This window comes from Geotrypetes seraphini, chromosome 1 (assembly GCF_902459505.1).
Source record: "Geotrypetes seraphini chromosome 1, aGeoSer1.1, whole genome shotgun sequence".
NCBI lineage: Eukaryota > Metazoa > Chordata > Amphibia > Gymnophiona > Dermophiidae > Geotrypetes > Geotrypetes seraphini.
In genome coordinates this window covers 81,304,804-81,426,699 of record NC_047084.1, presented here as the reverse complement: position 1 = coordinate 81,426,699, position 121,896 = coordinate 81,304,804, and the positions used below count along the sequence as shown (strand labels likewise).

The 121,896-nt window shown below is 42.0% G+C and overlaps 1 protein-coding gene across 3 annotated transcripts; it reads right to left on the bottom strand.

The window, feature by feature from the left end:
- Positions 1–1,516: 1,516 nt before the first annotated feature.
- Positions 1,517–93,252, bottom strand: CCDC68 (coiled-coil domain containing 68). Of its 3 annotated transcripts, none has more exons than XM_033929225.1 (12): positions 93,237–93,252; positions 71,707–71,801; positions 55,147–55,290; positions 50,721–50,807; positions 43,581–43,727; positions 41,063–41,188; positions 39,190–39,318; positions 27,926–28,008; positions 19,598–19,703; positions 13,073–13,156; positions 5,109–5,185; positions 1,517–2,110 (listed from the first exon to the last, which is right to left on the bottom strand). In XM_033929225.1, exons 3-12 carry the CDS (start codon positions 55,273–55,275, stop codon positions 2,044–2,046), a joined length of 1,035 nt encoding a protein of 344 aa, XP_033785116.1. In that variant the 5' UTR covers positions 55,276–55,290; positions 71,707–71,801; positions 93,237–93,252; the 3' UTR covers positions 1,517–2,043. The 3 variants fall into 3 exon arrangements, with proteins under 3 accessions (XP_033785116.1, XP_033785115.1, XP_033785117.1); XM_033929224.1 differs by lacking the exon at positions 93,237–93,252 and adding an exon at positions 71,903–72,044; XM_033929226.1 differs by lacking the exon at positions 93,237–93,252 and adding an exon at positions 71,903–72,044 and having other exon boundaries at positions 50,727–50,807.
- Between the last annotated feature and the right edge of the window lie 28,644 nt (positions 93,253–121,896).

Below are 121,896 nucleotides of genomic sequence, written 5' to 3'. Positions count from 1 at the left end.
CAAAATACCGAAGGTAATAGACTTAGTAGAGAAAGACAGACTGTTCACTCTCTCCAAGGTAGGGAGAACGAGAGAACACTCTAAAGTTGAAAGGGTATAGATTCCGTACAAATGTAAGGAAATTCTTCTTCACCCAGAGAGTGGTAGAAAACTGGAATGCTCTTCTGGAGTCTGTTATAGGGAAAACACCCTCCAGAGTTTCAAGGCAAAGTTGGACAAGTTCATGCTAAACTGGTGAGACTGGACTCATTTGGAGCACTGGTCTTGACCTTGGGGCCGCCGCGTGAGCAGACTGCTGGGCTGGATGGACCATGGGTCTGACCCAGCAGCGGCAATTCTTATAAATCTTTCCTTAATTGCTTCTGATAATTTCAGCTATACACAGTTGAAATCAGTGCAACATGCAGAAAGTGAAAACTATCAAAGTATCAGCTGCAAGAGACAAGATTTTGGACCAACTATTTTGAGGCCCTCGGTATTATAAAAAATGATTCTTTATGGAAAACTTGTGCTTTAAGTGTTCAGTGATCCAAAACCATCTCAATGTCCTTGATGTTCCTTTAATTTTCTTTTAAACTTTTTTTTACTTTTTTTAGGCCTCAGACTAGCAGGTGCCATGCATTTCTATGGTCACCAAACAAACTTATGCCAATGGCATCCTCATTAGCCCCATTATATATTTTTTTCACATTTTTCTTATTTAAAGTGCTCAGTTCTATTTTTCTTTAGTGTCTCATATAACTTAATTCTTAAAATTATTATAACTTAATTGACTTATCTTAAGTCAGTCTTGTCTCATACTATCATCGGGAAGGGACCTGTCATTCCGACATGTTTCGCCTTATGGCTGTTTCAAGAAAAGTCCCCCCTTTTCAAACTTGTTTGCACCATCCTGATCTGTATAATGCTTATTGAGATAAGATGCATGACCGCTGGACACTTAAGACACAAGTTTTCCATAAAGAATCATTCTTTATAATACCGACGGCCTCAAAATAGTACCTGGCGAGCCACGAGTTTGTGACCACTGCCCTAGAGGAATGGAGTCAGGGAGATATGATTCAGACGTTCAAATACTTGAAAGGTATTAATGTAGAACAAAATATTTTCCTGAGAAAGGAAAATGGTAAAGCCAGAGGACATGTTTTGAGGTTGAGGGGTGTAGACTTAAGAGTAATGTAAGGAAATTCTTCTTTATAGAAAGGGTGATTCATGCCTGGAATGCGCTCCCAAGGGAGGTAGTGGAGAGGAAAACGGTGACAGAGTTAAAAAAAAAAAGAGTGGGATGAACACTGAGGATCCCAAATCAGAAAATAATGGTATATATTTAAGAACTAAGGCCAGTACTGGGCAGACTTGCATGGTCTGTGTCCGTATATGGCCATATGGTTGAGGATGGGCTGGGGAGGACTTTGACAGCTGGGATGGTTTAGATGGGCTGGAATGAGCTTTGATGGAGAATTCAGTAGATGGAACCTAAGCACAGTACCAGTCAGAGCTTTGGGTTCTGGCCCAGAAATAGCTAAGAAGGAAAATTTAAATTAAATCAGTAATTTAAAGAGAGGGTAAGGTTGGGCAGACTGGATAGACCATTCGGGTCTTTATCTGCCGTCATCTACTATGCTACTATGTTATGTTAGTATTAACCACCCCCTATTTTATAAATCCATGGTAGTGGCTGCTGTGTGGCAAATGCTCCAATGCCTACTAAATCCCTCTGGATGTTGGAGCAATTACCACAGCAGGTCTTTGCAATTGAAAGACACAGACACTATTTTGTTAAATATTTGAGATACCTAATGCACAGCAAGAAATATTAAATTTTTCTAAACATAAATAATTATTTCTCAAATAAAAAAAATAAAACAGTATGACTGTCAGATGTTTCAAGGCCATTAGGCACATATCACTAGGGATGGATTAAAATAACAGTGGGAAAGATGTCCTCAGGCAATCAAGGACTAGCACAGGCTCTCGTCTTTCAGCCCATGCATCCTTAGGAAGCCTTTGCTTGATCCATCTAAAGAGTTGGCATGGAGTCGCCTAGCTCTTTTGTTTCCGCTGATTTAGTAGCATAGAGTAAGGCGACGTGACCTCAAAGGCAGATTCACTGCAAAACAGAACAGCACAATGTTATTTACCATAGAAGTCATACACTTTATAATTACCTAGCGTAGAAAGGTTTTCACTTGCAATGTATTCTCATTTTGAGGCTCATTCCTTAAACAACGCCTAACTTGGCCAGTGCCTTAAAAAAAAAAAAAAAGGGCACCAGCCATGTGTCAATCACGCTTAGGTGCCGTTTACAGAATCGCAGTTAGCGGCACCTGAAATGAAGGAGAGGGATTTAAAGGCCTACATTTCAATTGCCTAAGTTTTTGGCGAATCCACGCTTAGCTGTGCCCAACTCACGCTCAAACCATTTAGGCATTAGGTGCCGCTAAGCGCGTTGCAATAGGCACCTATCTTTTATAGAATGGGACAGACACCTATTGCTCAATTAAAATTTTTGTAGCCAATTATTGAGGCTGTTAAGGGTATTTTGCCAATTAACCCCCTTTTTTTTTTTTTAACAAAACTGCGCAAGAGGCTTTCAGCGTTGGCTGGCACGCTGAATGTTCTGCGTTGCTCTGACGCTCATAGGAACTCTATAACCCTCAGAGCAGCGCAGAGCATTCATCATGCTGGCTGGTGCTAAAAACCTCTTGTGCAGTTTTGTAAAAAGGGGGGAGGGGTAAGTTAGGTGCCTAACTTTAGGCGATCTTTATATAATCAGCCCCTTTGTGTCTAGCAGTGCAACCACTAGGGATCAATCTACCATATAAGAATTTATGGAAAGCATTTTATTGATTTCTGCTGGATCTCTTATATTACATTAAAACAATTATCAGTGGCTCTGATATTCAAAGCATTTTAGCTGGCCAATGACTGGTTAAATCACATGGTCGGAGCTAGCCACTAATATTCTGCAGCACTTAGCCAGCTAAGTGCCACTGAATATTGCGGTTAGGTTGGACATAAAGCTAGCTATGTTGGGGACGACCCAGGATGGAATCAGCAATTGGCCTCTTAAGCACCGATATTCAGTCTTTAAGAGGTCAAATTTACTGCATACATGAGACTGTATAAAAGTCTCCTATTTTTATGGCTGCTTAAGTGATGAATATGCACTTAAGCAGCTATGTGTTAGTCGGCTCAAAAACAATTGACACAGCTTTGAATATCCAGGAATAATACCTTACTTCTATTTGGGAGGTAATCATCAAGTTGACCCAATGGATAGACCAAAAACAACTGATACAGCTTTGAATATCCAGGAATAATACCTTACTTCTATTTGGGAAGTAATCATCAAGTTGACCCAATAGACCAAATGGAAAAAAATGTTGCAACCCTAACTGTTGAGACATCCTTAGATGAAAATCTAAACTTAAGAGAGAGAAAAAAGAAAATACTAAACAATTTAAGAAGGTGTAAATGAAGTTGGTGAAGTACCGTATGGATATTCAATATAAACTAGAATAAGTGAAGAACCTTCTAAGAGCTGGTAACTTTAGGCTTTTGAATTTTCTTAAGGTTAATTATGTGTTGGAAGTTTTGAAACTGCCTAATGAATCTCTTCCTCCTTGTGATGGTACATGGCCAGGTTCCCATAGGATCACTTCCTCACTGAGATTGAGCCGCTTTAGGGTAGGTGGAGTTACACCTGAAATGGGCTCAGACAGAGAAGTTAAATGCCCTGAGGTAGCACAGGTCAGACAGGCCCCATGTCAAGAAGTCTCCAAGTCAGAGGCCATACAGCAAAAGGCTTCCAAGGGAATGGCATCTGAGGCTATAGTACACAAGGGAAATGCCAGGGAAGTCAAGTAGCCAGAACCAGTGGCATAGTAAAGGGGGGGTGCCAGCACCTCTCCGACCCCTTACCTCATGCACCTTCCCTTCCCTCTGATACACCAGACACCAAGCGCCCCCCTTCTGATCTCCCTGACCCCTCCCACAAAATTCTGGTGGGCTGGGGGGGGGGGGTTTCGGATCAGACCTCCCCAGCTCAAGAACACCCCCCTGTATCTTTCATTGAAAATCAGGCAGGAGGGATGCCCACTCCCTCCTGCCTTGAAGGGCCACCTCTTCATAATGGCAGCCTTTTCCCAACCTGGATGCATTGGAAGAGGCTTAAGGTTCTGATTGGTTCAAGCATCTAAGGCCCCTCCCCTAGGCACCTGAGCCAATTGTGGCCTTAGGCTTCTCCTAGTGCATCGCCGGCACACACTGGGAGGGGCCTAAAGCCCTGTTTGGCTCAGACCCTTCTATGGGAGGGGCCTTAGGCAACTGAACCAATCAGAATCTTAGGCCCCTCCCAGTGCATTCCAGAATGCTCTAAGAGGAAGACCTGCCATTTTTAAGAGATGGGACTGCCAGCAGGAGGGAGTGAGCATCCCTCCTGCTCATCTTCTGAATAAAGTACGGGGATGGGTCCAGAGTTTAGGAGGGTTCTGGTGGCTGAGGCAGGAGGGAGTGGGCATCCCTCCTGCCAATCTTCGGGGAGGGTCCGGGTGACCGAGGCAGGAGGGGTGGTACATCGTTAGTCTGACATCTCCACTGAAATCTGTGGGAGGCCCTGCTGATAGTGAAACTACCAACGGCTTTCAGCTTCTCAGATGAACGCAAGCCCTAGTGGCATGACAAGCCCATGCACCATGATTGGTACAGAAAGTGGCGTTAGGCGCCATAAAGTGCCTATCTAGGCAAAGGTAGGCACCAGAAATGTAGGCCTTGAAAACCCTGACCTACATTTCTAGTGTCTATATTTCCTGGAGATGCAATTCTCTAAACGGCGCCATTGTGTGATTGACATGCGATCGGCAGCTGCTTTTTAGGTGACCGCTGATATTGGCGCCATTTAGAAAATCCAGGCCATAAGGCCTACCATGTTTATTATCATTTTGAAATGACTGTATTTAAATATCTTTTTTGAAATTTTGGAACAAAAGTGATTCTGATAAGGAAATAGTTATCTAGACACAATTGAAATATATGTTTGGAAGACTATTGAAATTTGAAGAATGGTATAAACAGCTTAGTATAGTAATAGTTGCAAAGGATCTTACTTAACAGAAACCGCTTTTGAATTTTTCAACTTATGATGACTGGACCAATATTCTACATTGTCTTTAAGTTCCTTATTCTGTAGAAAGAAAAAAAGTTTAAAGTTTATTATATATTTGATATCCTGCCTATCATTATGTCTAGGCGGTTTACAATAAGTTAAATAAAGTTTTAAAAATAAAGACATCAGACTGAGTCATATAAGCATGATAACATATTGACTAGAGACACGGGGTGGGGGAGGAGAGGGGAATATTATGGACCTGATTAAAATGAGCAGCAGGGTGCAATACACTGGTGGCACATGGAAAGTGCCACCAACTCCTAGTATTGGAGAGGTTCTAGCTCTCTTCCACTGGTGGGATTTGAGGATCCTGCCATCCATAGCAATAGATGATGCCACTGTTTTTGAAGAGCCTGAGAGCAAAGTAGGAGGGGGACAGGCCCCCGACCACCACCCTTTGGCTAAGCTAACTGTGTATATTTTATAAAATACAAGAGTATGAGGAGCATAACCAAAAGAAACGTCTAAGTCCGTTTTGAGCCTAAATTGCTAGTTGCCCAAAGTCGGCAGTGTCAAAAGTTCATTCCCGAAAAATACATCCAAAATATTTTTCTTTTTCGAACATCATCTAAGTATACGTCCAGCCGTTTGGTCAGCCAGACCGCTAAGTCGTCTATCTTTAGACCCCATTCTCGTCCAAAAATTCATCCAAGTCAAAAATGCTTAGAACAAGATCTTTTGGATGTGGGAGGGGCCAGCAAAGTGATGGACTGGACACCCAGACATGGCAACACAGTAGTGGGGCACCTTACAGGCACTGCTGCAAACCTCACAAAAAGGGTGCCATATACATATCTCACCACAACTCCTTTACAGGTCATGGTGAGACCCCCAAAATCTACTAGACCCACCTGTCTACAACCCTAATAGCCCCAGACTACTTAAGCCATCTCTGTGCTGCTCTACTAGGCTTTCCTAGTAGAGCAGCACAGAGGTGAGGTGAAGGAGGAGAAAGAAGTCGCGGAAAGACTTAACATGTTCTTTTCTTCTGTATTTACAAACGAAGACACAACCAACATACCGGAACATGAGCAAATCTTCAATGGAAACCAAGCAGAAAAATTAACATCCATGGAAGTGAGCCTTGATGATGTACACAGGCAGATAGAAAAACTTAAAACTGACAAATCCCCTGGTCCGGACAGAATCCATCCAAGGGTTTTGAAGGAATTAAAGGAGAAGATAGCGGAACTACTGCAGCAAATTTGCAACCTATCCTTGAAAACAGGCATGATCCCGGAGGATTGGAAGATAGCCAACGTCACGCCCATCTTTAAAAAGGGATCAAGAGGTGACCCGGGAAACTACAGACCGGCGAGTCTGACCTCGGTTCCAGGGAAAATGGCAGAAGCACTGATAAAAGAAAACATCGATGAACATTTGGAAAGAAACGAACTTCTGAAAACAAGCCAACGTGGTTTCTGCAGGGGGAGATCGTGCCTAACTAACTTATTGCACTTCTTCAAAGGAATTAACAAAAGGATGGACAGGGGAGACCCCATAGACATCATATACCTTGATTTCCAAAAAGCCTTTGACAAGGTGCCTCAAGAACGTCTACTCCGGGAACTGAAGAATCATGGGGTGGATGGAGACGTACATAGATGGATCAGAAACTGGTTGGCAGGTAGGAAACAGAGGGTAGGGGTGAAGGGCCACTACTCGGACTGGATGAGGGTCACGAGTGGTGTTCCGCAGGGCTTGCTATTTAATATATTCATAAATGATCTAGAAACAGGGACGAAGTGTGAGATAATAAAATTTGCGGACGATACAAAAATATTTAGTGGAGCTGGAACTAAAGAGGAATGCGAAGAATTGCAAAGGGACTTGAACAAACTGGGGGAATGGGCGGCGAGATGGCAGATGAAGTTCAACATTGAGAAATGTAAAGTATTGCATGTGGGAAGCAGAAACCCAAGGTACAACTATACGATGGGAGGGATGTTATTGAATGAGAGTACCCAAGAAAGGGACTTGGGGGTAATGGTGGACATGACAATAACCGCAAAACACAGGGGAAACAAATCCACAAAGGATAGAACAGTGGAAACAAGTGGAATTGTCCAATAAAAAGGTGCACCAAATAAAGATGTCTTTCAACTCATCTGGACAATCAGGTTATTCTTTATTCTTCCAAAAATACTCGACCCGACATGTACATGTTTCGGCCCTACGGCCTGCGTCAGGAGTCTTAAAGATCTTTGGATGTAAATAACCTCTAGTATGGACCACTCTAGCAACCTGTATTAATCAGAACGCCGTCGTGTAGATGATAGAGTGGTCCATACTAGAGGTTATTTACATCCAAAGATCTTTAAGACTCCTGACGCAGGCCGTAGGGCCGAAACATGTACATGTCGGGTCGAGTATTTTTGGAAGAATAAAGAATAACCTGATTGTCCAGATGAGTTGAAAGACATCTTTATTTGGTGCACCTTTTTATTGGACAATTCCACTTGTTTCCACTGTTCTATCCTTTGTGGATTTGTTTCCCCTGTGTTTTGCGACAATTTTTCTTTCACAGCCAGCATCTACACGACGGCGTTCTGATTAATACAGGTTGCTAGAGTGGTCCATACTAGAGATTATTTACATCCAAAGATCTTTAAGACTCCTGACGCAGGCCGTAGGGCCGAAACATGTACATGTCGGGTCGAGTATTTTTGGAAGAATAAAGAATAACCTGATTGTCCAGATGAGTTGAAAGACATCTTTATTTGGTGCACCTTTTTATTGGACAATTCCACTTGTTTCCACTGGACATGACAATAAAGCAGATGGCACAGTGCGCAGCGGCCGCTAAGAAAGCAAATAGAATACTAGGTTTAATCAAGAAGGGTATTACAACCAGGACAAAAGAAGTTATCTTGCCGTTGTATCGGGCGATGGTGCGCCTGCATCTGGAATACTGCGTCCAATATTGGTCGCCGTACCTTAAGAAGGATATGGCGTTACTCGAGAGGGTTCAGAGGAGAGCGACACGTCTGATAAAAGGGATGGAAAACCTTTCATACGCTGAGAGATTGGAGAAACTGGGTCTCTTTTCCCTGGAGAAGAGGAGACTTAGAGGGGATATGATAGAGACTTATAAGATCATGAAGGGCATAGAGAGAGTAGAGAGGGACAGATTCTTCAAACTTTCTAAAAATAAAAGAACAAGAGGGCACTCGGAAAAGTTGAAAGGGGACAGATTCAAAACGAATGCTAGGAAGTTCTTCTTTACCCAACGAGTGGTGGACAACTGGAATGTGCTTCCAGAGGGCGTAATAGGGCAGAGTACAGTACTGGGGTTTAAGAAAGGATTGGACAATTTCCTGCTGGAAAATGGGATAGAAGGGTATAAATAGAGGATTACTGGACCTGTTGGGCCGCCGCGTGAGCGGACTTCTGGGCATGATGGACCTCAGGTCTGACCCAGCAGAGGCATTGCTTATGTTCTTATGTTTCCTATGCCAGGTGCTGATGTTCTGGAGGCAGATATGTAAAGTTTTTATTATGATTTTTATGGCGGGGGGGGGGTGTCAGTGAACACTTGGGGGAGTGTGTGGGGGATTTTGTGTTTGCAGTGGTTATCTGGTCACTTTGGATATCTTCTGGGCACTTAGACCTGGTTTTACATCGTCTAAGTTGCTATGTATAAGTTCCGTGTAGGCAGCCTCGTTAAACTTTGAGTTATACTTGCAGTACAACTAAGTCTAGGACGGCCCACGTCCCGCCCAAATCCCGCCCTCACCACTCCTCCTAAAACACCCCTTTTAGCTCTGGGCGTACAGCAGCGCTGAAAGATCCTAAGTTGTTTTGAGATATGTCTAAACCCCGGTTTGATTATCGGCACTTGGACGACTTGTCTTACTGATCGTCCAAGTGCCGATTTAGGCCGGTTTTTAGACATATTTCTATTTTGATTATAAGCCCCTATATGTTTATGTTAATTAAAACTCTGTATATATCGCTTAAACTACAAATAAAGATCAAAGCTGTTTCATTGCTGTAGCAAACTATGCTACAATGAATGCCTACATACAGATTACATAAAAGTAAGCACAATCATTATGTGAACCTACATTTTACACACATAAAACTGCATATGAGTATATAAGAGTCATTTTCCAGGTGTTTTGCATGGGAAGAAAGCTATATACAATCATATAGTATATGATGGCAGGTATAGACCTTCCAGAAAATGCTGATGACCCATTTCTTCAATTGAACAGTGCTAACAGACAACCTCCTCTTAGCTCTCCTTCCTTATCTCTTTCTCTCCTCCCTCTCTTCTTCTCTCCTCCCACTTTCCTGTTCCCTGCTCCCCTTTCTTTAACTACTTGCTCCCCTCCCGCTCCCCCATCTCTACCCCCTCTTCCCTTCCTGTGCTCCTCCTCCCCTTCTCTCTCTACATCTTCTCACCTGTTTCTTCTTCGAATGCCTAAAATTTTATTGCCCTGTAACTTTATTGTGAATGTCAGTTGTAACCCGTTCTGAGCTCCCGGGAGAACGGGATAGAAATCTAAACAAACAGATAAATAAATAAAAAGACCTGTACAGTCAATCCAGTCTGCCCAACGAGATAAACTCATAGCATAAGAACAAAAGAGTTGCCATATTGGGACAGACCGAAGGTCCATCAAGCCCAGAATCTTGTTTCCAACAGTGGCCCACCCAGGACCCAAGTACCTAGCTAGATCCCAGGTAAACAGATTTTATGCTGCTAATCCTAGGAATAAGCAGTGGATTTCCCCAAGCTATATCAATAATGGCCTATGAACTTCTCTTTTAGGAAATTATCCAAACCTTTTTTTAAACCCGCTAAGCTAACTGATTTCACCATATTCTCTGGCAACGAATTCCATTGTTTAATTACATAAGGTATGATGCAATCCTACATATGCATACTTGATCTTGATTTATCCAAGAAGGGACAGACCATAGAAATCTGCCCAGCGCTGGCCTTGTTTCCCAACTACTGAAGCTGTTGTCGAATCTCCACTTCAGCCCATCCAGATCTGTCCAGCCATGATCAGAGCAAGGACCATAGAAACCTGCCTAGCACTGACTTTGTTTCCCAATTACTGGAGTTGCCTTCTAAGCATAACTAAATTTATTCGGTTTTATTTTCATTCCATGCAGGATTCCTTTGCGTTTATCCCATTCAGTTTGGAATTTCACTACCATTTTCATCTCCACCATCTCCCACAGGAGGACATTCCAGGTATCTACCACCCTCTCTGTGAAAAAGTACTTTCTGATGTTGTTTCTGAGTCTCTCCCCCCCCCCCCCCCACACACACACACATTAAATTCCACATTCTTGATTATGACCGGAATAGCCATCCAGATGATTACACGTAACTGGAAGAGTTACGACAGACTGAATTACACATTTTGGTGGGCAAATATTTGTTCCACGTATAAATATGAGAGAATGAATCCGGAGTGTTTGGGGTCTAGTATAACATTCAATAAGGTGTGGAGCCCATTGACTGCATATGTTGAATTGCAATGAATGTCAGGCATCTCCCTTTTTACAGATTCCTTACACATCCAAGTGGGGGGAGGGGAAGGTATTTGGGATTGCTAAAGGTATTTATCTATAATATTGCAACAATATATGCATGTGCAGTGTAATAGTTCTGTGAGGAAGGGAGGGAGGAAAGGATTGGTAATGGATTAATTTTGTGTATTTTAAGTACGTTACGTATAACGCTCATATTTTATATAGTTGTATTGCACTGTCAAAATTTGAAAATCAATAAAGAATTTAAAAAAAAAAAAATTCACATTATTGGAGGCATTATTGCATTCATGTTAACAATAATGGTTTTCTTTTCCATTTAATATTTCCATTAATATTTAAATGAGCTAATTACAATGGTAAGATTAGCTCCATAGTTCTTGATTGGTTCTCCAAATTCTTGCGCTCCTGCTCTTACATGGTTAACATGAGCGGCACCTCATCCTCCCCTTGGACCCCGACTTGTGCTGTCCCACAATCCCCAATCCTCCCCAATCCTCTTTACATGTCCTCCCTGAAACTACTCCAACTATCCCCCATTGAAACTCTTTACACTTACGCTGATGACATCCTCGTCCTCCTTGAGACCGACTCGAACCTCACTAACCTCTCCACGAACATATCCTCATGCATAAAGAACCTCCAATCCTGGGCATTCACAATGCATATGAAACTAAACGAGTCTAAAACAAAACTCCTTTGGCTCGGCCCAAAATTAGACCATCTACCTTCCTCCATCCCATTGTCCTCCGGCCCCCCATTACAGCGCGAGTTCTCAAGCAAAGTTCTGGGTGTCACCTTAGACTCTTCTCTATCCTTCAACGAACATCTCCAATCCCTGGTGAAGAAATGCTTCTTCAGCCTTCACATGCTAAGGAAAGTCAGACCCTATTTTCACCAAAAACACTTCGCAGTCCTAGTACAATCCATCATCCTCTCCAGATTGGATTATTGCAATTCTATCTACCTCAGCCTAACCAAGAAAAGCCTCCACAGACTTCAGCGGATTCAGAACGCCGCAGCTAAGCTTGTTTTCGCGAAAAGCAAATTTGATCACGTCTCACCACTCCTGTCTAAGCTCCATTGGCTCCCAGTAATCCCCAGGATCCACTTCAAATGTGCGTGTCTGGCCTATAAGATCCTACATGGCATCCTTCCTGCCGTTATCCCTCTATCCTGGAACTCCCCAACCCCTACTTCCTCCAGATCCTCCCAAATTTTTAAACTATCCTTCCCTTCCATAAAAGGTATTTCCCATGCAGGCAAACTTGGGTCATCCCTCCCCTTTAGAATCACTGAGATCTGGAATAACCTCACCTCCCCACTCCGAACCTCAAGCTCCCTCCAACTCTTCCGCAAACACCTAAAAACCTGGCTATTCTCAAAACTGTAACACTTCCCCCCTCTTAGGCCTCTCACCTTCCCCCTTTACACCTAACTCTTTAATCTCTCCACTGTAGTTCCTCTCTCATCCTTCTTCCTGTAAACCGTGCCGAGCTCCGCATTCGTGGAGATGGTGCGGTATATAAACCCAAGGTTTAGTTTAGTTTAGTTTAATCAGCTTATTTAAATGTCACACAGATCACATTAAAACAGTGGCATAGCGAAAGTGAGTGATACCTAGGGTGGAGATGCCCCTCCCATGCCCTCTTCTATCCCCCACCCCCACCCCGCCAAACACATACTCCCCTTCCCTTCCCCCATACCTCTTTAATTTTCTTGGTGTGAACAGCATCACCAACTTGCTGCCCACGTCGGTGTCGGCTCTCCCTCTGATATCACTGCCTAGGTGCGGGACCCGGACGTCGGAGAGAGACGACTCCAATGCGGGCAGCAAGTTTGTGATGCTGCTCACGTCGGCAAAATTGAAGAGGTACAGGTGAAGGGAAGGGGCACATGTGCGCGGCAGGGAGGGTCAGGAAGGAACCGTGGGGGGGGGGGGAAGAATGTGAGAAGAGGAGGATGGATGCCAGTGCCCTGCCAAGATGGGGTATGGGGTGGAAAGCGAACCCCCCAGCCCTTACAACGCCACTGCATTAAAGCAAATGTCTGCATTCATGTTGTTGTTGACACAGATCTCCAATTGTACCTCTTCAGGTGTAATTTGATTCGCGAGTTGGGAAGTACACGGTAATGCACATTTCTACATGCATATATGCATTCTATTTAATGCAGCATTCGTTAAAGGGTGTAAGGTTTTAGAGAACAGAATACTGAACACATGGTGGTCACATGGTGGTTCCCAGGTGCTTTTATCACAGTTTAATAAATAGGCCCTTAAGTGGCTCATCCTAGATCACAGAAAATGCCAGCGATACAAAATGAACTTGACCTAAGCTGTAACATTTCATAATAAAATTATACGAGATAATAATCATCCCCTTCCCTTACCTGTGCTTCAAGTGCCACAATTCTAATTTTCAGATCATCTATAGTTTGATCTTGTCTTTGTAGTTCATTGTTCAGTGTTTCAGTCTAAAATGAGATAAATTAGCAAGAGCTTTCAAAATGTACTATGGTACAACAGAGAAATGATAATACTACAGGTGCAATATCCTTTATCTAAAATCCTTGGGACCAGGCATATTTTGGTATTTGGAACTTTTCAGATTTTGGAATGGTAATGCTAAATCAGAAAATGACAGACCAAAAGACCATAAAATTGCCGCCAGACTTTATTATTTCAAATTAAGGCAAACATCAAACACTTCAAACACACATATGTTCCAAACTATGGGACTGGAGCAATGCCTTCAAACATAAATGAAGTGTTAAATTTTGTTTTTCAGAGCTTTTTGGTTTTTGGAATTGTTGGACAAAGGATCTGGTACCTCTACTTCTTTTAATGGCAATAATTCCTTTTGGTATTGTGTTAAACAACCTTATAAGGCACTATTTAAAGTCTTATTCCTGGAATTATTATTATTTTTTTTTTCTGTTTTAGCCATAGACCTCAGAAACACCCCTACTCCGTCCCGTACAGGTTATGTTCTCATAACGGGGAGATTCATGTGTATCCTCCTCATCGTTCAAGGCTTAAATTTTAATAGCTAATGCTCAATACTTTTATGTTTTTTTAAACACTTTTTATAACTTTTAAAACGACTAATGAAGTATGTGTACTTATCTTCAAAAGTGTTGCTGTACTAGGCTGGTGGACCCGACATGTTTCGCTGCCGCTTCATCAGGGATCCATTCTTGCCGTTAACCACCATCCCGCATAGACTCTTCAAATACAAGAGCGGCTTAGTAATATGATTCTGTATTTTTTGCTTTAGAGTGGATCCCTGACGAAGCGGCAGCGAAACATGTCGGGTCCACCAGCCTAGTACAGCAACACTTTTGAAGATAAGTACACATACTTCATTAGTCGTTTTAAAAGTTATAAAAAGTGTTTAAAAAAACATAAAAGTATTGAGCATTAGCTATTAAAATTTAAGCCTAGACCGATGAGGAGGTTACACATGAATCTCCCCGTTATGAGAACATAACCTGCATGGGACGGAGGAGGGGTGTTTCTGAGGTCTATGGCTAAAACAGAAGCAGCAACACCAGATAAGGATCTAAAGGTGTAATATAGAAAGAATACTTTAAAGGTTGAAAGCTTGGAATTGGATATTGGAATAATTCCTTTTGGAGCAGCAGTTAGTGAAAACAACCACCAAGCTGTGAAACTAAGGTTGCTTTTGTGATCCCCAAGTTACGAGGGGCTGCTCTATAATCGGACACCTGATAGGAGCCTACTCTGTAAGAAACATAGGCACTTCCTTTTCTTCATAGAATATTAGTGTAACTATAAGTATTTGCTATGTTAACCATAGAGCTGGGGCAAGTGTGTGCACCTAAATTCTGGTGATATGTGCATTACTTACAGTATTTTGTAAGTTATGCACACAAGTGTGAGTCCTCTCATGCTCCATCATGCTCGTGGGTATGCCTACTAGTAAAATATACCCTATGTAAGAATCAGTATGGACCATATTCTAGTTAGGCACCGGTAAGCGCCCTAATGGCATATAACTTAAGTTGAAATGACACTTTCCAACGCCTAATGCCACTGTAAGTGTGGCTAATTCTGGAAGTGTCGTTAGGCATCATAAAGTGCCTCCGTAGGTGTGATTCACGTGAAAGGTAGGCGCCAGAAAAGCGAGCCTTGGAAAAAAACCTGGCCTATATTTCCGGCGCCTTCCTTTCCCAAAGCTGTGATTTTATAAACCGCACCGTCGGGTGATTGGGATACAAATCAGTGGATGATTTTAAGCCAGCAGCCGCCGGTGCCGCACCGTTTATAGAACCTGAGTCTATGCGCTTATTTACAGAACAGCATTTAATGCAAAAATGTTGGTATATATGTGCACATATGCCACTACTGTAATGACATATATGCATAATCAGAGAGTACCTTTGAGCACATACTTCACAGAAGTGTCCTGCAGGCACTTCAGATTTCAATGGGTAAGCCTCAGTATGATCCTCTAGGCTCGCCCCATAAAAACATAAGAATTTCCATATTGGGACAGACCAAAGGTCCATCAAGCCCAGTATCCTGTTTCCAACAGTGGCCAACCCAGCTCCTAAGTATGTAACATAGAAACATAGAAATAGACGGCAGATAAGGGCCACGGCCCATCTAGTCTGCCCACCCCAAAGACCCTCCCCTACCTTTCTCTGTGAATAGATCCCACGTGTCTGTCCCATTTGGCCTTAAAATCAGGCACGCTGCTGGCCTCAATGACCTGGAGTGGAAGACTATTCCAGCGATCAACTACCCTTTCAGTAAAAAAGAATTTCCTGGTGTCCCCGTGCAGTTTCCCGCCCCTGATTTTCCACGGATGCCCTCTTGTTGCCGCAGGACCCTTGAAAAAGAAGATATCTTCTTCCACCTCGATACTTGAATGTCTCGATCATGTCACCCCTCTCTCTGCATTCCTCGAGATTAATTTATCCAGCCGTTCCTCATACGGGAGATCCTTGAGTCCCGAGACCATCCTGGTGGCCATTCTCTGGACCGACTCAAGTCTCCGCACATCCTTATGGTAATGTAGCTAGATCCCAAGTACTAAAACAGATTCTATGCTGCTTATCCTAGGAATAAGCAGTGGATTTCCCCAAGCCATTTCAATAATGGCCTATGGACTTCTCTTGTAGGAGATTATCCAAACCTTTTTTTAACCCTGCTAAGCTGATTTCACAACATTCTCTGGCAACGAACTACAGAGTTTAATTGCATGTTGTGTGAAAATATTTTCTCTGGTTTGTTTTAAATCTACTACTTATTAGCTTCATCACATTTCCCCTAGTCCTAGTATTTTTGGAAAGAGTGAACAAGTGATTCGCATCTACCCTTTCCATTCCCCTGAGCCTTTATTATATCACCCCCTGAGCCATCTCTTCTCCAAGCTGAAGAGCCCTAGCCGCTTTAGCTTTTCCTCATAGGGAAGTCATTTCATCCCTTTTATAAAAGCATAATGTACGTGAGGAATGTTCTAGTTGTGAATTTTAAAGAATTATTATTATGCTGCATATCAGAGAAGGGCCAACCAAAGGAACTCCTCTGTGTCTTCCTTCATGTAGGTTAATCCCCAAGTCCTATAAAGAGCACTAAAAATCGTGCATGCAATTTTGGTCACATACCTAAGTTGTGCGTGCACTTTAATTGAATAACAAACTAATTAGCACCAACTGGCTTGTTCTTATTTCTTTGTTCTGTTTTTCCTGATATGTCATGGACCGCCTGTACTTACACTCTGTAAAGACTTATTATGAATATGAGGTCTATGTTTGTATTTATATGACAAAATGCTAATAAAACTGATTGAACTTAACAAGCAGTTACTGATGATAATTCATATCAATTGCATATTACATGCAAGTCTAAAAAGGGGACATGGAAATGGGTGAAGCAGGGGCATTACTTTTAGTTACGTGATAATTATAGAATACGAAATTCTTAATATTTACTCAGCGCTGAAAAAGTACATTTATAAACAGCACAGCTAAACTTTCTCTTGTGTAATAATCTTCAGAACCCTCAGAGGGCTGGAGGAAAGTCACGAGTGGAGTTCCGCAGGGGTCTGTACTTGGACCGCTGCTGTTCAATGTATTTATTAATGACCTGGAAACGGGGACGAAATGTGAAGTTATAAAATTTGCGGATGACACTAAACTCTGTAGAAGGGTCAGAACTATGGAAGAGTGTGAGGACCTACAAAGGGACCTAAGCAAACTGGAAGAGTGGGCGAATAAATGGCAGATGAAATTCAATGTAGGGAAATGCAAGGTCATGCATATAGGGAGAAAGAACCCGATGTTCAGCTACCAAATGGGGGGACTAGTATTAGAGGGAAGTAACCTTGAAAGAGATTTGGGTGTACTGGTGGATACAACAATGAAGTCAACGACGCAATGCGCAGCAGCCGCGAAGAAAGCGAACAGAATGTTGGGTATTATTAAAAATGGTATTACGACCAGAACAAAAGAAGTCATCCTGCCGTTGTATCGGGCAATGGTGCGTCCGCACCTGGAGTACTGTGTTCAGTATTGGTCACCGCACCTTAAGAAGGATATGGCAATACTTGAGAGGGTCCAGAGGAGAGCGACACGAATGATTAAGGGCATGGAAAACCTTTCATACTCTGAAAGATTGGAGAAGCTGGAGCTCTTCTCCCTGGAAAAGCGGAGACTCAGAGGAGACATGATAGAGACCTACAAGATCATGAAGGGCATAGAGAAAGTGGAGAGAGACAGATTCTTCAAACTTTCAAAACATAAAAGAACAAGAGGGCACTCGGAAAAATTGGAAGGGGATAGATTCAAAACAAATGCTAGGAAGTTTTTCTTTACTCAGCGGGTGGTGGACACTTGGAATGCGCTTCCAGAGGATGTAATAGGGCAGAGTACGGTACTGGGGTTTAAGAAAGGATTGGACAATTTCCTGTTGGAAAAGGGGATAGAGGGGTATAGATAGAGGATTATTACGCAGGTTCTGGACCTGTTGGGCCGCCGCGTGAGCGGACTGCTGGGCACGATGGACCTCAGGTCTGACCCGGCAGAGGCATTGCTTATGTGCTTATGTGCTTATGTTTCACACGGGCCACTCTGTCTCTGATTCACCTGAATTAGCTTCACACGCTAATACATTCCTTTTCCATTAAATAAAGAGGGACATCGTTTTAAGCTAAGTACTTTCGTACATTGAAATAACATGATTAATTTTTTTTTTAAATATGTTTTTGATGGAAAAACAAATGAATTAGCACGCGACGCTCATGACAATTCAGGTGAATCATGGACAGAGTGACTCGGGTGAAACTAATCATCTCTGAGGCTTCTGAAGATTTAGGGCTCCTTTTACAAAGGTGCGTTAGGGTCTTAATGTGCGGTAAAATGCCGCGCTTGCTAGCCGCTACCGCCTCCTCTTGAGCAGGCAGTAGTTTCTGGGGTAGCGCGCATTATAGCGCACGCTAGTCCGGTGCGTGCGCTAAAAACGCTAGCGCACCTTTGTAAAAGGAGCCCTTAATGTACTGTAAGTGCTTTTGGCTTCAAAAATATGTGGCTTAATATGCAGCGTAATCGCCTCATACAAAGAAATTTCAGTGCCTAACTTAAGACACCGTTTATAGAATATGCCCTTTAGTGCTCAATGCTATTCTACAAAGAGCGCTCATCCTGGAGCAATAACCTTGTGTGCCAATCTTTGGTAGTACTCAATTTTCGGCGCCATTTAAAGAACGCCCCACTAGTGATCAATTTTATAACATTTAGGGCTCCTTTTACGAAGCCACGTTAGCGGTTTAACTCGCGTAATAGCGTGCGCTAAACTGCCGGCCGCGCTAGCCGCTACCGCCTCCTCTTGAGCAGGCGGTAGTTTTTTTGCTAGCGCGGGGGGGGGGGTTAGCGCCTGATAGAAAGTCACGTGCGATAAAGCCGTTAAAACGGCTTTGTAAAAGGAGCCCTTAATATATTAATTTCTCTTCAATATTGTATATTCAATAATATATTCAATAATGTATATTTATCTTATCTTTCCTTTTGTTCATTTACCTTTACACATCCATAGAAACATAGAAACATAGAAGATGACAGCAGATAAGGGCCATAGCCCATCAGGTCTGCCCACTCTACTGACCCACCCCCAAGTCTACTATCCTAGGGATCCCACTCCTGGTGACAGGTTCCCTTGGCTTAACCCTCTAAGGGGTCCCCTCATGGGCATCCCATTTGCTCTTAAATTCTTGCATGCTGTTTGCCTCGATCATCTGCACCGGGAGCTCGTTCCAAGGATCAACCACTCTCTCGGTGAAGAAATATTTCCTGGTGTCGCCATGAAATTTCCCGCCCCTGAGTTTGAGCAGATGCCCTCTTGTGGCTGAGGGTCCTTTGAAAAAGAGAATCTCTTCTTCCATCTCGATACGGCCGGTAATATACTTAAACGTCTCGATCATGTCTCCTCTCTCCCTACATTCCTCGAGTGAGTACAGCCACAAATTTTTCAGCCTTTCCTCGTACGATAGATCCTTGAGCCCCGAGACCATCCTGGTGGCCATCCGTTGCACCAACTTTACTCTCAGCACATCTTTTCGGTTGTGTGGCCTCCAGAATTGGGGGAGGGAGGGGAATAAATATTGATGGTGACATTTGGGTAACTTTATTCTTCATTTATACTATAAGTTATGTTATATTATGTTACTATTATATGTAGGAAAACTAAAAATTTTGAATGATATATGTTACCTGTACAGATATTAGTGTGATGTATGTAATACCTACTGTTCTTTTATTTGTATGGCACTGTTTTAGATTAAAAATCAATAAAGATTTAAAAAAATTTTCTCTTCACTATTTTAGTTTTATTATTGAGATTCCCTCTTGGAGAACATGAAAGTTTTCTTACAAATCATGTGTTTCATATCTTACCTCATGTATTACATTGCGCAGGAGTTGATGCTGGTACAGAATAACTTTCTGTAAGTGATAAATCTGTTCCTGTAAAGTAGAATTCTTGACCCTAAGAGGCATACAACTGGAAAACAAAACAATAATTGTGCACTGTTTATAACAATTTAGCTGAATGCTATTATATCAGGAATAAGGTTACCAGATTTTACTCACACAAAATCCGGACCGATGGCCACGCCCACAGACATGCCCAGTTCCACCTGGTTCTGCCCTGTTCTGTCCAAGTCCCGCCCCAGCCCTGTCCTCCTCAACCTGTACTCTTGCTCGAGAGCTGCGTCGGGAGGGAAATCTGCACATGCGCAGGTGTGATGCAGTGGTGTCGCATGCATGCACGCATGCATGTACGCACGTGATGTCACTTCATTGCATCTGCGCATGCGCAAATGCCCTCCTGATGCGGCTTCCAACCTGGAAGTTTTTCAAAATCTGGGTTTTGAAAAGCCAACTGCACATGTCCCCTAAAAATCTGGATGCCTAGTAACCCTGATCAGGAATGGGCAGCCTAAAAGGTATTATGCTTGTTACCCTACAATTTTTTCACTGGGGTTGATATTCAAAGAGATTTAACAAACCATTATCAGCTCCTGGTCAGTTACTTTGCTTGTTTAGGACTTGACAAAACCTTTGCCTTCCAGGCTGCCAAGCTAAACCCATGGCTAGCCCAAATGGTCCTCAAGGCCCCCAACTACCTCGGCTTTAGAAAATTACTCAAAACTCACCTCTTCCACGGCCAGGACCCTTAATGCCCCTTCTTAATTAACCAAAACCTCTCCCCCTCCTCTACTGTACTACCTCACCACCCACTTCCCTACTTCTTCCAACCTCATCTACTTCGTTGTCCCCAACTTTGATCAACTGGAATTGAACCGCTTGTAACTCTGTTTAATTGATGTGAACCGCCTAGAACTCCCTGGGTATGACGGTATACAAAAATAAAGTTATTATTATTATTATTATTATAACTGGTCATATTCAGTGACACAACCAGTTAGCACTGAACACAAAATCGGTAGAGACTATTATAAAGAACAAAATTACAGAGCATATACAAAAGCATGTATTAATGAGACAAAGTCAACATGGATTTGGTCAAGGGAAATCTTGCCTCACCAATCTATTACATTTCTTCAAAGGGTCAAATAAACATGCAGATAAAGGTGAGCCAGTCGATATTGTGTATTTGGATTTTCAAAAGGAATTTGAGAAAGTGCCTCATGAAAGACTTCTGAGGAAATTAGAGTCATAGGATAGGAGGAAATGTCCTATTATGGATTAAGAACTGGTTAAACGATAGAAAACAGATTAAGGTTAAATGGTCAATATTCTCAACGGAGGAGAGTAAATAGTGGAGTTCCCCAGGGGTCTGTGCTGAGACTGCTGCTCTTTAACATATTTATCCATGATCTAGAAATGGGAATAGGTAGTGAGATAATTAAAGTTGCTGATGACACAAAGCTGTTCAAAGTTGTTAAATCGCAAGAGGATTGTGAAAAATTGCAAGAGGACCTTGCGAGACTGGGCTTCAAAATGGCAGATGACATTCAAGGTGAGCAAGTGCATTGCATGTGGGAAAGAAAAGCCCAAACTATAGCTACGTGATGCAGGGTTCCATAGTGGGAAATCATCACCCAGGAAAAGGATCTAGACGTCATCACTGAGGCAATGTTAAAACCCTCAGCTCAGCGTGCAGTGGCAGCTAAGAAAGCAAATAGAATGTTAGGAATTATCAGGCAAGGAATGGAAAACAAAGATGGGAGTGTTATAATGTCCTTGTATCACTCTTTGGTGCGGCCACACCTCGAATACTATGTGTAAATCTGATGACCACATCTCCCGCCTAAAAGAAAAGTCCATAAGCCATAATCCTTGGTAGTTGACACAAGTAATGACAGTCTATAAGCCTCTCAGATCTTTAAGGTCAGAGGGAGCGATGCAATTATCTTTAAACGAGTTTTCACATGTACGAGTATCTGAAATCTCAATATCAGGGGTGTCATTGGGAAATAAACCAACAGGATCATTAAGAGCACTTTTGGGTTTCTAGAAATTTATGAAAATACTAAAGACTACTTTGTGGATGCTTTTAACTCAGGGATCTCAAAGTCCCTCCTTGAGGGCCGCAATCCAGTCGGGTTTTCAGGATTTCCCCAATGAATATGCATGAGATCTATGTGCCTGCACTACTTTCAATGCATATTCACTAGGGAAATCCTGAAAATCCGACTGGACTGCAGCCCTCAAGGAGGGACTTTGAGATCCCTGTAACTGAATGAATAATAACATTTTTATGAGGATATTGAGACTGTTTCATGCTCTATGTATGTTTTATTACTATGAGTGTATTTTGTAAGCCACTTAGGTATAAGTGGGTAAGAAATTTTTTAACTACATATTCCTACAATAAGCTGCAAAAAAAATCTGTTTTATTACTTGGGATCTTGCCGGTACTTGTGTTGGAAACAGGATACTAGGCTTGATGGACCTTCAATCTGTCCCATTATGGCAAATCTTATGTTCTTATGGTTATTTGGGGGACATTCTGGGGGGCAGAATCAGTGCTTTGCCGGTAAAATGCCAATATTCAGCACTTAGCTGGCCGAGGTAACTACATAAAAGTAAGTCCCATCTTTATGCGGTTCTAGTGTGACCATATGGCTCCAGAAAAAAGGGGATTGAGACATCCGGGTTTTACTTCCATTGAAAGCAACCAAGATGTCTCAATCTGTTCTCCTTACTTTCAATGCTTTCAATGGAAGTAAAACCCGGATGTCTCAATCCGTCCCCTTTTTTCTGGAGCCATATGGTCACACTCGTTTGCCATAACCACTTAAGTACTGAATATCACACTTAACTGGCTATGATTTTGCTGGTTCCATATATCCAAACATTCAATGCCAGAGCCTGGACAGGGCCGTCATTGAATTTCCAGGGATAATACTGGCAGTGATCGGCAAAACATTGATTGCAGCCAGACTAATATCAAGCCCTTTATTTCTAAGTTTAAGATATTCTAAAGCTATCCGTCTTTCACCTAAATTTGCTCTGCTGAGTCTGGAGTAGAATGGAAAGGTGATCTACCCTTGATTCATTACAGACCCCCTGGCAAAAAAAAACAAAAAAAACCCAGTCATACCGGCATCCAGTTTTTAATCAATTTTAATCTCATTGTGAAATTTTTCTAATATGTTTGGAGTCAAAGATTCTACCCAATTAAGGGGCTTATTAAAGGTATTAGACACTTATCTCAATTTGTGTCCACAACTCAATGTTTAACAAGCCTAAACAGCAAAATTGAGGGAACACTCCCTCAAAACTGTCAAATTAAATCAATTTAAGCCAATAATTGTTTGTCAGCTCCAATTAACAGCCTAGGTGATAGGTGAGCTGTAAATATAATAAATTATTAAATTAAGTTGTGTAAACAATTGACCTTATTTTTCAAATTGCATGTTCAAACGTGTGAGCTGAGCATACATTTTGGCATGCAAATTTATAGGAGGTGGTAATTATAATCCCCCCCTCCACCGCACACACACTAAGGTAAGAGAAACCCGCGTAGAACTTATGTACTAAATGGTGAGACCTTGGTTAAGACCACGGCGGAACGCGATCTAGGGGTGATCATTAGTGAGGACATGAAGGTCGCCAATCAAGTGGAGAAGGCTTCCTCCAGGGCAAGACAATTGATGGGGTGTATTCGCAGAGGTTTTGTCAGCAGGAGACCCGAAGTCATGATGCCGCTGTACAGATTCATGGTGAGGCCTCACTTGGAGTACTGTGTTCAGTTTTGGAGACCACACTATTGAAAGGATGTGCTAAGGATCGAGTCGGTTCAGCAAACGGCCACCAGGATGGTCTTGGGGCTCAAGGATCTCACGTATGAAGAAAGACTAAAGAAATTGCAGCTGTACTCACTCGAGGAAAGAAGAGAACGGGGAGACATGACTGAAACGTATAAGTACATCACGGGACGTGTCGAGTCAGAAGATGATATCTTCTGGCTCAAGGGACCTTCGACCACCAGAGGGCATCCGCTGAAAATCAGGGGAGGGAAGTTTCATGGTGACTCCAGGAAGTACTTCTTCACCGAAAGAGTGGTGGATCATTGGAACAGACTCCCACTCCAGGTGATAGAGGCCAGCAGCGTAACGGATTTTAAGAGAAAATGGGATACTCACGTGGGATCTTTTAGGGAGTGAATTCAGGGGAGGGGATATTTGGAATGGGCAGACTTGGTGGGCTATAGCCCTTTTCTGCCACTTTTTCTATGTTTCTATGTTTAAGCAAACCGATCGTGTACCGATCGGTTTGCGACCCCCCTTAATGAGCAAATTTCCCTTCGGCCTGATTCACTTACCTCTCCTGCGATCCACTTCGAATCCATGCATGCAAATGAGGAGAAAGGCATGCAAATTGGACAGCGACCCGATTCACTACATAAAATTTCAACGATCAACGGAAGAAGCGACTGCTGGGGACCAGTTATTCAGTGGTTTCCAACTGCATATTAGAGGTCTGCACGGGAATGGGGATCGCGGGAATCCCACGGGTCCTTTGGGGGTCCTGCATGAATCCCCCCCTAACCCACGGAACTCCCATGGGGACCCCCCTCTGGCCCACGGGACTCCCACGAGGATGGAAGGCTTTGGAAGCAGGGTTCATCCATATAATATAATGGACACGTCAGCCTTAGTAAAAGAGGGGGTTTATAAGTTAATTATCTGAACAGAAAACAAAAAAAGGGTTCCACCAAAGAGATTCCACAAGGAAAACAGCAGCACAAACACAAAAGAAACTGTGGAATTGATGATCCTGTCAGAAGTAATTGCTGCTTTTTATGGGGATGGGCGGGAATGGAGGTAATTCTTTGCGGGGATGGGTGGGGATGGAGAGGGTCCTGGCGGGGACGGTGGGGACAGAGAGGATCCTGGCGGGGACGGGCGGGGATGGGTAGGATTTCTGTCCCCGCGCAACTCTCTACTGCATATCCTGCTCTCTGCCCCAACTCAAGCACAAATCTCCAGTCCCGAAGTCCTGCCGCCCTGCACTGCCCCGAAGTCCTGCTCTCTACCCTGAAGTCCTGCTGCCCTGCACTGCCCAGAATCTCCCTGAAGTCCTGCCGCCCTGCACTGCCCTTCCCCGCCCTGCAAGCCCGTGGTTTTAACCCACGAGTTTAAAGCGGGTTAAAACCACGGGCTCGCAGGGCTCAAATCTACTAAAAAAAAAAAAAAGGTAAATAGTAAAAAAAAAGAGATTGCGGGTCCGATGGACCTAAAGTTGGAAGCAGGAGGAATGCTCGGTCCCTCCTGCTCCTTAGGCTCACCAACCCCTCAGGGGCCGGGCCCGCCCTCCCCCCCGACATCAAAGTTGGGAGCTGGAGGGGTGCTCGGTCCCTCCTGCTCCTAGGCCTCCCACCCTCCCGGACTGGTTCTGGTCGGCCCAGGCGGTCAGGTCCAGCCCACCCACCCCGGTACCTGTAAAATAGTTGGGAGCATGAGGGGTGCCCGGTTCCTCCTGCTCCTTGGGAAGGCTCCCCAACATCTTCGGGAGCAGGAGGGGTGCCCGGACCCTCCTCCTGCTCCTATGCACCGCCAAAATCTTCGGGAGCAAGAGGAAACTCCTCCTGCTCCCTCTCTGCTGCCTGCCGCCGCCCAATAGCGGCCTTAGGCCCCGCCCCGGTGCATCATCTGATGCACGGGGAGAGGCCTAAGGCACTGATTGGCTGAGGCGCCTTAGGCTCCTCCCTTTGGAGGGGCCGGGGCATCTCAGCCAATCAGGGACTTCCTTAGGGAGAAGTCTAAGGAAGTCCCTGATTGGCCAAAACAATGGGTGGGAGGCCTAGGAGCAGGAGGGACTGAGCACCCCTCCTGATCACAACTTTTTACTGCCGGGGGTGGGCCGTGCCGGTCTTCGGAGTGGGGGAAGGCGAGGGCCGTGCCGGTTGGGGGGGAGGGGGCGAGGGCAGTGCTGCATGCATGCAGCATTTTTTTAAAAAATACGCTGATGGCAGGAGAGAGTTGGTATCCCTCCTGCTTTTTTCTCTGGGGGGGGGAGGGGAGGAGGGCATGGCAGAGCATGGCAGGCAGGAAAGATCAGAGCCTAGGGGGATGTCCGGCAGATCTCTCTTACCTGATCCCGGATTCTCCTGCTCTCTGCCACCGTTCTCTGAAGTGCAGGCCCGCTTTAAAACCATGAGCTTGCACTGCAGGGAACGGCGGCAGAGAGCAGGAGTGTCCTGGAGAAGGCAAGAGAGATCTGGGCTGGGCTGAGCCCTGACAGCAGTGATAGGAAACTGCTTCTCCTGACTACCTTCAGGGTGTGCGCTTGAGCGGGGATCACTCTGGCCGTGGGTAGGGGGCGTGCTAATGATCGTCCCCATTTACATGCAGGCCTTTACTGAATCAGTCGGCCGGCATGTAATAGGAAACGGATTGTGCACGGTTTGGAGGTTTAGTGAATCCTGCCCTAAGTGAACTACGCAGAAAGCGAGCAGTAAATTTGGCACATTAATAGTTAAATATCTTCCACACCTACTCTCCACCCATGCCACACCTCCTGACTTAAAAAACACCTACACACAAATTCTGTATATGGCGCCTTAAGTTGTGTGTGCAAATCAGTATGCACAGCTGATTTGCACGCACAACTTAATTAACAAGTCTAATTAGTGCTGATACTTGCCAATTAACACCTATTGACACAAACCTGGCATTAATTAGAAGTTACTTGCACAACTTGGTAGGGGCATTCTATAAAGCGGCACACGTTATTTCCAGTGCACTAATCTGCAAATGGGTGTGGCTAGAGGAGGAACATGGGTAGATCGAGGGAGTTCCTGTTATAGAATATGCCTGAGCCGTGCACAATTTAGCCGCTGGTATTTGGCCTGGATTTCCTTAGCCTAAATGGGTGTGCCTAAAAGTTATGACATGTACTGGTGCCAAGCGTGATTCTATATATGGTGTGCACATTTTATAGAATCATGCTAAATGCCGTTCTAGTCAGTGCCAATCATTTGGGCGCTATATATATATATAATCAAGCCTTTAATGCCCAATTTACCATGCGCCAACTGCGAACATACCGAAAAGCTCCTTAATTGGAGATTGATTGATTCAGTGTCCTTGGACAAAAATTCTTGGATGAAAATGGTACAGACTGGGACTACCAAATGAACTGTAGGAAACAATGGATGATGATTATCCATGTGGCTAGTGATATAAGAACGTAAGAATAGCCTTACTGGGTCAGACCAATGGTCCATCAAGCCCAATAGCCCGTTCTCACGGTGGTCAATCCAGGTCACTAGTACTTGGCCAAAACCCAAAGAGTAGCAATGTTCTATGCTACCGATCCAGGGCAAGCAGTGGCTTCCCCCATGTCTTAACAACAGACTATGGACTTTTCTTCCAGGAATTTGTCCAAACCTTTCTTAAAACCAGCTACGCTATCCGCTTTTACCACAACCTCTGGCAACGCATTCCAGATGTTAACTATTCTCTGAGTGAAAAAATATTTCCTCCTATTGGTTTTAAAATTATTTCCCTGCAGATATAAACATATAACCATGTTTCAACAGAGGAGACTTGAATAATGAAAAACTTAGTGAAATTGTGTACTATGTACACACAAAAAAATCATTGGTGGCATTCTCTGAGGCAGAACTGTTTTTTTTTTTTTTTTAACAGTTCTTAGACCCTCTGGGTCAAAGAAACTATATCTAACATTTTGATTCTTCACTAAGCATTTAGGGCTCTTTTTATGAAGCTGCGTTAGGGCATTAACACGCGGAATAGCGCGTGCTACATTGAGCTGGCGTTCTAGCCGCATAGCGCACGGTGTAGCATGCGGTAATATCCCATGTGCGCTAAAAACTCTAGCGCACCTTAGTAAAAGGAGCCCTTAGACTGAAATTTCAAGAAAAATTCTCCACTATGCTTCACAACTTCCTAGAGAAGTGGTCTGAAAAGCTAACGTTTCTTCTGGCTGTTCTTACACATTGACCCATAAATACCTTCCTAATAATTTTTTTTTTTTTGCAGGAAAATAAGGAGAATATTTCATCTTCAACAACATCTATGAAGTTTCCAACATGGCTGTCATAGTCAGACAATCTAAAAACAAATTTTTGGTCGAGAGACGATTCTTTTGATTATGGCCCTCCACGGGCTTCAGGGCAGTTACCGCAGCGGCAGGTCTAGCACGGCTTTGTAAAAGTGGGGTTAAAAAAAAAAAGTTATCATGTACCTAATCATTTTTCCATAGATCAATCTATCTGAAACTGACCTTTCAGGACTTTCTGAGTTTGCCATTCTCTGTAGGATCTCCTTTTCTACCAACTCCTTCTTTTCTAGCAATGTTCTCCTTTCCTAGATAAAGAGAAAACAAGAAATAATTAGTAATTTATGTTTTACTAACTGCCTGAAATGGCCAGTATTTAGGAAAAAGCTCTTGTCATTAAAATGAAACCTTGTTTCAGCATCAACTAGGAAGTGCTAAACAGATGGTTAACCTGATATTACACTTCTCCCTCCCCATTCGTGGTTTCGGCATTCGCAATTTCACATATTCACGATTTTTTGGGGAGGGGGGAAAAAAAGAAAACCCCCTCACAGTTTAGCCTTCCTCCCGGCATCCCGGCCTTACCTGGTGGTCTAGCGGGCTTTCGGGGCAGGAGCGATCTTCCTACACTCCTGCCCCGTGTAGATCGCCAATAGGAAATGGCTGTGGAGAGTTCCCGTCATAGTCTCGAGAGACTACGGGAACTCACGGCAGCCATTTCCTATTGGCGATCTGCATGGGGCAGGAGCGTAGGAAGATCGCTCCTGCCCCAAAAGCCTGCTAGACCACCAGGTAAGGCCGGGATGCCGGGGGGAAGGCGGGAGGGAGGCGGGGGTGGGTCAGAGCCGGACCAGAAGATATTCACGGTATTTCACCGTTCGCGGTCCGGCTCTGCCCCTATCCCCCGCAAATCCGGAGGGAGAAGTGTACTACTATTACTTATAATTTCTATAGTGCTACCAGACATATGTAGCGCTGTACACCAAAGATGGAAGAGAAAGATGAAGTTAGGATAACCTTTTTTCTGTTCTACTTTTATCTGGTTAGCTATCTGGGTGGCAGTCTGAAAATGACAGCTACCTGGATAATCTCCATGTCCAATTATGGTTACTAAATCAGACCCACAGCAATGTTTTGGCTGGGGGAGGAGAGGAATTTTTTTTAAAAATAATTGCATTTCAAAACATACTCACAGAAAACAGACATTATCCCAAATGCTGACCATCAGGGTTAAATTTCAGGTGGTTAATAAATCATGCACTTAGCTTTTAATTTTTTTTGGGGGGGTGAGGGATTTTGGAAATAACTTCCTGAACAAATTAAATAATATCAAGCAGTTAAACCCCAGCGCTCTTTCAGTCACAATCGATTTAGAATCGCTATACAGGAACATCCCCCATGCCCAGTGCATTGTTGCATGTGAAAAATTCCCAAAATCATCAACCCTGGACCACTAACACAAACAAGAAACTATTACAGCATTAATCAAATTCATTCTAACTCATAACTATTTCCACTTTAATAATGCTGTCTATCTGCAAATCGTAAGCACAGGTATGGGCCCAAGGATGGCACTGCAATATGCAAACCTCTTCATGGCAGAACTAAATACATTTCACCATAGTCTCTATCAACAATGGTTACATACAAACATTTATATACAAGAAACCTACAAACAGATGCAGCTACCTCTCAAATTCAGCTTTCACCCTTCACATATATAAAAAAAAATCCATCATACACAGCCACATCTGTTCTGATAAACACCTAAAGACTGACTGAATCCTTCAAACAACAAGAATACAACCCTAAAATAGTCTCCAAGAATATTGCCTCATCTCTTAAAACACCCAGAGAAAACTTACTACACTACAAGAACAAGAAAACCACAGACAGGACCCCTTTGGTAGCGACATACAATCCAGAGCTGTGGCAAGCCTATGAAAAATTAATGAGACCTACAACCACTTCTCCAGGAAGATGAATTACCAGCTCCATCTCTGCTGGCCTTCTGTCAGCTGCCTAATCTGAAACAAAAATTGGTAAAAAGCAAGTTCCCCACACAAACCCATGAAAAAGAGAATGGAACACATCATTGTGGTGTGACAAACGGTCACTCACATGGAAAAAAAACATTCAGCATTAAGGGATCCTTCACATGTTCATCTTCTAATTTGGCATATTGTATATCATTCAGTGCAAAAAGTGCAAAGAGGCATGTTACACTGGTGAAACAAGCCAAATGCTAAAGACCAGAATCAACCAACATAGATATATTAAGAACTGAAATACCAACCAGGATGTCAGCTCTGTCGGGTAACTCTTTGTAAAAACTGACCACTACACCAATGATTTTATGGTGCGAATACTAAACTTTACATAACATAAGAACATAAGCAATGCCTCTGCTGAGTCAGACCTGAGGTCCATCGTGCCCAGCAGTCCGCATACGTGGCGGCCCAACAGGTCCAGGACCTGTGCAGTAATCCTCTGTAATGTAATGTAATTTATTTCTTATATACCGCTACATCCGTTAGGTTCTAAGCGGTTTACAGAAAATATACATTAAGATTAGAAATAAGAAAGGTACTTGAAAAATTCCCTTACTGTCCCGAAGGCTCACAATCTAACTAAAGTACCTGGAGGGTAATAGAGAAGTGAAAAGTAGAGTTAGAGGAAAAATAAAAATAAAATAAACATTTTAACAAGACAGCATTGATCTAAATACTTTGGAAGGTAGAAGAGAGGAGAGAAAGGAATAGAAGCAGAAGGGGGAGCCGTTGAACAGTAGAATTCTGGAGAAATTTAAATGATAGAAATACAACAAAACAAAGACAAAAGGCAAAACAATAGATAAGATTAAAGATAAATCATAAGCTGGAAAGAAAAATAAAATAAAACTTTGTCTTCAATCCACGGTTTCAGCGTCAGTGATGAAGTGGAGCAAGTAAGTTTAGGAGGAGCGATTGACGTTTCCAGAAAGGGCTTCTTCAGGGAAGAGACTTGGCAGACAGTCCCAGGATGCCTATGTCTCCTCCCCTGCGATGTTCTCCCATCCATGCATTCCCTCCCAGACACACTGCCCGTGCCCCAGCCGCTCCAAGGAGGCTGCCCCAGATGAGGCCCACGGTGAATGCAGGATTCTCTCCTCTGCGGGAAAGCCGCCCGGAGCCGACAGTCGATCTTCTTAGCGGATTGCATGGGGGGAAGAGTTCACACTCTTGGTAGGATCGGGTCTGTGTGCTCTCGGTGGTTGTGGCTGGTCTCGTTGCTGCTTAGGTGTAAAAGCAGTTGATCTCCACTGCTGCTGATATTTAAAAGCAGGCAGATTGATCTCTCCAATGGACTGCAGGGGGAGGAGTTCACACTCCTGGCAGGATCGGGTCTGTGGGCTCTTGGTGGTTGCGGTAGGTCTCGCTGCTGCTTGTATGTAAAAGCAGTTGTTTTTCTACTGCTGCTGATATTTAAAGCAGGTAGATTGATCTCTTAAACGGGATATAGGGGGAGGAGCTCACATGCCTGGTTGGATCGGGGCAAGGGCTCCTATTATAGGCTGCTTAGGTGTAAAAGCAGTTGATCTCCTACTTCTGATAATATTTAAAAGCAAGCATATTGATTTTTCCAATGGAATGCTGGGGGAAGAGCTTACTTGTTTGGCTGGATCAGGGCAAAGGGCTCTCGGTAGTGGTGGCTGGTCCTGTTGCTGCTTAGGTGTAAAAAACAGTTGATCTTCCTAGTGGACTGCAGGGGGAGGTGGAGCTCACACTCTTGGCTGGATTGGGTCTGTGTGCTCTTGGTAGTTGCGGATAGTTCCGCTGCTGCTGAGGTGTAAAAGCAGTTGATTTCCCACTGTTGCTGATATTTAAAAGCAGGTAGATTGATCTCTCCAATGGACTGCAGAGGGAGGAGCTCACATGCCTGGCTGGATCGGGGCAAAGGGCTCTTGGTAGTGGTGGCTGGTCCTGCTGCTGCTTAGGTGTAAAAGCAGTTGATTTTCCTAGCGAACTGCAGGGAGGGTGGAGCTCATATTTTTGCAGGACCGGGACTGTGGGTTTTTGGTGGGTTAGTCTGTCTATACCCTTCTATCCCCTTTTCCAACAGGAAATTGTCCAAACCTTTCTTAAACCCCAGTACCTTACTCTGCCCTATTACATCCTCTGGAAGCGCATTCCAGGTGTCCACCACCCGCTGAGTAAAGAAAAACTTCCTAGCATTTGTCTTGAATCTATCCCCTTCCAATTTTTCCGAATGCCCTCTTGTTCAATTCATGAATGTAAAACCTTTGCAATCAAAATGATAAGGTATTTTGACACCTACCAGACGGCTCAACAGAGATCTGGGCTTTATTTCCCACTATAAAGACATTTAAAACTGCTCTGTCGCCTTTCTGTCTCCCTCTTCCTATCCCTGAAATGCTTTCATGTTTTCTTTATATATACTGATATTAGTCAACATTTGCTTTTTTTTCTGATCTGATGAAGAAGGATTACCTTTGAAAGCTTATCTATCTCGGAATTTCTATGGCAAGAGGGAGAGCGTTACAATTGGTACAAAATGCCGCAGCTAGGTTAGTATTGGGAGTCGATAGGATGGCACATATTACGCCAGTTTTGAAGCAATTACACTGGTTACCAGTTCTATTTCGGGAGCAACATAACGTTGTTTCTGGGGTCTATCAGACTGTTTACCATCAAACACCATGGTACTTCCAACAAGTTGTGGCACTCTATAAGCCTCATAGATCCTTACGATCTGAAAATCAAAAGCTATTAAATCTAATAGTGCAGGGAAATTATACTGATACTAGAGCGATGATGTTCAGTATTGCTGGTGCTAAGACGTGGAACGCTCTGGTGAGCCAGTTGCGCCTGTGGGTAAACCGGTTTCAGTTTAAGAAACAATGAAAAACTCGGTTGTTTGTTAAGGCACTTCTGTGAACCGTTAGCCGGCCATTGAAGAGAAGAAATTGTTTAACTACGGGCTCCTTTTACGAAGCCGCATTAGCGGCTTTAATCGCACGCACCGTTTTAGCGCGTGCTAACCCCTGCGCTAGCCGAAAAACTACCGCCTGCTCAAGAGGAGGCGGTAGCGGCTAGCGTGGCCGGCAAATTAGCGGGCACTATTACGCGCATTTAAACCGCTAACGCGGCTTCGTAAAAGGAGCCCTATGCCTGCTATTGTATTCTTGAGATTTATTAGTTGCTATTTGAAGAGAAGAAATTGTTTAATTATGCAGGTTTTAAAGATTTTAGTTTGTCTCTTATTTGATGTATGTTTTTATTGATGTGAACCGTTTAGTTTTTTTGTAAATGGCATAAAAAAGTTTTAAATAAATAAAATACATTGGGCTCCTTTTACAAAGTCGCGCTAGCGGGTTTACAGCGCGTGCGACTTTTAATCGTGCACTAACCCCTGCGCTGGCCGAGAAACTACTGCCTGCTCAAGAGGAGGCGGTGGCGGCCAGCGCGACCGGTGGTTTAGCGCACGCTATTATGAGCGTTAAACCACTAGCGCGGCTTTGTAAAAGGAGCCCATTGAGTTAGTTCAATAAAAAAAGTATCACCTTATTTCCTTTATTTTTTTTTGTTTTATTTCTTTATACTACCTTGGAAAGTGGACTAACAGGGCCAATACACCATTTCACTGGAAATAATTGAAATTTCATGTAGTTAGTGCTGAGACAGTCAGAGGAAATATTCAACAGCACTATCTGGTTAGTGCCACTGAATATCTCCACTACCTCCTACCTTGGACACTCTGCCCCTGTTTTTCTCACAGAAATTCAAAAAGAAAAATGCCTTAGTAACTAACGGGGCTCTTTTATACAACTGTGACAAAAAGTGGCCTTAGAGCGCCCTCATGTGGGTCTTTCACACTTGCTAAGTGTGACCGATTTTTCCACTTTCTGATTTAATGTTACTTTAGTGCGCAGCCATTAACAACCGCCACCTATTTTGGAGGTGGTAAGGACTCGCATGCTAATCACATAGCATATGGCAATCTGACTGCTCAAAAGACCTGGCAAAGCTTAAAGAATGGTCTGAAATTTGGCAGCTAAAATTTAATGCTAAGAAATGCAAGGCCATGATTTGGGGCTGCAAAAACCTGAAGGAACGATACAGTTTAGGGGGTGAAGAACTTATCTAATTATTCAATTTTCTATACTGTTCTCCCAGAGGAGCTCAGAATGGTTTACATGAATTTATTCAGGTACTCAAGCATTTTTCCCTGTCTGTCATGGCAGGCTCACAATCTATCTAATTTACCTGGGGCAATGAGGGGATTAAGTGACTTGCCCAGGGTCACAAGGAGCAGCATAGGTTTGAACCCACTACTTCAGGGTGCCAAGGCTGTAGCTTTAACCACTGCACCACACAGAAGAGCGTGACTTCTGTGGGTGTGATTGTATGTGATGATCTTAACGTGGCCAAACAGGTTGAAAAGGTAACAGCGAAAGCTAGAAGGATTCTAGGCTGCATAGGGAGAGGTATGGCCAGTAGGAAAAAGGAAGTATTGATGCCCCTGTACAAGACTCTGGTGAGACCTCATTTAGAATATTGTGTACAATTCTAGAGACCGCACCTTCAAAAAGATATAAAAAGGATGGAGTCAGTCCAGAGGAAGGCTACTAAAATGGTGTGTGGTCTTCATCATAAGGTGTATCAGGATAGACTTAAAAATCTCAATACATATACTTTTGAGGAAAGGTGGGAAAGGGGAGATATGATAGAGACGTTCAAATACCTGTGTGGCGTTTATGCGCATGAGTTGCGTCTCTTTCATTTGAAAGGAAGCTCTGGAATGAGAGGGTATAGGATGAAGTTAAGAGGTTATAGGCTCCGGAGTAATTTAAGGAAATACTTTTTTTACAGAAACGGTGGTAGATGCGAGGAACAGTCTCCTGGAAGAGGTGGTGGAGATGGAGATTGTGTTTGAATTCAAGAGAGCTTGGGATAGGCACGTTGGATCTCTTAGAGAGAGGAAGAGATAATGGTTACTGTGGATGGGTAGATTGGATGGGCCATTTGGCCTTTATCTGCCATCATGTTTCTATGGTTCTATGTACTGCCAGACACCATTTTAAGCTGCAGTAATAACACATTAGTGCTTATCACAGCGTGGTTAAAGGGCCCCTAAGGCTCTGTGCGAGAAATTACAAGGAATCAATATTCAAAGATACAGTCATTACACAAAGATAAATTGAAGTAGCCTTATCAATTTTATGGGTCTGCTGAATACGAGGTCCTAAGCATGTAAGTTTAATGCTATTTGTGTGATTCCCCCTAAGCTACGAATGCACTCGGTCTTGGGGGAGAGGTGCAACCCAGTCAGATTTTCAGGATTTCCAAAGTGAATCCACATGAGATCTGTTTGCATGCATAATCTGTGTAGAAATCTTGAAAACTCAAGTGGATTATAATCCTCAAAGACCAGGTTTGGGCCCTACCCTAATAAAGGTATCTCATCTGGATAACAGCTGAATATCACCGCTCTACGAATAAATGTAGTCCCCACCCCAAGAACAACCCTTGACCCCTCTTTTTACTACATTTTGGATGGACATCAACTTGTTTGTTAGGCAGTCCATCTTTTCAAAAAATATACTCACACAGGAAGCACTTTTGTATATTGCCCTAATAATCAGTTTTAATTCTTTTTAATTTTTATAGAGTTCATGCAAGTTGAATAAGGCTTTTCATTTTAAATGTTACTTCAATACCTATACTTAGGGCTTCTTTTACAATGCGCGGAATAGCGTGCGCTAAAATGCCCCGGGTGCTAGCCGCTACCGCCTCCTCTTGAGCAGGTGGTAGTTTTTCGGCTAGCGCATGCTATAGCGCGCACTAATCCGGTGCGTGCGCTAAAAACACTAGCGCACCTTTGTAAAAGGAGCCCTTAGAAGACAATTTTTCAAATGGAGAAAATCTAAGGGCCTCTTCCCCCCAAAAATTTGTTATTCATTTTTTTAAAAAACCAACACAAAGTGCAACAAAATAACAAGCAATTGGTACAATAGACAGCACTTATAAGTATCAAATAATAAGCCAAGAACATGTCACCCCCCTCCCTCCCTCCCACCCACCCTGGATGTGTTTGAAACTTATTCTGAAATCAAAGGCTAATTCTAATGATCAGTTCTTGCAAAATTTCGCTAATGGACCCCAAATCTCCTTGAATTTATTAGAGTGTCCCAATTGTATCGAGTTCATTCGCTAAACCTATAAAATTGGCACGAGGTTTCCCACCAAAAATTATGATTTATTCCAGGGATCTCAAAGTCCCTCCTTGAGGGCCGCAATCCAGTCGGGTTTTCAGGATTTCCCCAATGAATATGCATTGACAGCAGTGCATGCAAATAAATCTCATGCATATTCATTGGGGAAATCCTGAAAACCCGACTGGATTGCGGCCCTCAAGGAGGGTCTTTGAGACCCCTGATTTATTCTATCCCAATTTTTCCAGTTTTTCGTAATTAGCTGACATGATAAGAAGTAATCTATTCTTACTTGCATTAAATGGACTCATCGGTGTTATCTAAGGGCCTCTTCTATTAAACTGCACTAGCAGTTTCTAGCGTGGGGAGCCGCGCTGAATGGCCCACGCTGCTCCCGACGCTCATAGAGTTCCTATGAATGTCGGGAGCAGCGCGGGCCATTCAGCGCGGCTCTCTGCGCTAAAAACTGCTAGCGCAGTTTAACAGAAGAGGGGGTAAGTTTCTTTTTGAAAATCTAGCAGGCTGCAGTGTCACTGCTTTTCTAGTTCTCCTCTGGCTTTCCTCTCAGCCTCAGGTCCTGTTCTCATTAGGTTGCTGGCAGTGCACCTAATTTTCTCTGGTGCGACACTAAAGCCATGTTTAAAGGGAACTTTTCCAAAGTTAATCCCCAATTTACTTGTGGAAATCCCCATAAAAGATGCACTCTTAATATAAAAGCTCCTTTTTTGTTGTTTTGTTTTTTTTTGTTTTTTTTTTACTAAACTGTACTAAGGTTTCACAGGTACCACATGGAAATTGACAAAATTAACGTACAATAATTGCAAAACCTGTGCATTAAAGGGCTCCTTTTACTAAACGGCGCTAGAAGTTTTTAGCACAGGCTGGCGAAGTCAATGCTCCGACGCTCATAGAATTCCTGAGCGTCGGGGCATGTACCTCGCCGGCCCACGATAAAAAAAAACCTCTAGCACCGTCTAGTAAAACCCAGCATAAGTGTTGGGAGCAATTCCAGTACTTATAGGAGGGCCGCCACACAGTTAACGCAGAGAATTTGCTGCTCTATGTTAACTGCATGACAGGAAAGGTAATTAGTTACACTTACATTACATTGGTGTCTTCTATCCCGCCAATAGCTTTCATAATAATAATAATAATAACTTTATTTTTGTATACCGCCATACCCCGAAGAGTTCTAGGCGGTTCACATTGGTTAGACAGAGATTACAAGTGGTTACATAACAAGATGATCGTAGAGTTGCAAACAACATGGAGATAGTGGTTACAAGTGGTTGCATATCAAATTGATCGTACAGTTGCGAATAGCAAGGAGAGAAGAAGGGGGGAGGGAGGGAGACAGGGGAGGGGAGTGGATCAGAAGGGGGGGGAGGAGGAGGATAGAAAAGGGGTTCTTCTAGGTGGTTTACAACAAGAGTTGGCCTGGGCATTTCCAGGGAGAATACATGGTTAATAGATGTAGTATGCGTCGGGATCTGTGGAGGGTCGATCAGGTTTAGTTAAATCATCTGACAAATTTCAAGTTCTTTCCTGAATGTTTTGTAGTTGGGCGTCATAGTCAGCAGATTGGAGAGGTGGCGGTTTAGTTTCGCTGCTCTGGTGGCTAATAATAGTCCATCGTATATTTTTTTGCTTCTTGAGGTACTGTTGTTTGCATTATCTGCTATGTTAATGGATGGTAAGGATCACTGCTTTAACTAAAAGGTGGAGCTCTTGCCTTTTCATGCCCCCAAATGGTATTTTAAGCATAGACATGAGAGGACTTTGGTGGGCTGTGGCCCCTCTGCTTTGAAGTGAGGCCCACTCAGTCAGTGACTACAGAACAAGTGAATTAGAGCTGCCTAATGTCCACTCATATTAACCCTGGGATCCACCAAAAAAAATAGTCCTGGAAGCTCCGCTTTATGGCACTAAGTGGCAATTTCTGTTTTTTCTTGTATATACCCCGCATCTGTATATAACCCATGGGTTAGCACACTTTTGGTTTGTTAATTGTTGCATAGCCCGCACCATTCCAGTATTTTGAAGATCATATAAAAATAACCATAGCCACCCAGAAGCGAAGGAAGGAGCTTTTGGCCTTGTGACCAAGAGTCCTAGCTCTTGGAGTTACTTTTTTGCTTAAATTTCCGTCAAAATGTTATATTTCTTATTAAAATAAAAATTTATTTTTTTTTGGAGCCCAAACAGATGTTAGATTTTATAGGACCAAAAGAAGGGTTGGTATCTTAGTCCAATGATAAATGACCTGTCATCCGGCCATAGGATGGAATACCTAATGCAATACTCTAATGTAAATAATTGTGATTAGTTTTACTGAAATTTAATTTCCTTTCTTGATTCCAATAAGGGTGGACTAAATAGTAGATTATATTTCTATGTGTACACTTCCCCCTCTTCTACGAAACCGTGCTAGCAGTTTTTAGTGCAGAGAGCCACGCTGAATGGCCCGTGCTGCTCCCGATGCTCTTAGAGTTCCTAAGAGCGTCGGGAGCAGTGCGGGACATTCAGCGCGGCTCCCGGCGCTAGAAACTGCTAGCGCGGTTTCGTCGAAGAGGGGGGGTTTGTGTAATTATTTGATCTTTTTTTTTTTTTTATGAAATGTTTCTGATCCGTTTCAAGTTGTAATGCTTGATTTAAAAACTGGAAAAGGTTATAAATAAAAAAATTTAAAAAAATAAATAACCATAGCCATTTAAAAAAAAATACGAGTTGACCAGTGTCATGAAGACAAATACATGTTGTTCCCTTTCCGTTGTCTTTTAGTTATCGCTAAATTGTTGTGAATGCAGAATAGAACATTTAAAAATATGGGTTAAAAAGTTTTTTTGTTTAAAATCATCATTCTGCGTGTAAAAGCTCGTATTGCCCGCACTCAAATATAACCCGTGGCATGCCCCTTCAAAATGTAAAATCATGCATTACCTGTGCGGTATATATGAGAAAATATGGTAGTGTGCACAATAAGTTAATCCCCTATACCACAGGTGTCAAAGTCGGTCCTCGAGGGCCAGAATCCAGTCGGGTTTTCAGGATTTACCCAATGAATCTGCATAAGAACTATTTGCATGCACTGCTTTCAATGCATATTCATTGGGGAAATCCAGAAAACCCGACTGGATTCCGGCCCTCGAGGAGGGACTTTGACACCCCTGCCCTATACACACCGATAGTGTTGGCTCATGCTATTAATGTGCAATAATTTCCTCATTAAATAACACAATAAACAGGCCCTTTAGTTTTTAACTGGGTAACCTACCTCTTCCATCCTTTCCACCAATTTCTCCAGTTCTAGGATACGAGTATGTTTCTCTTGAAGTCTGTCAGCTACTTGATTGATGCTTTCAATATTTTGTTTAAACTTATCTTCTTGTTCCTTATGATAAACCTTAAATTATAAACAAAAACCTCAAAGCAAATATATAAAATTCCCTAAAGATTAAAAAAAATAGATAATTAACATTGGCTTTTACAAAGCTGAAGTAGAGGTCTGTGTCCTCCCTGTCCTATCTGTCTCAGGAGGAGTGCCCAATTCCTCTTGCTGCCACCTCCGAACCCCTCGAGGTCTCCTGACAGAAGAGATGCCCACCCCCTCCAGCCAGAACCCCCAAAGCATCGACCCCCCCCCCAACACACACACAAGCATCCCCTGGCAGGAGGAGTGCTCAATTCCTCTTGCCACCAACCCCCCAAAGCATTCCCCAGCAGGAGGAATGTCCAGTCCCTCCTCCGGATACATCAAAACACCCCCCCCCCAACCGCGATAGGTAGGATGGATGCCCACTCCATCCTGCTGGAACCCCCGAAACACCCCCCGAACTGCGATAGGCAGGGGGGATGCCCACTCCCTCCTGTCAGCAGGCCACCCCCACAGAGCAGAGACTCCACCCTGACACCCCTGCAGAGCAGAACCCCCATGCTGGCACTCCCCATAACAGAGCCCCACCCTGGCATCACAACCTTCCTCAGCCATCCCTTTACCTTTTGGAGTACCGCCAGCCCAAGAAATGTCTATACCTCTGGCTGGCAGGCCCATCTCTTCAGAATGGCGGGTCTTCCCTTTCCCTGGGATGCACCGGGGAGAGCCTAAGGCCCTGATTTGCCCAGGCACCTAAGACCCCTCTCAGCCTTTGGTATCTGGCCAACTAGAGTCTTAGGCCCCTCTCTAGTACATCCCAGAATGCACTAGGAAGGAGGCCTAACACTCCTATGGAATGGACCTTAGACGCCTGGGCCAATCAGAGCCTTAGGCCTCTCCCCGTTGCATCTCAGGATGCACTGGGAAGGAGAAGGCCTGCCATTCTGAAGAGGTGGGCCTGTTGGCCAGAGGTGTAGGCATCCCTCTGGCCAGTGGTACTCCAAAAGGTATGGGGAGGGGAGTTGGGGCACCAGAGTGGGAGCTCTGCTCTGGTGGGGGGTGCTGGCATGGGGGTTCTGCTCTCAGGGTGGGGGGTGCCGGGGGTGGGTGGGCTTTGTTCTGGATGTGCCAGGGTAGGTGTTCTGCTCTGCAAGGGTGTTGGGGTAGGGATGGGGGTTCTGCTTTTGGGTGGTGGCTTGCTGGCAAGAGGGAATGGGAATCCCTCTTGCCTATCATGGTTGGTAAGTGTGGGGTTCAGGGTTCCGGTAGGAGAGACTGGGCATCCCTCCTGTCACTCGACTTTGCGGGGAGTGGGTTCCCTGCTGCGGCCGCTCAACTGATTGCAGCAGGGAGATTTCCTTGCCGTGATCCGCTCAGTGGCCACGTCTATTTGAAATGTAGACCAGAATTTTGATAGCTTACATTTCAGGTATCTTTTATGACCCCAGGGAGATGTCTAGGATGACTTAAGCTCGCTCAAGGTCACTTCCAGGTGAAACCATGCCCATACCCAGCCTTGGGCGAGCTTAAGCATCCCTCCGCATTTCCCTAGGCTCGCGAAAATACCAACAGTGCAGGCGGCCTGCCTCGGGTACTTTTTTTCTAAATATGTGCATCCCAATTGGCTGGTTAGACAACGGAAGAATGCCTACTGCCGCCTACAATCTGGACACCATTTATAGAATTTGCCCCTTATAGTGCACAGTCAGTTTAAAAGGTTCGTATTTCCAAATAATTTGAAACAATATTTGGGTTTTGGCTACTTTTCATATACCTGTATTGTATGTTTTGTATCCTGCTGCGTTTTCTTGAGTTCATCTGACCGTTTCTGGTAGCTATCATACAGTTTTCGTGTAGCAGTTCTTAAAGCTTCTGCCCCAGCTTCTCTTGTTGCCTCTAGCTAGAAAAAAATACACACAATTCATCTCAAAAAAGTTTTATTGTATTTACAAATGGAGTAATCAAGTAGCCTAGTCATTAGCCTGAGAATATGGGAAGCCCATTTCTCCGATACTCCTTGGGATTGTAGACAAGTCAATTCACTCCATTGCCACAGATGCAACATAGATTATAAGCCCTTTTAAGCAAAAGAATAAATTTTATTACCTGAATTGTCATTCACCTTAAGCTCAGATTTGGAAAGGTGAGTAACCTAATCCAGAAGACAAAGCTAGACTTTCAGATTGTGGTCCAAAATCTTGTGATTAGTAAGCTTGACTTTTCTAATGCTCCTTCCTGCTGGCGATCGTACAGGGGTTGACATACCGGCAGGAGGGTTTGAGCATCCCTCCTACCTCATTTGTTCAGGGAGAGGGAATCTGGCAGCCACGGCCGCTATACTAATTCTGACCCCAAATTCTGTATATGACGCACTAGGTTGTGCGTGCAAATTGGTGTGCACAGCTGATTTGTATGCACAACTTAATTGTTTAACAAGCTAATTAGTGCTGATAACTGGCAAGTAACACCTAATAACTGACATTAATTGGTACTGATTAAGAAGTTACACACACAACTTGGTAGGCACATTCCATAAAGTGGTGTATGAATCTCATAAGGGGGTGTGGCAAGGGGAGGAGCATGGGTAGACCATGGGCATTCTTACAGAATACGCCCAATCCATGCACAACTTAGGTGCAGGTATTCAGGCCTGGTTTTTCTTGACTTAAATGGGTGCTCTTAATTGTTAGTGGTGCTTATGGCTGCTAAGCGCAATTCTATATATATGGCAAGTGCCTTTTACAGAACTGTGCTAAGTGCCATTCTAGTCTGCGCTGATTTTTCTGGCACCATATATAGAATTTGGCCCCGAGTGCCTAATTTTAAGCATGTATGCACTGGATCAATTTTTTAAAAGCTCAAGTTCTTTATAAAAACACCCCCAAAGGTAGGCAATTCCAGTCCTCGAGAGCCAAAGGCAGGTCAGGTTTTCAGGCTATCCACAATAAATATGCATGAGATAGATTTGCATCTCAAGGAGGCAGTGCATTCAAATCCATCTCATACATATTCATTGTGGATAGCCTGAAAACCTGACCTGGCTCCAGCTCTCGAGGAATGGAATTGTCTATCCCTGCTCTAGCCTAAAAGTGAGAAGAAAAGCGGGTTATATAAACCTATTTCTTTCTGGGTCAAATCTGTCGAGTCATTGGTGTGCTGCAATAGTATGTGTCATCTTCCGACACTTACTAAGAATTGTTGGCATTTACCACACTAGAGAACGACATGGTGACAAAATTCATCACCGTTCCCTTCCCTGCGGATAACCGTGGGAAACCATCTCCATGTCATTCTTTAAGGATAGAGGGAAGAATCACAACCACTGACCCTCAAGCCTTGCATTGAAGAATGCTGGTATAGAAGGACTGAGGTTGAGATAGACACTAAAGAATGACAGTCTCTGGTATCCAGAGAAGGTATTGTGATGTCAGAATGCCTAAGAGCCAATCACATCAGTGATGTCACAATGGCTTGACTGTCCTATACTTGGCTCAATTAAGAATCATAGTATGAATGGGCACAACCACTGACCCTCAAGCCTTGCATTGAAGAATGCTGGTGTAGAAGGACTGAGGTTTAGATAGACACTACAGAATGCACAGGATTGTTTCCCGCAGTTATCTGCGGGACAAGAACGGTGATGAATTTTGTCACCGTGTCATTCTCTACTGAACACACATTTCTTGCTGCAAACATTTCTGTTCTGCATTATGACTATAAATGCGCCTGTTTAACTTTCAAAATCCTATATGATATCCTCCCTCCTTTTATCCCTCTTTCTTGGAATTTCTCAAACCCTAATACCACCAGATCCTCCCACAAATTAAAACTATCCTTCCCCTCGCTAAAAGGCATTTCCCACACAGGAAAGCTAGGGACCTCCCTCCACTTCAAAATCACTGAGCTCTGGAACAACCTTACCTCCCCTCTTCGGAACTTGAGCTCTCTCCAAGTTTTCCGCAAACATCTGAAAACCTGGCTTTTCTCAAAAAATGTAAGTCTCCCTCCAACTTAGGAATCAAGGAAACTCTTATATCTTGGCATCCCAAGTCCTCTAAATTTTCTTCACACTTCTACCTCTAACCCTCTGTTGCAGTTCCTTCCTATTTCTCCTACTGTAAACCGCGTCGAGCTCTACGAATGTGGAAATGATGCGGTACACAAACCTAAGGATTAGATTAGATTAGAACAGAATATATATATTTTTTTGCTCACTCTTCTGTTTGTTTGAATTATTGCAAGTACTTTTTATTTGACAGTATGATTGGTTAAACTATTATAAATGTGTGCACCTTAATTTGTAGTTGTTGGTTTTCTTTGTTGATTGATAATAGCTGCAGTTCTTTGTCTTTTATCTTCTCCACAATCCGATGGTATCTGCTGTAAAAGGACTTTTCTACATCTGTCATAGATCCATCTTGAGATGTCTGAGAGAATTTCTGAAATTCACAAAAAGGAATGAGATGGAGGGCACATGACTTAATTATACAGAAGGCAATGGGGACAGCCAGGTGTAACTAGAAGGTTATAAAAGAAATATAAGGATGAAAAGAAAAAAGGGTAGTTGCCAGGCTGGTTTAGCAGGCTGCAAAATGAAGGAGTTAGTTAGCTTGGTCTGCCTAGCAGATCGACTGCAGTCAGGTCTGTCTGGCAGCCAATGTGGAACTAGTAATAATATAAACAGGGAGGTCAATCAGTTCTACCTGGAAAGTCACAAGAGCTAGTAGCAATCAACTGCACTTAGGGCTTCTTTTACGAAGGTGTGCTAGGGCCTTAACGCGTGGAATAGCGTGCACTAAAATGCCGCGCGTGCTAGCTGCTACCGCTTCCTCTTGAGCAGGCGGTAGTTTTTCGGCTCGCGTGCACTAAACCGATCCATGTGCTAAAAACGCTAGCTCACCTTCATAAAAGGAGCCCTTAAAGTGCCAGATTCAGTAAATTGGACTAAAAAGGAGATGGAACAAAAAAGGAGCAGAGAAGACCAGACCGTCAAGCTATAAAGCCTGCATTATGAGTCCTAAAACACAAACATATAATAAATAATAGAAATACAATTTTAAAAAAAACCCAACCTTATAAAATGTAAAATCATAATAAAAAAGGACCCAGAGATATAAATAAACATAAATATCATAATAAATATATAAATATAAAGGAACTTAAAATGAACATAACTATAGTAAAAATATACATTGAGGAGTGTAAAGGAACAAAATAACAAATGTCAAAAGCCAAGGGGATACGATACAATTGTATATCAAGTTTACAAGAAACATACCTCAGAAAGAATCTATTTGATAAATGGTCAAAGCCTAGTACAAGGAAGAGCCTGTGCAAGTCAATGGAGAAACCTACATAACGAATCAGTAACGTTAAGTACAGAAAAGCTCAGAACTTCTGAACTGGCAAAAAACATGCAAATGAAATTGAATGAGACCAAAACAAGACTTCTTTGGCTTGGCCCAAAACTAGACCACCTACCCACCTCCATCCCACTACCCTCTGGCTCCTCTCTGCAGCTTGAGTTCTCGAGCAAGGTCTTGGGCGTCATCATTGATTCCACATTGTCCTTCAATGACCACCTCCAATCCTTGGTAAAAAAAAATGCTTTTTCAGCTTTCACATGCTGAGGAAAGTTAGATCCTGCTTCCATCAAAAACATTTTACCCTCCTTGTCCAATCCATCATCCTTTCCAGATTGGACTATTGCAACTCTATCTACCTATGCCTAACTAAGAAAAACCTCCACAGATTCCAACGGATTCAGAATGCCACGGCCAAGCTCATCTTTGCTAAAAGTAAATTTGACCATGTCTCCCCACTCCTGGCCAAGCTCCACTGGCTTCCGATAATCGCCAGGGTCCACTATAAATGCGCCTGTTTAGCTTTCAAAATCCTACACGGTATCCTCCCTCCCTTTATCCCTCTTTCTTGGAATTCCTCAAACCCTAATACCACCAGATCCTCCCACAAATTAAAACTAGCCTTCTCCTCGCTAAAAGGCATTTCTCACACAGGAAAGCTAGGGACCTCCCTCCACTTCAAAATCACCGAGCTCTGGAACAACCTTACCTCCTCTCTTCGGAACTTGAGCTCTCTCCAAGTTTTCCGCAAACATCTGAAAACCTGGCTTTTCTCAAAAATGTAAGTCTCCCTCCAACTTAGGAATCAAGGAAACTCTTTTATCTTGGCATCCCAAGTCCTCTAAATTTTCTTCACACTTCTACCTCTAACCCTCTGTTGTAGTTCCTTCCTATTTCTTCTACTGTAAACCGCGCCGAGCTCTACAAACGTGGAGATGATGCGGTATACAAACCTAAGGATTAGATTAGATTATAAAGTCCTAAAATGATAATTATCAGTAAGCTGATCCTTTGGCAGCTTATATGCACAACAGGAGACTCTGAAATTATAACACCGTTTAAATGATAATATGATAAAAGGATAAAAGAAATAAACAGAAAAGGCTACGATAGAGAAAAATCAACATCCTCAGACCTTGGCTCTAATTCTAACTACAGTGAAGAAGAAATACAACAACAACAACGCTGTACATTGTACATGTAAGAGACAGTCCCTGCTCAGAAGAGCTTACAATCTAATTATGACAGACACAAAAGGGGAGTCAGAACAAGTGTTTATGTAGGGAATTAGAGAGAGAGCTGATGAGGTGGAATCACATAGGACAAAGGGGAGTCTGAACTTAGTGCTCAAGAAGGGAACAGGAGGGAGCTGAAGAGGTGGTAGGGGACCACTGAGGAGATGTCAGACAGATATGTTGGTAGGGTTAGGATTTAAACGCAGCTTCAAATAAGTGGGCCTTCAGTCTGGATTTGAATACCACCAGAGACGGAGCCTGATGTAACGAGGTAGGAAGACTGTTCCGGGCATGCGGCACAGTAAGACAGAAAGGATGGAGACAGGAGTTGGTAGAAGAGGAGAAGGGTACCAGCAGGAAGGACTTGTCTGCTGAACGGAGTTCCCATGGGGGGCAGGGGGGAGTATAGGGAGTAATAAGAGAGGAGAGATACTGAGGAGCTGCATAGTGAATACACTTGAATGTTAGTAAGAGGAGTTTGAATCGTATGCAGAGATGGGCATGGAGCCAGCAAAGTGAAATAAGGAGAGGAGTAATGTATGTATAACGACCCTGGCAGAATACAAGATATACAGCAGCGTTTTAAACAGATTGAAGAGAAGAGATATAATAATAATTATTATTTATTTATAACCCGCTATACCTTAACAGTTCAGAGAGGTTTACAACAAAGAGAATCTGCCAGACACAGATGAAACACAAATGGGTTTCTTTAGCCAAAATTGTCATACAAAAGAGATTTCATAGGTTTCCTTAAACATTTGGTAAGGGGAAGAATTCACAGAAGAGGTTTCTCAGATAAATTTGTCATACAAATAAGATTTCACAGATTTCCTAACAGTTTGGTAGGACAATGAGTTAATGACTAGTGCACTTAAGGTTTTGCTCTAGACACTAGCCTGGTAGGCTAAGGCTTTGTCCAGGAATATTTTTACATTACATTACATTAGGGACTTCTATTCCGCCTATACCTTGCAGTTTAAGGCGGATTACAAAAGAGCTAACTGGACATTTCCAGTGAAGTTACAACAGTTTTGGGTTGTTGTTTTTTTTTTTTTTGGTTACATGGGAGGAGAGGTACCTGGATTAATTCCGGAAGAACTTGCAAATTGGATATTAAATTGACTGTACGTTACTGTGTGATATAACAAATAGATTACATGTAGAGTACATGCTTTTAGCGTAGGAAAAGAGAATAGAGAAATTTTCCGTGTGGGTCGAAGGTTTGTAGAGAATGCAAAGTGGTTGACAAAATAAATGGGAGCAAGGCCTGCCAGTGTTTTGAAGCACAAACATGCAAGTTTGAAAATGATTCTGGCCTCCGCTGGCAGCCACTGTAATTTCCTGTAGTATGGGGTAACGTGATCTGATTTTTTTCAGCCCAAGTATCAAACGTACTGCAGTATTTTGAATGAATCTCAATCTCCTGATAGTTTTTTTTAAATGATCCTAAATAGATGATGTTACAGTAGTCCAATATGCTTAGTTCCAGAGATTGCACCAACAATCTGAAGGATGAGAAATCAAAATAAGGTTTTAGTGTACGTAATTTCCAAAGAGTATAGTAACATTTTTTAATCAGGATGTCAGTATGGGTTTCGAAAGTTAAAGATTGGTCTAATGTGACGCCTAGAATTTTTATTGTGGGACTGATAGTATAGTTCGTTCCGTTTATCAGAAGAGTAGATTCCGTGATTTTGTTGGATGGACTTGCAAGGAATATATTTGTTTTTTTCTGAATTCAATTTAAGTTTGAAATCTTTAGCCCATTTTTCAATGAGATTGAATAGAGATGTTATATAATCCTTTGTTTCTAATGAGAGTGTGATAAAAGGAACAAAGATTGTGATGTAATCAGTGTAAATGTATGTTTGTAAGTTCAGTTTAGATAGTTCTCTTCCCAGAGAGGCCATAAATAAAGGTTAAAGAGGGAAAAAGACAGTGGCGATCCCTGTGGATTGCCACAGCAGTTAGTCCACTTTTTGGAGTATACTTCCTCACTAAAAACCTGATATGTGCGGTTTTTTAAGAAGCTTTTGAACCAATTCAAAACCTGACCAGAAATTCCTATGGTGTCTAAGCACTGAAGCAAGATGTCATGATCAACCAAATCGATGCACTGCTTAGATCTAATTGTAAAATCAGTGCATTCTTTCCTAAAGTGAATAATTGAAAGGTATATTCAACCATAGAAGCTGACAGTTTCAGTGCTGTAATTCGATCGAAAGCCTGATTGAGATTCATGTAAGATATCAAATTTTTCCATGAACTCCATCAAAACAGCATTCACCAGGCCCTCCATAAGTTTAGTGAAGAATGGAATATTAGCTATAGGTTTGTAATTGTTTATTGTTGAGATGGATTCCTTATAGTTTTTAACAATAGGAATAATGATAATATGACCTAGTTCTTCTGGGAAGTTTCCATTACACATTAGATGAGAAATCCGTTCACAAAGTTTAACCTTGAAGGAGATAGGGGCCGTTTTCATGATTGCTGGAGAGCAGTTATTCTCAAACCTGACACATTTCGATCACTAAATTGAAACTAAAATCATTTTTCCTACCTTTGTTGTCTGATGATTTAATTAGTCTCTGGTTGCACATACAAGACTGTGCTTCCAATATTTTTTTTTCCTTCTACCTCCTATACACTTCCTCTCCTCTGAACCTCATTCCCTTCTCCAACCAACATCTCTCTCTGTCCCTCCAAGAGTCCAACTTTTCTTCCTCTCTCCTCCACCCTCATTGACAACATGTCTACCCTCTCTCTCTCACTGTCCATCTCTTTATTCCCTCCCTTGCTGCAAAGGGAGTGGAGTAAGAGAGAGAGATATCTAGGGTGCATCTTTCCCACTCCCTCCCTTCACATCCAACATTTCTCTCTCTCATCCACCAGATCATGTGCAGCATTTTTTACTACTGACCACCAGACCCATGCCCAACATTTCTCCTTCTATCACCTCTCTCCAGCACCATGCCACATTTCTCCCTCCATCACTATGTCTAACATTCCTCCCACTTGCATCCCCTTCAATCTGTCCCTTTGTTCCTTCTCCATCACCATATCCAATATGTCTCCCTCTCACCCTTCTCTTCCCCATGCATCTCTCACTCCTTTCTCTCTCTCTGCCCAATTTTCCTTTCTTCATTTCCCCACGTGCACCATCTCTTTCCCTCTCACTCACACACCCATGCCCAATTCTCCCTTTCTATTATCTTTCTCCCTCCTATGTCCCAAGTTAGTGCCCCCTTCCTCCCTCCCTTGTGTCCCAAGTTCCTCCTCCCTTCCTTCTGTGTCCTGATTTTGTGCCCCCCTCCCTGTCTTCCAGCCTTTGTCCCAAATTTGTGCCCTTCCCATGTCCAAACATGCTCTTCCCTAACTCAATTCTCCTTTTGTCCCACGTTGATATCCCCTCTCTCCCTTACTTGCTCATTCCAGGGCCGCACTCGCTTCAGGGCCGTCCAACTGGGCTTCTCCTTCCTGCCTTCAGCCACACTTGTTTGGACATAAACAGCAGCTCATGCACACTGCTGACCTGCAAGCTTTCCCTCTGATGTCAGCTCTGACTTCAGAGGGAAGGCTTCCAGGTCAGCCACTTCCAGCATGCAAGAGCCGCTGCCCATGTCCCTGCAAACAAGTACGGCTGAAGGTAAGAAGGTCTGTTGAGGTAACTGAGATCCCCATCTGACCTGGAAGGCTTTGACATCGGAGGGAAGTCTTCCGGGTTGGCTTCGGCAAAGCAGATGGAGGGCAGGAGGAGTGCATGGGATCCCTGGTCTAGAGGTATAGGGCAGCAGTGATCCCCAGTTGCTACTCCCTCTGCCAATGCCAGGTTCAAACTGACATCTGAGAACCCTACCACTAAGGCCCAAGCTACCTTATAAGGACATATATATGGTAGCCTTTTCCCTGGCAGCAGTACCACAACAGCACCACTAGGGGTCACAGGTACCATTTAGATTTTAGAACTTAGCATTGGTAAGGAAAAGATCCAGTAGGGATAACTCCTGTTTCATACCACCACTACCATCATCACCGATTGTTTGAGGATGTTCTGGGGGGGGGACCTTAGGCAGGTCTTGAACATGGGACACTTGGTGTATTTTGGGGGGCTGCTAGAAGTGGTTGGTGGGCTTGTTCAGAGGGAAGTCTTTGCTGGCAGGAGGGGGACCAGACCATGCTTCTATTATACAGCACCAGCCCCTTTACAAAAGGGTTCAGTGGGAGCAGAATAACACAGCTTGCAAAGCTGATTGGAAGCTGAATTATTCCTTTATAACGGGAGAAAGTAACTTGCAGTACTCTTTTACCACAGGTTTGTAAATCCTGAGGTAAGTTAAGCTGCAGCAAATGAAATATTTAAGAACATAAGAATTGCCATGCTAGGGCGGACCGAAGGACCTTCAGGTGCGGTATCCTGTTTCCAACAGTGGCCAACACAAGTCACCTCGTACCTAGCAAGATCCCAAAGAATAAAACAGATTATATGCTTCTTATTCTAGGAATAAGCAATAGATTTCCCCAAGTCCATCTTAATAATGGCTTATGGCCTTTTTTTCCAGAAGTTATCCGAACCGCAGCTTAGTAACTCCCCCCCTTCCCCCCAACCATCACCACAAAAAAATTTTTTTAGAACTCATTAATACCTAAGCATTGAAGCCCTAACTGTAATTCAAGAGGGAAAATTGTGGGTTTTCTAAAAGCTTTAGCATGCCATTTGCACAGTTCACATTTTTCTCATTTCTCGTACATAGAAATATTTCTGTTCAATTTGCCTTCATTGGGTCTCTGCTGAGGGGAAACTATTGCTTTTCTGGTGAACACTTGGTACCTCTACCTCATGTTTGTGATTTGTGATCTTGTTTTCAATGTCCTCCTTAAATATCTGTTTTCGAATCTTCTTTAGTGTACTTCGAATCTATGAAGAGACAAAAAAAATAAATTAGTACCTTTATACAGTTTTTCAGTTTCTTTATTTAAATCTGCTCTTTCTTCTGCTTCCATTTTTTGCTTGCTGATAATTTTTTTCTGTTTTTCTATAAATATAAAATACTAGCTGATGCCCCGGCGTTGCACGGGTATTAAATTAAAGCAATAACACTGTAAATGGATTCAAATAAAGATACTTTATAGTGGTGAATGAAATTATTTGTTTACAGCTTTATAAAAAGTACAATATTCAAATTATAATGTGAAATATTTGACAAAATGAATATAATACAACTAACACAAAACTTGATTATAAACAACATTTTTAGTTTCACCTCCAGGAGCAAGAACATATAAATTCTTGGGTGAAGAGACCCCCAGAACATATCACCCCAGGTAGTGAGGGATCTGCATACCAAGTTTCGTTCAAATCGGTCAAGCCGTTTTTGCGTGATCGTGGCACATACACACACACATACACACATACATACCTCCGATTTTATATATATAGAAGATTAACATTTCAGCTTTCTAAGAATTTCAATATATTTTCTTGAAGAAATGATGGGGTTCTTTTACTAAGGTGCGTTAGCCGATTTAGCGCGAGCCAAATGCTAACGTGTCCGTAGAATATAATGGTCGCGTTAGCATTTAGCACATGCTAATTCGGCTAACACGCCTTAGTAAAAGACCCAGTATGTGCTTTACACCTCCCCCCCCCCCTTTTATGAAGCCACGTTAGGCTTTTTTTTTATCACCAGCTGCGGTAGTATTAGCTCTGACAGTCCTGGGTCAAATCTCTCCATTCCCCTCCATGCAGCATCTTAACTTTCTTCCCCTCCATTATGATGCAGATGCAAGTTTTTTGCGGTGCAATGTAGGCTGTTTTGATGTTATTTTCTCTTACATCAAAACAGCCTACAATGCACCACAGAAACTTACACACGTGAAAGACCGGAGGCTTCTGCTCCAAACCCCTGGGGGCTCATAATAAAAATTTTAAAAAACGTCCAAAAAGTGGCCTAAATCAGTACTTGGATGATCAAAAAGCCAGATCGTCCAAGTACCGATAATCAAAGCTGGTTTTAGATGTATTTAAAACCAGCTTAGGCCTTTCCCCTGCCTCTAAACACCTAGAGCGAAAAGAGGCCTTTTAGAGGAGGGGAAAAGGCGGGAGGTGGGCCGACCTAGACTTAGCAAGTATAATCAAAACCTGAGCAGGTTGCACATTTGGGACTTATACATTTTGACTTAGACCAAGTCAAAACAGGTACAAGTTCTGAAAAGGGGCCGCTGAGCTGATCACGGCTGCCACGATCAGCTCAGTGGTTTCGGGAACCTGCCCACCCACCCCCCACCGCAATGATCGCAGCAGGAGAGATGGCTTATCTCCCCTGCCATGATCGCCCCCCACCCCGAACTGCCATGACCCGCGGCAGGAGAGATGCCCAATCTCTCCTGCCATAATCGCGATCCACCCCGACCCCCGAACAAATAACAGCAGGAGGGAGTTCGACCCCTCCTGCCGAGGCATGAACCCCATAAACCCCCACCCCCCTTTAAATACGGGTGAGAGATCCAAGGCTCTCCTGCCCACAATGGCCCCCCTAAAAAGGATGCTGCTCTTAAGCATGCGCAGACCATTTAAAGATGGTCTGCGCATGCGCCAACAGTCGGATGGGGGTGTGATTCTGATCACCCTCATTTGCATGAGGGCAATTCATGAATCATCCCCCCAGACACGGATAAGATCCCTTACAGATCGGATCCAATCTATGCCCTTTGTGAATCTTGCCCTTAGTGTAAAAAGGACTGGGACCGAGGACAAACTCCTTCTTCCTCCATCTCAAAAAGTTCCAGCCTCTTTGCTGATAGAATTTAAAAGTGGGACCTCAGACTCTCTCTCCAAACATTAAAAATTGGATCCCAAATGCTCCCGCCAATATCCAACATTCAAACCTGGATTTTCACAAACTTTCTCACCAAAATTCAAATTCAAACTTGGACCTCCAACGACCTTTCCTGCCAAAATTCAAATTCATGACCAACAGACTTGCCTGTTTTCAATCAGATCAGCCCACACACTTTCCTGCAAAAATTCAAATAGCATAATGACTGAAACATCGGTTCTTTCTACACAGACGTGGCAAGACCCGGAAACCTGCTACAATCATGACGCTAAGCGCGGAAGCCTAAGAGAACATAAATGGGCCTATGTTTCTCCCCTCCCACTCTTCTTCCAATCCAAGTCGACTAACTAGGACAACAATCTACCTTGGAAGCCATTAAATCAGCAGAACTGAAAGGGACCCCCTAAATACAGAGGCCCTAGGCACATGTCTAATTTGTCTATGCTTTAATCTGCCCTGGGCATTGTAACTTCTATGGTCTTACTATATTTGGCTATTGGGGTAGAGGTAAATCATCATATATCAGTTACCATCTTGGGACTGGATTGCAGAAGTCATTCAGAACAGAGATCGTGAAGCTATCTTGTCTGTTTTCTTTGATTGGGGGGGGGGGCTCGGAGGGACGTATTTGAAAGTGAGCCAAACTGTGACACTCTAATTGCTATAGATTCTAATAATTATAGGATTTTGAAGCTATCATTCTATGAAATGTCTTTGGTACCGTTATTGATGTCTTTGCCTCTTGTTCCATAATAAGTTAGTATATTTACAGAATTTCCAAGTCATCTCATAAGAACATTATTTATCTACTAGTGTTTAAGCCCGTTACATTAACGGGTGCTAGAATATATGTCTGTCTGTCTTTCTTTCTTTCTGTGTCTCTCCCTGCCCCTGTCTCTTTCTTCATTTTTTTCTCTCTCCCTCCCGCTGTCTGTCTTTCTTTCTGTCTCTCTCCCTGACTCCCTTTGTCTGTCTGTCTTTCTTTCTGTCTGTCTCTCTCCCTGCCCACTGTCTTTCTGGGTGTCTGTCTTTCGTTCTAGTGCGCTGCCTGCCTGTCTTTCTGTCTCTCTCTGTGGCCCCCCTGCTTGCCTACCTGTCTCTCTCTGTGGCGCCATGCCTGCCTGCATTTCTTTCTGTCTCTCTCCATGGCCTCCTTCTATCTCCCCCCAGAGCAAACCAAGATTGCTGCCTGCCACTCAGCACACTCCTCCCCCCAAAGTATAGCAAGTTTGCTCCCTGGCCCCTTTCCCTCTCCCCCCCACTTCCCTGTGCAGCCGCAGCACCCCTTGCCTGCTCCCCCTGTCCTGCAGTAGCCCTTTTGCCTTCCTTTTACCTCCCCCCTGTCCAGCAGCACCCATTCCGTTCTCCCTGTCCCGCAGTAGCCCTTTTCCCTCCCCTTGTCCAGCAGCACCCCTTCCCTACTCCCCCTGTCCTGTAGTAGGCCAGCCATCAGTAGCATTTCTCATCCCCCTCTCCCCTCTCCTCCCGGGTCTCACACAGTGGTCGGCAGTGGTAGGTCGCTGCTCCTGCTTGCTTTGGTCCTACTTTCTTTTTGCACAAAGGCAAGAGCAGGATCCAGCAGCAAGGAAGGCCCTGGGCTGGAAGCAACATCGGCAAATCAAACTGCCAAACTCCACCCGCACACGCCGCACATAGAACACAACACGGAAGCAGAATCACGGCGGCAGGGATTATGCCATTTCAACTACGCATGCGCGGGTAAGGGTTTTATTATTATAGATTATCCGCTTAATAATCTGCGCGGCTTACAGTAAAACAAAAAAAAAAAACATTCATAATCGTAAAATGGACAAAAGAAAAAAAGATTAACAGAAATATTAAATGGGGTTTTTTTTGCTGATAACTGAACTGAGGAGTGAAATATGTAGATACAACAGAGTGCTTACTGTGCATATGGCTCCATCCTCTGAGGCTTTTCCCCTCTCATTTATTGCATTGCTTGACACTACACATATAAGGACCTCCTAACTTAAGAGTGGGTTATATTTTGCCTAAGTATATTTAAGTACACCGACCCCATCTGTCTTATAATCTCCTTCAGCTTCAGAGAGGATTGGGAACCTCTGCGGCATGGAGGGCCCTGTGGCAACTCTACTCTCCTTAATTGTTCTCCTTTACTATATCAGTTGTATTTCCTTCCCACTTACCTTTTGCTTTACTCATCTCATGTTAATTAAGTCATTTGTTTTAAATTCTGTTTTAAAAAAGTTTATGTTATAATCATTTGTATTTTTTTATGTTTATTTTAATCCACCCCTTTTTTTTTTTCTTACTTATAACTCGCTTAGAAGACCTGACAAGCGATTGAATCAAATTTTAAATAAAACTTGAAACTTCAATCACCACCAACCTTTGGGAAAGGATACTCAGAGCAGAATTCCGCAAAGTTTCTAATACCTTTTTAATGTATTCTGTTTCTTCTGCGATTTGGGCAGGAGTAGAGCCATAAAAGAGAATGTGACTTTCATCGATCTGTTGGCGCTCTTTTCCCATAACATCATGTTCAGTTAGTTGCAGTGTTGTCATTTTTGATGTGGGTCCCTGTGCATACAAAAAATTTAAGTTTATTTTCCTTCGCTGGTGGCCATAAAAAAAAAAAAATAGCAGATATTTCACTCTAATAATCTGCTCTGTGCAGTATTTTAATGTATCCTCATTAGTTGAATTAATGGAAAAACACAATATGGGTAATCCATAAAATAAAATCTTACATCCTTTCATATAACTGTGATATTATATCAAACAAAAATGAATACGTTTAAATTCAAATAGTTAACTTCAAATATCTGTAGAAGTGTCAACAAAGAAGACATAAGAATTGCCTTACTGGGTCAGACCAATGGTCCATTATGCCCGGTAGCCCATTCTCACGGTGGCCAATCCAGGTAACTAGTATTGGGCCAAACCCAAAGAGTAGCAGCATTCCATTCAGAATCCTAAATAGTAAGATTCTGGAATTCCAAAGAGTAACAAAAGATTCCGGAACCCCAAAGAGTAGCAACATTCCATGCTACCAATCCAGGGCAAGCAGAGACTTCCCCCATGTCTTTCTCAATAACAGACTATGGACTTTTCCTCCAGGAACTTGTCCAAACCTTTCTTAAAACCAGCTACGCTATCCGCTCTTACCACAACCTCTGGCAATGCGTTCCAGAGCTAAACTATTCTCTGGGTGAAACCCAATGCTGATCCGTGTGACCCTGGACAAAGTCAAGCGGCTGTGTGTCAATCATGCAACAGTGCCCTATAGAAGCTGCATGTTACATCGTTTTATCTAATTGCTGCAATGAATTTAGGATAGGGGAGAACTAGCATAGTTATATAGAATCAGCTGGTCATTAATGTCATTTATATTTATGTTTTCTATTACAATTTCTGAAAGAAAGCAATCGGTACAAATAAGAAAAATCTTTTGCCCTATTACAGATTCTAAACTACAAATTTGAATTCTGCAAAAAACTATCCAGCTGTATGCAGATTACAATAACAAAAACCTGAACACTACATTAGAGAATTAAGAGGGCTGATTGAAAAGTAATGAGACTAGGTTTTTTTTTTTTTTTTTTTTTTAATTCAGAATCAGATGACTCCACAAGATCTGAACATTTTTCTTTTTCTTTTTTTTTAACTTTATTTACCGTATTTGCCGGCGTATAAGACGACCCCCCAACTTTTACAGTTAAAATATAGAGTTTGTTATATACTCGCCGTATAAGACTACCCCTTCTTCCGCACACCTTCTGCACAACCTTCTGCCTGCCTGTCCCCCCCTTGAAGGTCTGCACCCCCTGAAGGCCTGCACCCCCCCGAAGGCCTGTCCCCCCCCTTGTAGGCCTATCCCCCCCTTGTAGGCCTGTCCCCCCTTGAAGTCCTGCCTGCCTGCCTTTCCCCCCCTTGAAGGCCTGTCTCCCCCTTGAAGGCCTGCACCCCCCCTTGAAGGCCTGCACTCCCTTGAAAGTCTGCACCCCCCCGAAGGCCTGTCCCCCCCTTGAAGGCCTGTCCCACCCCCTTGTAGGCATGTCCCCCCTTATAGGCCTGTCTCCCCCTTGAAGGCCTGCCTGCCTGCCTTTCCCCCCTTGAAGGCCTGTCCCCCCCCTTGAAGGCCTGCACCCCCTTGAAGGTCTGCACCCCCCCAAAGGCCTACACCCCCCGAAGGCCTGCACCCCCCCTGAAGGCCTGCCTGCCCCCCCCCTTGAAGGCCTGCACCCCTTGAAGGTCTGCACCCCCCCCCGAAGGCCTGTCCCCCCTTGAAGGCCTGCCTGCCTGCCTGTCACCCCCTCCCCCTTGAAAGCCTGCCTGCCTGCCCGCCCGCCCCACCCTGAAGGCCTGATGCCCCGACCCACCCCGAAGGACCGCTCGCCCCCCTGGCCTCCCCGCACCACCTATGAAGCAGCCGCAGCAGGATCGCGAAGTCAGCGTCAGCGATCCCTGCGCTGCTTCCTGCGCCACGGTCCCGCCCCTCCTTTGATGTCAGAGGAGGGGCGGGATCGCTGACGCTGACTTCGCGATCCTGCTGCGGACTGCTTCACAGGTGGTGCAGGAAGGTCAGTGGGGCGAGCGGTCCTTCGGGGGTGGGGGGGGGGATTGAACGGCAAGGCCGGGAGCACCCCCTTAGGGCTGGCACCCGGGGCGCACTGCCCCCTCCGCCCCCCCCCCCTTGGTACGCCACTGCATGTAAACAGTACCCGGCGTATAAGACGACCCCCGACTTTGGGGAGGATTTTAAGGTACTGAAAAGTCGTCTTATACGCCGGCAAATACGGTAGTTTTTAATGCCAACAAAAAGTGCAATACAATTTATCTACAAAAAATGATAATCAACCAAGCACTTATAAACAATCTGAACCTATACAAAAGATAAAAATTCCCTCCCTCATCCATCATTACCATCAGGAATAATACCAAAAGAAAAGATATACCCCCTTCTCACTCCTCCCCCCTTCCGGATGTGTGGATGCAATATAACGGAAAATAAAATTAAAGATAAAGGGCAACTATAGCAAATCTACAAAAGACGTCAATGGACCCCAAACTAACCTGAATATCTTATTATGCCCCAGCAAGTCAGCATTCATTTTCTCATATTTATAAGTTAAACATAAGCTCACATTGAATCCATTTTTTGCAGCACTTCAAAAATGACTCAAAGAAACATAGAAACATAGAAGATGACGGCAGAAAAGGGCCATAGCCCATCAAGTCTGCCCACTCTAACAACCCCACCCCCTTGAATTTACCCCCCTAGAGATACCACATGTGTATCCCATCTACATTTTTACCCCCTAGAGATCCCACATGTGTATCCCATTTCCTTTTAAAATCCGGCACGCTGCTGGCCTGAATCACCTGAAGTGGAAGTTCATTCCAACGATTGACCACCCTTTCGGTGAAGAAGAACTTCCTGGTGTCGCCATGAAATTTCCCACCCCTGATTTTCAGCGGATGTCCTCTTGTGGCCGAGGGACCTTTAAAAAAGAAGATATCATCCTCCACCTCAATACGGCCGGTGATATATTTAAACGTCTCTATCATGTCTCCTCTCTCTCTACGTTCTCCGAGTGAGTATAGCTGCAATTTATTCAGCCTTTCCTCATACGGGAGGTCTTTGAGTCCCGAGACCATCCTGGTGGCCATTCTTTGAACCGACTCAACTCTCAGCACATCTTTTTGGTAATGTGGCCTCCAGAATTGTACACAGTAGACTGTTTTGCGACATCGCTTTTAGCACGGCGGCTGTGGCATTTTTTACTTCATCATCGGACAAGAACTTCTTTCCGTGCGGTTGTGGTTTTTTTTGCAGGGTTTGGAACATTTCAAGAGTTTCATGACCACTCCGTCCCAAGTTGAACACAAAATTCAATCACACACCTCTGGAATAGTCCCACAGACACGGCTTCCTCATCTGCCATGACAAAATGTACAAAGTTCTTCCCCTCGCTGTGACTAGGCTTACTAGATGTCCAGACTTCCCGGGACATGCCCTCCTTTTTGAGGGCACTTTGTCCGGGTTTTGGAAAAGCTTCCTCAAAATTGTGTCGGGCGGGAGAGCATCCGCACATGCGTGGATGCTACACAATGATGCCAAGCGCACGCATGCGTGATGTCATCGCGTGGCATCCGCACTTGCGCGGATGCCCTCCTGCCCAACGAGAGCAGGCAGCGGGGTGGGGTGGAGGCTGGGCTAGTGCAGGATCAAGGGCAGGACTGGGACATAATGGGGCGGGGGTGGGTGGAACTGGGAGGGTCTGGGGGGGGGGTGTCCATATTTTACTAAAATAAAATCTGGTAACCCTAGCTGTGACCCAACAGTGAAGACAAAGACAGTCCAACTGAAGTTTCACAAGAACAAGCACAGCTTTGCCACATCTACTTCCTGGAATGAAAAACAGAGGGAAGTCTTTTCAATCAGCCCTCGTCCACGATAAAACATCCCATCCACTTTGATGAAACCAACTGACCTATGTTGGGCATGATAAAAAAGGGAATCATGAGTAGATCGGCGGACGTCATAATGCCGCTTTACAGAGCAATGGTCAGACCACACTTGGAGTACTGTGTCCAGCACTGGTCTCCCTACCTTAAGAAGGATATAACCCTGCTGGAGAGGGTGCAGAGGCAAGCCACGAAACTACTAAAAGGCATGGAAAATATGAGCTACAAGGAACGCCTCGGAAAACCGGGATCGTTCACCCTCGAGAAGAGAAGACTGCGAGGGGATATGATAGAGACCTTTAAAATACTAAAAGGATTCGACAAAATAGAGCAAGAAACGTTGTTTTTCACATTGTCAAATGTGACTCGGACGAGAGGCCATGGACTGAAGTTGAGAGGCAGCAGGCCCAGGACAAATGCCAGGAAATTCTGTGTCATGCAGCGAGTGGTGGACGCTTGGAATGCACTCCCGGAGGAGGTTGTGACAGAGACCACCATTCTTGGTTTCAAGAGCAAGTTGGATGCACACCTTCTTGCAAATCACATCGAGGGATACAGGTAAACAAGGTCTTCCTCAGGGAACACCTAGCTTGGCCTCTGTGTGTGCGGGTCACCGGACTAGATGGACCAAGGGTCTGATTCGGTGAAGGCATTTCTTATGTTCTTAAAAAAGTTTTAAGCTACTTATGAAATATTGAATAATTTGGATAAATATAAAAGCCGTCTTTTCTTGATCATGACGAGAATAGCTATCCAAATGGTCACACGTAATTGGAAGAGCCATTACAGACTTAATTACACATTTTGGTGGGCAAATGTGTGTACCACATATAAATATGAGAGAATGAATGCGGAATGCATGGGGTTTAGTAATTCATTTAATAAAGTGTGGAGCCATTGGCTTCATTTGTTACCTCACAATAATGGTCATGTATCTCTCCTTTTATTAGATTTCCTTACACAACCAGGGTGGGTGGGGGGAGGAAAATGTATTTTGAGGATTCAAAATACTTAATTATAATACTGTAATCACATAATATGGGAGGAGAGTGGGAGAAAATGATTGTTTTATGGATTACTTGTGTAATTAATAGTGTGTTTTAAGCAGTGTTTTATGTTCAATGAATTGTATTGCACTGTCAAAGTTTGAAAATCAATAAAGTTAAAAAAAAAAAAAAGAATAATTCCAATTCTCAATATAGCATTCTTTCTCCATCTTAACCTTTCCAAACTCCCTACGTCCACACGCCATCAACCACCATATACAGAGAAAAGCAGTTCCTAGGCCTGCATAAAAATAGTCTGCTTATTATGCACTTAGGTAGTGGGGAGAGAAATTATATAAGGGTACAAAGCAGGGGGACACCATCAAAACTGTACAATTTCATGCTAGAAATACCATAGTTCCTTAAAAATGATAAATTCCTTGCTGCTTGACATCTGTTTTCAAAATTCCATTAATATGTCATATATTGTTATACTTAGTCCTTTTCTATACTGTGGTTCCATAATTAATTTCTTTCTATCTCTCTATGCACTTCAGGTTAATACACTAAAGATCTGAGCAACTGCTCCCTTTCATTCATGTGGAAGAAAGGAGGCACAGTTTAAATAGAGATTGACCATCTTCACACAAGAATATTTTCTGTCTCTTTTTCCTTCTGTCCCCTGTACCTATAAACAGCAAAAGCTAAGATATAAGCCTGTAAAGAAATGGTTAATAAATATCTCTTAAAAAATAAATACAAACACAGCTTCGGGAGTGGATGGATTATATCCCAACTTACTCAGTAAACTCACCTATCCGATTCGATCCATGTCCGATCCGTGGCCGAGTCTTCCCGGGCGATCGATTCACTACGTCTCCTCATGCAAATTAATGCGATTGGAGACGCGCCCCACAGCGACTGCGCAGATCACTGCAGAGCGATCCAGACGCATGCGCAGACCATCTTCTTTGCCTGTAGATGCAGTCCGCGCATGCGCTGGCTCTCCGCACAAGCGAGGTCAAAACAAGGAGTGGGGGGGCCTGGAACAGAACATGCTTTTAGGCTTCTTAAAAAAAAAAAAAAAAAAAGTAGAGAAACCGGGACTCCTGGCATTCTAAGCACAGTCCTGTAAGAAACATGTGAAGACAAAAAGCAAAATTCCTGATATTTGTACTTAAGGAACAGAACACGTTGCAGCCAGGAACAGAACACACTTTTAACCCGCGGGTTAAAACTATGGGCTCGCACTGCAGGGAAGGGCGGCAGAGAGCAGGAGATGTGTTTAAAATGGTTTTGGTGTTGTATGTAACATTGACCACATCAATATGTTCATCATATTATTATATTTGATGCATCATCATTGTTATACAAGTTTTAATGTTGTATTTGTTGTTGTTTGCATCAGTAAAAATTGTTTGAACTTAAAAAAATGTTTTATTTGGTTGGTTTAATTTGTTTGATACTGGGATTTCAGGGCAGCAGAGACCAGGACAGTCGGCAAGAACGTGAGCGACTGATCCTCAGCAGTTGCTTCTTTTTGGATCGGCCAACCCAATCGGTGTTCCTTCTTGAGTTTAGTGAATCGCTGCCTTCCTACTTTGCATGCCATTTCCCCTCATTTGCATGTGCAGATCGGATCGGGTGCGGATCGGATCGGGCAGGTTAGTGAATCAGGTCAGGGTCGGAGAAGGCTCGCAAACTGGTCGGGACACTATTGGTGAGCTTAGTAAATGCCCTATCAGCCCTATCAGTAGTATTGCAGATTCTTTAAAGGCAAGAAAGGGTCAACAACAGACCAAATGATTTCCAGCATGGTTAAAGGGTGGAATGAAATGGGCTGTTAAAGTTAAAAGGATGACATTAAAAAATGAGAGGGTGGGGCATAGTGGTTACAGCTATAGCCTCAGCGCCCTATGCTGATCCTTGTGGCCCTGGGCAAAGTCCAGCAGCTGTGTGTCAATCATGCAACAGTGTCCTATAGAGAATCACACCTCCACGAAAGATAGGTGCCTGAAACGTAGGCCTGAGTTTTCTGGGCCTACATTTCCAGCGCCCACCTATGCCGAGAGAAAAAAAACCTCTACTAAACAAGCTATTTACCCGCTGCAGCTCCCTAGACAACTGTCCCCCCCCTATCTTCTCACTTCCATAACTGAAGCAATTACATTACATTAGAGATTTCTATTCCACCATTACCTTGCGGTTCAAGGCGGATTACAAAAGATTTATGGTAGGTCTGTTACAAAAGGAGATCAATGGTCATGACTAGTGAAGGTAAAGAATAGGGCAGGTAGTTTCAAAAAGTCAGGAAGAGGGTAGAAGGAAGGAGGAGTTCGTGATGTTAAGACTTATTCAGGGATTTCTTGAAGAGTATGGTTTTTTTTTCTAGATTCAAACAATTTTTATTGATGCAGACATCATCAAATACAGCAAATACAACATCAAAGCACATCAATAATGCATCAACTATTATAATATAATATACATAATAAAAGACAAATTCCAATTTCAATAAACCCCCACTATATCTATGTGTTTGAACCTTTACCATCCCTCTTCACTCCCATCCCTCCCCACCCTATAGTACTCTCTACCCAATGATACTCTCTTCATTTAACTAAATAAAAGCCCAATTAAGAGATCTAATTTAAAATCGCGCTACGGCCCTTAGGATGTAAATCTTGCAAATATGAACCCTAGATTTGTATAAATAACATCTTTCGCTTTCTTATAATTCCAGCATCTCTAGCTTCCCAAATGGCCAACTGATGTAATTGGTTTCGCCAATGCCAAAACCTCGGAGGATCGGGGATCGTCCAATATTGTAATATACATTTTTTTAGCTAAGAGACTCATTTTCCTACACAACACCCTATTTCCTTTAGGTAAATGGCCAAGAGCTTCTGGCAAATTCAAAATAAAGAAAGAAGGAGAACAGCGCAAAGGTCTTCCAATTATTTTTGACATATAATTTATTATTCGCTTCCAAAAGTGCTGAATTATGGGGCAAAACCAAAATGCATGACCTAATGTATGACTCTCCCTCCCACATTTATGATGATGATGATGTTAGTTTGGAGATTTGGTTATCTAGTTTTGCTTCTTGGGTGGCAATCATGACATGGATCAGCAAATTCCTACATAACATTCTAGATCAGGGTCATTTTCTAGAAGAAATGGAAAAAATAGCACTCACTCCAATACCTAAATCACAGAATGTAGATCTCTCTACTCCCTCAAATTATAGACCCATCACTGGCATATCCATACTCACCAAACTTATGGAAACCCGTGTAAGCAAACAAATCGCAACATATTGAACAACCCTCCTGCTTACATCTCTCTCAGTTTGGATTCCGACTGCAGTACAGAACCAAACTCCTCCTCCTAGCTCTGCCCATAAAAAACAGATATTAAGCATAGGCTCTGAAATCAGAGTTGAGCCCATTTCCCCGGCCTGACGCCAGAGGAATCACAGAGGAACTTCCACAGGGACTCCAAGTTTCAAGTTTCCAAGTTGATTGAATCATTTGATATACCGTCTATCGAGCGTTAGCTAGACAGTTTACAATAAAATTTATATAAGTAAATTAAGTTAAAAAAAAAAAGATTACAAACAATAACGTATATGAATGAAAATAAATGGTGGGTTTAAGAACTGACAGGGACAGATATAGGGAAAGAGCACAGGGTGATAAAAAAAATACTTCAAGATAAAAAATAAGACAAAAGTGAAGAGACCTCCCAATAATGATTCCTCATCAATAACAGAAGGTAAAGAGTATAAATTTCCACCTCAAAACTGGGAATAGAAAGGAACTGCCATTCAGACCCCTAAAGGGCTATTTGCCCAGTGCAGGGCTCTGCAAAGGTTATTTCAGCCTGTGTTACATAATGACTGCAAAGGCTGATAACCTCTCACCTCAAGTAAAGCATCATTTACTACTAGTGCTCATATTTTGAAATTTTACATGTTATAGAATTGCCCTTAAAGAGACTGCTTCATTGAGGCTCAGCTCCTATCACATGGCTTAGGTAATTATAATAAAGTAGGCTTTAATGGAAACATGGAGAACTTGTCTATGCCTGCACCAGAACATAAAAATGAATACAAAAAAGGTTCCCTGGTTTGTTTGTTTTTTTCATTAAATTGTTGGCTCCCTTCCCTGCTAAATTCTGTCAATTCCAAACATAGCAAGTATAATCATAGAACAAAGAATAGGCAGCATTTAAGTACGCCTGTGTTTAGTGCTAGAGGTGAAATGAACGAATTTAAACCAAACTGATGAAACAGAAAAGAAAAAGGAAATGAACTGAAGAAGAAAAAACGTGAAAGGGAGACAATTTTTAAATACGATCTGGGCATTTGCAGTGCCAAAGGAATGTTGTGCGCTCATGGGACTTGCAAGCGCATATTTACCGTAAAAGGAAAATGGTTTCCCTTTAAAAATCCAGTCAGTGCTTTGTAGCAAATGCAGTTGCATCCCGGGAAAGCACGGTGGAATAAAACAAACGGTTTTATTCAAGGTGCTTGCAGCAACAGTGCCCGATGAGTTTTGCCAAACAAGGCTGCTTCAGGGGCAATTAACTGTGACAATGAAACAAAAAAATGTATGCCAATTCAATCACTATCATTAAAAATGCAATCACAAATTTAATGAAGACATCTGAATAAAACAGATCACATAAAAACATATCAAGCTCTGTGAAACGATGGCTTACCTAGCTGGGATCAAAACAAGATTCCACAAGGAATGAAATCCAGCTGATGCAAAAGAGCAGCTGACTCCAAATCTGCAATGCTGTACAAAAACCCGGTGGCGGTACTTTTTGAACACTGCAGGCGGCTAAGAAAGGTTTTCAACTTGCCCTGCTGTTCAGGTGGAGGGGCATAATCGAAAGGGATGTCTAAGTCCGTTTACGTCCATCTCGCAAGTCGTTCAAAGTTAAAAAGAGCTTAAGACACATTTTCAAAAAATACGTCCAATTTTTTTTTTTCGAAAATCATCTAATTATATGTCCTGCCGATCTGATCGTCCAAGCCGCTAAATCGTCCATCTTTATACCACATTTTCGTCCAACTTTCCGTCTAAGTCCAAAACGCCTAGAACAAGCCCTGTTGGACGTGGGAGGGATCTGCAAAGTGATGGACTGCACACCCAGACATGCCACGTAAACAGTGGGGTACCTTACAGGGCACTGCTGTGAACTTCACAAAAAGGGTGCCATGGCTTCTCCTCACTACAGCTCCCTTATAGGTGACGGTGAGCCCTACAAACCACCTCCAGAAACCCCTAAACCCACTATCTACCACCCCAATAGCCCTTATGGCTGCAGGAGCTACTTATATGCCAGTACAAAAGGGTTTTGGAGGTGTATAGGGGAGTGCATATGTGTCAATATCAATGCAGTGATGACAGGGGCTTATGGGCATGGGGCATCCTCTCTATGGGTCTCTAACCCACCTCCAAGTTGACTTAAGCTGCCTCTGTGCTGGACGACTAGGCTTTCCTATGCCAGGTGGCCAGGTGATGATGGTCTGGAGGCTGAATTTTAAAGTTGTGATTAAAATATTTATGGGGCTGGGGGGAGGGGTCGGTGATCACTGGGGTAGTGTATGGGGGTCTGTTTTATGTGTTTTTAGTGCTTATCTCGTGACTTTAGGTGGGTTTTTGTAACTTAGACCATGTTTTACATGAGAAATGTTTGTCCAAGTGCCGACTTAGGCCGGTTTTTGGACGTTTTTCTCTTTCGATTATGAGCCCCATAAGTTATAAGCTTCTATATATATTTAGGTACTTTTAAAGAAAAGTTTGAAAAAGTTTAAAAAGTCTCCATTTTGCATCACATGAGCCGATGAGGAAGCCCAGCGACAAAAATCTCCATAAAACTACTTCATAAGAACATGAGAATAGCCTTACTGAGTCAGACCAATGGTCCAACAAGCTCAGTAACCCGTTTTCATGGTGGCCAACCCAGATCACTAGTGCCTGGCCAAAACCCAAGGTGTAGCAACATTCCATGCTACCGATACAGGGCAAGCAGTGACTTCCCCCGTGTCTTTCTCAATAACAGACTATGGACTTTTCCTCCAGGAACTTTCTTAAAACCAGCTATGTTATCTGCTCTTACCACAACCTCTGGCTTAACTTCCACAGCTTAACTATTCTCTGAGTGAAAAAATTTCCTCCTATTGCTTTTAAAAGTATTTCCCTGTAACTTCAAGTGTCCCCTAGTCTTTGTAATTTTTGACGGAGTGAAAAATCAATCCACTTGTACCCGTTGTACTCCACTCAGGATTTTGTAAACTTCAATCATCTCCACTCAGCAGTCTCTTTTCCAAGCTGAAGAGTCCTAAACCTTTTTAGTCTTTCCTCATACGAGAGGAATTTCATCCCCTTTACCATCTTGGCCGCTCTTCTTTGAGCCTTTCTAGCACTGCTATATCTTTCTTGAGATAAGGAGACAAGAATTGAACGCAATAATCCAGATGAGGTCGCACCATGGAGCGATACAGGGGCATTAGAACATTCTTAGTCTTGTTAACCACCCTTTTTAAATAATTCATAGCATCCTATTTGCTTTTTTGACCGACCACCACACATTGGGCAGAAGATTTCATTGTATTGTGTACGATAACACCCAGATCCTTTTCTTGGCACTAATCCCCAAGATGGAACCTAGCATCCGGTAACTGTGATTCAGGTTATTCTTCCCAAAGTGCATCACTTTGCATTTGTCCACATTAAATGTCATCTGCCATTTGGACGCCCAGTCTTCCAGTTTCCTAAGGTCCGCCTGCAATTTTTCACAGTCCGCATGCATTTTAACAGTTTGGTGTCATCTGCAAATTTAATCACTTCTCTCGTCGTTCCAATTTCCAGATCATTTATAAATAAGTTAAATAGCACCGGTCCCAGTATAGACCCCTGCGGCACTCTACTGTTTACTCTTCTTTGGAGGGTTGCTTCTGATGGCTCTAGAGTTGAGTGTTTCGTGTTGACAGATGAATGTTTGTGAGAAGAGGAGAAAGGAATGTTATTACGGTACCTCTTAAGCTAGCATTTATGAGACTGATATTTTGAGTCTGGATTGTTTGTGTGATTTGTACAAAAACCAAGGGAATGTCCAAACTAAACTAATGATGTTCAAACCTCTTTAAAATATAAAAAGCTGCTAAGATAGCATACTCACAATCTCCTGAGTCTCTCTCACATGACAAACAGGCAAGCATGTGCACACAATCAGGCTTAAATAGTGAAAGTCTGATGTCATGAATAACAACGAGCTCTGGTGAGTTAAAATAGTTAGAAAACTCAGTAAAATTTGTGAAAAAAGTAAAGGAGCCCTTAATATACTTTAGATAAAAATTCAAATAAATAAAATGTAGAGCCCGAAGAGTTCAAAACAGCCTTGAATAAAAAAAAAATAGAAAAGATTAAAAACCAGTCTGCAAAAGCCTGTTGGATGTCTCAAAATCAAAATCACTAAAAATCATCTTGAGATGTTTAAGAATCCTTAACTACTTAAAACGCTGCGTAAAATCTGCTTAAAACCCTGAAAAAAGCTTTTAAAAAGGTTAAAATATGGTGGAACACATATCTCAATAGAATGCGTTCTAGTGACGTCAGTATGTTCAAGTGATGTCACTGGTGTGTCCCAACCATGGAAGAAATCTCAGGATCAAAAAATATCCTTAAAATCATTGAGGAACATATAAAAACATCTCAAAACTTAAAAATAAAGAAGAACTACTTGAAAGGTAAAGGTCCATTGACTCAAATATATATGCATCATTGGATGCAACAATGGATCTTTACCTTGCAAGCAATTTTACCATGAGAAAGGGGACAGGATATATGATAAATCAAATCAATAAATTTAACAAACAGCTGTAAGGTAAAAAAAAAAAAATAAACATGCAGACAGAGCTTCAGACAAGAATAAGAGGTAGAATAGGAAACGCTACATCAATGATCTTCCCACAGCACAAGAGACATCATCTTTAGTGCCAAAACTACGGATGAAGATACCCAAAAATCAAACACCATATATACTCAAATATAATCCCATTCAAATATAAATCGAGGTAACCTTCCCCCTCCCCCCAAAAAGGGGGAAAAAAGGTTGACTCAAATAAAACCAAGGTAACCTTTTTTTCACCCAAAAAAAGGGGGAAAAGGGTTGACTCAAATATAAACCGAACTCATGGTAGTCTTACGAGGTTACTGCGGGAACTCGAGTCAGCCATTTTGAGTAGTGAGACTGTATGGGGCAGGAGGATTGGAGGATTGTTCTTGTTCTGACTCACCACTGGATAAGCAGGGCTTAATGTAGGATAGGGAGAGAGGCCTGCAATGGGTCTGAGAGGGGGAGGACACAAATATAAACTGAGATCCCACCCATTTTGGGGCTATTTTTGACCCAAAAGCTAGGTTTATATTCAAGTATAGACAATACTTGCTATATGAAAATGTCTGGCTGTTCTACCTCTTACCTCAGAAAGTGTTCAAGAGAATCTCAGCCTACTAGAATAGTGCTTCTCAATCCTGTCCTCTGGGCACATCCCACTAGTCAGGTTTTCAGGACATCCATAATGAATGTGCATGTATTACCTCCTTGGTTTGAAAATCTATCTTATGTACAGTATAGTCATTGTAGATATCCAGAAAACCTGACTGAGGACTGGGTTGACAACCACTTTACTAGAAACCTACTACAAATCCTGGGCTCTACAAATAATTCTGGGAAAAAAGAGAATTTGATTTTCCACAAAAGACCAAATAACCTCCAACATAATTTTAAATTCCTCATAAATCTACGAGAATTAAAACATACCTCAATTTTATTTGATATACAGTCATGTGAAAAAATTAGGACGCCCCATGAAATATTCAGTTCTTTCTTAAGAAATGTTCACATATCGATGTCAAATCTTTTTTTTTTTTTTTTTGTATTATTTATCTCTGGAAAAGAAAGTGATGTAATTGCACGTAAACAACAAAAATTTTCCTTGATTTACTCATGGAACAAAAGATATCCACAAAATTGTGTATTCTAACTGAGGAATAAATTAGGACACCCTAATAGCTAGTGTTACCCGCGAAACACGCTCAAAACGTTGTGCTCATTACAAAACATGAGCGGGACATTACTCTCCTGAAAAACGCTCTTGAAGACCTTGCAAACAGAAGTAGAAGAAGTGACGTCTGAATACTTTAGCAAATTTCCTAATCGCACTTAAAATAGTGTTTTTCGGGGAGGAACCAAGATGGTGGCACCCTCCCTTTGAGCTGTATGTATCTCTTTAGCTGCTAGGCTTACCTTCCCGATTCTCCTCAAAGTTTTCTTTGAACATAAGAACATAAGAAACGCCTTCGCCGGATCAGACCGAGGTCCATCTAGTCCGGCGCTCCGCACACCCGGCGGCCCATTTAGGTACTCCTTTTTGGAGACCCGACTTTACCGTATCCCTCAATATGATATGCAAGAAGGTGTGCGTCCAACTTGCGCTTGAATCCCAGTACAGTAGTCTCCGCCACAACCTCCTCCGGGAGTGCATTCCAAGCGCCCGCCACGCGCTGTGTGAAACAGAACTTCCTGGCATTTGTCCTGAACCTGCTGCCGCTCGGTTTCAGGCTATGACCTCTTGTCCGTGTCACATCCGAAAATGTTAGCAATGCTGCTTCTTGGTCTATTTTATCAAATCCTTTTAATATTTTAAAAGTCTCTATCAAATCCTGTCCCAGTTTCCTGAGTCGTTCTTTATAGCTCAAATGCTCCATTCCTTTGACAAGTTTCGTGGCTCGCCTCTGCACTTTCTCCAACAGAGTTATATCCCTCTTGCTTACTTATATTCCTTATGCCACATAGGAAGAGGGAGCGCAAGGTGTTTCTTTGTGGCCCATGCCGCCATGCCAGTGCAGCAGTAAGAGATATATCCCCAGACGTACAGTGAATCATTCTGGGGGGGGGAGGGGGTGAGAGCCCTGCTTGGTCACAGCCTGAAGGAGAGGCTGTTTCCCTGGGGATAGAAGTTTCTCTCCCTCCCCCAAATCCGGCCTGCCCGCTGGGTCCAGCGACTGAGGTTGGTTTAGCGCAAGAGCAGCAAAGGGTAGCTACCAAGTTAGGCGCCTAACATCCAATTCATGACAATTATGAGTTAATTGCCAATTATTGATGCCAATTTAGCCTATTATTCAATTAATTTAGGTGCTTGCATCAGCTAGGCGCATCGATGTAGGCACCTAACTTTAGGCGGACTTTATTGGTACTAGACGCCATGCCATATATTCAGTAATGGCCCCTCAGACCTGGAATAACCTACCACAACATATAAGAGAAGAAAAAAGATCTTAATAGATTTAAAAACAACCTGAAAACTTTCCTTTTTAGAGACGCTTTTAATCTTTAAATGACTTATATCTAACGTACAAAACACCATTTATATATATAAAAAAATTTTTTTTACCTTTCCTCATGTACTTTCCATTCATGGCTTCTTCTTTTCTTTTAAAAATGAAAATCATTAACTTTGTAACTTTCTCCCTTTTTTCCTTATGTTCTCAAGTTTGTTTATATGTCTGTCCATCTAACCCATTTTAAGTTGTACGTTAAACTGTATGTTTATTTTATATTTTATTGTAACTCGCTTAGTAAAATATATATAAGCGATTATCCAATTTAAATAAAACTTGAAACTTGAAACTATTACCTTGGCAACACATGCAATTACAGAATTGTCATCTCAGTTATGGTATCTGAATCTACGTTATTGGCGCAGAATTAATCCCTGGTGGGTAAAAACAGTAAAAATAGCATTGGATGTGGTACCTCATTACAGGCTCAGTATCCACTTAGAAACAAAGCCCCCCTGTTTTTAAAAATATTTGCTGTGAGTTCAGGGTGAGAAAGTCTTTTTGAAAACAGGACATCCAAGGGTCCACTGAAAAGTTCTTAGCCCAGCCTTGAAGAGTATGATGTGGGAGCTGTGAAACTTTTTATTCCATAGCATTGAAACAAAAAAGTGTGGAATATAACTTGTAAGTTCCACGGCTCCGCATCATTCTCTTCTTGGTTGGACTGAGAACTTTTCAGCGGCCCCCCCTCGTAAATTGTGAATTCCATCCTATGAAAGCAGAAGGTGTGAAGGGTTGGTCTGCAGGAGTTTCTCAAACCAAGAGGCTGGAGGTCAAATCTTGCTTGTTTACCTGCTGACATTCACTGTGACCTTGGGTGAAAGTCACTTCATCTCCTGGTGCATTGGTTACAGGGACTGTGAATGTTCTCTGACTCTCTGGTAGGCCGGTTGTTGTAAACCATACTAGTTCACAGTGAGTGCATTGGAGAAATGTGAAAGAAGCAGTAATAAGGTCCCTCCTAAGCCCAGAGCAGTTATGCTACAGTGGAACAGGGAACTGCTTTGCCCCACACCCAGAAACAATATACTTTTCCTATACAGTACCTGCAGGGCGTTTTGATTCAGGAGCGCTTGGAAAAAAAAAAAAAAAAGAAAGGAAATTAAACTGGTACTTACAATTAAGAATAATGCTCAAGGAAGCGCAGGGTGTCTCCCAGACAACTTTAAAAGTCATGTATTCCGGTCATTTCAAAGGTGCAAACTCTGTAGGGCTGAAAGTGGGGTGGGGGGGGGGGGGGGGAGAATGGTTTTAGGCAAGAGCAAACACACAATTTATTTTGCGTCCCTTACTCAAGACTTCTTCCTGCAGTACCTGGATTCTTGCACACACAAAAAGACTGCCGCTCAAACAGTGCCAGCTGTGACCCCGGCCCCCTCCACCCCCCCCCCCCGTATACCGTACGTCTAAACTCTGCTCCTCCGGGGATCGGGACAGGAGCTTCCTGAGGTGCCGGGGAGGAGCAAGCCACAGCCACCGCGTCAGACTCCGGAAAACAGGAAGAGCTTTAGGGCACGAGTGCAAGGTTTCAGCCGTGCCTCTTTTTCTCAGGTTCCTGTTCCCTCTCTCTCTCTCTCTCTCGCTTTACCTGAGCAGATTATCTGCCTTCAGAAAGAACTATCTGAGCCCCTCCTCTTCTTTCACCTTTAGTCATTATTCAGTCGGATTTAAGCCCTACCATCATCTATTCTCCTGTTCAGTTTCTAATATGTTTATTTATTTATTCATTCATTTTTCTATACCTTTCTCCCAGGGGAGCTCAGAATGGTTTACATGAGTTTATTCAGGTACTCAAGCATTTTTCCCTGTCTGTCTTGGTGGGCTCACGGTCTATCTAATGTACATGGTGCAATGGGGGGGGGGAGGGGGGATTAGGTGACTTGCCCAGGGTCACAAGGAGCAGCGTGGGTTTGAACCCCACAACCCCAAGGTGCCACACTCTTGCCGTCACTTCATCTAATGGCTGTTTTGTTGCAGCTGGTGTAAAGAGAAACGTTTTATACCTCTGGCACTGAACTACCTGTAAAGACTAATTTTTTCTTGGGGCGAATTGGATAGAGCCCCATTTTCCATACGGTCCTCATATGATGTATTCTAATTGTGCACATCAGCTTTTTGGGTGTTTTTTTAGCTACTGGAATGTGCATAAGCAAAAACTGTTTATTTGGAGGTAGGGGTTCATCATTTTACTTGGTTTCCAGGGGGCTTTCATTTCATATATTTCTTTTAATACAATTTTTTTTTAATGCACAGTATAGGATTTTGATGTGCATGAATTCATAAGTTAGTGCATGTTAATTCAATTTAACTATCATATAACTAGCACTCTTATAATTGATAGTAGTAGGGGTTATTCCATATAATATCAGAGTATAGGGATAGTCTCCTATATTATCCCTAGTATAATAACACCCATCCAAAGTTTCTACGATCCTCAGAGACACCACTTTGTGTTCAATACAATTTCATTACACAAAGCTTTAAGTGTTATATTGTCATAGGATCCAGGGTTTTAAGTTCAATATTCTTAAATAAATAGTTTTTTCTAGATTTAATTTATATTTTTTAATATTCTTTATTGATTTTCCAACTATCAACAGTGCAATAAATAAGTAGATGTACATATAATAATTCAAGAATTGCACATTCATCTTGCAGAGATACATAAGCAATCTTTTTACCCCTCCCACCCACCCAAATGACTAATCAAGAAAAACACAAATACATAGATTCCTTCAATAACCTTTTCCAAGTTAAATTAATGGTATATCCCCCCCTTCCCCCGGGACGTGTATACTCAAAGGGCTAAAATTAAAATCAGTAGTCACTCCTTACAGAATTTTGACAATGGTTCCCAAACATCCTTAAATTTTCTATAATGTCCCAGTTGTATGGCAATCATATGTTCCAGTTTAAAAGTGTGGCATAAAGATTTCCACCGGAAATTATAATTTAATCAGTCCCAGTTTTTCCAGTTCTTCAAAATAATAGCAACTCTTGTCATAATAAAGAGAAGTTCGTTGTTATGTGCTTTTAGCACTCATTTGTATTTTTTGTCTTTAAATATAAGTGCTATTCACAAATTCATCAAATCTCATTCTTTAGTATAGTAAACCTTAGCTATTACTTAGCTTTTTGTCTGTGGGGGGCAGTTCTATGAGGGGGTGCTGAAAAGTTCTCAGCCCAACTAACCAGCTTCTTAATTCAGAGCGTTATTTTGCCACTGTAGCTGAAAAGAGTGCTATCTTATTTCACGAAGTGCCAATTTGCAGAAACAAAATTCTATGGTTTTTATTTTATTTCAGATCATTGATCGCCAGAGGTTGTCCACATCATTTTCTTCTTAGTTGAGTTGAGAACGTGTCATCACTCCCTCATAAAATTGGGCACCTTCTGTTAGGTGCCCTTGTGGCATGAAATGCGCACCTATTCTATGCACCAAGATGCCATTATAGAATACAGTGGAACCTTGGTTTACGAGCATAATTCGTTCCTGAAGCATGCTCGTAAACCAAAATACTCATATATCAAAGCGAGTTTCCCCATAGAAACTAAGGGAACTCACTTGATTCGTTCCAACCCACCCCATCCCACGAGGCCAGCGGCACTGCTCTACACCCCTCCCCCCTCAAGAACCGGCATTGCTCCCCCTGCTCATGAAGGCCCCCCTGTGTAATCCGCCATCCCCCCTCTCGTTTTGCTCTCCCCTTGCGTGATCCACCATCCCCCCGTGATCCGGCGCCCCCCCCATGATCCGGCACACCCCCCCCCGCTCGCATCTCACCCCCCTGCCACGATCTGGCATGCCCCAGGCACTCACCCACCCGATCACATTCCTTACCCCCATTTAGCACCGGCACTGTGGCGGGGTGGGGGGGTGGGGTGCGACGCGAGCGGGGGGTGCCAGATCACACGGGGGGGGGGAGGGTGCCGGATCGCAGGGGGGCGCTTGTAAATCGAGGCACGCTCGGTTTCCGAGGCACCGATTTTGCCAATGTTTTGCTCGTCTTGCAAAACACTCGCAAACCGGTGCACTCGTAAACCGAGGTACACTGTACTAGCATATGCTGCAATCAGCACATCTACCCTGAATTCTATAAATGGCGACTAAAGTTTCATGCACAAATTGGCTGCACAGCCAAATTGAGCACACAATTGTTTAATGAGCCAATCGGCCCCTATAATTGGCCACTAACAACCAGTTCTGCCCTAATTAGAATGTCCATGCACAGCTTTCTAAGTGTATTCTATAAAGTGGTGCATGTAAATTCTAAGGCATGGATCTGAAATGGGGGCATGACCATAGGAGGGACTTGGGCAGGCTATAGATATTCTTATAAATTGCATATACTGTTATAGAATATGGCCTGTCTGCATAGAATTTAGGGGTGGGCATTTACACCAGGTTTTAGTTACATAAATGGTCGTGCTTAAATTTTAATCACAGGGCTGGCCCCCACGCATATTCTTTAAACTGCGCCTAACTTTAGGCATGGTTTATAGGACAGCACTAAGGGGCAGGCTCTCAAAACTAAAATCAGCTTTTAACATGCTTGCTAAACTAATTCCAGCCGGTTTAGCGTGTTTGTATTTTAGCAGCAGATGATTAAAAGGGCTTTCTAAGTTTTCTAAGTCTCCAATACTGCCATACAAAGGTAGTACAAGGTCATTAATATTAAAATGAGCTCTCCGAGCGATTCTTCATAGTCGCTGAGTGATTCTCTAACCTCATTGTGCCACATTTGCGGTCAAAATTTGTCAGCAGGTCTGAGCTGTTGTTGCTTTACTTTCTGATCAGTGCTTGAGCGCTGATTGGCTCAGGCACTGACAGTAAAGTAAGGCTTGACAGATCAGACCTGTCAGAAAATGTTGCCGCTGTCAAGCAACCCCTCCCTCCCAGCAACGGAAGAGATGCCCATTCCCTACCGCCACCAAGCAACACGCTCCATGACAGCCCCCCCCAGCAACAGGAGAGATACTCACTCCCTCCTTCTGCCAAGCAACATGCCCCATGACACTGCCCCCAGCAGCAGTAGAGATGCTCCATCCCACTGCCAAGCAATGCCATTTTGACACCCCCCGGGCAACAGGACAGGTGCATACGCCCGCTGCTAAGTAATGCCCCCCTGACAGCAGTGGGAGAGATGACCACTCCCTCCTGCCACCATGCAACCCCCCCCCCCATGCCTCCAATGATCCCCCCTTCCCCTTCCTTTGTTTATGATGGCTGGCTGGAGGGATGCCTACTTTCTCTGGCCAGTAGGCCCGCCTCTTCAAAATGGCATGCCAGCCCCTCCCTGGCGCATCCTGGGATGCACCAGGAAGGGGCCTAAGGCTCTGATTGGCCCAGGTTGTTTAAGGCCCCTCCTAAGGGAAGGTATTTGTACTGGTTTTTCAAGCATCATTTATAGAATCTGGCCCCTAGTGTTGGCACATAAATGTGGTAAAGGTGCATATAATTTACTTGCATAATTGGGGGCCCCATCCATGCTCCACCCACATATATGCCCCCCTTGCAGTTGCATACACATAGTACTCATACATCTTTATGAAATGGCTCTTAGGACACTTACAAACATAAGCACTCATTTTATCATCATTTATACATACAGGGCCTGCATAATTGCAGGCACTGAATCATAAAATTGACCTTTATTCACTACCAAGCTGAACACTCACTAATAAATGCACATCTTTGTTCTAGAGAAAGGATACTTGGAGTGTGCATGTATAACCCCCCTTGGCCTGTATTCCTATAGTGGGTTTTCACTTAAGCCATGTATGAAAGGGTTCATAGTCTAAAGCGCGCGAGGACAAAGGCCCGCCTCGGTTGTCGGCGCGCCTTTGTCCTCGCGCGCATTTGACCCTTCACCGTTTAGAACATAGCGTAAACTATTTAAAAAGTATAATGCTGTTATTTTTATCTATCTTATCAAAATGGCAGTGCTAGCAAACTTGTCTTTTGCATTCCTTAATGAGCACGTTTTAATCTATATATATAAAATCGGATGTATGTATGTGTGTATGTGTGTGTGTATGTGTGTATGTGCTGCGATCACGCAAAAACGGCTTGACCGATTTGAACGAAACTTGGTGTGCAGATCCCTCACTACCTGGGGTGATATGTTCTGGGGGGTCTCGCGGCCCACCTGCACACGTGGGAAGGGTGGGTTCACCCAAGAATGTATATGTTCTTGCTCCTGGAGGTGAAACTAAAAATGTTGTTTATAATTAAGTTTTGTGTTAGTTGTATTGTATTCATTTTGTCAAATATTTCACATTATAATTTGAATATTGTACTTTTTATAAAGCTGTAAAAAAATATTTTCATTCACCACTATAAAGTATCTTTATTTGAATCCATTTACAGTGTTATTGCTATAATTAAATACCCGTGCAACGCCGGGGCATCAGCTAGTTGAAAATAAAAATAATGTTCCAGTTTGTTTTGGCTTCTTTCAATGGCTTTGTACTGGGAAGCTGGTTAGTAAGTACTAAAAGGAATGTCAAACCAAACCAAACCCTTATCTGAACAATGAGAACATGTCAAAGGGGAGATACTGGTACATAAGGGGGAGTAGCCTGTTGCTAATGGTGATTGCATTTTACCTGACACAGGACCCATTTATTCCTATGAGCCCTGCTGTGATAACATACACTAATCTGTAGTAAAAACAAATACATAAGGAAAACCCCCCAAATGATCTGGAAATTGGAACGACGAGTGAGGTGATTAAATTTGCAGATGACACTAAACTGTTCAAACTTGTTAAAACGCATGTGGGTTGTGAAACATTGCAAGCAGACCTTAGGAAATTGGAAGACTGGGCATCCAAGAGGCAGATGAAATTTAATGTGAACAAATGCAAAGTGATGCACATTGGGAAGAATAACCTGAATCACAGTTAGCAGATGCTAGGTTCCACCTTTAGGATTAGCACCCAAGAAAAGGATCTGGGTGTCATCGTAGACAATACAATGAAACCTTCCGCCCAATGTGTGATGGAAGTCAAAAAAAGCAAACAGGATGCTAGGAATTATTAAAAAAGGGATGGATGACAAGACTAAGAATGTTCTAATGCCCCTGTATCGCTCCGTGGTGCGACTTCATCTGGAGTATTGTGTTCAATTCTTGTCTCCTTATCTTAAGAAAGATATAGCGGTGCTAGAAAGGCTCAAAGAAGAGTGACCGAGATGGTAAAGGGGATGAAACTCCTCGTATGAGGAAAGACTAAAAAGGTTAGTGTTCTTCAGCTTTGAAAAGAGACAGTTGAGGGGAGATACAAGTGGATCGCTTTTTCACTCCGTCAAAAATTACAAAGACTAGGGGACACTCGATGAGGTTACAGGGAAACACTTTTAAAACCAATAGGAGGAAATTTTTTTCACTCAGAGAATAGTTAAGCTGTGGAAGTTAAGCCAGAGATTGTGGTAAGAGCGGCTAACGTAGCTGGTTTTAAGAAAGGTTTGGACAATTTCCTGGAGGAAAAGTCCATAATCTGTTATTGAGAAAGACATGGGGGAAGCCGCTACTTGCCCTGGATTGGTAGCATGGAATGTTGTTACTCCTTGGGTTTTGGCCAGGTACTAGGGACCTGGATTGGCTACCGTGGGAATGGGCTACTGGGCTTGATGGACCATTGGTCTGACCTAGTAAGGCTATTCTTATGTTCTTAGGTAAGATGTTGCTGTGTGTTGTCAATAAATAGAAACAAAACAAAAAAATAAAGCAAATGAGATGATACATTTTGTATTGGAGTAACAAAACTTTTGACAAGCTTTCTCAGGTTAGAACAATATGAGCAAAAGAACAATATCAGAATACATAAGGATAAGAGTAATGCATTTGATATACTGTCTTTCTGAGGTATGAGGTACAGCCAAAGCTGTTTAAGTATTATAGACAGGTAAAATATAAAACTATTACAATGAGAGTCTCAAAGAAAAGGTAGGATTGGGGGGGGAGATTAAAAAAAAAAAAAAAAACAAGGAGATTTGGGCAGATGATAAGAGACAACACAGTATATTTTAATGGTTTTTAATGTGATAGGAAACCCATGTCTCTGTCTCATTGCTATCAAAATGGCGACACCCCCTGGCCGCATGTGCAGCAGCCCAACCCCCTCTCCGCCCGGACTCACCCATCGGGGCATGCGGGCACCCCTCTGGCAGCTGCATCAGCGTCCCAGTGGGGAAACCGACACCGGTCCCAGACACTCCGGTGTGCAGCCGTCGGAGAGAGGACGCAGGAGAGGAAAGCCTGCCGCTGGAGCTGGAGGCGCCTGCACATGTGAGGGAACAGACCAGCAGTCGAGGGGTGGGAGGAAGGGAAGCCGTGTCTCTCTCTCGGGATCGCCGTATCGAAAAGGCGACCTCCCTTCCGCTCACCCCTATCCCCTAACCCCCCCCCCCCCGTTGATTGGCCCTTCCTTTTCCTTCTCCTCCCTTCCCCCTCCCCCCTCCCATCCTTTCGCTCCGGCTTTGGCCGATTTGGCCGCGCTCCTCCCTAGACGGGATCGGAGCTTGTTCTGTCTCATTGCTGTCAAAATATGTTATCATCTTAATTTCCTGGATTGCTTTAAAGCTTCCTATTGGTGTTATGATAATAAGGTCCCTGATGCAGTGTTCTGGTCCTGAAAATGTTCTCTTCCACAGAATTTGCTGAGACCCTGAGATCTATAGGTTATCTGGTCTCTAATCATACACGAAAGGATAAGAAGTCGGGAAGTAGGTTGAGGTTTCTAGGTCGTATTTTCCCTTTTTCCCCTTTTGCTGTTCTATAATTTTGGTTCTTGTGTGTTTCCACTCTGATTCTTGTTGGAGATCTTTGTGTGAGAGAAGGAATGTTACATGAACTAGTCCAGTTCTTCCAGGTGCAGTCTAGGTGCTAGACTTAGGGCTCCTTTTACTAAGCTGCGATAGCGTTTTTAGCGCGCGCAGAATTTTAGCATTCAAGTTTCAAGTTTATTAAGTATTTGATTAATCGCTTACTCAAATATCTAAGCGATGAACAAATCATTCAATTTACAGATAATACTGGGGTTATAAAAGACAGATGGACACTGAACAAAACATATTAAATTAACGACTAACAGAATAAACAGAAAAGGAAAACAAAGGGAAAGGCAGGGTAATGAAATATAATAATAATGATAGAAAGAAGAACGATTATGGTAAAAAAAAAAACAATAGGAGGGAAATAAAAGAAGTAGCCTTATGAAAATAAGCAAAAATAGGCTTGGACTCCTAAATATCATAAGCGTCTTTGAAAAGAAAGCTCTTAAGTTTACTTTTAAATTTATCTAAGTTCTTTTCTTCTCTGAGCTAAACCCACGCTGCACAACTAGAACTAATGCCAGCTCAATGCTGGAGTTAGCGTCTAGCGCGCAGGGCAATTCTGCGTGCGCTAAAACCACTATCGCGGCTTAATAAAAGGAGCCCTTAATTTCTATGTAGATTCAAAAGACAGTGCCATCCATGTATTTGCTGTAAGAGGAGTTAAAAGGGCTGCAGGAAGGAGCATGCGCTTCAGGGTATATATAAAGGGAACCAAGGGAAAAATAAAAGGCCTATGGAGTACAAGGCACCAGGTGTTATCCTAGAGCAGTGATTCCCAACCCTGTCCTGGAGGAACACCAGGCCAATCGGGTTTTCAGGCTAGCCCTAATGAATATGCATGAGAGAGATTTGCATATGATGGAAGTGATAGGCATGCAAATTTGCTTCATGCATATTCATTAGGGCTAGCCTGAAAACCCAATTGGCCTGGTGTTCCTCCAGGACAGGGTTGGGAACCTCTGTCCTAGAGCACCTAAGTTTATTCACTGAATGAAATCATGTCCCCTAAGTTGGAAAAAGTGGCAGGCCTCAGCAAATGCTAAGGGTACTTGGAACACTGAAACCGAACATAGGATTTCACTCGCGGAAGGTGTATATTTTAGTAGTAAATCAGTCACTATTAAAGATATTTATTTTCAATAAATGCATTTCTTTGTTGTTGCACCAATCACTGTGCGATAGTAATGCCAAGTTCCAGTCCTAAGAGAGTCAACATGAGTTTTTCCTGTTTTCTTGGAACAAACATACTTTAGGAATTGAGTTGAAGTGCATGGGTTCCCAGGACATCTCTAATTACCCCTCCTCAGTATAGGGACATGGGAAGAGCGCAACAAACAAAGTCTACATAATTAGCCCTTTGAAGTTAGCAGGGCAGGATTAAGGCCTAGGCAAACTAGGCACATGCCTAAGGCCAAGATGTTTATAAGTGCCCTTATCAGTGCTAATTCAGTTATTCTCAAGGCAGATTTTTGTCAAGTTTCAAATTTATTAGGTGTTTATATACTGCCTATCAAGGTTTATCTAAGGGGTTTTTCAATCAGGTACTCAAGTATTTTCCTTATCTGTCCCGGTGGGCTCACAATCTATCTAATGTACCAGGAGGGAGTTTTAACACATTCTGTCTATGGTATAAGTGAGCACCAACTACAGAATTCTTGTGAGCAAACTCAGACCCAGTCTTTGGCCTAATCTCAAGCAAACATCCAGCCAGCATCTGACACAGTTCTGAAACAGGAACAAGTAACTTCAGGGAAACAATAAGAACATAAGAACATAAGAAATGCCTTCACCGGATCAGACCGAGGTCCATCAAGTCCGGCGATCCGCTCCCGCGGTGGCCGTTTAGGTTCTCTATTATGAAAACCTGAAATTACCATATCCCTCAATATGATTTATGGAGGACTGAGTGACTTGCCAAGAGTCACAAGGAGTTGTGCAGGGTTTGAACCCAGAACCCCAGGGTGCTAAGGCTTTAGCTCCAACCACTGCGCCAGACACAGGAAAGGGGAGAGACCCAAAGACACTACTTCTCACGCTCTAGTGGTGGAGACAAAAACAGGCATGGAATGAGTACAGAGAATCTCTGTTTCCTCATCAACTTGCTTCGTTTCTTTGAAGGTATGAATAAATGTGGATAAAGGTGAGCCAACTGACATAGAGAGAGAAGAGTGACCCATGTGCATCAGAATGGGGGTGACCATAGGGGCCATGGCCTCCCCAAAAATTGTCGGTCGGAGGTCAGAACAGTTATAACTCTCCTGCCTCCCCCCCACCTCCTCCCTGGCCGCTGTCATTTTATATTTTCGGTCAGCCATCAACGGTAATGAGTGAGCCTGCTGCCGTCAGTGTGCTCTGGAAATCTTTGTTCTGCAGCATCCAGTTGGACATAGAAGTCCTATCAAAAATGCCCCTCCACATCGACTGGCTCTCCTCTGTCCATGTTTATTCACACTTTCAAAGAAATGCAGCAAATTGGTAAGGCAAGACTTCCCTTGGCTGAATCCATGCTGATTCTGACCCATTAAAGCATGTTTGTCTAGTGTTCCATAATTTTATTCTTTAAAATAGTTTCCACTGTCTTGCCTGTAACTGAAGTTAAGTTTACCAGTCTGTAATTTCCCATATCACTGCTTGAAACCTTAAAAAAAAAAAAAAATTGGCATTACATTAGCCACCCTCCAATCTTCAGGTACTACGGATAATTTTAATGACAGGGTACATATCACTAACTGCAGATTAGCAATTTAATGTTTGAGTTCTTTCAGTACCCTGGGGTATATACCATCTGGTCCAGGTGATTTCTCACTCTTGTCAGTTTGGCTCCATACATCTTCCAGGTTCACTAAGATTTCTTTCAGTTCCTCTACATCATCACCTTGAAAACCATTTCTGGTTCAGGTTGCATCTTCTTTCGCAAAGACCTCAGGACCCCTTTTTCTCCTTGGTGATCTAGCAGTCCCACTGATTCTCTAGCAGGCTTTCTGTTTCAGATGTACCTGTAAAAATTTGTTACTGTGAGCTTTTTGCCACTGTGGCAAGTTTCTATTCGTTTTCTCTTTTATCCTTCTTTTTCAATGCTTTTCATTTAACTTACCAGTGCTTATGTTGCTTCTTATTTTCTTCATTTGGATCCTTTTTCCATTCTTTGAAGTATAGGGTTTTTTTTGGCTTTAATAGCATCTTTCACTTCGATTTTTAACCATGCTAGATGACATTTGCTCTTCTTTCTACCTTTGTTAATATGTAGAATACAGTACATCTGGTCTGAGCATCCAAGATCATATTTATAAACAACACTGATGCCTGATTTAAAGTGCCAACCTTTTTGGCTGATCCTTTTAGCTTCTTTCTTTACCATTTTCCTCTTTTTATTAGCTGCCCTTTTGAAAATGAAATGCTGCTACCGTAGATTTACTTTGGGACTGTACTCCAGATATTAGCTCAAATTAGTCACATTATGATCACTGTTTCCAACAGACCCACCGTTACCTCTTGTCCTGCATTCCACTAAGAACTAGATCTAAAACATCTACACCTCTTGTCAATTCCTAGATCAGTTGCTCCAAGAAGCAGTCATTTATTACATCTAGTAATTTTATCTCCCTAGCACTTCCTGATGTAACATTTATCCAGTTAATATTTGGGTAGTTTAAATCACCTATTAATATATTGTTGCCCAATTTGCCAGCTTTCCTAATTTCTGTAAACATTTCTTCATCTTGTCCCAGCAGATGGTAGTACAGCCCTACCAGTATATTCCATTGATTGTCCTCAATCCACCAGGTCTTTATTTAGTGCTATATGCTCTAACTCTCCCATCTTATTTTCTGGCATTTGTATACACTCATTTCAAATTGTGTTTTTTCACTACATGTACAGGCTGCTTAGAAGTTGATGGGGATAATTTGTACCCTTTACTCTGTTGTTCCCTTAAAGCACTCCCGATTTCCTTTTGCCATTGTTGAAACCTTTCTATTGGGAATCCCTAAATGTTTAAATCTCCAGTCATGGTGCATGGGTTTGTCATGCCACTGGGGCTTGTGCACTTGTGCACATCTGAGAAGCTGAAAGCTATGCCGTTGGTAGTTTCACTACCAGCAGGGCCTCTCAAGGCAGGCAGGTTTCAGCGGAGATGTCAGACTAACGATGTACCACCCATCTGGGCAGTAGTAGATGTGCAGTGTTAGAGGCGGAGGATTGCGTTTGAAGTGACAACAGCGACAACGTCAAATTTATACTGTGCAGAAGAAAGGCATGGCAATCTACTTCTGTATTCTGCCACGAAAACTGGGTGATTTTCATCAAGTCACTAGGACTGAAACACGAGTCGATGGCACCTAACAAAAAAAATGGTTTAATAGTATCCTTCAAGGATACTGCACATTGAACCATACAATCCTGTTTGACTGTTAGTTTCCCCACCCCCATTTTAGTTTTAAAGCTGTTCTATTTCCTTTTTAAATGCTAGCACTACAGGCTGGTTCCATCCCAGATAAGATGGAGTCTAGCCTTTTGGAATAGGCTTCCCCTTTCCCAGAATGTTGCCCAGTTCCTCACTAATCTAAATACCCCTTCCCTGCACCGTCGTCTCAACCACACATTGAGACTTCAGAGTTCTGCCTGCTTTTTGGGTCCTATGTGTGGAACAGGGAGTATGTCTGAAAATGCTACCCTGGATGATCTAGGTTGCAACTTTCTACCTAAGAGCCTAAATCTGGCTTCCAGAATCTTCCTAGCACATTTTCCTATGTCATTGGTAAGGCTCTAAAATCCTATCTAGCCTTTTAGCCTTCTTGATAGGCTTTTCATCTACCTTTTAGCCTTCTTGATAGGCTTTTCATCTAACTTACCAGTGCTTATGTTGCTTCTTATTTTTGCATTAGGCAGGGAAGTGAACAGCTGATCCTTACATCCACCAGCCACCCAGCTATTTATAGTACATGCTCAATGATCAAATCACCAACTATAACAGCTGTCTTAACCCTTCCCTCCCAGGCAGAAATCTCTGTGGTGTAAATAATTGTATATAAATTAGGCGTGGAGCCCCCATATTCTATAACTACACATATAAATTCAAGATTCGACCCCATGTCCATATTTCACGCGGTATCAATGTGGTTTACAATACAGTATAATGGCATTAAATAGTGTTAGTGAGGTGAGAAGAAGGACAGATAGGAGAGAGAGACGAACTACAATTGTTGCTAGGACAAAAGAAGATAGAATACGCAAGAATGCTTTGCAGTCGTGCATAGCCCTGTCCAAGTCCAGACTAAGAGGGGCTAATCAAAAGCATCTTTAAAGAAGTAAATTTTGAGTAGGGTTTTAAAGTGGTCTAGGGCAGTGTTCTTCAACCACCAGTCCATGGACCAGTACCGATCCACAGAAATTTCCTGCCGGTCCACAGGGCCAGCACGTGCATCAGGTCCAAAACAGTGTTCTTCAACCGCCGGTCCACGGTGCGATCAATGCGTCGTTATCTTCGAGCCAGCTTCCTCTTCCTAACTGATTCAGTGCACAAAGCCAAGGGCAGCGGCTCCTACGGGCATCCTGCGCCTGAACCGGAAGCCTTCTCTCTGACATTGCAACATCAGAGGGAAGGCTTCTAGATGAGGCACGGGACGTGCAAGGTGCAATTAGTACTATTATGGGGGTGGAGATTGGGTAGAGATGGACGGGGTCTGGCCAACGACTTAGCCCAGTGTTCTTCAACCGCTGGTCCACGGACCAATGCCGGTCCACAGAATAATTATTTTATTTCTGACGGTCCATAGGTATAAAAAAGTTGAAGAACACTGGTCTAGGGAGTATTCCAATCATAGGCCATTAGAGCGTTCTATAGAGTTGGACCAGTAACTGAAAAGATAATATTGGGGTCCTTTTACTAAGGCGCGCTACACGCTAACACGTCCATTATATTCTGTGGATGCGTTAGCGTTTAGCACAGGCTAAATCAGCTAGCGCGCCTTATTAAAAGAGGGGGATTGTGAGTTGAGTCATAGGTTATTTGTCTGAAAGAGGGCACTATAAGAAGATTGTGTTGTAATGAATGGAAAATATGAGAGGGGTGTGTAGGGGGTTAAGAGATTGCAGAGATTGGGGGGATTGGGTTTTATAGACTATAACTAGAATTTTGCATGCTATTTGATGTATTAATGGTAACTAGTGTGTTTATGGCTGTATTTTGAGTTAATTGTAAATGCTGAAGTTCTTTTGACGCCCTTCCATTTTTGATTTGCGCTTAAAATTTAGGTTTGGATCCCATGCCTAAATATATGCGCTTCGGGCTCCTTTTACTAAGCTGCAATAAGCGCGCACTAAATTGCCGTGCGCTCTAGACGCTAACGCCAGTATTGAGCTGGCGTTAGTTCTAGCTGCGTAGAGCGGGTCTAGCGCGCACGCCAATTCTGCGTGTGCTAAAAATGCTATCTCAGCTTAGTAAAAGGAGCTCTTAAATTTTAATTAAAATCAGTTACCACTAATAATTGCTCCTTGTCAGTGCTAATTGACTCGTTATTCAATTGAATTGTGCGTGCAAATTGGATGCGTGTCCACATTTGTGTAATTTTTAGCGTTTGTAATAGAATGTGGGGAATGCGTATGAAATTGTCTAAATTGTATTTTTTTTTTAAATTAATTTATATGAACTGCTTCATAGTCTGTTTTTGGAAAGGTGGTCTATTAATCAATCAAGAAAAACACATCAGAAGGTGAAATCAAAAAGCCAGAATTTAATGCCCGAAGGCTTCCTTTAATAACCCTGTCACTTGCAGCTCTGTGCTCTGGCAACTTTTTAACCTGCCTATGTGAATTTTTTCTTTCCTCTAGCAGTTTAATCAGTTTCACTTCTGTCCCCTTCTTCCTTATCAGCTCTAAGCCACTGGTGTCACCTGAGCACTGTTGCATAGCAACAGGTGAGAAAACCAACATATCCTACCCCTATTTACATATACCCGTCCCATGGCATTGGTAAAGAGCTCGTTGAATTACATATTAAAGTGCAGACAGAAACAGAACTCTCGATGATCTTTGCCCTTGAAAAGATGAGACTGAGAGGACACGATCGAAATGTTCAAGATAATGAAGGGAATAGACTTAGTAGATAAACACAGGTTGTTCACCCTCTAAAAGGTAGGGCGAATGAGAAGACATTGTTTAAAGGGAATAGATTCCATACAAATGTAAGGAAGTTCTTCACCCAGAGAGTGGTAGAAAACTGGAACACTCTTCCGGAGGCTGTTATAGGGAAAAACACCCTCCAAGGATTCAAGACAAAGTTAGACAAGTTCCTGCTGAATCAGAATGTACGCAGGTAGGGCTAGTCTCAGTTAGGGCGCTGGTCTTTGACCAGAGGGTCGCCGCGGGAGTGGACTGCTAGGCACGATGGACCACTAGTCTGACCTAGCAGCAGCAATTCTTATCCCAAGCTTTCTTGAATTCAGATACACTTTTTGTCCCACCACCTCCACAAGGAGGCCGTTCCACATATTCAAAACCCTTTCCATGAAATAGTATTTTTTGTTGTCTATCCCCTTTCACTTTCATCCTATGCTCCCGCATTCTAGTTATCTTTCAACTGAAAGAGACTTGCCTCATGTGCATTTATGCCATGAAGGTATTTAAATATCTCTATCATATCTCCCCTCTCCTGACTTTCCTTTAAAATATAGATATTGAGATCTTTAAGTCTGTTTCCATTAGCTTTATGATGAAAACCACCAAAACCATTTTTGTAGCCGTTCTCTGGACCAACGTTATCCTGTTTATATATTTTTGAAGGTGCAGTCTTCAGAAATGTAACACTATTCTAAATGGGGGTCTCACCAGATCTTAAACATATTACACCACTCCCCCTCCTTTTCTTCCTACCCCGTCTTTCCTAAACAGATTATAGCCTGGTATATCTACTGTATATCCAAGTCATGGTTCTTTGTGAACCATGTCTCCGTCATCATCACTAAATCCAAATCAGCCTCTTCCATCACATCCTCTAGATCCAGAACCTTATTTTCCATACTGTGGGTATTAGTATATACAGTACTCCTCTGAAATTAGCGGGGTTCCGTTCTTGAAGCACCCGCGAATTTCAAAAAACCACAAATGCGGTTTAGAAGCAGATTGGAGGCGGGAGAGGGCTAGAGAGGCGGTGGCGGGTGCTGAAAAAAAGGCTGATGTTCCGCGGGATTGTTCCTAGTATTTTCTGACCGGTTCTTCTGGGAACTAAAGTCAGGCTACACCAGTGGTCTCAAACTTATGGCCCGCGGGCCACATGCGGCCCGCCAGGTACTATTTTGAGGCCCTCGGTGTCTCAAAATAGTGAAAAACCACCTAAACTTCACTTTCTGCATGTTGCACTGCTTTCAGCTGTGTATAGCTAAAATTATTAGAAGCAATTAAGGAAAGACATAAACTATAATGAGTTTTACCTCATGCAAAGTTGTCATTTCTTTAATAAGACATTAACTATTTTTTTCTGCAGCCCTCCAAGTACCTACAAATCCAAAATGTGGCCCTGCAAAGGGTTTGAGCTTGAGACCGCTGGGCTCCACCAATCAGGAGCTGCTTCGACACCCTATCTGGCGCGTCAAAGCAGCTCCTGATTGGTGTAGCCTGACTTTAGTTCTTGGAAGAGGCGGTCAGAAAATACCGTGAATGACTGAGTCCGCAAATTTGTGGGGGTTTGCTGTACTGCTTTCCAGATATTGCCCCTTTTCCCCCATGTGTGTAGAGGTAGTCAATGCAGGTATTTGCAGAGGAGGAAAACATCGAACAGATAGCTTGTCCATTGAACTGATTGTTTTTTCTTCACTGAGGCCCTGAAGCAGTGTCATGTTGGCCACCCTCCAGTCTTCCAGTACTATGCTGGATTTTGAAGAAAAATTACAGATGACTAGCAGTAGATCTGCAAGTTCATTTTTCAATTCTATCAGCACTCTGAGATGTACACCATCCAATCCAGGCAATTTGCTACTGTTCAGTTTGTCAAATTGATTCATTACATCTTCCAGTATTACAAAGATTTGTCTGAGTTTCTCTGGATCATCAAAATTGAATACCATTTCTGGTTGCTGTAAACTATTCGCTTCCAGCTAACTTCTACAATAAACTTGTAGTTAACTTTTTAGATATACTTTTCAGGCAGGTCATAACCTTTCAATTATTTCACCAAGCATACGTAGGTTGTGCACTTTTCACTTTGCACAGCTTTAAGATGTTTATGGAGATTGACAATTCTATTATTTAATTGATCTTATTTATATATTTATTTTAAAAATGTATAGTATAGCCCACCTAAAACTAAGCATGTACCAAAATACGCACACATTTAAAAACAAATAAAACATACAATTACACAAATAACATCACTAATGTAAATCAGCAACAACATTATAGACATACTGCTACATATCAACAATCCACATATACTACTGTGTCACATATATGTTCTTTTATCCACTCCACAAAAAGGTTTTCATAAAGAAACGTGTTTTAAAAAATTTCTTAAACTGTTGCACTGCACTGCTCATCCACAAATAGCCAGGTAATTTATTCCAAAGGACAGGTCCAACCATCCAAAATTGCCATAGCCCTAGTTCCTTCGTATCGTAACTGTAGCCATTCGTCAACAGAAAGCAGCATTCTCGTTTCTTAGATATTGGAGACACAGCGAGAATAATATAGACCCAAGGCTTCAGACATGCCCCAAAAAAGGGCTTAATGAATCAATACCAAAACTTTAAATAAAATATGCAATTCCACTGGTAACCAGGGCAACTTCTTCAATAGTTGGCTAATGTTCAAATTAGCAATGTCCAAAATCAACTACATAGCAGCATCCTGAAAAGAGGCCAGCCCTAAATGCAGGGTAATGATAATAATAATAACTTTATTCTTGTATACCGCCATACCCAAGGAGTTCTAGGCAGTTCACATCAATTAAACAAAGTTTAATAAGAAATTACAATAAACTAGATTTACAAGTAATGTAGATATTGAGGTGAGCATGAGGAGGGGAGTTTTCACAACAGATAAAATTTAACAAGAACTTACAATTGATTATAATTACAAGCAATGAGGTGATGAAGGTGAGCATGAGAGGGGGGATTGTACAGGTCATTGGAGTTAGTGAGATGGGGGAGATCAAAAAGGGGGGTTATCGGGAGAGTTGGGTCGTTTGAGGGAGGGGTGAGAGAAGTGGAAGAGAGGGGATTAGGGATTTTGAGCGTGGAATAAATGAGTTTTGAGTATTTTTCGGAAATCCAGGTAGGTGTGGGCCTTGAGCAGAATTTGGGCTAGCCAAGGGTTCTGTTTGGCTGCCTGGAAGGCGAAGGTTTTGTCGAAGAACCTTTTGAGGTGACATAGTTTTAGGGAGGGGAAGGCGAAAAGATTGATTCTGCGGGAGTTCTTTTTGTTGCAGTTCAGGTTGAAATGTGGGGTGAGGTAGCTCGGAGATAGACCAAAAACAGTTTTGTAGCAGAAGCAAGCGAACTTGAATAGGATTCTAGATTCAAGGGGTAGCCAATGTAGTTTGTGGTAAAAAGGGGTGATGTGTTCCCATTTGTCTAAGCCAAATATAAGGCGAACGGCGGTGTTCTGGATCAGTTTCAGTCTCCTGATGGCTTTCTTCGTGGAGGCCAGATAAATGATGTTGCAGTAGTCTAGGATGCTGAGAATGGAGGATTGTATCAACAGGCGGAATGAGGTGTGGTCGAAGTATTTTTTTATGGTGCGTAGTTTCCAAAGTACTGAAATGCATTTCCTGACAGTAATATCAGTATGTTTTTCCAGGGATAGATGTTTGTCTAGGGTGACTCCCAATACTTTTAAGGTTTGTTTGAGGGGGAAGGCCATACCTTTCACTTGGATTGTGGTGTCTTTGATTTGTTGTTGGGGGTAGCTAATTTACCTTTTGCATCCTCTTGTTTCAAAGCCAGTGAAAGGTTTCCTGTTACTGGTACGTCCGTGATCTTTTACTTTAAAGGATCTGAGAAAACAGCATTGATTGTAATCAAGACGGCTTTTGCTGTTTACTTCACCGATACATTTCCTTTAAGGTTTAGGCCATAACTGTGTTTTTCCCTGTTTTTGGCCAGGTTCCTGCATGACACTATCGTCAGATCAGCCTGTGTTTACTAAGTTTCTCATGGCTGATCTAATTCAGCCTCACTTTGTTTACTTTTTAGGTTGTGCCGTGGGCTTGTAGTAGGTGTACACAGGTTTTGCCCTGATACCTACTAAGTGCTGGCTTAGCCTTGTAGGAAGGTTATGTCTTCTAGTCCATGAACATATTCAGCACCACAGCTTCTAGATATTGCATACATGTTGTTCAGAGAGCACTTAACACCCCATTGTCCCAGGTACAAAAAAACCCAACTGATTTTGAGCCCACTAGGGACAGAAAAAAAACCTACATATAATGAGGGGCATTTTCGATAGATAGGATTTGGATGTTTTGGAAAAAAAAAAAAAAGTCCAGAAATCTGGTAGAGAAAATGTCTGTTTTCAAAACAGCCAGATGTCTATTTTTTATTTTTCAAAGTGACCTATGTAGATGTTTTGGTCATAAGAACATAAGCATCGCCTCTGCCGAGTCAGATCATAGGTCCATCGCGCCCAGCAGTCCGCACTCGCGGCGGCCCCCCAGGTCCGTGACCTGTAGTGATCCTTTACTTAAGACATTTTATCCTTTATAGTACCCTCTAACTATACCCTTCAATCCCCTTTTCCTTCAGGAACTTGTCCAACCCCTTTTTGAAACCCAAAATCGTACTCTGCTCTACCACCTCCTCCGGAAGCGCATTCCAGGTATCCACCACCCTCTGAGTGAAGAAGAACTTCCTAGCATTTGTTCTGAATCTGTCGCCCTTCAATTTTCTAGCGTGCCCTCTTGTTTTTGTTTCCCCCGCCAGTCTGAAGAATCTGCCCCTCTCTACCTTCTCTATACCCTTTATGATCTTGTAAGTTTCTATCATGTCCCCTCTAAGTCTCAGTTTTTCCAGGGAAAAGAGCCCCAGTTTCTCCAGCCTCTCAGCATATGAGAGGCCTTCCATTCCCCTTATCATCTATGTTGCTCTTCTCTGGACCCTCTCAAGTGTCACCATATCCTTCTTAAGGTACGGCAACCAGTATTGAATGCAGTATTCCAGATGCGGGCGTACCATCGCCTGATATAGCGGCAGGATAACTTCTTTGGTTCTGGTAGTGATTCCTTTTTTAATAATTCCCAACATTCTGTTCGCCTTCTTGGAGGCCGCTGCGCATTGTGCTCCCGACTTCAATGATTGGTCCACTAAGACCCCCAAGTCCCTTTCTAGGTTGCTCCTCCCCAATACCATCCCCCCCATCTTGTAGCTGAACATCGGGTTTCCTTTCCCCACATAAGAATTGCCATACTGGGACAAACCGAAGGTCCATCAAGCCAAGTATCCTGTTTCCAATACAGGTCTCAAGTAGCTAGATAGATCCCAAGTAGCAAAACAGATTTTATGCTGCTTATCCTAGGAATAAGCAGTGGATTTCCCCAAGTCATCTCAATAAATGGCTTCTCAATAAGCACTTCTCTTTTAGGAAATTATCCAAACCTTTTTTAAACCCCCACTAACTGATTTCACCACATTTTCCAGCAACGAATTCCAGAGTTTAATTACACGTTGTGTGAAGAAATATTTTCTCCAGTTTGTTTTAAATCTACCCCTTACTAGCTTCATCGCATATCCCCTAGTCTTAGTATTTTGGGAAAGAGTGAACAAACGATTCACATTTACCCTTTATAGACCTCTATCATGTCACCCTCAAGCTGTCTCTTCTCCAAGCTGAAGAGCCCCAGCTGCTTTAATCTCTCCTCATAGGGAAGTCGTCCCATCCCTTTTATCATTTTTGTTGCCCTTCTCTGAACCTTTTCTAATTCCTCTATATCTTTTTTGAGATACAGAGACTAGACCTGCACATAGAGTGATACAAGGGCATTATAACATTTTCATCTTGGTTTTTCATTCCTTTACTGATCATTCCTAACATTCTATTTGCTTTCTTAGCAGCCGCCGCACATTGAGCTGAGGGTTTCAACGTATCCTCAACAATGACACCTAGATCCTTTTCCTGGGCAGTGACTCCTACCATAGAACCCAGCAACACATAGCTATAGTTCAGGTTCCTCTTTCCCACATGCATCACTTTGCATTTGCTCACATTATTTATTTATTCCATTTTCTATACTGTTCTCCCAAGGGAACTCAGAACGGTTTACATGAATTTATTCAGGTACTCGAGCATTTTGCCCTGCCTGTCCCGGTGGGCTCACAATCTAGCTAATGTACCTGAAGCAATGGGGGGGATTAAGTAACTTGCCCAGGGTCACAAGGAGCAGCGTGGATTTGAACCCACAACCCCAGGGTGCTGAGACTGTAGCTTTAACCACTGCGCCAAACACTAAACACATTAAACTTCATCTGCCATTTTGATGCCCAGTCTCCAAGTCTCACAAGGTCCTCTTTCAATTTTTCACAATCCTCTTGGGATTTAACCACTTTGAACAACTTTGTGTCATCAGCAAAATTAATTATCTCACTAGTTATTTCCATCTCCAGATCATTGATAAATATGTTTTAAAAAAACAGCGGATCCAGCACAGACCCCAGGGGAACCCCACTATTTACACAACAATATGCAGGAGTAAAAGAGAAATAGCACTATCCACCAATTTTTCCTCCATACTAAAATACTTTAAATCTTCTACAGCAGTTCGAAATATTAAAAACTGGCTGAACAGTTCAATCCAATATGTGACAGAGACATGGTGCTCGCTACTTACGTTAGCAAAAAAGTGGCTCCCCCCTCTTCTGCAGCTTCTGGCCAGGACTGGTGTTAAGGATGTAAAAACAAGGTAATTGCTCAGGGACACATTTCCGACAGCCTCGAAATAAAAAGACTAAAACACTGGTAAAATGTACAACGTCAGCATCTATGAGACAAACATGGTTATTTTTACTACATAGGATTTTTTGGACCCCCAGTTCGTTTACAAAAACTAGATAGTTCTAAGTCTAATAGATGGTGGCATTGTCATATTAATATAGGGATCATCAGTTATATTATTGTCCATTGATACTTAATTTCTGGAGGTCAATTTGGGGACAAATAAATATTATTCTTGAGTCATCTATTCCCTTAACTTATGAAGCCATAATTTGTGGTACGTTACTACAAGTTAAGCCTACTTTGGATAAATATAAAAGCCGTCTTTTCTTGGTATTGATGGGAATAGCTATCCAAATGGTCACAGATAATTGGAAGAGCCACGACAGATTAAATTACACATTTTGGTGGGAAAATGTGTGTACTACATATAAATATGAGAGGATGAATGCGGAATGTTTGGGAGTTAGTAATTCATTTAATAAAGTGTGGAGCCCATTGACTTCATTTACTACCTTGCAATAGTGATCATGCATCTCTCCTTTTCTTTGATTTCCTTGCACATCCAGGGTGGGTGGGGGGGTGGGGGGGAAATGTATTTTGAGGATTAAAATTACTTAATTATAATATTGTATTCACAAAATATGTCTTATTATATTAATAATTGGGAGGAGGATGGGAGAAAATGATTTGTTTTATGTATTACTTGTAAATAATAGTGCATTTTATGCAGTATTTTATGTTTAATTCATTGTAATGCACTATCAAAGTTTGAAAATCAATAAAGATTTATAAACTGGTAAAATCTTGCAGCTCAAGCCCTGGTGGGCCAGCAAAGATAAGTGTGCTCAAATTTATTCTTAAACCGCTGATAATAATAATAATAATTTATTTTCTTATATACAGCCCCCACCAGCAGTTCTGGGCAGTTCACAAGAGTAAGACTGAATATTTCAGTTAGTAATACAATAACTACATACATAATCAGATAAAAATACATTTAAAATATAAAACATAATAAAAAGTACATTTGAAATGCGGAATACTTTGATATCCATTGGGGGGGATATTTGGTTTAAGAGGGGGATGATGGTTGTATGATATATGTTGTTACCGGGGGGGGGGTGGGGGGTGGGAGGGTTGGGAGGGAGGGGGGTGGGGATGACCTCAGTGGGTTTTGCTGTTCTGCAAACTGACTGCCTGTAGTGTTCTTGTACTGTACTGCTGTGGTGGTCTGAGGTTCTTTGTTATAAATAAACAATTACAATAATTTCCTAAATATAGGATAAGAATTGGCTTGAACAGTCATCCAGGAGTTCATCTTCCCTGCCTGATATTCCAATGTCCTGTCTAAAAAAGTCTTGTAACGGCAGGCCCTTGGGGTAGGGAAGAGGAATACTAAAAAAAATTTTGTGGTTGTGAAATTTACATGACTCTTTCTAGTCTTAACTTTAGGTATTTATATTGACACTTGCACTTTTTTTCACAATTTGTTTTCAGCACAAGGGAGGGTCCAAGGATGGTGCGCTGCAGTGGGCTGTATAGCCCTGTGCATGAGTTAAGTATTGAACACTACTGCGTTCACCTGACTATGCAATCACAACAAGGACCTCCTGTTTCAAAAATATTAAAATAATTGCAATATTTATTGATGTAAGATTTGAAACTGTTCAGAGGTGAATGTGTATTTTTTCCACAACCGCTTTGTTTTTGTTGAAAAGAACTACATATCTGTTCAGGATTTTCATAGTGTTCTTCAGAAGGGTATTTTTTTTTTTTTGTAAATAAAATTCTCAACGGTATCTTTGAATGCTTTCCAGGCGATTTACACTGGCCCGATTAACAGATCTTCAAATCTCTTGTGCCTGATCTGTAGACCAACAAAAATGCCTTCCTTAATCTTGGCGTCAGTTATTCTTAGAAACATGTCTTAAAGAAAACCTTTCCCTTCCTTGTTCATTACTTATGACAGGATATCCCATTGATTCTATTATCTGCACAGTATTCCTTTTGCATGAAAGGGTTCATTTTGCTATTCATTGCTTTTAAATGTTACTGTGCTGCCATCTAGTGCTCATATCTTAAAATTCATTATATAAAGTAGAACGCCGTTTTTCCAGACTAACCTCGGCAGAGGACAGTCCGGATAAAGGGAAAGCTGGATGATTGAACATACCTTTTTGAACAGAGCACACATTCTGAGTGTTGCATGTTGAACATTATTTTTTTATATTAACGATATTTTCAACAAGAAAGGGGGAAAATACCAAACCATAGAACAGTACTGTATTTGTAGCAGAACTGACAGTGGGTCATCTTTTGTGACCCATCACACCTGTGACCCATGACCCATGACCCGCTGTGCATTTTCACAGCTCCAGATGCAATATCAGCAGATAAGGCTACAATTGATGAATATAAGCCTCTTGCTAACTGGTACTGCATTGTTAACTGCCAAACTAGTTTTAATTGTGACCGCAATGGTGCAAGGTTTGTTTGCAATTTTAATTTTATTTGGTGTGCGCAACCAATATATATTTTTTAACTTGAACACACTTACGTGACTTGAAGTTGCTGAAAAGGTCCTGCTAGCTCCTGCAAGAGAATAAAAGAACCACACTAACCCCCTGTTTTACTAAGGTGCGCTATGCGTTTTAGTGTGTGGTTAGCGTGCGCTAATATTTAGCACGCGTTAAAACACTTAGTGCACCTTAGTAAAAAGAGCCCTGAGTTAGGCAAACTGAGATGTAAAGAAGCTACACTAAAGTAAGAGTGAGAACACAAAGAGAAAGCGGATACTCACAGGTATATCAGGGGTCTCGTTGATATACCTGTGAAAAGAACAAACAATATTTTTACACAAAGAACCTTATAATTCATAGAAGTTAGTTACTGACAGAGAAAGGAATATTTGAGTTAATACTTCTCTGAGGTTCCTTTAAGTTTGATAGGCCACTGGCTGGAACTTGAAAAGAAGAGAGAGAGATTACTTAAGCTTTTTTTTTTTTTTTTTCAATAACTTTATTGGAAAATCTCCAAGCTTACATAGAATGAAACATGCAACACAATAGAAAGAAATACAATATTTTTACACAAAGAACCTTATAATTCATAGAAGTTAGTTACTGACAGAGAAAGGAATATTTGAGTTAATACTTATCTGAGGTTCCTTTAAGTTTGATAGGCCACTGGCTGGAACCTGAAAAGAAGAGAGAGAGGTTACATAACTTAGTAGATGACGGCAGATAAAGACCCGAATGGTCCATCCAGTCTGCCCAACCTGATTCAATTTAAATTTTTTTTTTTAAATTTTTCTTCTTAGCTATTTCTGGGCAAGAATCCAAAGCTTTACCCGGTACTGTGCTTGGGTTCCAACTGCCAAATTCTCTGTTAAGACTTACTCCAGCCCATCTACACCCTCCCAGCCATTGAAGCCCTCCCCTGCCCATCCTCCACCAAACGGCCATACACAGACACAGACCGTGCAAGTCTGCCCAGTAACTGGCCTAGTTCAATATTTAATATTATTTTCTGATTCTAAATCTTCTGTGTTCATTCCACGCTTCTTTGAACTCAGTCACAGTTTTGCTCTCCATCACCTCTCTCGGGAGCGCATTCCAGGCATCCACTACCCTCTCCGTAAAGTACTTAAGCTTTTTTTTTTTTTTCAATAACTTTATTGGAAAATTTCCAAGCTTACATAGAATGAAACATGCAACACAATAGAAAGAAATACAAAGAATCATCTCAAAATAAACAGATTAGGCAGACTAACCAAAGTGAGATAGTACTCTCCAATTAAGAGTTCCAATATACATTTATTAGTAATTTTATTTCATAGATATCCTCACGAATAGCAGCCAAGGAGCTCTGATTCTCTTGCAAGATTTCTTTGATAGACAGGATCTCAGCCAAGAGTGAGCTCATCATAATTTCGCTGTTATTTACAGTCTCAGCTGTCTCCTGTTTCTGTCTTTTAGAGGTTGGTGATTGCGTTGACATAGACTGCCCTGACTTCACATTTTTATTAGGCCTATCTTATATTGCTATAATTTCAATTTGTAAAATAAAAAGAATCCAAAATTGGGGTAACTTGCAGGAGTCTGTCAAAGAGATTCGGGAGCCGGTTGATTAAGCTGCCATTTTAGTTCTCCAACTGTTTAGAAACCCACCACCACCATCACCATTACTTAAGCATTTTATTCAGGAGTAGAGCACTTTAAAGGGCAAATTCTATAAGAAGTGCTCAAAAGTTAGGTGCTGAATTAGGCACCATTCAGCGCGATTCAAGTAAAATTGGGTGCTGTTTAGTGAATCATGCTGAGCGGCACCTATTTTGGAGGTGCCCAATAAATAGGCCAGCTCTAGGCACAACTAAAAGTTAGGAGACCATGTGAGCGCTTAAGCATGCTTAAGAGCAGCGATTCTGTAACAAAGCGCCTAACACGAAGCCACACTCACGCCTAGCATGCATAGCGCCTATATTTTGAAGGCCGCCTAAATTTTTAGAGGCACCTTGTTACAGAATCGCTCTTTCTTGATAGGCGCCTAAGTTTCAATTAGTACTGATGTAAAAGTTTAATTGAGCTTGGTATTCAATTTAGATAGGCGCCTATCTAGTTGGGCACCTCCGAAATAGGTGCCTAACATTAGGCGCTGGTTACAGAATTTGTGCCTGATGCATTTTAGCGTATTTTGACTATAATATTCAATTTAAGCACTTTATCTGATTCTGATCAATTTTAATTGCTTTTAATGGTACTGAATGCACTTTAGCTGTTGAAAAGCTCTTATAAACTGAAATTTATCCGAATGAAACTCTAAAAACATTCTTGTGTGCAATAAAGCTTGTTAATTTGAACTGTAATCTGGTGGGAAGGCCTCATTCCTACTGGTTTCTTTCAGGGTTCCTTTTATGCACCTGGGAGTTTCTTTAAACACCTGTAGCGAATTAGTGGAAGTGGGCCCTTGTCCCAGGGGATCCACATTTTTACCAACTGCTCACTGTGATATTTGACCTTTCTCTGTGTGACTGGTACAAGGTTTTTCTGAAGCTAGGGGACACCACATAAAGAAGCCATGAAAGTACATTCTTATGTGAAGGATTCATCATAATTTTTGCGAATTTTGGAGCAATATCGAGACCCTTCTCAGGAAGTCTATTTTGTAACCCTGGATGTCACTTCCCTGTATACATGGATCCCGCAGGATGGTACTGTGCAAGTAATTCGAGAGACGCCGGAACAGCTAATTGGAGCATAATGGATTTCTACTGATTTCTTGATGCGCCTAGCTGAGAGGATTATTCATGATAATTACCGTATTTTCACGCATATAACGCGCACACGTGTACAACACGCACACAGGTATAGCACGCGGGAACAAGGAATTTATGTAAGAAAATTTTGGTATAGCGCACCCATGCGTATACCGTGCATACTCCTCATTTTGTTTCCCAGGTTTTCTATTGTAATGCCTGTTCTATTGTGATGCGGTGTTTTCTGTCTTGCTGGCGCCCTCCTCCATCTTCCTGCATCGTTCGCTGAAAGCCGCGGGCAGTGGATCCTATGTGCCTCTTGCGGCTGACCCAGAAGTGTTCCTCTGACATCACGACATCAGAGGGAACGCTTCCCAGCCGCAGGAGGCGCATGGAAGCCGCTGCTGCAGCTTTCAGCGAACGCTGCAGGAAGATGGAGGAGGGCGCCAGCAAGACAGAAAACAATTGTATAACGCGCTCACGCATATAACACGCATGGTTATGCTCGGTTTGTAAAATCTTGTATAACGCGCGCGTTATATTTGTGAAAATACGGTACTTTTTTTATCAAGATGTAGTGTATCAACAAATTCAGGGGGTGGCGATGGGAGCAACATTAGCCCCATCTGTGGCCACTTTATATGTGGATAAATTTGAAAGAATCAGCTTTTTATGAGAAAGGGGTCCCTAGAGCGTAGTTTTTTGGAATATTGTGCTGTTCTTATGGAATGGGACTGAAGAAGAGTGAAAAAATGTAACATTGCTGAATATTGTGGATTTACATTTGTAGTTTGTTATGTCCTACAGCAGGAAGCAAATTGATTATTTGGATATATGAGTGTTGAAAATGAGACATGGGGTTCCTTTTACAAAGCCGTGCTAGTGGTTTGACGCGCATAATAGCATGCGCTAAACCGCCGGCAACGCTTGCCGCTACCGCCTCCTCTTGAGCGGGCAGTAGTTTTTCGGCCAGCGTGGGGGTTAGCGCGTGATGAAAAGTCACGTGCGTTAAACCCGCTAATGCGCCTTCATAAAAGGAGCCCATGGTCTTTATACCACCTTGTACAGGAAAACTGTGGCGTAGATTGAAATAGTTGTTTTGAATTACTTTTACAAAGCTTTGTATGTAAATTGGAAGTCCAAAAGCTCTGAAGAATTGGCTTTATACTGTGAAATGTTGGTTTTATGAAGGACTCTTATAAAACAATAGTTCTTTCTAACACAGTTCTCTGCAAAGTTGTTAAGAATCGAAGTCCCAATAACATAACTTTCGTGGCACTATGTCACTTCTGATGAAAGGTTTTTTTGCCAATGATGTAGGCGAAGGTGGTAAGAGCATAGGTAAGCTCAACCAAGAGACTTGAGGCTTTTTCTTTCGTTGGATAGAGACTCTTAGCCTTCCAAAGTGGTGTTTTTTGTATTTAAATTATTAGTTTTCCCACTTCACCATAACTTTGAAAGAAATAGTGGAACACTTTACTGCATTCTGGAATTAGAGACGGAAATGAGGAGCGCCGACCTAGATGTGGTGGCAATTTCTGAAACCTGGTTCTCAGATTCTCATGGATGGGATATAGCTGTACCAGGATATAATTTACTACGCCGAGACAGAGAAGGCAAAAACGGAGGAGGGGTAGCGCTATATATCAAGGAGGAAATCAATGTTACCAGAATCACAGGTGTCAAGTATACAGGGGAGTCCCTCTGGGTGAACCTTGCCAGGGGAACTGGCAAATGCCTGTATCTGGGCATTTTATAAAGACCTCCTAAACAACAGGACGACATAGACAAAGAATTAATAGAAGACATCGAGACCATCACTCGTGCATGGAGACGCGGTACTGTTAGAAGACTTCAACATGCCAGATATAAACTGGAACAAACTTTCAGCTATGACCAGCAGCAGCAGAAGGCTTCTAACCTCTATACAGGGAGCACGACTTAAACAAATGGTACTGGTACCCACCAGGGATCAGGCAATTCTGGACCTGATACTCACCAATGGAGATATCGTCACAGAGGTTTCGGTAGGTGAGGCATGAGGGATCCATGAGGTCGAACACATCAATGAAGGTCCTAAACTTTAAGGGCACTGACTTCGAGAGCATGGGAGATTTTGTCTATGAAGTGCTGCAAAACCAAGACACAACAGATAATGTGGAGGTAATGTGGTCAGCTCTGAAATCTACCCTACAGGAAGCAACCAACCTCTTTATAAAAACCGTGAGCAAACGGCGGAGAAATAACAAACCCCAATGGTTCTCTGCGGAGATCTCGGAACTCATAAAACAGAAGAAAAGAGCATTTGTATCCTACAAACAATCACAACAACCAGAAGCCAAAGAAGCTTATCTAGAGAAATCTAGAACTGTTAAAACAGTGGTCAGAAACGCCAAACTCCGGATGGTAGAAAATTTAGCTAGGAATATTAAAAAAGGGGATAAATCCTTTTTTAGGTATGTTAGTGATAGAAAAAGGAATACAGACGGGATAGTGCGCCTGAGAAAACCCGATGGCAACTTTGCAGAATCGGTCTCCAATAAAGCCGAACTACTGAACAAATACTTCTGCTCAGTCTTTACCTGTGAGGCACCGGGATCTGGTCCACAGCTGCAAACAAGGGAGAGCTCAGAAGACCCGTTCAGGAATTTTGAATTTTCCACCAGCAGCATCTACCAAGAATTGTCAAGGCTCAAAGTGAATAAAGCCAAGGGACCGGATAAATTGCACCCCAGAGTGCTTAGGGAATTGAGAGATGTCCTGGCGGAGCCGTTAGCCGCTCTTTTCAATCTTTCTCTGAGCAAAGGAAAAGTTCCATTAGACTGGAAAACAGCTAACGTCATTCCGCTCCACAAAAACGGATGCAGGTTAGAGACTGCAAATTACAGACCGGTAAGTCTCACGTCAATAGTGTGTAAACTTATGGAAACATTGATTAAACACAAATTAGATAAGGTTCTGGACGATGAGAGACTGAGGGATCCCCACCAACATGGATTTACAAAGGGAAAGTCCTGTCAATCCAATCTAATCAGCTTCTTTGACTGGGTAAAAAAAAAACTAGATAAGGGTAAGTCCCTGGATGTAGTGTATCTAGACTTCAGTAAAGCTTTTGATAGTGTCTCACACCATAGATTATTTTTTTTTTTTTTTTTTTGTATTCTTTATTCATTTTCAAGATTACATAAAGTGTTATAATATATTCATTCACATAAATAATAAATACATCACTTAGAATTATTCATTGATACATCTCATAAATTCTTAACCCCATCCCTATCCCATTCCACCCACCCATATATTTTATTATCATATAAAACATGTGATATTAAAATACCCCCCCCTGCATCTTAAAATAATAATTAATATAAGGGAATCAGTTTTACTTTAATCTTTACAATATTTCATTAATGGTTTCCATATATCCTGAAACCTTTTAAGATAGCCCCGTTGTACTGCAATAAACCTTTCCATTTTATAAATATGGCATAAAGAGTTCCACCAGAAATTGTAGTTTAATCTCTTCCAATCTTTCCAGTTAAATGTGATTTGTTGAATGGCAACTCCAGTCATTATTAGTAATAATTTGTTGTTATTTGCCGAAATCTGACTTTTGGTTCTCATTTCCATACCAAATATTACAGTATCATAAGTCAATGCCACTGGGTTTTCTAATAAATTATTAATTTGGTCCCAAATTGATTTCCAAAAATTCATAATGTATGGGCAGTGAAACAATAAATGATCTAAAGTTCCTACTTCTAAATGACAATGCCAGCATCTATTAGACAAAGAACTATCTAGTTTTTGTAATCTAACAGGGGTCCATAACGTTCTATGCAACAGAAAAAACCAAGTTTGTTTCATAGATGCTGAAACCGTACATTTCATCCTCCAAGACCAAATTCGTGGCCATTGAGATGCAGTAATTTCATGCTTAATCTCAATGCTCCAAATATCTCTTAAACCAGTTTTTAATTTCTTCTTAGTAAATCCATTTAATAATTTATACCACTGGGAGGCCTGGTGACCCAGGAAGTCTGTCTGAAAACAAAGGAATTCCATACTATAATGATTATTAAGATTTTTCCAGTCAGGGAACCCCGCCTGAATGGCATGCTTCAGTTGCATCCATCTAAAATTTTCTGATTTATTCAGTCCAAATTTATGTTGCAACTGTGAAAATTCAAGCATAGTACCATTAGAAATTATATCATCTAATATACGTATTCCTGCTATCATCCAATGCTTCCAGAGTAGTCTTTCTCCTCCAATTTGAATCCTGGAGTTTACCCATATAGATTGATTTGTAGATTTGTAAATTGGAATAGTTGTTAAATTGCTTATATATCTTAGAGTTTTCCATGTATCTGCTAGTATTTTATTATCTTTACTATAACTAGGCATTTTGATACTGAGAACATGTGACAATCGAATTGGAGACATGAGTTGCCATTCTATATATAACCAATCTGGGAGTTTTTCCATGAGTTCTGGGAGGATCCAATACATACCATGACGCAAAATATAGGCTTGATGGTACCTATAAAAGTTTGGAAAATTTACCCCTCCCTCTGAAATTGATCTTTGTAAAGATACCAAAGCTATTCTAGGAGTTTTCCCCAGCCAAATAAATTTTAATAGAATGCTATTTAACTTTTTATAAAAGGACCCTTGAAAAAATACAGTTAGCATGCCCAACTGATAACAAACTACAGGCAAAATCATCATCTTAATAGTTTGAACTCTCCCCCACCATGAAAGGTGTAAAGGATTCCATTGCTCACACATTTCCGTGACCTTTTGCAATAATAATTTTTCATTTATTTTTATTGTTTCTTCCAATGTGTTTTTAATAAAAATGCCTAAATATTTTATTCCATCTTCCTTCCAGAGAAAAGGAAATGAATCGAATAAGCCTTTTGTACAATGTACATTGAGTGGAAGAACTTCTGATTTGGACCAATTTATCTTATATCCTGAATATTTCCCAAAATTCTCAATTAACTTAAGTAAGCAAGGAATGGTTGTCTCAGGATTTCTCAAATAGAGCAATATATCATCTGCATAAGCTGAAATCTTATATTCTCGATCTTTATGCGGAATACCTTCTATCTCCTCTGTCTGTTGAATAGTTAATAATAAGGGTTCCAATACAATATCAAAAAGCAGAGGAGATAAAGGACAGCCTTGTCTAACTCCCCTTTGCAATTTGAAAACTTCTGAAAAATTATTATTAATATATAATTTAGCAACAGGAGAACTATACAAAGTTTGAACCATTTGAACGAATCCTGATCCAATTCCAAACCATTCCATCACTTGATACATAAAGGTCCTTTCAACACGATCAAAAGCTTTCTCTGCATCAAGAGATACAGAGAAAACTGGATCTTTTAAGGTTTTGGACAAAGTCAACATATGTAATGCCATTCTAGTGTTGTTAGAAGAATGTCTTTGAGCAATGAATCCTGTTTGGTGTATTCCAATAATAAAAGGGAGAGCTTTAGCTAAATGAATAGCCAAAATCTTAGCCAATATTTTTCCATCAATATTAATTAAAGAAATAGGCCTGTAATTGGAAACCAGTGTGGGATCTTTATTTGGCTTTGGTAAAACAATAGTTAACGATTCAGCCATGGTACCCATAATATATCCTTTAGTAAGTTGAGTCTGATATAAATTTAATAAATATGGTAATATGGTAATTTGAAATGATTTATAAAACTCTATAGTAAAACCATCTCCACCTGGAGCGGATCCAACTCTAAGGGACTTCAATGCTGTTTGCAATTCGTTTATTAATATTGGCTTTTCTAAATTTTCTTTTATATGCTCAGGAATTTTCGGTCCCTTAATTGATTTTAAAAATTTTTTACCATCTTTTTCTTTATCCAAGTAAGATTCAGAAGAATACAGGTTTTTGTAAAAATTTAAAAATTGTTTTATAATCGGTCCATTTTGAGAATAAATATTTCCTTTTTCATCTTTTATCATTGCTATTTTTGTTTTCCTTTTTTTAGCTTTTAGATAATTTGCCAATATTCTTCCCGCCTTATTTGAATTTCCATAATACAATGCTTGTTGAGAAAATAAATCTTTCCTAATTAACTTAGAAGAATATTCATTATATTTCCCTTTAGCTTTCAAGAGGTCTTGTAATGTAGAATATTCCCATTTTTTAATTAATTTAGATTCCAGTAATTTTATATCTTTTTCCAAATTATTAAATTGTTCTTTAATTTTTTATTTTATATATGCCGAAAAGGAAATAATTTGACCTCTAATGGTTGCTTTAAAAGCATCCCATAATATTTCTATTGAAATATCCTTTGTATTGTTAGTTTGAAAATAATCTTTGATTTTCACTTGTAATTCCTCAATAAAATTTGGTTCAACAAGCAAGGCATTATCAAATCTCCATATAGGTCTATTGTCTTCTTTATCAACTATCTTAATTTTAATCCACACTCCACCATGATCAGATAAAATAATTGGATCTATGGAGGCTTGTGTTACTAGTTGAACTAATGAATTTGAAACCAATATATAATCTATCCTTGAAAAAGATTTATGAACATGGGAAAAAAATGAAAATTCCCGGTCATTAAAATGAAATATTCGCCATATATCTTTCAAATCACAATTTGTTACTAAATTATCTAATCCTAATGATTTCATATTTTTACTAGGTTTTTTGTCCATAATTGGATCTATAACAGCATTAAAATCCCCAGCCACCACTAAGTTTGAAGTAGCCAGTGGTAATAATATTTGTTGCAGAGTTTTAAAAAATTCAATTTGGTTCGTATTAGGTGCGTATATATTGAGCAGTGTCATGGTAGTATTTCCCATTTTCATGTCTATATGTAACCATCTTCCTAAGGGATCAGCTGAAATAAATTTGAAATTTGCAGTACATCTCTTGCTTACCAAAATTGCAACTCCTGCTTTTTTATTTACAGCTGGTGCATAAAAACAATGTTTTATCCATGTATTTTTTAATTTTTTAGATTCTATAGCTGATAAGTGTGTCTCTTGAATATAGCAGATATCTATATTTTGTTGTTTCAGATATAAAAGGGTTTTCTTTCTTTTGATAGGATGGTTCAATCCATTAACATTAAGCGATAATATTTTAAGCTCCATTGTTAGAATTATTAATAACAAATATGAACTTCAATAAATTATGCAATGTATATTTTCTTTGTAAAAATTTAATTTCCCTTAATTTATTATAAGATATATTTCTTTTCTCCCTTAATTTCTTACAGATTATATTAATAAAATCCCCGAAACCCATCCCTACACCCTCCCTTATCCCACCCCTTCTTAGAATGCGATAACTTGAAGTCAAACTATCAGACTAGCCCTCTTCCCCCTCCCAAGCAATTCATTTCATTATTTCCCCTATATTCTATACGTTGAAACATTTTAAATACTTAAATTCCTGTTTTTCCTCTTTACATATCTCCCAATTCAGTGTTGTAAACCTCATATCCATTTTAATATATATATACTTATTTTTTTTTTTTTTTGTATTTATTTATATATTTTTATTTTTATTTTATTTTATTATTTCCCACTATATTAAATATTCTGACGAAATTCTCTATTTCATACATCTTATCCATATGAAGAAATTTAATATACATTTTTCATTTATATTATGAATATATTACCGAAACAATTTAATCTGAATATACGATTTTACTTTTTGTTTCATAAGGGAAACATCAATCTTTCCAATTTAAACAACCATTCATATTCTCAAGTGTACATATTCCATTCATTCCATTCAAACCTTGTACTCATTCTTTCCTTTCATCTTTACTAAATAAATATCACTATTTTTCCCATTTGCATCCACATACCATTTTTTTTGAATAAGTGACGGATGTATAAGATCTGTCCTGTATCTAGTCTAATCAGGCAGCACATAGAAAAGAAACAATGGATTCTGATATTTTAGACATTTTAGCTATTTTAAGTTGTGTTAGGTGTGCATGAGCTGCCTAGCAGCTTAGTAAAAAGGGCCCAAGATTAGCTAAAAAGAAACACACCATAGATTATTGAACAAGATGAGCTTGCTGGGACTAGGAGAAACATTAACTGCATGGGTTAAAGACTGGCTCAGTGGCAGACTTCAAAGGGTAGTGGTAAACAGTATTCCCTCCGAAATGTCGGACGTGCTCAGTGGAGTACCGCAGGGCTCGGTCCTGGGTCCAATCCTATTTAATATCTTCATACGACATCTGCCTCAGGGACTTCAGGGTAAAATTGCATTATTTGCTGATGACACTAAATTATGCAATGAAGTGGGCGGAGGTACCGTACCCGACAGTATGACACAGGACCTACTTTTACTGTAGAAATGGTCTGCTATTTGGCAGCTGAGCTTTAATGCCAAGAAGTGTAAAATTATGTACCTTAGTAGCGGAAACCCTTGCAGAACCTACACTTTGAATGGTGAGACCTTAACTAGAACTGGGAGTAATCATTAGTGAAGATATGAAAGCTGCCGATCAAGTGGTAAAGCTTCATCCAAGGTTAGACAAATGCTGGGTTGTATGCGGAGAAGTTTCGTCAGCCGAAAGCCCGAAGTGGTGATGCCGCTTTTACAGGTCCATGGTGAGACCACATCTGGAATACTGTGTTCAATTTTGGAGGCCACATTATCGAAAGGATGTGCTGAGAATGGAGTCGGTTCAGAGATTGGCCACTAGGATGACCACCCCAGGACTCAAGGATCTCCCATATGAAGAATGTCTAGGTAGGCTGCAGCTATACTCTCTCGAGGAACGCAGAGAGAGGAGAGACATGATAGAGACGTTCAAATGTTACTGGCTGTATGGAGATGGATGAAGACATCTTTTTCCTTACAGGACCTACGACAACAAGAGGGCATCCGCTAAAAATCAGGGGTGGGAGATTTCATGGGGACATTAGGAAGTATTTCTTCACCGAAAGGGTGGTTGATCATTGGAATAATCTTCCACTTCAGGTAGTAAAGGCCAGCAACGTGCTCGATTTTAAGAATAAATGGGATAAACATGTGGGGTCACTTCGAGGAAGTGCTTAGGAGTGGGTTATTTGAGTGGGCAGATTTGTTGGGCCGTCAGTCCTTTTCTGCCATCATGCTCTATGTTTCTATGTTTCTATGCATTTTTCTATTTTCCACCATTAAAACTTAAAATTCAGTATCCCTATTGGACAGTTCTTAAGGATACGTAGAATATGTACGACAGTGAAAGAGTTTAAGCAGCAAGCTCAGCTATTGAAGTTTCATTTTTGGAGAGGGGCTATCCTAAAAAATCAATACATTCCATGCTCAGTTTACACAGACATTTACTGTTGCAAAAATTTCCAGGGAACCAGGAAAATCTATTTTTTTGCATTCTCCCCTACTCTAGGATAGCGCAATTGGTGATGAAGAGTATGAGAATGCATTGGCATATTTTACAACTACATAGGTGTTTTTCTACCGCTCCTGTTGTAGCTTTTACTAGAGGAAAAACAATAGGGGAAAATTAGAGTATCAAAAATTTGGGAAGCCATCATGTAGACAGAGGGGGGTTCATAAGTGGAACTTGTCAATGGTGTAGTCATACAATGGAGAGGTACAGCACACAGAAGGGGATCAAAATACATAGAAAAGTCAATGACACCTGCAAAAGAGTGTACACACCAATAGAACTGGGGCAGATGATTCTTTATTCACTAAAAAGACCTGCCATTGCCAGTGTTTCGGCTGTTGGCCTGCATCAGGGGTCTCTTAAGATGTCTGCAGTCTAAATTAACATCGGGGCTACTTTTGTAAAGAATTTGTATGACAGACATTTTAAGAGACCCCTGATGCAGGCCAAGAGCCGAAACACTGGTAGTGTCCGGTCTTTTTAGTGAATAAAGAATCATCTGTCCCAGTTCTATTGGCATGTACACTCTTTTGTGGGTGTCATACAATACGGCTAGAACAGAAATGACGTGCTAGTAATGTAGTATATATCATTCAGTGTTTGTGCAATTTGTTCTATGTAGGACGGACTAACTGGACAATGAAGATAAGATTGAATAAATGTAAATTGAAGATAGTGAATAAGAATATGCAATTTCAGAGTCATTGGAATTGAATATCCAGGGCCAAGGTCGGCACTCACAATTAGCCGGCCAAGCTGAAGCTAACAGCCAAAGTCAGACTCGCCTTTTGGGTCAAACAGGTCTTAGCTGGCCTGGAGCTGTTCTCAGCCAGCTAAGTCCCACTGAATATAGGGGGGAATGTCCAAATAAAGCACAAATTTGACGGTTAATTTTATAACAGGACGCTTTGAGGAGAAGTCCAAAATGATTCTTGTTTTAAGTCTGTTTTATAAAGGAACTAGCTGATGGCCCGGCGTTGCACGGGTATTTAATTATAGCAATAACACTGTAAATGGATTCAAATAAAGATACTTTATAGTGGTGAATGAAAATATTTTTTTTACTTTATAAAAAGTACAATATTCAAATTATAATGTGAAATATTTGACAAAATGAATACAATACAACTAACACAAAACTTGATTATAAACAACATTTTTAGTTTCACCTCCAGGAGCAAGAACATATACATTATTGGGTGAACCCACCCTTCCCACGTGTGCAGGTGGGCAGCGAGACCCCCAGAACATATCACCCCAGGTAGTGAGGGATCTGCATACCAAGTTTCGTTCAAATCGGTCCCACAGATTTTTACATTTTTTCCATTGACTTGAATGGGTGAAATCTGATTTTCTGTTTGTAGCTCCGCCCACGTGTGCAGGTGGGCCGCGAGACCCCAAGAACATATCACCCCCGGTAGTGAGGGATCTGCATACCAATTTTCGTTCAAATCGGTCCCACAGCTTTTTACATTTTTTCCATTGACTTGAATGGGTGAAATCTGATTTTCTGTTTGTAGCTCCGCCCACGTGTGCAGGTGGGCCGCGAGACCCCAAGAACATATCACCCCAGGTAGTGAGGGATCTGCATACCAAGTTTCGTTCAAATCGGGCAAGCCGTTTTTGCGTTGGCAGCTGTTTTACATTTTTTCCATTGACATGAATGGGTGAAATCTGATTTTATGTTTGTAGCTCCGCCCACATGTGCAGGTGGGCCATGAGACCCCCAGAACATATCACCCCAGGTAGTGAGGGATCGGCATACCAAGTTTCGTTCAAATCGGTCAAGCCGTTTTTGAATTACTGTGAGAATGGCATCTTTTTACATTTTTTCCATTGACATGAATGGGTGAAATCCGATTTTCTGCTTGTAGCTCGGCCAACGTGTGCAGGTGGGCCGCAAGACCCCCAGAACATATCACCCCAGGTAGTGAGGGATCGGCATACCAAGTTTCGTTCAAATCGGTCAAGCCGTTTTTGAATTACTGTGAGAATGGCATCTTTTTACATTTTTTCCATTGACATGAATGGGTGAAATCTGATTTTCTGCTTGTAGCTCGGCCAACGTGTGCAGGTGGGCCGCAAGACCCCCAGAACATATCACCCCAGGTAGTGAGGGATCTGCATACCAAGTTTCGTTCAAATCGGGCAAGCCGTTTTTGCGTTGGCAGCTCTTTACATTTTTTCCATTGACATGAATGGGTGAAATCCGATTATCTGTTTGTAGCTCCGCCCACGTGTGCAGGTGGGCCACGAGACCCCCAGAACATATCATCCCGGGTAGTGAGGGATCTGCATACCAAGTTTCGTTCAAATCGGTCAAGCCGTTTTTGCGTGATCGCGGCACATACATACATACATCCGATTTTATATATAGAGATATCTAAATTTGTAGGTGTCTATATTCATGAGCCAGTTTTGCAATATATAAAATGCTTTAAATGTGAAAAAAAGCTTTTTAAAATTAAAGTTTAAAGGCAGATTTAAGAAAGAACATATACTGTAATTCAGAATTACAGAAGGGGCATGTATGTGGCCACATCGCCCATTTTATCAACATCTAAAATACTAACAGAGACAACTAGGCAACAGGGCTGTGGAGATGGAGTCAGTATCATGGAGTTGGAGTTGATAAAAATGTACTGATACCAGCTGCAAAATAAAAAATCATTATAATATATGGTATATATATGATTTTATACTTATACATGTGGAGGGGCATAATCGAAAGGAACGTATAATAATAATAACTTTATTTTTCTATACCGTCATAATCTTGCGACTTCTAGGCAGTTCACAAAGAAGAAGAGCTATACAATCAGCAAATTACAGTAGGTGAATACAAGGTCGTTGAAAGGAAAATTATACATAGATTGAATTATAAAAAAATTAACTATTTTACATTTTACAATTGAAAATAGTCGGACACCAGCGAATATCAGGATACAATTATGAAGAGGGAATTTTAGCAGACAGGGAATGTGGATACCTAGTGTGAGGAAGAAATTCAGGATAAGGTGTGGAAGTTATGTTCGCGGGAGAGTGTCTGGCTAGGACAAGAATTTCTTAAACAAAGTGGTCTTTAGTTCTTTCCGGAAGATGCTGTAGATCAATCTAGCGGTATCGATGAGATAGCCTAGCCATGATTGCTGTCTACCAGCTTGAAACTTGAAAGTTCATTTTTGTCCAAGTCACAAGTCGTCCAAAGTAAAAAAAACAGCTTAGGATACATTTTCAAAAAATATGTCCAAATTATTTTCCGTTTCGAAAATCGTCTAACTATACGTCCTGTCGATCTGATCATCCAAGCTGCTAAATCGTCCATCTTTATACCACATTTTTGTCCAACTTTTCGTCCAAGGGAAAAATGCCTGGAAACAGACCTTTTGGACGTGGGATGGGTCTACAAAGTGATGGACTGGACAACCAGACATGGCACCTAAATAATGGGGTACCTTACTGGGCACTGCTGTGAACTTCACAAAAAAGGGTGCCAAGTCTTCATCCCGCCCAAATCCCACTCTCGACACTCCTCCTGAAATGCCCCGTTTAGCTATGGTCATTCAGCGGCACTGTGAAGGCCTAGGTCATTTTTAAATACGTCCAAAACCCGGTTTTATTATCGGCACTTGGACGTTTTTGACTTATGATTGTCCAAGTGCCGACTTAGGCAGGTTTTTGGACGTTTTTCTCTTTCGATTATGAGCCCCATAGTATATGTACCTTTGTACTAGATATAAAGTACTGGCAAATAAGTTCTAGTTACCACTATTTGACGAGGGCTCAGCCCGAATATGAACAGAATATGGAGCCATGAAACTTACTAGTTATTTCACACTTTTCTTGACACTTTTCATTTCAGTGAGGCAAATGCATCTAGCAAATGGGCACAAGTATAGGGAAACCAAGCCATTGTTTATTGAAAGCTTCTATATCACTACTTATGTTTGGGAAGTCAATGCAGAGCAGTTTACATGAGCTTCTCTAATGATGTTACAATACCATGTTAGCATATTCTGGGAAGGTTATCAATACTGACATTATTAAACTATAGACATTATTAAACTATAGGCTTATGTAAAAATTATATAATGATCAAGCTACATGCTTATATACTGTATACACATATATTTATATCATGTACTATGTTCATACTACTCTTATTGCTTTGCACATTTTGTATCTGTAATGTATTCTTTGTTCGTCTTGGACATACTAACTTCCATATAAGTCTAGTTGTCTGTTCTTTGTCTATCATAGCCTCTACAATTTTGGGAGTCCCTACTGAGTTTATCCTCTCGTGTTCCTAGCCAATTCTCTTCAATGAGGTTGGCTCTTAGGCATTGGTGGAATGAGGCATTATGACATCACAATACAAGAGACCACTGAAAAGTCCTCAACCCAACCAAGAAGAGAATGATGTGAAAGCCATGAAAATTAAAAGGTATTCTACACTTTTTGTTTCGATAATATGAAATGAAACAAAAAGTGTCAAGAAAAGTGCGATATAACTTGTAAGTTTCATGGCTCCACATCATTCTCTTGGTTAGACTAAGAATGTTTTAGTGGCTCCTTGTATGTTTATGTGTATTTAATATCTTCATACACCACTTCAACTGATGAGCATATCACAACAGTTAACAATTAAAATTATCATAAAAGAAAGAGCAAAAAAGAACTCTAGATCCAGAACAAAAAGTTTAAAACCTAATATTGGTACTCGTAGACGTTGGAGCTGGAGTCAGAGTCGAAGATTTGGTGTACCAACTCCATAGACCTGCTAAGCAGCACAAATGTCTAGGTATTAGCATTTCATTTTTGGGTCTGGCATTTCAGAACATGCTTGGTAAGTGCAGTCATTTAGATGAGTATGGCTGTCATTTTAGAAACCTACGTGTCTCTATGTTCTCCCAATTTGATTACAGAACCCACAATCATGAGGCACTACCGATTTCATTGGAGGGGGGATTAAGGGGGCAGCTTTCCCTAATCTCTCTTGTAGAGTGCTGCCCAAAATAAGCACCTTTAAGAAAACTAGACATACTCAGGAGAAATTGTAAATCTCTTAGCGCTCATAGTTGTTCAGTCCATTTCGGAAATGGAAAATAAATACCAGCTTTATAAAAATCAGCATTTTTCTGTTTATTTATTTCAATTTCTATCCTGTCCTCCCAGTAGCTCAGAATGGGTTACAAGCCAACATTCACAATGGAAAACATTTGTTGTGCGAATGTAAATGCAGGGATTTGCATGCTGAGATCATGAACAGGGCTTGTAAAATAACCACCATAATGTACAATTGCCACAAACTAAAATGAAAAATTACAAAAATAGTCTAGTCCATTGCCAACAATACGACTGCTTCTAAAATAGATTCATAGACAACGGCGCAAAAGACAAAAGCGCGCGCCGACAATTGAGCGCAGCACGGAGGTGCGCGCCGCACAAAATTACAGTTTTAGGGGCTCTGACGGGGGATTTTGTTTGGGAACCCCCCCAGTTTACTTAATAGACATTGCGCCGGCGTTATGGGGGGTTTGGGGGGTTGTAACCCTCCACATTTTACTGTAAACTGAACTTTTTCCCTAAAAACAGGGAAAAAGTTAAGTTTTCAGTAAAATGTGGGGGGTTACAAACCCCCACACCCCCCACAATGCCCCCACAACGCGGCGCAATGTCTATTAAGTAAAGTGGTGGGGTTCCCCCCACACACCCCCCATCGGAGCCCTAAAAACAGTAATTTAGAGCGGCATGCGCCTCCGCGCTGTGCTCAATTGTCTGGGCGCACCTTTGTCGCGGCGCGCTTTTGACCTGACACCCTAAAATATCTCCCTCAGTATTTTTAGTAACCTGCTGTCAAAGATTTTGAGCCCCAGACAATAATCTGGTAATCTTATGAATGAGTTTAAGAAAATTATGACTACTCTTCACAGGTCTGCTCAGCTCTTCTTTGATCATGGGGAAGATCTTGAGGGACTAAAGGGAGTAAAGGGTCAATATTCTGACTGGCGGGGAGTCACGAGCGGTGTGCCAAGGGATCGGTGCTGGGGCCTTTACTCTTTAACATATTCATCAATGACCTGGAAAAGGAGACCAGCACAGCAGCACTTCCTGATTGACTCTCCCTCCTCCCCTCTATAGCAGGTGCGGCAGCGGCCGGCCAGCAAGAGCAGCGCTGCCGCTCCTGCTATAAGGGGCGAGGGGGGAGCGTCATACGAATCGGAAGCCAATTTTTTGGGGTTTTAAATCGATTCAAATCGATTCACCTGAAGTGAATCGGTGAACCGATTCGATTTGTGAATCGGGCAGTACTAGTAGCCATGTGATATACGTGATACAATGCCCATGTAATAAGATCTACATAGGGAGAGCCAGCAGATCTATACGTATTTGTTTAAATGAGCACAAATCTCGCATTATTACTAAAAATGAACAAGCTCCTATTGTAGAGCATTGGTTAGAGAAACAACATGAAGTGTCAGATTTAAAGTGGCGGATGATTGATCAGGTTGAGGTCGGGTGGGAGAGTGGTGACCTTACCAAGCTACTAAACTATAGGGAACAGAGATGGATCTTTGATTTGAACACAATCTCTCCAGCGGAACTGAATGCAGAGCTAGAATGGATGACGCTAGGGGGGAGTGTTTGCTGTGAGCTCAGTGATTGGATGGTTTGATTAGCGAATTAGGAATAAAAAGGGAGTCAAAAACATCGCGGCCATTTTGAGACAGACACGGAGATTATGGTGTTAGTTTTGAATTGGTGAGTGTATGAGTCTTATGAAATTTGATAGTCGAGTGGATACACAGAAATGCAATGTATGATCTGCTGATTTGTGTATTTTAATGTTATAGGGGAATGCTCCTTGAAACAGCTTAAAATGCGAAACGCTGAATTCACGTCGGAGCCCCATTCAGTATATCGATAAATCAGATAGGCTTTGGCATCACAATGCACCGCTAGCTACCAGGGACATAGCCATGTTTGCCTACATGTTCTGAAAATTTATTTTTTTATAATAGTTTCAACTATTTTCTGCAGCACTGAAGACAGGCTTACTGGTCTGTAGTTTCCCAAATCTCCCCTGGAATCCTTGGGTCTAGGTCCTAGAGGCCGCATAGTGACGCCTTTTTTTGTGATAATTTTTAATTGGTTTTAAATGATATGGTCAATTACTGTGTCATTTAGCAACAATTAAAACAATTAAGTTAGGTGCGGTAGGATGCCTACCGCCACCTAACTTTCAGTGTCCCAACGTGATTCTGGGTCCTTATGCGGGCCCTTTCTGAATATCAGCCAGGACTTTCATAGGTTTTACCAGCCAGCACCTGCCTCTCTGCAAGGCTCTGGGTATTGAATACCCAGTGCCGAAACATGGCCTGTCATTGAATATCTGGGCCTAATTCTGCAGTCAGAATTTAAAAAAACATTTACCGCCATTGGCTGAATATTGACCAGGCTAGGTTTTGGAACTAATGACATTCCTTCTTTCAGAATTGCAAAAGTTTCAATTCTACCCAATTAATTTTTTAAAACTAAAATCTGATGATTACAGAAGACAGAAGTACAAGCATTATCTATGCATATTATAGACTATCATTCTGTCCATCTTATGCCAATTTTATAATTTAAAAAAAAAAAAAAACTCCCCCTCAAAATCGTGTAACTAACAAATAAGACTGCCACAAAATGTTAAATAACTCCTAATATGAATTATTCAGTGTTAAAAAAAAGGCTAAAGGATTCTTGACAAGTAGGATTTGTTTTGTATGCCAAAGAAATGGGTACTGGGATAACTACAACCTTTCACTTGGCACCACCACCATGTAAAAATGAATTTTTGCCACAGAAGGTTTAGAAGAGGTTACATTGGGACAATATTATAAGACATTCAGGCTCATTTTCAAAAAAGATAGACATCTAAAAGAAAGTATAAACTGGCACTTGGACTTTTGATCCCATATGCTGCCTCCAGGACTTTTCGCTCCAACAATTCCTGTTCACTGTCCCTTCTATACGTGAACCGTTTTATGATTCAACCCGTAAATCTGTTTTCTCGGTTACTGACCCCTCTCGTGACATGCCCTCCCATTGGCGCTCTCTCTCTCTTTTTTTTTTTTTTTTAATTCTTTATTGATTTTCCAAACACCAAAAGTGCAAAACACAAATATGTATCCATATAATAAGTTAATAAAACCACATTCATCTTACAAATATACATGAACAACCATTTTTCCCACCCACCCACTGATTAATCAATAAAATCAATAAAAAAATACAAATATAGATTCTGTCAATAACCTTCCCCTATTTAAAATAGTAATTTCATCCCACCCTGGATGTATATACTCAAGGGTCTAAAATTAGGACAGAAATAGAAATAACCTCCCCCCTCCCACCCTTCCCTGGATGTGTATGAAAATAAACAAAAATTAAATTATAAACAAAGGACAACTATAGTGAAGTAACAAAAGATGTCAATGGGCCCCAAACCAGCTTAAATAAATTGTTATGCCCCAACATTTCAGCATTCATTTTCTCATACCTATAGCTAGAGCATAAACTTGCCCACCAGAAAGGAAAATTCAGGCACTCGTAATTTTTCCAATTACGGGTTATCATCTGCATGGCTATCCCGGTCATAATTAGGAAAAGACGACATTTATATTGGACCATGGAGGGCTTAATATGTAATAGTGTTCCACATATGACTACCTCCCATTGGCTCTCTGTCTAGAAACATCTCTTGAAAAATTAAAATCCAAACTTAAGACTTTTCTTTTTAAAGATGCCTACAACCTCTGATCTAATTTTTTTCAAACAGAATCCACATAGTTCTATGATGGACTTCACAAAAACACTTCTTTTCAAGTGAGCCCTACCATAACGTTTTTCTTCCCCCCACCACTTTCCACTCCTTTATTTTTATTTTCAATCTCGATGTATTTATTTACTTACCAAGCCCCTCCTCCCGTCTTGTTTCCAGTATGTCAGTCTGTTATACTCCATTTTTTATTATTTCCATTCCTTTATTTTAATTTTTTGATAGGTTTTATTTTTAATTTTAAACTTTTTTAGACTCATTTAATTGTAAACCATTTAGGTACCTGTTTGATAAATGATATATCAAAGAATAAAGAAACTTGGAAATGTACTAGTCAAAACGTCCAAGTGGGCATTCTCAGAACTGACTTTCCAGACGTCTTTCTGGTCATTTTGTCTCCTTAAGGGGGTATGTTAGAGGTGTGTTTTAGGTGGGCTTAGGACTTGGACGTCCTGCAGAGATAATCAAGCCTTTGTGGGAAAGAGGAGAGGTAGGAGATGGTGCGCATGGATGAAGGGGAACGGGAAAAAGGAGAGGTAAATTAGACTTGATATTGGATGAAGGGAATCTAAGGGATCCCTGTCAACATGGGTTCACCATAGGCAGGTCATGCCAATCCAATCTCTTATAAGCTTCTTTGATTGGGTGACAGGAAAGCTAGACTCAGGAGAGGCTCTGGACATAGTATACTTAGATTTCAGTAAAGCTTTCAACAGTGTCCCGCACCGTAGACTATTAAGCAAGATGAAATCGATGGGGTTGGGTGAGAAACTAACTGCATGGGTCAATGATTGGCTGAGTGGAAGACTTCAGAGGGTGGTGGTCAATGGCACCCTCTCTGAGACTTCGGAGGTGACTAGCGGAGTGCCGCAGGGCTCAGTCCTGGGACCATCCCTTTTCAACATATTCATAAGGATCTTGACCCGGGGGCTTCAGGGTAAAGTATCACTGTTTGCCGACGACGCCAAACTGTGTAACATAGTAAGTGCAAGCAACCTCAAGGACAGTATGACGCAGGATCTGATCACGTTGGAAAACTGGTCCTCGACATGGCAGCTGGGCTTCAACGCTAAAAAATGTAAGGTCATGCATCTCGGCAGCGGAAATCCATGCAGAACATACTCCTTGAATGGAGAAACGCTAGCTAGGACTTCAGAGGAACGGGACTTGGGGTAATCATCAGTGCAGACATGAAGGCTGCCAAACAAGTAGAGAAGGCCTCATCTAAGGCAAGGCAAATGATGGGATGTATCAATAGAAGCTTCGTCAGCCGCAAACCTGAAGTCATAATGCCACTCTACAGAACCATGGTGAGACCTCATCTGGAATACTGTGTGCAATTCTGGAGGCCACATTACCGGAAAGATGTACTTCGAGCTGAGTCGGTCCAGCGGATGGCCACTAGGATGGTCGCCGGACTCAAGGATCTCTCATACAAAGAAAGACTGGGCAAACTGCAGCTCTATACCTTGGAGGAGCACAGAGAAAGGGGTGACATGATTGAGACATTTAAGTACATCACAGGTCGTGTCGAGGTGGAAAACGATATATTCTTTCCCAAGGGACCCTCGGTCACAAGGGGGCACCCGCTCAAACTCAGAGGGGGGAAATTTAGTGGTGACACCAGGAAGTATTTCTTCATGGAAAGGGTGGTAGATCACTGGAACAAACTTCCGGTGCAGGTGATCAAGGCCCCCAGCGTGCTCGATTTTAAGAATAAATGGGACATCCAGTGGGATCCCTACGAGGGTCAAGTTAAGGAACTAGGTCACTAGCACTCAGACTCAATGGGGTGGGTCAATAGAGTGGGCAGACTTGATGGGCTGTGGCCCTTTTCTGCGGTCATCTTTCTATGTTTCTATGAAGTAGGAAATGGTGCGCATGGATGGAGGGGAAGGGGAAAGAGGGGAAGTAGGAGATGGTGCGCATTGATGGAAGGGAAGGAGAAAGAGGAGAGGTAAGAGGTGGTGCGCATGGATGGAGGGGAAGAGGAAAGAGGAGAGGTAGGAGATGATGACGCAGCAGAGGAAATCAGGGCGGTAGAAGGCCACGAAGCAGCGTATTTAGAATGCTGCGGCTGCCAAAGCTGCTGGAGCTGGGAGGTTTGTGGTCGTCTCGCGATGGGAGAGTCAGATGGGAGGGAGAGATTGGAGGGTCAACGGGGGTTCGGCTGCGCCGGTGGGAGAGGGGGGGCGATGAACACGACGCTGCTGCCGGCAAATCCTAAAGAGGTAAATCTTTTGACTCCAGGAAATGAATAAAAAAGGCATATGTATTTGAAAGAATCTGTCTGTATGAGCAGTTATGAAAAATGTGTTTGTAGAAAGTTTATGGTGGCCTAAACCTCAGTATTTGGCCCTAGCCAATATGTTTAACCAAATGCCTGTTTTTATGGCATGTGGAGAAATTCCACTTTTCACCCATTGGTGGAAAAAAAAATTGGATGAATCAAGCCCATAGGGATTGCAGAGATGTAAATGAAAATGACATTTTTGAAGCACCAAACAAGATACAGAAGGTAAAGATACAGTGGGTAATCAAGACTTTTGGCACGTCTGTGATGCAAATGGTCCAGTATAAAGAACCTTGTCTTATGCCATGTGGCATTTGTCTCAAAAAAACATATTCATGGAAATGTATCCTGATCTTTGGCCAAAACATGATGGCCAGACGCTGCTGAATTGCACTTCAAAAGCCTGAGGTTTCAGCAGTTTGGAGGCCAGGTGAGAGCTGTGAGCTCTCAGCAAAACCTATATCGCTTTCCTCTAGAGAGAAATCATCTCTTTGCCATGCCATTCGCCTCAATAGACTTTATTGGGCTCCTCCTCAGTAATTTGAAAAAATGGTCAAAATGATAAAATCTCATTTTTTTTTTTTTTCTGTCCAAAAATCCATCAAATCACCATCAGGTCTCAGCACTGAAAAACTGGAAGGAGTGCCAGGGGAAACGCTGTTCATTTGCCCAGAAAATGTCTAGCCGTTTCTGTTCTGTTGTAGAGTAGTCGTTCAGTGTTCCCTGGCTGTCAACACCCTATCCATGTAAGCTATTACCCTGCCAGAATCAATAGTACAGCACGCAGGCTACACGATTTGCATTGGCTGGCACAATGAGCAGATAATGTGGATGCAGCACAAACTGGCATAGCATATGTGCACTGATCAGTAAATTATTAAGTCTGAAAAAAGTTTGATGGAAGAGCACAAAAGGAATTTGTGCTGTGCTGTGAAGCACCTGCAGTCTCTTATCCATTTAGTCTGTCAAAGAAGGATTTTTTTTTTTACAAAAAAAAGAAGTTAGATGAGAAAATCGTTCAATACAATTGCTGTTTTGAAGCTTAGCTCTGCAGTTTACATTTATGTCGCTCTGATAATTGAGCATCGACAGATTTTAGTTCAATTTAGTTTAGCTTAGCTTAATAGGCATTATATGCCAAAAAGACACACATGAATTCCTTGAGGGTGATATTCAGCAGGGCAAAATCTGCTTAAAGTTAACTGGGTCAGTTCTCTGGTTAACTTTAAATCAGTTTTTTCAGCTGATGGTTATATTAATTTTTTGTTTGATAAACTGCTTTTTCCAACACATAGGTCAAAATAGTGTACATAAAAATATAATATCGTATTAAAAATGGAAAGGAGCTCCAATGGATAATAGGAAAGAAATTCAATCATACCAACATAAAGAGGGGGGTGGGGAAAGATAGCTAAAAAAGTTAAAAATAAATCAAACTGAGAACTTCTATGAATTCTCAGGATCCTCCCTGAACTGTAAAGGAGTGGGACAAAATTAAAGGCTTGTTCAAAAAAGAAAGTCTTTAGCAAGGATTTGAACTTAGTGTGGTTCTCTTCTGAAGAGATATATGATGGTAGATCATTCCACGTTTTTGGTGCTAAGAAATAGAAAGTCGATTTTTGTGTAGTTTTATAATGGGCTAAACAAGGGGCAGGGAGGACCAGGTGGTTGGAATCAATAGACCTGAGTTGTCACAAAGAAGTGTACGGAATCACTAGTCATGAGAGAAACTGAGGAAGCCCAGAATAAAGACATTTATGAGTGAGACACAGAATCTTGAAAAGAGGATGATATTGAAATGTAGCCAATGAACCCATAGAAATGAAGGGGTTAGCTTGTCAAAATGATGAGCACAACAAAGAAAACATAGTGCTGTGCTCTGAAGCATTTGAAGATGTTGTAGTTGTGTAGAGGCAATGCCGGCAAACATGGTATTGCAGTAATCTAAGTTTGAGATTACTAAAGCATGTAAAAGTGTATGAAGTGATTTGAAATAAAGAAAAGGATGGATAGAACATAATTGATGTAACCAATAAAAGCCAAAATGGATAACAGATTAAATATGCTGTTGAAAAGATAAACAATCATGGTTGGTTTATGGTTTAGTAAATTTAATATTCCACCCTTCAACATGGAATAATAACGTGGATCACAAAACAAATATATTTACCAATCAGAGTCTTAGGCCATGCCCATTCCATCCTAGGATGTACTGGGAAGGAGGCTTAAGGCCTCTCCTATGGGAGGGACTTTAGGCATCTGAACCAATCAGGGCCTTAGGCCCCTCCCTGGTACAACCCAGGATGCACCGTGAAGGGGAAGGCCTGTCATTATGAAGAGGCTGGCCTGTTGGCTGGAGGAAGTAAGCATCCCTCCAGCTATCTTTTCTTCTACAAAGGTATGGGGGTGTCGGGTGGGCTTAGGGGTGCTGGGTGGAGGTTTGAGGGAATGCCAAAGGTTCTGGGGGGCGGCAGCAGGAGAGAGTGGGCATCTCTCCTACTGGGCTAATTCAAGGGGTGTTGGAGGTTCCAGGGATGGTGGCAGGAGGGAGTGGGTATCCCTTATCCCTCCTACCATTCTTCAACGGGGGAGGGGGAGTCAGAGGATTGAAGGGGCCAGTGGCAGGAGGGAGTGGGCATCCCTCCTGCCAATTTTGGGGGAACTTGTTGGGGGGGTCCACTGCTGCTGCCGGCTCAGCTGATTGTGGCAGGAGTATTTTTACCCAATCAGCTGAGCCAGCAGGCCTCCCCAATGCTGTGGCTTCGG

Excerpts from the sequence above, each read along its gene's own strand:
- CCDC68 (XM_033929225.1), bottom strand. The coding sequence starts at position 55,275 with ATGACAACACTGCAACTAACTGAACATGATGTTATGGGAAAAGAGCGC. Across the intron at positions 50,808-55,146 it reads AAACAGAATACATTAAAAAG|ATTCGAAGTACACTAAAGAA; the intron begins GTATTAGAAACT and ends GTCTCTTCATAG. Across the intron at positions 43,728-50,720 it reads ATCACAAACATGAGGTAGAG|AAATTCTCTCAGACATCTCA; the intron begins GTACCAAGTGTT and ends TGTGAATTTCAG.